Genomic DNA, 138,875 nt, shown 5'->3' with positions numbered 1-138,875 from the left:
CCCACCAGTGCCCATCACTCGCAGTGGAAGTTGCCCATGTCGACTCTTGCTGTTTGGCTTGGCCTATGAAAATTGTCAATAATCTCTCATTTTTAAACACTGAGGCAGATTTGGTTACAAACAGCAATGCTAACAGGGCAGACGTTCGTGCTATGCTCTGTGCCAAAACCTCCAAAAAGAAGAGGTGCCTGCTTGGGATGGAATAGTTCATGGAAGAAAAAAAAAACCCAAAACAATTGAGTTCTGGGCGACACGGTGGCGCAGTGGTTAGCGCTGCTTCCTCACAGCAAGAAGGTCGTGGGTTCGATTCCGGGCCTGGGACCTTTCTGTGTGGAGTTTGCATGTTCTCCCTGTGTCTGCGTGGGTTCTCTCCGGGTTCTCCGGCTTCCTCCCACACTCCAAAAACATGCATGTGAGGTCAATTGAACACTCTAAATTGTCCGTAGGTGTGCATGTGAGTGTGAATGGTTGTTTGTTTCTATGTGGCCCTGTGATGAACTGGCAACTTGTCCAGGGTGTCACCCTGCCTTCGCCCTATGACAGCTGGGATAGGCTCGGGACTAAGCGGGTATAGAAGATGAATGAATGAATGAATGAATGAATAATTCAGTTCTACAGTCTCAGTGTTCAGACCATTCATTTGTGGATAGTGCCGGCACTTGCTGGCTAATGGGGTTAGGGTCAAGGTTAGGGTTAAACACTGGGACTTGCCGACATAATCACCAGTATCGGTACTACCAATCCAGACACATTGTGTATCTGGCTGTGTGCAAGAAGGTTATTTTATTTTTGCAATAAGAACGGCAAACCTTCTCCTGACTTCGAATGTCCTCTGCCCTGCATTACACTGCACCTCAATTGTACATTGGTATATTTTGAACCATTTACCATGCAAAAGTAAAAGCTTTATAGTCAAAGCAACAGTAACCACTGGGTTGTTTTTTTTTTGGGTGAACCTACATTGGATCTAAATGTAGGTTATATATTTAAGTCAGTTCAGTGTTAATCTCCAAAAGTAGTGCACAAAAGGTTTGTCGTCCCTCTTGCAGGGCCTAACTGTAACAATGACACGTAAAATGTCAGACTGCCCACTATTTCCCTTTTTGCATGACAATATGTTTATTTCGACTGTAAACAGTGAATTTTAGGCCATTCATATATGGTATTTCTGTAGCCGTAAAAACAACAACATATACCGAACTGAACCAAAAACCACGTCCACAAAATTGAACCAATAAACCAAACTATGGGTTTTCGTGAACCGAGCCACCTATAGTGCCAGCATACATAGACAACAGACATTGACAAATGGCTCGGAAGAGGTGTGTTGCCCACGTATTTTGCAGGGAATGCTCTCGAGTTCAGCTAGGAACGTTTACTGTTGGGAAATTGATAGCTAATACTAGATATGCTACTCTTGTACATCAGCTATCGGCGTCGTGCTGTCCTGGTGCTGTTGGCCACTTAGCTCAAAAAGTTGTTGAGTAATCTGTTTGTGACTCTGCCTCATCTGTAAAAGTCAGAGTCAGCATGCCACAATATCTGACTTGTCAGAAATACAACTGGTCGTCCAATGCCAGTTGGAGGCAGAACCTTGGGTACTTTGGGTTTCAATTATAATTGACTGACTTGTACATTCTGAGATGGAATTGAACCGCAAGATTTATGAGAGAGAAAAGTGTTTGTTTGGCCTTACAAGTGAACAGTTGAAAGAACAATTCCAAGCAGTTTAATGGATTCCAAAACACACCTACAAACAGCCTGTCATGTTTCAGAGTGCTCTCCTAGACTTGCTATTTATTGATAGTTTGTTGCATCTTGCCATTCTATTGGTTGTTTGTATTAATATTAATATTCATATTGATATTATGACGGCGCCTCAAAAATATTTGTATTGGTGGGTAACTATGCTACGTTCTACATGAGTGGACTACTTAACTCAATTTCCAACAGTAAACCCTCCGTACAGGAAATTAGCATTTTGTTACTGCTGTCCTGCCGATCATTCGGCGACCTCATCAGTCTACACTAGTGGCACTTTACTGACCCCTACTGGTAGTCTCGTCTCGGTCAAACTCATCGGCAGCATTTCCCCATTCTTCCCTTGAAGTCTATGGGTACGTATAGCTGAAATATGACAGAATAAAATTGGATCCAACTGACAGCACCGAGTGCAGGGGCTCAGCTACTTTCTGAGCTGTGTCATGAATAACTACCACACTCGCCAACGCTCGAGTCCCAATGATCAAAAGTCGCTTCTGCTCCCAACTCTCGCTGTAACCACAAGGTGGTGCAACATGCCTCATGAAGCTCATAGGGACTGCTTCGATCAGGGGTGGGCAAACCTTTTGACTGATGGGCAAAAATGGGATCTAAAATTTGAATTAAAATGAACAAAAGCATTACAACAAGGCGTATGTCTTTGAAGCCCCACAGTCTTTAGCTATTTCACTTTTTTATGACTTACTCACTATTAATATAATTTTGAGTATAATTACAAGTTTGGCAGACCAGATTAGAAAGCTTGACGGGCCACATAGCCATATCTTGCCCATGCCTGTGTAGCCGGCCTACAGCTAACTCCTCCACACCTGTGCTATGTTCCCTGATGTTTTGATTGGTGGGCAGTGAGCACCATTATTTATAGGAGTCCACTTCCACCTGGCTCTCTTTCGCTCTTTCGGTTCCACTCGTGAGAGAGAGAGAGAGAAAGAGAGAGGGAGGGAGAGAGAGAAAGAAAGAGAGAGAAAGAGAGAGAGAGAGAGAGAGAGAAAGAGAGAGGGAGAGAGAGAGAAAGAGAGAGAAAGAGAGAGAGAGAGAGAGAGAGTGAGAGTGAGAGAGAGAGTTGTGAGTTAAGTTTTGACTTACTCCTCCCTTGATTTGAGTTTCGCCCATCAGCAGAGCCCCATTTAATAATTCTGGACTGAGCCACAGCGAAGGCCTGCTCTCATCAGAGCACCCACGTGTTTGTCTCATCAAGGCCTATATTTTACATTTGACAGCCACTTAAAAAAAAATGGAGGTAAAAAAATCTGCATACACAGATCTCATCCCTCTTTTTCAACACACACATAAATGGCTGCAGTTTTCTTTAGGAAAGTGCTACAGACGTCATTCAAACACCCACGTGTTTGTCTCATCAAGGCCTATAAATTAGATTTAACAGCCTCATCCAAAAAACAAACAAACAAAACAAAAACAGGAGGTGAAATATCTGCATCATTTGCATAGACTTCTTTCAGAGTCAGCAGATATCGCCGGGCGTCGGCAGGGGACGGGGGTCAATTGCAGGCGTCGGCAGAGGTCGTGAGTCATCAGGGGTCGCGTGGGCCACGGCGGCGCAGTCCCGCAAATGCTGCTTGCAGCTTTAATTCGGGACTGAGCCCCAGCGATAGACCAGCTCTGAAGTCAGAGCAGGTCATCGCAAGGCGAAGACCCGTTTGTTCTTTGTATGTTTATTATTCGGGACTGAGCCACAGCGAAGGCCTGCTCTCATTTTTCTTTTTTCTCGGCACCTGCGCTTCAAACCTCAATTTCACCCCCTTAACATACCTGGATCGTCGCACAATCTTGCAAGCAGGTCAGAACCCTAGAAAAATTTCTTTTTTTGAAAGAATTTTACACACTTGCTCAATTGCTACATAGACCAACAAACTAGAATGGCCATAGCACCCTCTAGGAAGGTCTTAGACACATGGGACGAAGACCCACGTGTTCCTTGAATTCATACTTAATTTTCATAAACGCTAAGCTATAACCCCAAACAAACCGGAAGTGAGATATTTTCACTTGTTTGAAAAACTCTCAAAACAAAACAATCAGGAACCGTAGGTGTGACAGACTTGAAATCGGTGTATGATGTAGACCGCACCTTCATGACCTACAATCATTGAAAACTTTGTGATAGAGGCTTTAGTTTTCATTTTACGGCCCTTCAAAGTAAAGGTCTTTTTCACAAAACATTTTGAACCCCATTTTCACCCCTTTCCCATAATCCAAAACTCACCAGATTTTGCAAGCAGGTCAGACCTGCCCCAAATTTGGATTTCTTGAAAAATAAATTCACATCCACTCAACAGCGCCCTCTAGACAAAATGAGGACTGTCTACCCCACTTTCACCCCCTTAACATGCTTTGATTCGCACCAGGCTTATCCAGGCTGCGAAAATCTTCCTGTGGTGACAAAATCAGGGCAAGAGCTCCTCTTGAGCGCCACCTACAGGCCGAGATGTAAAAAAAACTAAAATGGCCGTAGTGCCCCTTAGGAATGTTGCATCGACGTGCAACAAAAACCTACGCGTTGGTCTCATCAAGCTCTATGTCGCATATACTCTAACTGTTTTTGTACGACATACAGGAAGTGAGATATTTCAATTTGTTTGAAATGCCCCCAAGTCAGACTGTCCGTTCATTCACTGGCCACGCATACACCGTTATTCACACCTTGATAAAAGTTGGACAATTAGATTCCTGAAGACCTTAGCTAAATGATGATGCCAATATCTTTCCTGCAGATGTAGAAATGGCCGAGTTGGAAGCATTTGTTTCCCAGGTTTCAAAAACCGAGACATGAGAAAAAAAACTTTAATGGCCGTAGCGCCCCCTAGGAATGTCGCATCGATGTACAACAAACAACAACGCGTTCGTCTCATCAAGCTCTACGTCGCGTATGCTCTAATTTATTTGATACGACAAGCAAGAGGTGACATATTTCAAGTTGTTTAATATCCAGAGGTCCAGAGGTCGGGGGCCATCGGGGGTCGGCGTGCTAATCACTGTTTCAGTTTGTTCTTTACACTTTTAAACACACTACACTGCCAATACGCAATTGTTCAGTATTCATATTATTGAAATCTTCTTTTACTTCGACTTATATACTGGTTTATACATCTTTTCTGAAAGTGCTGCCAGTTTGTCAGCCGCAAGTCCATGGGGTGGGCTCAGTCCCGCCAACCCTGCTTGCAGGTTTAATTTGTCTTGATCTTTTCCTGTATTTGTCTCTGGACGTGGTAATTTCCGAACCTGTGTCTGCCTACTGCTACTACTAACTGGTGTAAAAGTATTTAATAATTACCATCTCTTTTTAAATATCTCGTGGGGCGCAATTCTCCAGGTGGCGTTGTCGGTTTAAACACCTTCTCACCCTCCACTCTGCCACACCCGGCTTAGATGCTGCATGTAGTCTCAATGATACATGAAAAAGGCTGTCGTCTTTAAAACAACTGCAGCGCTGGAGGAAGACAAAGGAGAGAAATCTTAGATGATAATTGAAACTGAGGGGAAATAGATGATTGCTACAACTTCTTTTTCAGCCTGAAGACACTGTTTTTTCAACTCAGCAGTATTTACTGCTGGTCTGCTTGACAGTATGTAGTTTTTTTCCACATTCAGAATTTCATTGGGATTTTTGCAATGTCACTGTGCGTACTGTTGCAGGTGTAAATGTTAACACATAACCAAAAGCAGAAGTGCAGATCTCCCTGCAGGTGTTGGATTAATTAGATTAAAGGAAAAATAATGTACGTAAGTGATCGGACACCTTTTTTTGTTTTTTGTTTTAGATGGTACCTTGTAAGGGTGATTTTACCTTAAATGCTCATTGTCAAAATGAACTATCTCCACACTGAAAGTAGCAGGGTGTCAGGCATCGAACCCACAACCTGCTTCCTGTAGGTTGACAGTTTTACCCACTGCATCACCACGTTGTCCCATTCAAAAATCACAGTTTGGGTTTTTTTCCTGACTTCTTGATCACAAGATGTACCTCAAGCTATTTCCCGAAAAAAACAAAACAAAACTTCTGATAGCCCCGAGCCACCACTTGGTGATGTAGCCAGGATCGCCCAGAGATGGAGCCCAAGATGCTATCAAGACTGGATATATCGAGACCAGGAGAAGACCAAGACAGACTATGTTGACTCGAGACCAAGACCAAGCCAAGGACGAGAGTGCAAAAAATTTAAGAATTGACTGGACTGCACCGTTTGCAAACAGCAGCATGTTGGGGCTCAGCAGTACAGAACCAATCAGCACAGCTCTTTGTTGTCTGAGTAGCAGAAATTGATAAACAACAAAATCACCAAACTTTTTTTTTTTTTTAAACTGATCAACACGTGTGAGAGAGGTCATGAGGTCAGATGGCGAGAGCTCAGCTCATAAAGAAAAGTTTGTAATTTGTGTATTTAAAAACTCAAGTGGGTGTTTTTTTGTTTGAAGAATGGGGACATAATTTTAATGCAGCTTGAGTTTTGGAAATCCCTTGGAAACAGTTTTTTTCCTCGATCAAGACAAGACCAAGACCACGTCATTCCTCACTGAAAATCAGACAACCATCGGGTAACGTTGCCTCAGTTGTCTCCCCGCTCCACTGAGGGCGCGGTGAGGAGGTGTGTGTCCGCGTGACTGAGAGCTCTGACATCACTCGCCAACACTTTGATCCAAATTGGAATTTTCCTCTTCACTCACACGCAGTTTACGAGCCTTGGCTCGAAGCTTCGCGTCACTTTCCGCTTCTGCCAGCATTCCTGTCACTGAGGACGACTTGTAAGAACTGGCGTTCGTGCGTGCGTTTGCGAGTTTGCTCTTGCGCACTCCACTGCGACGACTTACGGAGCTTGCGCAAGAATTTTAATCACCTGTGCTCATCTCTTGCCCTGGTGATGCAACAGTTGGTTTACACAGCATATGCAGTCATTTACCCCCCCAGGCAATGAAAAATGTGAATACTGAGGTGTGACAGATGGTTCTGAGTTTTCAATGAAAGCGTGGTGGTTTGGTTGGTTGCTGTTGTTTTTCGTTATTTTTTCCATATAAATGTCTTAATGTGTATAGCGCAGATAGTTAGAGAATGAATTGCGGGTCCAGGTGGGATTAAAAATCCATCATTGAAGGAAAGTGAAGCGTGACACTTGTGAAGGAGGACACTCCTCTCTGGTTTGGCCCTCCCACCACACGTGTTGCAGCGTGTTGGGAAGGATGTGACTAAGTTTATTGTGGAGTGTGCACACACACACACAGAGACTCTCACACACACGCAAACAGAGCATCGCACTGACAGTGAGGCAGAGCAGTGGGCACTGGTGAAACAACCTTATCACACACACATCACAGAGCGGCATCACTCTTCTCCAAAGGTCAGTCTTTCAAAGTCTTCACTTTGATGATCTTATCATGATTTTATTGAGGATGCAGTTGATTATTTTTTTCTCTCTTCAAACTTTGGACTTGTTTTCTGGCTTACGCTGTAATTACGTACAAGTGTTGTCTTGTTGTTTGTGGATATAAACTGCCCGACTTTATTTAAAATCCACATTGTTGCTGCTTTGTTTCTTATCGTTCATGTCAAAACACAGAAATAGATAACTTTTTAGCTAGCCTTTTTTTTGGGGGGGGGGGGTGTAGCTTCAGTTATCAAAAAGCAAAACTGGTGCTTCAGGTTGATTTTCTTTTTAACTGGACTACATTTAGAAATGTTACAGCATCAATTCATTTATTTTCTAAATTGTGGCAATGTTACTATTCCTTGTGGCAGTAATGATGTAGGCATGGCTCCTGAAATGTTTACTTCTGCACTCTCTCTGCTGAAAATAAACCACTTTAGTGGGAACAGAGTGAAGACATTAGGGGATTCATCATGGCTCACCAGGAAATAAGGACTTGATGTCTTGCTCTCATTATGGGAAATTGGAGTATGGCGAGATTACATCATCTCTGACTCAATCCAACTCCTCTATTGCCACTCTGCAATCATATATAAATCCAGAGGACTCAATTTGTGTTGTTCCCTGAGGAGCCAGTGTCGTGCCACGTTGTGTTCAAGCGTGAGGAGATTTTAAGTGAATCTTAGAATGAAAGACTTTCCTTCGCTGCAGGGGTGCTAACATGCAACATGTTTTAGCACGCAGCCTATAAGCTACACTGTTTGTTACCGTTGTTTTGTTTTTTTTGTTTTTTTAAACAAGATCACTTGTGGAAGGTATAATGTGTGCCACATATTTACTATTAGAGCCTAAGAACTCTGTCGAAAAAAGACAGATGGGGTTGGCATTATAATATCACGCAAGTAAGAGGAACGACTTGCGTCAAACTGAGCAAACAGAAGAAAGAAAGAAGATTTGACCGCCAGATTGTGTTCTAATCTCAAACTGGCAGTTGACATACAGGTTCTGTGATAAAAAAAAAATTAAAAAAAAGTTCATTGACGGAAATGCATGATTACATCTCGACAGATTTAATCTATCCATCCATTTTCTATATCCGGTTCCTCCTGCACTCAGGGTTGTGAGGGTCTGTTGGAGTTTATTCCAGGTTGAAGGCATGGTGACACCCTGGACAAGTGGCCAAGTTCATCACAGGGCCACCTAGAGACAAACATCCATTCTCTCTCACACACACACACACACACACACACACACACACACACACACACACACACACACCCCTGTGAACAAATTAGAGTTCCCAATTCACTTCACTTGCAGGTTTTTGGAGTGTGGGAGGAAGCCAGAGAACCCGGAGAGAACCCAGGGAGACACAGGGAGAACATGCAAACTCCCACAAAGAAAGACCCTAGGCCCGGGAATCAAACCCACAAACTTGCTTTTCTTGCTTTGAGGTGGCAGCGCTAACCACTGCAAGAAGGTTGTTGGCTTGATTCCCAGGCCTGGGGTCTTTGTTCATGGTAATTTGAATGTTATCAGTGTCTGCGTGTTTTCTCCGGGTTCTCCAGCTTCCTCCCACACTGCAAAAACATGCATGTGAGGTGGTTTGGGGATTCCGAACTGTCTGCAGGTGTGTGTGTGAGTGTGTGTAAGAATGGTTGTATGTCTTTCTTTGTGGCCACTGGTCCAGGGTGCAACCGTGCCTTCACCTTATGACAATTGGGATAGGCTCCAGCAGACCCTCTTGGTTCCAGGAGGAAGTGGGTATGGAAGATGGATGGATGGATCATAACGGATGAGACAAGGATTGGTTGCTGAGTGACGCTGCTGAAGACTCTTCCTGTCTCGCCCTCAGGGTTCAAACCTCCTTCCGACATGACGACTGGCAACGGCACCATCACCGAGGACCAAAGCGTGGTGAGCAACGACTACGCCACGGCCCTGGGCGCCCTCATCCTGAGCGTGGTCTTCCTGCTGGGCGTCCCCGGCAACCTCTTCATCATCTGGAGCATCCTGGCCCGCATCAAGCACCGCTCGGTCACCACCATCCTCATCCTCAACCTGGCCTGCGCGGACAGCTTCATCATGGGCCTCAGCGTCTTGTTCATCATCTACCTGGCCAAGCAGACCTGGGTGTACGGCGACTTCATGTGCAAGACCATCTTCTACCTGTGCAACACCAACATGTATGCCTCCATCTTCCTCATCATGCTGATGAGCCTACACAGGATGGTGGTGGTGGTGCTGCCCCGCCGCCTCTCGGCCAGGCTCAGCAGGAAGGTGGTGATCAGGGTGATCGCGGTCATGTGGATGCTGGTGATGGTGTTCGCCATCCCCTCGGCTGTGTTCCGCGACGTGAGGGAGGACGTCGCTGACAAAAGGGAAACCAGGCTGGTGTGTGCACCAAATCACACACTGGCAAAGCACGTGAGTACACCAGCTGTGCAGCTGTTTGGTTTTTTTCTTTTTGCTATTTCAAGCTGGTTCCTAATCGACTGACTGTTGTTCTCACTGGGCATTAGTTTGTCACCCAAAAATGCAACAGAGGTTTGGTTACTGAAATTTGTGAGTTTACATAGAGCTGAGTCCAGTGGAAGGAACACAAAGTTGGATGAAATCTATACTTTTATTTATTTTTTTCTTCTTTTTTTTTTTTTTTTTTTTTTTACAAATTTGTATTTGACAAATTGAGCCGTTGCAGAGTAGCTATTTCAAGCTGTGCACCTGACAGGCTGGAGCCTGCTGTTTGCACCACCATGCTCCTTGGCTTCCTGTCTCCAATGATTGTAAAGTCTTATAAAGTCTACAGGTAAAAAGAATAATACCCAGCAAATAAACAAAACAAAAGAAAAAAAACAATAGGGGGTCATAAATATTTTGAGAGAAAAAAAAAATACAAATACCCAAGTTAAGGTTAGGGTTACAACATTTTCAGTTGATTATTTATCACTTGTAACTCCAGTACAGCTACTTTGAACTGTTAATTATACCCAAAAATATATAGACCTCAGTCCAGAAAACTGATTTACACAAAAGCAAAGCGGTATCAGTCCCAATATCACGGAGAAAACCTTCCCAAGGGATTAATAATCAATATATCTTATATCCATGTGAAATTCATTAATATGGAATCTTCACAAAAGTCGTATACCATAAATAAGGCTTTGCAAGCGTATGAATAGTGAACAATTTTAACACCAGTTTTGGAATTCAAGTCTAAACATTCTTGAAGTATTGATGTATGTATTACATCACAAATGACAAAAGTTCTGTCTTGTCCTAATGATAGTGGCAACACCATGTTGGATGATTATCATTAAGACCGACCTACAGTCATTTTTAGTGAGCACATCTGTTTTTCTCCCCCCCGCCCCCCTGGTGTAGGTGAGGTTCCAGTATGCATTTGAAACCGTTTCAGGATTCATTCTCCCGTACGCGGTCATCATTGTCAGCTACGTGCTGATCCTGCGACGCCTGAGGCAGACCAAGTTCCGTAGGAAGGTGCGCAGCGAGAAGCTCATCCTGGCTATCGTGGTCATGTTTGGTTTATTCTGGCTGCCGTACCACATCGTCAACATGATACAGGTCAGTGTTTTTGTGATGAAAAGTCTCTTTCCCACAATGTTTTTTATTTTGACAAGAGTAATTTAAATCAAAGATTTGATCCCTGACTAAACGTGTACTCTTTATGTGAAGGTGGCAGCTGAGTGGTACCCTCCGGACTCATCGACTAGGGAAAAGTAAGTACTAGAGGGTAAATTTGTACACCTTGGTTAAACCATTTCATGAAATTTTGTAAGTTTCGAATGTCATTATGAGCCATTTACAAGAAAATTGTGATCTAATGTGTCAATCTAATAGCATCCCCTTTCAAGAAGCAGGTACAAACTGTTAAACTAAACCTTTTGTAAATTTTGAGCATTTATTAGTCTATTTCTAACAATAATAATCTTTACATTAGTTTTCTTATTCTTTTTTTGTCTCATTTGTATCTTACGTTGGAAGGACATGAGAGAAAACAACTTCCATAACAGCTCAAGAGTTGTCATTATTGCACAATATTTAGGTGAAACCCATTTACTATAAACTCTGGTCTAATGTTCTTCTTTTCTCTCTTCAGATTGGATTCTATCTCTAAATCCAGTCGCGCAGTCACCTCTGCGTTTGCCTTCATCAGCAGCTCTGCCAATCCCGTCCTCTACACCTTTGCTGGGAAGTCCTACATCAGGCAGAATGGTTTGGCTTTCATGGCACGACTCTTTGAGGGCACCTCCGTGGATCAAACCAACAAAAAGAGTCGGATTCTTGGAAAAGATACTGTCGGAAACAGCACTAATGACTCCACACCCAGCGTAGGAATTCCTCTCGAACAAAGTGAAAACATTGAATGAGCTTGAAAAAAGGCACCATTTGAAGCCTGTCAAAGCTTGTTTTGCATTTTTGGAGATACAGTCAAAAGTAAAGGATAAACCATAAAGTATTCAGACATGACTGTAAGCAGGAAGTGTAAATAGTATGAAGTTTGTTTTTTATTTAAATGTCGGAGTCAGTGAGAAAAGCACTGGTCACTGAAAAATTCATTTCATTTAGACACTGGTCAGTTTTCACTCAGGAGTGATGAAAATAATTGGACTTCAATCAACTTTTATTTGTACAGTGCCAAGTCACATCCAGACGCCTCAAAGCGCTTACTTAACTTGGTGAAGACCAGAATGAAACAAGCATTTGAGATGAAGTGTTAAAATTGCAATTCTTTAGAACTTTTAAGAGAATTGTAATGCTGCATAGAAAGTCATTTCCAAAGTTTTGTTTTTTTTTTTACACAAAATCCGCATAGCTACCAGAATACTTAGTTACCTTTAGTCACATTACTCTTTTGCGCTCACTAGTCATCTGTTGACCGCTGACAAGTTCTCAGAGTGTTAGCCATTTAAGTGCATTTTTGTTTACAAAGGCTGCATTTCATGGTCTGGATGGCCAGAAATGACTGACTTGTTTTAGCCAGAAGCTGCATTATGTTCCATCTTTGTTTGCAATATGTGGCTAGTATGTGGGATTAGCAAGCCAATCGGTGCCGTTTCTTTACGTCAGTGGTCTTTCCCCGGACTAAAATGTCAAACTTTGTAGTTTTGTTTTAAACCTTTGTCTGTTACAAACATATTGAACATTTGTCTTACACTGGTCTGGTCTCAATGAAAACCTGCCCTTTTTAATTTACGTTTGAAACGTGTGTCACTTTTGTAACCCCTACCAAACTTCATATTCAAACGTACACACACACATTTAAAAACAAAACACGCACACAAAAAAAACGCAAGACAGTGGATGCTGATTGAAACCTTTATTTGGTGGCTGAATACAAGTGTTTCAGACAAACACGCTCACAATCCTCAAGCTCTCTGAATCCGCAGGACTTGGCCCAGGCTCTGAAACACAGGAGGAAAACTTTCATTGGTCTGAAGTTGACATCTTACCAACAACCACGTTTTGTACAACTTCTGTCAAACCCATCAGTGCAGTGAAAGAGTAATCACGAGGTTCAGGTGAAACACGGACTCACATGCAACTCATCATTAAGGTTTGACAGTAGTACAGACCAGTGTAAACATGGTAGGGGGTGTTGTCAAAATTATTACCATTACATCAAATAAAAGTTCAAAATCAAGAGAGAAAATCTGGTTAGGGTGGAAGGTTGCTGTGGTAAAAATTCCTCAACTGCTCAAACTTGCGTTGGGATGAAGGATTCAGACGATTCGGGACTTAACTTGCTCTTTTTCGCAGCGATGATGGGAAAATCAAAGTGTTCCTTTAATCAAAACGAGGCGAAACATTTTGGACGGACGGAGGGAAACCGTGGTTCAGTATCACGGAGTTACGTGAAGTTGGTTAGGATATATTCTATAGCGTGAAACTTTCTCGTTAGTTAAAAGGTACAATTTCATGGTGTCCATGAAGTTACGTTATTTCAAGATAAGACCTTTTCACGTCACCATGAAGTGAGGTAAGAAGGCCATTTCTCGTATACACTATTCGGTTTGAAATATCGTTAAATTCTACAAATACGGGGCACGGAGGATGCTATTGGTAAAAAAGGATTTTATGTTATTTTTCTACATGGGGTTGCACCGAAAGGAAGAATGGCTCTGACCCTCTCGATGATCAACTCGAGGGACACGGAGGGCAAACAATCAAGTTGTTTTCAAGACGACGTGAAATAACTTCATTGCTTCGTATTACAGAAAAGCAAATTGCAGCAGCAATACACGTTTCACGCAATTGTGTGACACTGGCCCCTTATTTAAGGCGCCACTTGTGGCTGAACGCCAAATTAACGGAGACCATGAGGTCGGGCCGGCGCTAACAATGTGCTAACAATAAAAAAAATATATCAGCGGAAATAAAACCAACAAGCAGCTCCCCGGGGATTCGGGACATAAAGCAACACGATCATTACAAGAAAAATTCTCAGTAACAAGGGAACATACCGTCTGTGCAACTAAGCGCTGGTTTGGTGCGTGATGGCTAGCAACTCGACCGTCGCACCCTTCACCGCGACATGGTGGGAAAGAAAGAGGCCGCTAATGAGGCAGAGGCTCAATTTATGGCTTTATCAAAACCACGTGTCCACCGCTGTCATCGTCACAGCTCAAACCGCTTCCGGGTCTGGCACCACTTTACAGGCGCCGATGATCGCCAAGAACAACAATTAAATGGGTGAGAAAAGTACACTTTTTTTTTTCTACGTCAATGTTTTCATGCAATATTATTTTCATTCATTTTGTAGATACGTCTCAGTATGGGGGCAAATTCAAAGTTTGCTCCACAAACAATGTGCAGCGCATTTTGTTTCATGGTTGTGTTTATTATATACAGTATTTATTATTTGACGGCTATTTAGCAATCTTTTGAATTTAAGTTTTTTTAAGCCTCTAAAATATAATAGTGACATGATATTATAACAGAATTTGATCATTTTAAAATGATACATAAAATAATACTGTTCAGATTAATGAAGCTTATGAAGTTTTCTCAATCCAATATAGAGTAATGTACGACTGACTTATTTCCTACGGGAATTATATTGTACATGTAAGCTAAATAAAACTCGTTAAAAAAAAGTCATATTTAACATTATTAAATCATAAACATACCAGCCATTCATCTTCCCGTCGAGATTGTCACTAACTATTGTTGTAGATTTGAATAAATATTCAGAGTGATAATATATATCAACTTTGTAACGCATTCTGAAAGTTATAAACTGAAGACGGTAGAGGGTAAATGTTTTAAGCATAAGTAGGTTGTATCGTTTATTAACTACAAAATCACGTCACTGCCTGGCTACGGCGAACACATTGGCTCAAAGCATGGATGTGGGTTTGGTTTTAGAGACTGTGTAGAAACATCACCTGGCGAGTGCACACTGCACAGCAGTTAGGCTTAGTTTAGCGCCAGTGTCAGTACTAGGAACCCCTTTGATTCGACTTTAGACGCTTTCTCGAGGACCATGAGAGTTTTAATCGGTAAGTCCTTTACTGATGTGGGGTTTTTCTTTTAGACATAAAGGTCAATGTGACATGATGCTACTTGCTAGCTGTCTCTGTTGGTTAGAAGTGGCACCTCATAATTGCTATTCTGTGCGCTTAAGTAGCATGTCTGCTGTTCTATTCCAACAGGAATGAAGGAGGGCATGGTTATTGTCTCATCGATGACGCAGTTTTTACGTGTTGTAAACTATTTTTTTCGATGCTAAGTTAGTTTGTGGACGCTCACTGTCCTGTTTTGTAAGCCTGCTTTGCACGCATGCGCAGTTTCGATTGTGGAGTTTGGCATATGAGCGTGATAGTGTCTGTTTAACAAATGTCCGCAATTATGTATTGGGCAAGGTTAACACGAGACGGTGTTTTAACAACACAATTCTTGCACACACTTTGTAAATAGGCATAGATGAGGATATTCAAGCTCTCCGTCTTGTATATTGTGAGTCGCATTCGGATGGATGTGGTTGTGGGAATATTTCTCTGCCCTTACTTGTAGGAGGAGGTACCGGTTTTGTGGGTCGAGAGCTGATCCGTCTGCTCAGAAACAAGGGCCATGAGGTCACACTAATATCTCGCCAGCCTGGTCCTGGAAAAATTACATGGGTACGATCTCAGATTATTTCTAATCATATGCGTTTGTATGCCTTTCTTTTATTTCTTCATGAACCTCCCGGCCTTTCTTGCAACTCTCTTGTTTCCGCAGAGGGACTTGGAATCCTCTGGGCTTCCACCCTGTGAGGGTGCTGTCAATTTGGCTGGAGAGAACTTGATGAACCCACTCCGTTGGTAACTCACCAACCTAGTTTTTAATACACAACATGGTCAATGGTGGTCAGTCTTCACTGTACTTGACTTCATTGCCGTATATTTTAGCTCATGTCCATCAAATACTGAAGTCATGTGACTCAACCCATAGTAAAGCGCTATTGCTCAATAATGCCATGACGTGTTTTTAGTAAACAATGTACACGTAATTAATTCATGGAATATATCTGTATGTGCTGAGACCAAGAATCAAAAACTGTATGCAGTCAATACTGTAGCTGCTCAGATGATCCAGTGACCACTGTTTTGAGTGAGTAGCTGAGATTTTGCTCTAACCTGAACTGTTCTTTAGGTGGAACGAGAACTACAAAAAAGATTTATTCTCCAGCCGCATTGACACAACAAAAGCTCTGGCTCAAGCCATTGCTGCTTCACCCAGCCCTCCACAATCCTGGGTCTTGGTATCGGGCGTTGGTAAGTCTTGAGTCTCTCAGCAGATAATCAGACATTCGCTGCGAGCTGTTTAAATTGTTCCAGTTTATAAATAAGGGACATCCCTATTGTTTGTTTTTTGTCACTTTGATTTCCAGCCTGTTATAAGCCCAGTCAGACTGCTGAGTATACAGAGGACAGTGAATGGACACCGTTTGATCTCCTCTCCAAACTTGTGAAAGAGTGGGAGGCCTCGGCACTGCTTCCAGAACACGTGGCTAAAACTACCAAACAAGTCGTCATCAGGCCAGGTATGCATGCTCCTTTTCACTTTAGATCTCGTGACATTAAACGAGGGCTTTTGACAGGTCAACCCAGCGGTGGGAAGACTAATGACTGGTGGGCCACAATGGGTTCTGAAATTTGAGAGGGAGGGGTGTCAATGTCAGTTGAAAATGAGCAAAAGTGTTACAACAAAATGTGTCTGGAAGCCCCACGGTATTCAGCTCTTTATTGGAAAAGGGATGAAATACAGCTATTTTGACTTACTTACTAATTTATAATTTCTTCAAGTTCGTCGGACCTGATTAAAAATCTTATAGGGCTGCATATGGCCCCCGAGCCGTAGTTTTCCCATGCCTGGGTTAAGCAGTCGTCTACAACAAACACGTTTTTCATGGTTGGTTATAAAAAATAAAGTGAAATGTACACCCTGAAATGTAGACAAAGCTTTGAACGTCTTAAACACACATTGTTTTTTTTCTAAATATGACGTTACTCAGTGTCAGTGTCTCTCGCCCTCAGGGGCCGTGTTGGGCAAGGATGGTGGCGCCATGAAGCAAATGCTCCTGCCTTTCTGGCTGGGCCTGGGCGGCACGTTGGGATCTGGCCGTCAGCCGTTTCCTTGGATCCATGTGTCGGACCTGGCGGGAATCATTGCCCAGGCCCTGGAGCAACCCGCTGACTCTGGCGCTTCCTCCTCCTCCTCCTCCTCACCTCAAGTCTTTAACGGGGTCGCTCCGGCACTCAACACCAACTACGAGTTCACGAAGGAGCTGGGCAGGCTTATGAAGAGGCCGACCATTTTCCCGGTGCCAGGTTTTGTTATGAATGCAGCGATGGGCTCAGAGAGGGCCGTGGTCCTCACACAGGGACAGAAGGTCATACCAAAGCGGACTCAAGAGGCCGGATTCCAGTACAAGTACCCAGACTTGACGTCGGCCCTGAAAGAAATTGTCAGCGGCTAGTTGTCTGGACTCGGCGCTTGAGCCAACAAATCAGCGTGGCTGCTGAAACCAGAGGTTCTGTAAAGTCCACGTGGTTCAGATCGAATGAGTTGTACTGTGATTTTTAAACCTCCCGTTGTGTTGACTTAAGGATGTGGTTTGTGTGCAACACATGAGAACACATTCAGCTGCGCAACTGCAACACATGATCAGGTTAATGTCTTTATTTGTGAGTGACTCGTGTTTCAACTCATTTAATAAACAATCATCACTCCACAAGCTGATGGTCAACACGGTCATGCTATGGAACTTATGAACATAGCAATAGTTGGATGTTCAGGTCGTTTGAACTTCAGACTGAAGTATCTATCTCAGACATGCCAAGTGGACTTTAACTTTAAGAAGTTGATGCACAATAAAAATGGGTGAAGATACTTGAGGTCATCAGCTTTGAAATGAGTTAATATTCAAACAATCGTCATAAGGAAACGTATATCCTCCATTTGACCAGAGGCTGGTGTTCCCTTGGACTTTAGTCCCGCCTCTGCTGTGGCGCAAATTAGCTTGGTGTTGACATTGTCAAAAGTCTTGTTCTTCATCCTTAGTGAGTTATGATTCTGAATCACTCTGGATGTCCTCCTCCTCCTCCTCCCCCCTCTGAAGGATCGGCAGCTGGTCTCCCCAGTCGCTGCTGCGAGCACAGCGGTACATGTCTCTGATTTAAAAAGAAGCAAATTTGTCAGCGTTTAAACAAACGTTGACCGTACCATGAAATGTTGACTTTTTTTCCCCCCACAAAAACCACATTGTGAGCTAAGTAAGACAACATCCCACTATTATTCAGAATAGGACAGGATTGCTATTCTAACAGGTCATGTAAATGGCATGTACACATTGAGTCTCCTTCTCCCAAATGTAGCATTATAGCAGTTTTGTAACACACTTGCGCCAGCGTTACACAGCACAAAAACACGGTCGAAATTCAAATAGACGGACTGTTTTACAATGCCGTAGTCTGCATGTGCGAGTAAAGATGACATGAGTAGCACTACATATTAATATTCATTAGCCAGAGAAACCTTCTTTATACGAGCATGAATGTTGTGAACAAAGTGAGCGCTGTGTGACAGGGCACCTGCTGTGTTTGCGTGCCGTCACCACCAGGTGTTGGAGTTGCCCATCTGGAGTGCACAGCCGACAGTGAACGTGCCTCGTCCTGCGCTGCACTGGCGCTATGAGCCGGGCCCAGTTCACGCCTTCCGCTTCCGCCTCTGTCGCTCCTCCCCGAGTCAGAATCAGGTAGCTGAACTTCTCCGTCTGCTGCACATTTTTCTGGAAATACATACAATGACAGTAGCGAAGGTGAACTTTCCTGCAAATCGGCTTCAGTCAATCCAGTGTTCAGACAGGGAGCATAAACAGCAGCAGCATTTTAAAAAAGAAGGTATTATTATTATTATTATTATTATAGTCTAGAAATATCTATTGAACATGTTAAAAGTTAACAGAGGGAGTTTAAGATGAGCAAAAACAGGTGTTTTTTTAGACTATCGGTATCTTTACACTGACTCAGGGAAACACACAAGAATTCCAATGTATCTGTACCATTTAACTTGTACGAATGGCAATAAATCTAATCTAATCTAATCAAAAGTGTAGCACACGGCTCCATTGTGGTTACCAGTGGTACTGCAGGTGAGCAAGGGCTCATAAGGGATAATATTAAATTAATATAAAATTAAAGATTTTCTAAATTCAACTTTGTTTCAAGCATTTTCAAGTAGCTTAAATACATACAATTTGTATTTAGGTTACTTGTAATACAGCAAAAAAAGAGAAACAAAAAACAAGCAAGCAAAGGTAAATGTAAATTCATTTTTAAGGGATTTTGCTTGTAAGCATGGTTCACAGAGTTAAAGCTCTTCGATATTTTACAAGAAGATCATAACTGAATTGTAACAGAGTTTGATAAAAAGATGTACAAAAGCATGGGTGGACTGAGGACACATTATGGTCATCAGCCCATGTCACTCAAATGTTTGTTTGTTTTTTTAGTAAAAACTAATCAGTGAATCATTTCAGAGTTGCTAATTTCTTGAGTTTGTGATTGGACGATCAAGGCTGTAAACTCACCCCAGGCAGAGGCAGAGGCTGGTACGTCTGCAGGAAGTTGCAGGGTGTCGCGGGCTCAGCCACAAGTTTAGGACACGTCAGGTCATGAGGACACTGAAGGGATCAAAGAGGAGAGTGACACACTGCTTAAGATAAGTCTTGACATCCTCAGGAGACTGGGACTGAAACTCACTGGGGCGAAAACGGTTGCTGGTCTGGTGTCATGGAGAATCCTGTCCTGGTACTGAAGACAAAATTCTGTTTGCGTCAACAGAGTCAAACTAAAGCATTAAAAGCAACGTTCCTGTGTGGACTGAGAAACGCTCTCTTCACGTGCATACCTTCAACAAAGTGTCTCTTGCCTCCATTAGCATCTGATGACCCTCTTTGGTCCCATTTTCCACCAAAACCTACAAATGAAATGAAAAACATTCAAAGTAGAAAGCATCTCAAATACCATTTAACATCTCCACAGGAGATTCTTTATGGAGAGACTGAGGCACAACACAAAATGCTAAAGGGGCAATGATGTCAGCAATAAAATCTAATCAATATGTCACTCAACCAGGTAGGAGTTTGTCTTCCTCCACAGAGTCAATACTGCCTCCTGTCGCTCCGTCACACTGGGAAGCTCCGACAAGGTGAAGGCAGCAGACACCAAGTCAAACTGCACCTGAAGTGACAGAATGCAGGACAGTCAGGTAGAAGGGTACAAATCTATTTGTTAGAAAATGTTGCGCACACAGAACTACTACTGATGATGATAATGAAGTCCTGTTGGCTAGATTTGCTGTGTGAGTAGGCCGTGATCCAGATTCATGTTTTTAAACTTGGATTTGGGTTCATTTAAAATCACCAGTTCTGCCCACAAACAAACTAGTCCTCTGTGTATTTTCGGAATAAAAAAAATAGCTTGCTCGCCACAACTCTTATTATTACAAGTATTTCTTAAAAAAAAAAAAAAAGAAGAAAGAAGAAAAAACCCTGCAAACAATTATTTGGTTTTGAAGGTTTTTAACTAATAATAATGATGATTAAAAAGGCTGGAGGGAGGGGCTCTTGAAAAAGTATAACAATAATTATCTGTGTTTATTTAAAAAAAATAATTATAAAACACAAAAAACAACATATTGACATCTTACAATGTAAATGTAGAACATGACAATCGTTTTTTGAAATCAGTCTCACCTTTGGAGAGACAGGAAGGAACTGTCTGAAATAAACCTGCTTGATATGTGGTTCTGCTCTTTCTTCATCACCTATCAAAGAAAACAAGCAAGACAGAGCAGAATTGCAGTGGTGCCAGTTTCTGAGAAAAGCTGAAGCAAAACTGACAGACCTGTTTTTCTGACCTTTGAGAAGCCGCTCTGCAAGGACATTCATGGGCCCGGACCTGTCCACACACACCATCTCCCTCAAGGTGTCGCCCCAGCAAGAGTGCGATGCCCTGCAGGGGGAAGACAAACATTTATTATTTTTTTTAAATCTGAAAGCTCCCGTTGTTTTTTTTTCTGCACTGGTGTTTTCACACTCACCAGGCAACTGTTGCGAGTCCTGAACCAAAATCCAGAAGAGAATGAGGCGCAAACGACGGATCCCTTTTTTTGATCTGTGATGACCAAAAGAAAAAAGAAGCATTGAGAACGGGGAACCCTGCGACTTGATGCATCAGAAAAACCACTACATGTGCAGATCAAAGTCACAACCTCATTTAGAGCTCTCCTCACTGCTACATAGCCACCTGCCAGCCGAGCTGCCATGTAAACTACGCCCAGCTCTTCGTCATACCTGCAATACAAAAACAGAGCAGCGCACAAACTCAGTGGGGTCTTGAAATTGTACAAGCTCTAAAACACGGATTGTAGGGAAAATGTATAAACCTGTGCCACTCCACTTTTGTTTTTACAACACTATCAAATAAACTGACAGGCTGAAGAGAGAAGTTGACAGTTTGGTCTATGGAAAGGGATGCAATGCAACAGCATAGTCACATATTCAACTTTGCCCTTGAATGAAGAACTGTCCCTAAACAGCTCTAGGTTGATGAAAACAGACAATACATATAAATCAATAGACAGTATCAGTAATAAAAGAGGTGTTTAAAAACAAAAACATGCAGTACTTGAGGGGTGTCCAGTGATATGTGGTTCTTCGGAGCTCTGAAAACACTTTCTTCCTGATACGATCCTCCAGCAATTGCTCATCCACATCTGTAACATCAAACTCCTTTCTTATGACAAGCTGAAAGTTCAACTAATTTAAACATCTTCTCAGCATGTCACATTTGTTCTCTGCATGCATTTGATGCATCCCCCAGGGAGGCTGCGAGCAGGGGGTTGCCGTGCTCAGGAACTTTTACTTCCAGGCTTTTCATAGCCAAAAACACTGTTTTTTTTCATGTGTCACGCACCTCCTGCCTTCTCCATTGCTCTCTTCCACATTTCTTTCTCCAGGCTCACAGCTTTCTTCCTCAGGTCAGTATCTTCAACTGCCCGTTTCCTGCTCCACAGGAAGTTTGTGAGGCTGCGAGTGCGGTCAGTCAACCGAGGCACCTCAGCTCCTACAGGGAAGTAGATTGAGAAGCCACCCTGCACTCAGGTTCACTTTAAATAACAAAACTATTACTATATATATTTATTTTATATAATTTAATCAACGTACTGTGGATAATTGCGCGAGCAGCCGTCTGGAGCTCTTCAGGCAGACACATGGTTTTCATGTTGGTGACGCCTGGGTGTTTTCTGTGTGCTTCTCCTTTCAGGAAATCTACCTGGGGGTGTGTGTTTGCAGCTGTACTAAGCCCCTATGAATAAATGTTAATTTAAAAAACAAACAAACAAACAAACAAACAAACAAAAAAAGATCGTAATTTAAATAGCGAAACAGAACTGATTAAATTACACTTGTGGATTAAGAGAGATTATGGCCAGTTAGTTGGTCATTGTTCATTACATTGTTTCGTCATTACATTTACTTAACAATTGTGTTGCACATTGCTACAGAATGTATTAGTCTGTGTGTCTATCTCACTGTTGACAACACAAAAACAGGCAAATGTTTTTATACCCAGTTTGACCAGATCTGACCTTTATTGCAAGATGCTGCGTTCAATGACACTCACCCTGCAAGTCGACTTCACGGCAAACACGTTGCGACAAAAAATGCAGGCACTATAGCCCCGAGCTGCCATACCGACGCCACAACACTCACGTTCTATTTTTCTATTTAAATTAGATTATACCCGAGTAAACCACATAGTCCACGAGCCAGGAAGTACAATATGACAAATCCTTCAACAAAATACTTCCGATTATCACTGAGGGCGGAACCCGTGAAGCCAAAGTTTTGTTCCACGTAAGACAATTTAAGACAGGAGCGCTCACTCTTCAGAATTAGAATCAGTGTTAAAGTGGTGGGGGAAGAGCTATACCGATATTTCTTGCGTCGCAAAAACGTCCAGGTTAGGATGAGAGAAGACATGAAATGAGTTGGGATGAGAGAACAGGACGAACCGTTACCATAGTAACGATCGTCCCATACGGTTTACGTCTATAACGATAATGATTAGAATATATATAGAATATAATGATAATGATTCGAATATAACAATACCAGGCAGTTACAACACCAAAGAAGACAACGCTCTATTCTATTCTATTTCAAAAGAAAGTTAGTGCTCTGTCGTCAAAAACAAGGAATGACGCTTATCAAAGGCCACTCGTCTTTGCTGCGAACATTCCGTTCAAGCTCATTCAAAGTGAACACAGTGCATGTTGACTGTGGTGGGCTTGGTAAGTAGGAAACATAATTGTTATATTCATCTTTTTAAAAAGAGAAGTTGTTTTATTTTAACAGATTTAATCAAGATCAGCAACTGTTTGTGTTACTGAGCTAAAAGCAGTGAGTTGTGATCCAAAGCTTGTACACAAAATAGTAATTAATTTTGCTATAATGTCCCGGACCCACTTGGGTCACTACTTTTCAACTTTATGTTCATGTATTAATTCTATGTTATTTTAAAATTATTTTAATGCGCGTCTGAAGAAGTCAGTAATTAACAAGACCGTGGTGCAAAATGTGTAGTCCTTCCATCAGCTCAGCTTCCTCACGCCACCAGCGTGATTCGTTTTCACCTCATAAACGATCTTTGAGAGCCGCGGACCTAGCTTTGCAAAGTTTGTCACCCTGTTGAGTTGTTCCCTGTAATCTCTGTGTAGAGTTGTTGTCCCTACACTTCTGGAAAAAGGTGCCATGAGGCGTTCGAGAAGTTCCAGAAATAATAACCAGTCTGCACAAGAAACTGGCGAAACCCAGTCAAAAACCGGTATGTGGCCGCTTCCCGCTCGAATTTAGCATGTCGCCGGGTTAGCTACTACGTCACTAGTGTTTTCAGAACATGTCTGGACTGAGTCGTCTGTTTATAGTAATAATAACGGCAATGGCGACGTTAAGTGGTTACAATCCTTCTAATCATTAGACATGATGCAAACCATGTCTTTTTTTTTATCCCTCTCCAGTCAGCCTTTTTCTTACTCAATCACTCACACTCCTTGATAGTAAAGCTAGACAACGCCCAATTAGAAGCAACCAGACAAACCTGTACAACCAGATCTAATGGTGACACCTTTTCACATTCTTGAGCTGTGATTGAACCTTGTTATTGTTCATTCAAATGCTGATATTCATTTTCAAATTTCACCATTGAACACATGAGGTTAATAATGAAAGAAAGCGTACTCACCTGTGAAACTTCTGTAATCTATGTTTTTGTCCCCACTCCCACTATTGTTTCATTCACTGAACTCAATTCAGATTCATTGTCTTTAAGACTAACATATAGAATGTGATTCAATGTGCTGCCTATGTTTTGTGTGCAGTGTGGCAGTGGGAAGGAGATGATGGCCAGTGGAATCCATACTCCCCAGCTGCCTGTGCTGTGTTGGACTCGGCAACGTCCTCGGGGAAATCCTCCGTCACCCTGCCCCTGGGCTCTGGCACAGCTTATGAAGTGGACCTGAAGAAGATGGTACAGATTAATCCTGCCACAAAGTACAAGAGGAAGATTCGGTGTCAACCGGCTGAAGGTTCGTTTTTTTGTCAATCCCCTTTTTTTTTGTTGCAATAGTTTGGTTATTCATACGTACTTTTGTAGCAGGTGTGTTTTGTTGGAAAATTAGATTTTGACCTCAGCAGAAGTTGACAGCAGAGGTGTTTTTGATATATTTTCAAATGTGTAGATGTTACTTGTTCAGTCATAACAGAGCAGTTTCTTAAATTTAATCACATATAAATTGTGTCTATAAAAAGGGACAACATGCAATGTGCTTTGACACTGTCAGTGTCGTAGCTTTGTGCTACATGCACACCAAAAAGCAAATGGGCCGCCTGCATGGCTCCAGCTGCCTTCAGCATAGCAAGTATTGAATATTTATTAAGCACACAATGTTATAACTGATCTATTGTGGCTGAAAAGCGAAATGTACATACGCAACATGAGTTTGTAGCTGGCTATGCCTGTAGATGTCATGAAGACACTCATCACTGGAAGGTCCTTGCGGCTGTCATTGAAAAATATTTCAATAGATACTTAAAGATTTTTTTTTTTTCTCTTTTTGGACAGAAAGTGTTGTGAGTGATGCACCTGCCAAAAACGGCGGACCAGCTGAAATCAAAGAGGAAGTGGATGAACAGCCCGCAGCTAAGAGGAAACTAGGGCAAAGCAAGAAAGAGACAAAAAGTAAAGAAAAGCCTAAAGAGGAAATAAAAAGTGAAGGTAACAGATTCAATTAATACAGTTGTTATTAAAATCCCTGTGGAATGTGATTATGGATGTAAACATTTTTCTTCCTTTTGAGCCAATGATAACTGTGTTGTTTTTGTTGTTGTTGCTGCTGCTTTTAGTTTTTCAATGCCACCTGATCTTCAGACTGAATTGCAGTCAATAGTACAGTTGATTTGTCTGTGGTTATATTAAACAGAGGTTGTGAAGACGTTGGTCATGAAAGGAAAAGCTCCAGTGGATTCTGAATGTAAAGCCAAGCTCGGACAGGTACAGTTATCCACAGCAACATGAGTTTCCTATCGGCCAGCGTGCAGATTGACACCTGTTTTAGTGTAGCAAAGCATCTCGTTCCCATTAACAACACAGTTAGCGTGTTGGAATCTTTAAAATAATTCTGTATATTTTTGGTCTAACAGCTGCTTTGAAAACTGTTCCAGAGCAATTCTCAATTCTCCCTCAGATTTCTTTTTAATGTATCGCCACTCTTTAAATAGCAAAACAAGACGACAACAAAAAAAACAGGTTTCGAATAAATATAATGATAATAATAATAATAATAATAATAATAATAATAATAACAATAATAAACTTTTATTTGTACAGCGCTAAATCACAACCAATGGCGTCTCAAAGCGCTTTAATAAATAAACAGTACATTGCTTCGTGTTTACATTTTGTTTTTTTGTCATTGTTTATAGGCTCACGTTTACAGTGAAGGGGCTGATGTTTTTGACGTGATGCTCAACCAGGTAAATGTCTAAATGCTGGAAGAAAAAAAAAACCTGAATATGCTGAAAGGATTAAAGATGTACTAAAAAGAAAGCGCTGCTGCGTAATTACACTTCCTTGAATGATTCATTTCGTGCCTCTTATTAATGACTTTCTCTCCCTCCTTTTTGTAGACAAATCTTCAGCACAACAACAACAAATACTACCTGATGCAGCTGTTGGAGGACGACAGCGCCAAACTTTACAGTGTGTGGCTTCGATGGGGCAGAGGTGAATTGTTGGATGTTCACAATAAACTGTTAGCATTTTGGTAGATAACTGATAACTGAATAACTGGGGCCTGGGTTGATTTTTTTGTTTAGTGGGAAAAGTGGGTCAAAACAGTCTGAAACCGTGCGGTGCAGATCTACTGAAAGCCAAAGATTTGTTCAAGGAAAAGTAAGGTTGCACTGTTTAATTTAAAACACTTTTTTTCTGTGTTCTTTCTTTGGTGAGTTCATGAATTAAACTTAAAAAAATTCCTTATCTCCAGGTTCCTTGACAAAACTAAGAATGAGTGGGATCAGCGCAACACATTTGAGAAAGTAGCTGGAAAATATGACATGGTGTTCATGGACTACAGCACGGATACGCAGGCAAATCCAAAACCTACAAACCGCCATATCAATACTCTTAACAAAAACAAACAAAAAAAGAGTTGAAATGACACCGTTTCTTTGCAGGAGAAGAACGAGACCACGAGTGACGCTGCACCTAAAAAGAAACCCTCCCAGCTGGACGAGAAGATCCAGTCCCTCCTGGAGCTCATCTGTGACCTCAAAGCCATGGAGGAGTGTGTGCTGGAGATGAAGTTTGACACACGCAAAGCTCCTCTCGGTCAGTCTCATCAAAGATCAATCACAGCCCATGCCTTGGAGCAGCAAGAAAAAGTGCAGAAGGAAAATATGAATTATAGTCTGTTAACATAAATAATCTGCTAGAATACCAGCAGAGCATTCTGGGATTTGTAGTACTAGCGGTACATGTGCTGTATAATCCCGGCGGTGCAGCTCTAGCAGTCATTTAATATTGCCTGGCGGGCCAAATATACCTGCACTGGGCCAGGGTTGGACACCAGTGATCTAAAACATACAGGACGCTCCAATGTAACGCAGTGATACATTGGGTCGAGTTACACGTCATGAGCTTAATGTTGCAATCGCTCGTCTTCCTGCTTCACAGCTGTGAGTGAGTCATGATGTCTGTGCACGCAGGGAAGCTGACCTCAGAGCAGATCCGCGCCGGCTACATGGCCCTGAAGAAGATCGAGGATTGCTTGAAAAAGAAGGGCAGGAACCATGAGCTTCTGGAAGCATGCAACCAGTTCTACACCCGCATCCCCCATGACTTCGGGTGAGCAGCTTGTGGCCGTGCGGTTGAAACGATGCCGGACCGCTGGAAAATAAAAAAAACAAACAAACAAAGCTCTAAAACAAATAAATGTCCGTCTCAATACATTGTTTTCCAGCCTCAAAACTCCTCCAATCATTTGCACTGAAGACGAGTTGAAGCAAAAGATTGCGCTGCTGGAGGTATGGTCCGTTATTGCATCAACTGAGTTCTTATATTAGCCCGATAACACACTGTGCATTTATTTAATCTGATATCGTCTTTGTTGAAGGCGCTGGGTGACATTGAGATCGCAGTGAAAATGGTGAAGGCCAGTCAAGACAGTGAGGAGCATCCCCTGGACAGGCAGTACAGCTCTCTGCACTGCCAAATACAGCCTGTGGACTCTGCCTGCGAGGAGTTCAAGGTCTGGGCTTCGTTACTCACATCTGGGCAAATAATGGGGTCGCTGGCAGGACAGTATGGTTGCCAATTGAACAAAATGTGTTTATTGAGCTTTTGATTTGAAAGAAACGCTGCCATGATGCAGGGTTGCCATGTTGGCCCAGCCAAGGTGGAAAGCACCCTCGGTTACAAGGCAGCGTACAGCACGTGTTAATAGAGACGGTGAACAAAACCATGTAATCATCAGTCAGAGGCTCTTTAATCAGAGAATGAATTCCACTTTTCCAAAACTTACCAACTTTAAACTTCCATTGTTTTCTCAATCAGCTGCTTAAACTACAGTATTTATTTATTATTTATTTCAAATAAGAGACATGGCAACACATTTTGACAGGATGCAAACTGCAATCAGCAAAATCATTTGATATTTTTTCTTGAAGAAGCCTTGATCAGCAAAGAAACTCTGAGCAAACTTTCTTCTAAATTGATAATAGAACAACATCTAAAAAATGTCACCATCCAACTGAATAAGAAGTTCATTCCAAATAGCCTCAAACTGCGCGTGCGTGCGTGTGTGGCAAATATTTGTGTAAACACTCTTCTTCTGTGTGTGTGAAGGTGATTGAAAAATACCTCCAGTCCACCCACGCCAACACCCACTCTGACTACACCATGAGTGTCCTCGACATATTCAAACTGGACAGAGAGGGCGAGAGCGACGGCTTCCTGCAGCTACACAACAGGTACCGCACGTCTGCAACACATCCTTCACTCTGGTCAAATGTTGCTTTTGACTGTTGTTGTTGTTTTTTTTTCTGCATCATGATTATTATTATTATTATTATTATTACCGTAATTTCCGGACTATAAAGCGCACCTGAATATAAGCCGCACCAGCTAAATTTAGGGGGGAAAACAAATGTGTACATATACATATACAAGCCGCATAAAGACGAGAGAACACACAGACGAGAGCCAAAACAGAAAGGTTGCGCACTGAACCCACTGAACACACGTCCAACCGCTGTCACTTTTTCTTCATGCGCACTGGAACCATTGAAGTCGCTTCATGAACACTGAACCCAGAAACCACCTGTCACTGTTCATCTTCCTCCTGCGCACTGAAACCGCTGCTCTCCGCGTCGCCGCTTGTCTCGTTTTTGCACTTCCTGCTGAAGCGCCCCCTGGCGGGTGAAGTAAAATCCACAGAAAAGCCGCCGCACCTTTGCGTAAGCCGCATGGTTCAAAGCGTGGGAAGAAATTAGCGGCTTATAGTCCGGAAAATACGGTATTAGTAGTAGTGGTTGTATTAGTATTATTAGTTATGCTTAGTTATGTGTGATTGTGTGTGGTGTCCACCAGGACTCTGCTGTGGCACGGCTCCCGCCTTTCCAACTGGGTTGGGATCCTCAGTCAAGGGCTGCGTATTGCTCCGCCCGAAGCTCCCGTCACTGGCTACATGGTAGGGTGGATGTGAAGACCTGCTCTCAGCAGTTTAGTTAGTTGTTGTTTTTAACAGTGAAAGATAAAAAAAAAAAAAGAACAAAAAAAAAAACGAGACACAGAATATGTAGAATATGTACACAATCTGACAGAAAAGAACCAGACAGAAAGGGTCGGCTGCCCTATTGGGCCCTTTTGTTTACGGCACACTCTCCGTTTGAAGTGATCAGTGTTATCTTGCACCAGTCCTAGATAAGGACGGAGTCTTCTCTTGAAGCATATGATCTTTGCAGCATCCGGCTACTCGTTGTGCTCGACTACTGCCTTAAAGATTCCAGCAAAATTCATCATCTCAGGTCATTTAGTAGCCTGATAGTTGAGCCCAAACGTCAGAGTCCTCTGTAAAGCTGTGTAGATATAAAACATTCTGCATGACTTGTTATAATGCGTTATATCCACCATGTATAATCCTTAATGAGCCCTGCTATCAGTTGTCATATGTTATTATAAATTTGAATCTGAATGGAGCAGATGACGCCACTTCACCTGGGATCATTCATGATTCATTCACGCATTCATCTCCCAGCCTGGTGTTGTTTTTTTATGCAATATTTATTCTGGCCCATTCTGTTTGCCGTAGTTTGGAAAAGGGATCTACTTTGCCGATATGTCGTCCAAGAGTGCCAACTACTGCTTTGCCAATCAGAACAACAACGTGGGCCTGCTGCTTCTGTGTGAGGTGAGTCAGCCAAGTTCACCGAGCTCCTGGGCAAAAGGCTTCAACACACACTAAGATTTACCGAGGGGATCAAATACAGGTACAAATAAAAGGTTTCCCTCGGAGGGAATTGAGCTTTTGCGGTTCAGTTTGCATATTAAGGAAAAGTTGTATTTATTAGTTACATTCATTGCCATAATAACGGCATACTACTACATTGATATTGATTTTATTAATATAATGTATTCACTGTCACAAAAGTGAGGCTGCTTGCTTTCCTGCAACTGCAGGTCGCTCTGGGTGACTGCAATGAGCTGCTGGATGCCGACTGCCAAGCCAACAATCTGCCTGGTGGGAAACACAGCACCAAGGGCCTGGGCCAGACCGGACCCGACCCCAGAAACTCCGTCACCCTGTTAGTCTTGAGATGCACCAGTTGCACAGCAGCGTTGTTACTTTCCTCCTGATGATATGCAGTTAGAAGGTCCCGGCTTTGCACTGAAAGCGTCTGCGGTGCGTCAGGGCCTGCAAACCCACGCTGTGGCCTCCCTGCTTCACCAAGCGTGTTAGTCACCAGGTAGTTTCACGTGTGTTTCATGGAAACAACGGAAACAAACTTTTTTTGCCCTTCCATACTGTGTCTCAAGTATCGCCGTGTAAAAAAAGAAAAAAAAAAGAATAATAGGCTGTACAGCTGGTATCATATAGAACGCAGGTATTTAAAGTATACCTGCATTCTGTTCAGTCCAGATTTAACGTAAATTCTGCTTTATTATTGGACAGCTGAACTGAACAGCGCTGAAGCCGATAACGTCGCGTTAACATTTCACAGGAAAATGCTGCGCATGTAAAAACAAAATCCAGCACGTCGCATATTATGATTAAGAGATCAACCAGATCCATAGTTTCCCCATCATCGACTTCCCGCCTGAACGATTCTACCTGCTTACCTTTACTCTTGGTTTCTTTTGTTCAGACAAATTAAGCTTTACGTCTTTACGTCTAGCCACGCGGAAAACGTGAAAAAAAAAATAGAGCCGCAGACGCACTGCAGATGCTTTCAGTGGGTTTTGGGCTTTTTATTTACACAGAGTCCTCAGAGAACCCGGGAGCCAGTGTATTTCACAGCGTCCCCTCTTTGTTCCTCCAGAGACGGCGCGACGGTGCCATTGGGCCCCGGGGTGAAGACCGGGGTGGGTAGTCGCAACAGTTACTCCCTCCTGTACAACGAGTACATCGTCTACAACCCTGCCCAGACCCGCATGAGGTACCTGCTGCGGGTCAAGTTCAACTACTCGTCGCTGTGGTGAGGCCGCCGAGCTCTGTGCGCAATCCGGTGACTGCTCCAGGAGCTCCGGCCCCGACGACGTCAGAAAATGGACCACTGGCACTCCCGTGTGCTGCTCTGCAGGATGGCAAAGCTGGCAACACTCTTTTTTTGCTATCGGTTCCCCCATTTTTCGGCTTTCAATGAAACAATATGGCTTCTGCATCTTTTGTTTCTCTTCCTGTCTGATCGTTTTCAAGGGGGATCTGAGGTTCAAACCGAAACCACCACACCACACAATTTTTGTTATGCATTTCCACTGTGACAAAAGCACGAGATTGCATACATGTCAAATGTCACGAGGGAAGAACACTAAGAGTACCTTTTCACAGGAAGGGTTTTGCACTATTATTGACCATGCTGACTTTTAACTTCTCTTTCTGTGTGTTTTGGCTGTTTTGTATTGCAAGGTACACATACTGGTTTTCTATTTTTGTGCCTTCTGGGACATGGCTACCTTAATGGGTCTCTTCTTAACGTGAGAATTAAACTTGGAACATGAACAAGGACGTGTGTTGTCTTTATTTCGTCAAGATTTTTTCTGCGGTATTAATTCATTTATCTTGTGTGGCTCAAAATGAAATGGAAAAACAGAACTAGCATACCAACATATAGACAGTTTTTCACACAAACAGCAAAAGGGTTTGAATGGTTGCATCTCTAACACCTTGCAAATGTTCACAGTAGCATCACAGCAGTGCTCGATTTCACTCTTCACCCAGAGAAGTCAGCCTCTAAAGAAAATGTCTAAATTGTGACATTACCTTCGTATCTGGGGACGATATAGAGATTTCAGTTATTTAATGGGGTGGGGGTCAGTATTTTCCCCCTTAAAACAGTCTGAGTAACTCTAACCTGTGCTGCAACGAAATGAACACTTCTGCAAGAAAAGAAAACTTTTGCAACCAGAAATCTCAGAACTTCATCTTTGAACATTTTCTGTTATCACCTGAACAAGTTATACAAACAGGTTATACACGATAATGAAGGACATTTTCATTGTCGGTGCACTCTGGAGTGGTCATAAATGTGTATGGATGCATTTCTTCGTGCACGTGCCGCCGTTTCACCTCCTCCCCAGCAGGTAGAGGAAGATGAGGATAATGTCCAGGTAGATGGTGAGAGCAGCAGTGACGTATTCCTCCGGACTCAGACGATAGCTCATCGTCCCCATCAGCAGTTGGCAGTCAACCATCAGGAACTGAGTGGCATGGATTTGGGACAGGAAGAGAGAAAAAAAAAAAGATGGATGAGCTATTTGACCTCTGTGACCTCTGAGGGCATTACGCACACATGATCGTCCCGCACGAGGTGTCTTTTAATTATTTAATCAATGGTTTCCCATTGTTGCCTTTCTGAAGCGCACGTAAACAGGTCAGGAGTGATTAGTGCAGCACTGATCGCGTCATGGGTTACTGTGCTGGTGTAAACGGGCCTGTTGTGGCCTGGAGGAGAAGCAGCAGTTGGACGGTCGCATCCCCGACAGCGAGACCGAGGGCGCCACTGAAGCCAAGCAGCAGCCAGCAGCACCCAAGACCATATGGGGGGACGAGCCCATCATGTGTCTCTCACGAAATACAGCATTATTGGAGCTTCTGTCAATGGTAATGCAATAGCTGGAAGGAGGAGGATGATGATGATGATGATGATGATGATGATGATGATGATGATGATGGACTCGCGCTGGATATCTGCAGTCTTTGCCCCATGGAGATTATTACTGCAGCAAATGTGAAAAAAGGGACCCAGCCCCTCCCCCAAACCTCCTCCCATAATATGCCAATTCTTCCAGGATACATGTGTCATCCGTCATTTTTGGCAGAAGCAGCATATGACCGTCTACAACAAGACAAACACGACAGAGGAGCTAATTGAGGCTTTGCTGAGTGACTGATTTGCTGAAAGAAATAGCAGAAGTTTCAGCAGTGTAACAGTAATAACTGTAGCTAACTCACAAGCCCAATCCCACTGACAGTGAGTGAGACTCGTGCAGCACACATCACCTTTCATGTTTCTCACCAGTGAAAACAGCAGAGCGCCCAGACACCCATAGGCGATTTCAGCCATATAGGAGTAGTAGAAGGTGCAGAAGAACCCGAACATGACCAGGTCCACGGCCAGGATCAGCAGGAGTCCATAGCAAATAGTGAAATCAAATCGAGTCTACAAAACAACAGGTAAGAAAAAAAAAAAAAAAGGGTCATAAGTCATTGGTGATAAATGAGTTACCTCTATTTTGTTTGATACAGCAGCTTTAATGTTGAGCTTTCACTTAGATATAGTTCCACTATTCTCGTCCTTGAAGTGCAACACAAACGTAAAACATTATGTTTGTGTTGCACTTCCAAGGTTGTTGTTTTTTTTTTTGTCATTTGCATGCTCACACATGAAACACAATTTGTCACGGTACAGTGAACATTCAGGACTCTTATGGCAAAGGCAGTATAATCCACAACAATATGAAGCTATAAAGTGTTCTTAAGAATATTACAATCTGTTATACTACAATATAACAGATGTCAAGTACTTTTTGTACAAGCCTTAGTCTGCATCGAGCATCAAGTTACCAACCTATTAGTTCAGAGAAGTATAGTGTATAGTGTGATGTCTTTTCTGACACACTTCACTGTGTGTGTGTGTGTGTGTGTGTGTGTAAACAGTGTAAATGGAAACTGCAGCAGCTCTGGCTTGTCTGACCTGTGCAGAGAAGGCAATTATTGTCATAGTGATGGCCAGAGTTGCTCCCATGGTGATGATGACAGCGATGGTATCATGGAAAGAGGCAATGGTTCCCACCATGTACGACAAACTCAAGGTGACCAGAACCTGTGTGGGGAAAGTAAATTCAAGATGAGATGCCAAGTCTCTTATGTCTGATCAAGCAGAAGCTGCCCCCCCCCCCCAAACCCAGACAGCCAGAGGGGAAAAAGAAATCCTGATGAATCGTCCTCTTCCTGTAAAATACTTCACTGCTCCTCCACCTCCACCCTCAGTTCTGGCTGCATCGCCTATACTTTGTACACGCATGACTGCACTACCACCTGTCCATCCAACTCCCATCATAAAATTTGTCGATGGCACCACCCTACCGAGTTGGACTGAGAAACAAGATCCTGAAGCCGTTTGCATGGTGCTCTGCTAGTGCACAATAAAGACTATTCCTCATTGATTAGTCTCATTCAATCATCACGATACAAGATACATAAATGACCCTGAAAAAAAACTTAAGAGATACCAAATTTCCATGTAAAAAAAAAAAAAGTAATTCTTAATAACACAGTAGCTGTTGTTTTGATGCTTATATGTGTTGTTTTAATGTCATATATATATATATATATGTATATATATATATACATATATATATATATATATATATATATATATATATATATATATATATACATATATATGTATATATCTGTTCAGGAAGTGGCAACAACCTCAGGGTTTTTCATTTCCACCGTTCACTTCCTCTCGACCATTTGCAAAACTTCTTGCTGTCAAACAGTCTTTATGTTTCTTTCTGTTTATATAGTAATAAATAATAATAATAATAATAATAATAATAATAATAATAACAATAATACCTTTCACTATGACGTTATCACGCATCACGTATTTGCAGTGAAGATTTGTGACTTACCAGGGCCACGATGTTCCAGGGGTGGCGGCGGCTGAATGACTTGCAGAAGCTGAGGGCCATGGCCAGCATGACGAAGACGATGAAGGAGCTGAGGTAGGCCCACAGGTTGGTCTGCACGGCCTCTTTGACCACGCTGGAGAAGGTGAACACGCACACCACGCTGAAGGTGAAGACCAGCTGGAGAGTCAGGATGCTGTAGACCTGGACAGAGCAGGGACACGCCAGGGTCACCGGTCTGGTGAACCTTCTAAAAAACTGCCGCGTGATAGTTTTCAGCTGGTTAGAACATGACTGGACCAATCTGGGTAGCCTGTCGGTAGAGAAAGAGCTTTTTCCACCTCAAGTCTTGCCAGGATTCACTAAAGTAATAGGCCCAAACTCCTTCAAAAATAAAAAGAAACTAGTGAACAAGTGAAAAGTATCTGAATAGAAGGAACTGCTGTAGAAGCCTCTCAACATGTGATACAAACCAAACACGTGAAATAAGTCGACTTCCTGTGCAATTGAATTCACAATGTGCAATAACTGTTTACATCCTTTCCTGTTATTTATTTGTACACTGCACTGTTCTTGTCTTCCCCCTTTTTTTTTGCACTATTTCTGTCTATTCACAATATAATTGTTTTTTATGTTTATTTTCACATTATTAAAAAAGACCCAGCAAAAGCAGCACCTCAAATTTCATTGCATGCTCTTTTTACAAGGCTTCTGATTCTGATTCTAATTAAAAGGTACTTTTTTAAAAATCTGAAATGACTTTTTTTTTTTTTTTACCATCAAACTTCAAACTATTTACAATTAATGAGCCGCGGACAGTGACAGGTCCTCACCAACAGGCCACTGAGTGACGTCCTGACCAGTGATGCTTTGAGCAGCTTTAAAAATATTTTGCCATGTTTCGCATCTTGCACTTTTACATCGTCAAACACTGCCAAAATTATTAAAACACAGAATACACAGCATTCTGTATGGATTCTACATAACGCTGATACACACAAAAGCCACACTGAATTACAGGCAACTCCAACTTGAGGACTCTGACTGGCCTGTTTTCAGTCTGCCAGATCAAACTTTGTCCAATCAACGCCCATCTTTTCAGAGGCCTCACACTTTGCTGCTATGTGCCATTTGCCTGATGTACATCACATACATCTCATACGATTCTTTCCAATATCTAAACTGCTTGTCACTCCTTTTCTGATGACGTCACTTGTTGTCTTTTCTGTGTTTTGTCATTGATTTTGCTTCCTTACATTTTATTTCTTTATTATTTCACGTTAAGGAATCGTTTTAATAGTTTCGTCAAATGTGTACATTTTGGAAAGAAAAGCGTTGTAACAGAACAAATTGCATTGTGAAAAAGAAAAGAGTGTGGCAAACCTGTAGAAACTGGACAGGTGCTGCCGTTCAAACCTCATTGTGAACGTGTTTCAAAAGACACGGTTGCACAAACCTTTCGGATAAACCCTCGTCTCACGGCCTTGTCGTCAAAAGCGGATGAGCATATCAGCGGAGTCGTGTCTGACGATGCTTCAAGCCTCAAGTCCATGAAGGACTCGTATCCAGCGGAGGACAGGCTGGAGGAATCAGTCGCCACTTTGGCCGGATCGTACCGCGGTGCGGCGGCCGAGTAGGGAGGAGGTGGCGGCAGCTCGTGGTTGGAGTAAGGAGGTGGTGGCGACGGTGCAGGCGGTGAGCAGACGCCATGGCCGGCAGGCTCCTGCGTGTCCGTGGATATGAGGAGATCTTCCGAGTCCGACATGCTGCAGCAGGGTGGGACAAAGATTTGGTTAAGATGTTTCCCTAAAGTCTGAGATCAGTTCCTTTTTTTTTTTTTTTCATCTCCATTCAAACATAAGCATTATCAACGGAGAGAATTACTGCATTACGAACTCGTCCGGGCGTCTACTGGACTTCAGCATTAAGATAGTGAGATGAAATCCCCCGAAAGGGTCAACAGAAACAGCTTTTGTACGAAAATTGACTTGAATTGTTCTTAGGGAGAGAGATTTGTGCTGATAAGACCTTTTGGAGGCCGAGGCTTGAAACCGCAAGTCAAGACAGCAAACAAGAGGCTGATGAGAAACTCATGTCATGCGTTTGTGGGGAGCAGAGGGAAGTTCCTGCTTTACATGACAGCGCTGTGATCTAATTAGCCAGAGTTCTACCACAAGACATTTGCCTTTATCTGCTATCATTGTTACTGAAACAAGAAGGAAGGACTGGGTAAAGGAGTCCATTGCTGATGTAATCAAATTCGCTGAACTAAATAACTAACAAACTAACTAAATGACTAAGTAAATAAACTATGGTTTAAAAGCTGCGCTATATATTCCATCACAGTTACAGGCTGTGGGTGTCATAATGCACTATTGCCATTTGACCAGATAAGATAATTGAGAAGAAAAAACAGCTTATTAACGACGTCCTATTGACTTCTTAAAGGGACAGTGACAGTATTCGCCATCACGCTTGCTTACTAAAACATGTGCCTGTTGCAACAATTTCCTACAACATCAACTAGTGAAATGGTTAAAACGTTTACAACATATATATATATATATATATATATATATATATATTTAAAAAAAACAAAAAAACAACAAAAAAACAACAACAACAGAAACAAAGACACAGGTCTTAACCACGTGGTTAAAATATTCGTCACTTAATGTCAGCTTAATGTCACGCATTGCACGGCAGACAAGCCATTTGGTGCAAGTTCAAAGAGCGTTCAGCGGATTCGGTGCTCACCTTCTTGATGGACAGCAACAGTCTGTCGCCTCACTGCGCTGCGTTTGAAGGGCTTCGTCGGTTTTCCACTCTACGTGGTGGGAGTTTCACTTCCTGCCGGCGAAGACACGCAAAAACAAAACTCCGAGGAGAGGAAATTGGAAACGCCTACATTGCTTCAGAGCGGGTTAAAGATCAACGCCGCCCCCCAACCCCCAACCCGCCACAATGTCTGCGTTTGTGTCGAACACTGCTCATCATCAGTCGTCAGGCAGACAAAGACTCACTCACCCAATGACGACATCATTTTATATATATATGTTAGACGTAAAATATATAAAATAAATATTAGTGGTGTAAAGCTAAACCGATTTGAATCGGTTTTCGGTCTGTGACGTATGAGATCCGAGTGCATCGGTTGATGGAGCCCTGGATCGGTAAAGTAAAAATAAGCACTTGGGGTTAAATTGTCCATTTGTATTGAATCGCACTGAACCGAATCGGATCGAATCGTACCAAATGATTAACTATTTTTTATGAATCGTCCCTGAATCGGATCGTAGCTTGTGAATCGAGATTTGAATCGGATTGTTTTGTCAGTGAAAGATTCACACCCCTAATATATATACATTTGCATTAAAAGAAATCACTTCCCCAAAACAAAGCAAGAGTTTTTGAATCTAATTTTCTACCAAAAGGGCACAATTATTTGGATTTAAAAAAAATGATGATCGAAAAATGGAATAATTTTATGATTTAAAAAATAAAAATATAAAAATAAATCTGGTCTAACATTATTGAAGAAAGGGGCCTCTGGGCAGTCTACCTTCTTTCAGTAAGTTCCTATCTAGTACAACAACAACTACAAACAAACAAAAACCGTAAACACCTTAAAACAAAAACACTCCCAATAACACGCACATATCTCACACATTTATTGTAAAAAATACATATAAAAACAATTTCTGAGACATACAAAAGATTGGAGCTTAGAAACAGTATGTTGAATAGACAAATAGCAAGCCATTTTTTTTTCCTTGAAATGCATTACATATTTACAATTTAATAAATAAAATTCAATTTGTTTTTACACCAGAGTAAAATGCAGATTGTCCATGTCTCAGAGATGCTGATAACCACTGTGGTGACGTCTTGGGGAAAAAAACAACACATTCTCATTGAATACATTGGCCTCACAGCGCAGGGCACACTGGGTAAGGGGTCCGTGCCCTGAGCCGCCTCGGATTTCGGGACCTTTATACAAAATACCATCATCCTTGTTCACACGAAGCATCAAGCTAGCATTGGTAGAAAACTGAGGTATTGCACCACACAGGTTGGGGGAAGGGGGCGGGGCATTATGGGATTCTGTGGGGTCTTACATTGTCTTTTATATTGACCGGCAACCCAACCAACAGCCACAGACCCCTCATCCCCCGACACACACACACACACACACACACACACACACACACACACACACACACACACACACACACACACACACACACACCTTATCACTACAATAAATGTAACATCTAATGACCGATGCAGCTCCTCATTGTCTCGCTCAATGCCCCTGATGCACACACGCAAACGCACACACACGCGCACACACGTTTGGCATCATTTTTCTTATTTACCAATACACAAAAGAGAAACATGCACAGGCCTGCCCTCCAGTGGCCGAACGAGTCATAGCACCTCAGACTTCAGAACGCACATGGGACTAGCAAAAGAGATGGGTGGTGGTGGGGGGGTGGGGGGGGGGGGGTACATGGGCCCAGACTAAACCAGGCAACCGGTTTGTTCTTCTCAGTATGCAGAGATTCAAACACATTAAAACAGGCAGCAAAAGAAATCAATCCATGTTGCTTTTCGCGCCCCCCCCGCCCCCCCGTAACCCACCATGACTCATGTCGGCATCAGACAGCATCTGTTAAGCAGCCTGCACTGTCCTGAAAAACACACCACAAACAACTGCTCTCACAGGAACCCCGTCACCAGGCAAACTCAATCAACACAAGAAAGGCAGAGAAAAGCAAAAAAAAAAAAAATTTTTTTTTTTTTTCTTTAGCAATAATCCTTATCAATACTTTATGATATAATACCTTGAAATCTAAAAACAAAAAAAGGAAAGGAAAGGCGTGGGGTGCTGGTTATGTAACGATTAACCGACAGGTGTCCATAGCCCCCAGTGCTGGAGGAAAAAAGTGGGCGGACGACACATGGTGTCAACACGCCCCCCAAAATACATCCCACAATGCATCCACTCCTTCATCAGGCTTTAATGCAAGCAGATGGCCGACGTGTCCCTGCGGTCTGGTGGAGACAGACTGCAGCCCGACGTGTTGAGGAATGAGCAGCGCAGAACCAGAGGGGTCGGGACACAAACCGCATTGAAAGAATGATGGGACAGCAACTATCTGCCATATTGCAAACCAATGCCACGTGTTGGCCAGAGTGACAATGAATTGAAGATTAAAAAAAAAAAAGAAAAAAAAAGAGATTTTTTATATTTAAAAAAAAAAAAGCATTAAAAACCAGAGAAAAGGGTGATCGGGTTGACTCAGCAGACACACGTGTACACACATTCGGTCATGTTTGGGGACGTCTTTTGTCCCTGGTCATTAGGTCAATTCTCTCTCTCTCTCTCTCTCTCTCACACACACATACACACACACACACCACACGCCACATACACACCTGTAACCCAGACTTAAAAGGGGGTGGGGGTGGGAGTGGGGCTTTAAATCCACATCCTTGTCTATGTCCGTCAGTCTTAAGGGACAAAAGTGCTGAAATTGGTGCCAACACCAGCGCTACCACGGCCCTATAGAACACCAAAAAAAAAAATAAAAAAAATAAAAACCCTCCCAAACACTCAGCATGTAGCAGCACATTGAACTCTGACCTTAATCACCGCTGAAAAGGAAACACTGACCTATTCTGAAAAACAACCCCCCCCCACCCCCCCGCAGACTGTGCCCTGAAAAGTTTTTTGATTTGTTTTTCAAGCAGAAGAAGAAAGAGAAGGAACAGACTCCTCGCTGCCCCCAGTCACCAACACGAGCCCTCAACCTCAAGCTGATTTGGAAAAAACAACAACAAAACAATGCTTACATGGTAATAGTTCAAGCCTTCAGTGTGAGGTTGGTTCATTTGGGGTTTTGCCGAGGAAAGCAAACATTCAGGCAACGTATGACATGGAATAACACTGGAGAAAATGATGAGTCCGATTTGGAAGGAGGAGACACACAGGAGAGGATCCAGAGTCACAGTCTAGACTCCCACAGTTTGAATCGCCAGGGAGCAATTTCTATCAGGGGTGCTCATGGTTTGTTTACTTTAGATTGTGTGTGTTCTGCAGATCCGAGCAAAGTCTACGACACAGATTGGATTGAGGAAATGGTTTAACCAACCGAGCTTTTTCTGCAGAAGTCAAGACAGTGGACCAACTTCCAATGGAGCAGTCTGAACAGGGAGGATCTGACGTCGATCACTGAAGCTTCCTCCTCGGGCCACCTCTACTCAGGCATGGGATTGCATCTAACAGGACATTTGGCCTTAATTTGTTAAAAATTACACACTTTTTTTCAGATCAGTGTAGTCTCCTGTAAGGGCAGAGAGACACAGAGGCAATTAGACAGAAATCCAAAGTCTAATTAGAAACCATTTCAAACTCGTTTTCTAATGCGGCAAATTCCAATTGTTTTTCACCACAATGTCTGACGTGCCAACATGACAAGTCCGACTACAATCCAAGCGGTTACACTTTCTTTAGCAGTGAATACTGCATCGTTTTTGTCAACATCTTGATTTTGTTTGCGTGTGCAGAACATTTTGAAGAGGAGTTCAGTTCATGTGGCTATCACGCCATCATTTCAAACACTGTCCCAACTCATCGCAGTGACAGTGGTTGCGTGCACGCACGTACCTGAGTCGCATCGGTCACTGTGCAGAGAAGGTGTGACCATCAATCAAAGGGGTGTTCGGGGCAGCAGGGCTTCACCTTGGACCAGGAATCGATGCAGCTGCAGAACAGACGCAGGACGTGAGGGTGAGTTTGGCAACGTCAGGAAAGCTCAAAGCCTTCTGCTGACTGCTAGGATATTCCTTAGCCGCTCCGTTTGCAAATAACGACAGCCACGTGTCGTTGACAACAAAATGAAGTGAACACGTCGACCTTGGAACTACTACCATATTCAGTGAGGCTTGTTTTGGGAAATGAGATAAAAACCTGACATGACTGAGGGGCTGACGCAAGGAAGCAGCATTGAAAACAGATGTCTACCAGTTTAATGAGCTGTGGTCCTTTAAAAAAAAGAAAAATAAACATTCATGATTGTGCCTGGTTTAAAAACGGACTCTCAACAATAGGATTTCTGAGCACAAGCGGGCTGCGCCAGTCAAATTCAAAAGAACTTGACACAAGATTTTATATTTTACAATTTAAGAAGGGGGGGGGGGGGGGACACGAGGTGAATCCCCACGGCACTCTACACGCGGGTTTTCATCATCTCTCCTCATCAAACAGGACAACGTTGTGTAAGAGTCGAGAACTTCCCTAAAATGGGAAATTTTGAGTCTCGACCGAGGAAAACTGGTGGATTCTTCGAAATTGAGTAGGAGCCACAAGTGATTGTGGCTTTGACATTTTCAATATGTGGTAAAATGACTGGTATAAACACTTGTAGTCATTCAATGACTGCTGTTGCGCTCCAAGAATTTACAGGAACATGTCTGCAATCTTTCGTCTCAGATCTGTGATTGTGTGCTAATAAATGTCACTCTGCCATAGATTTACAAGCAAAGGGCTCAAGTAGAAAAACGATTTTTAGAAGGCTGTTTGAGAATGGCAACTCAGAAAAGCAGTTTCCCAAAATAACAGCCTTTCAATTCAATGTTTGCTGTCATCGTTTGAGTCTAGGTTTTCCACTCTGTTCAAGCGCATTACAACACAGAACGGACACATACATAATAATGTTTGTTTGCTTTGTTACCTCTTATGGTAGACACACAGACACGCCAGTCTAGCAATAGTCTCTCCCTGTACCAGATCCTCCAAACAGATGGAGCACTCTCCACTGTCTTTACTGAGCACGTCCGCTGCAAAAACACAAAGCAAAGCACAGTGTTTCAAGATGCCTAAAAACCAAACAAAGCAGAAGAGACACAGTCATCGGAGCCGTAATGATACTGACTGTTGTAAGGTAGGGGAGGAGATGTGAGGCAGCTCAACAGGTGATCCTCAATCCGACCCCCTGGGAAGGGTTTTGAGCAGAAAGGACAGCGGATATCTGTGAAGACACAACAGGGCTGGCATTAGCGCGACTTCGCAGCCCAGTTATAAATTATAGATTGAGAGACATCACATTGAGAAGACGTGCCGAGCTTGGGACATCTAGATTACACGCGATGAGCTGGTAAACCAGAGAGCAGACTGAGAAGTAGACTCCACTGCCATGGCCAAAGCCAGGCAGTCTCCTCCTGTGACTGACTGGGTTAGGAAATTATCTTAGCTAGCCAGAATTAGACTGGAACTCGTTCTGATGGAATGCACGCACTAAAAAAGTGCAGGCGGTACACTGACCAATGGCACAGTGACTGGATGAGAGAGGCTGGCTCGAACAGTGCCACGCTGCCCTACATTCTCCATCCATGAGCCGCTGCCAGCGATAAGCAGACATGTGAAGTTGTGACCTATTTCCCTACACTGGCTGGAGGGCTGGCCTGGGAAAACCCACCGCAGTGTAGCGTTGTGTTGTGTTGTGTTTTGGCTCGGCTTGCCATCTCAAGCTCACTGTGCTTGTGCGGTTCTCCCAACTTCATCCAAAGAGCATTTTCAGTTCCACTGTGCGACGCTTCCTGATTTGCTCTAGACGCTGCTGTAAGGTGTCGCAGTTGCACGCTGCAGAATTTCCCTCCCGACCGTTGCTGTCAAATGCACGTTATATGTCATAATATCCAGTTTTACGCCATAGCTTTTGCGTAGTACAATGGGCTCACTGATGAATTTAGTAAGTATGCAAGAAAGGGAATAGAGATTATCTGTTCAGGAATGCAAATTCGCCAAATAATCCATTTTAATTTCAGCCTGGGTGGACTGAGAATCAAACTGGAATAGTTTTGTGCAAAAAGCAACAACACGGCAATTGAGGATAAATGTCTTGAGTAAATGTGCAATGTGAATAAGCTTCAGTTTACATTCTGCCAGGCGAGGATGTCATTTTTCACCCCCTCACTCTCATTCTACACCACAATGATCTGTGAACGAGGTTGACGGTGAACTTGGACATCATCACCCCCCCCCCTCCCCAGCCATCAACGGTCTGGTTTAGAAACACCAGGTTAAACGTCACACTTCTGGTTTAAACACACCGACCAATTCCATGTAAGGTGTGCTAGAAACTGTTCTGACTGTCGTGCTGTCATGACTCTAAACTAAACCGTTAAAGCCCGAACGAGACCAACCCAAGTAAAACAATAAGTGCACAAATAAACCTCCATAAATACATCCAAGATAAATAAATAAATAAAATAAAATAAAATAAAATAAAATAAAATAAAATATCCAAAAACGAAATAAAATGAAAAAACAACAACAACCCACAGTTGAATACATTCGACAACTTACTGCCATGACGGTTATTAACACGGTAGAGGCCGATCCAAGCCTCCGACACCGGCCGCTGGTGTGCGCCTCGGACCCGGGCGGACCTTGCGCCCACGCTGCGGGCCGATGAGTGCCGATTCCCGGGCAGCCGCTCGGAAAAGGTGCGCTGGGGTGTGCGGCCTGTCTCTTCTCCTTGCTGACGTTCCGCCGCGACAGGAGGCTCCGGGCTTACGTGACCGCCTTCCTCCGGCTTCCCATCGCTGCTGCCGCCGCCGCCGCCGCCGCTGCTGCTGCCGCTGCTGCTGCTGCTGCTGTTGTTGTCGTCCGCAGGTGACGCTTGGCCGCCGCTGGACGGGATGCTGCTGCTGCTGTGGTGGTGGTGGTGGTGGTGATGGTGGTGGTGGTGGTCGGCGGGGCTGCCGTCGGCGCTCGCCCCATGCTGCCCCAGGTCTGAGTCGCTGCCCTCCTCCGACCGACTCCGGTTGGCCTCCGTGTCCTCGAAACTCCCCGCGAAGTCCACCATGAGACTAGTGGGCCTGGCGCAGCGGGGCCGCCGGTAGGAGTCCCGCTTTGTGCCATCTTTTCCGAATGTGGAGGGAGCGGGGTCTTCCTGTAGGCGGCTGGCTCTGGTCCCCATCGCTGGCGAGCCGAGCGAGCTTAGCTAGCGAGCTAGCTAGCTAGCGAGATTCAGCTGGCTGGCGGAGCTGCGTCCTCAACTCGAACCACCGCAAAGAACAAGGCAGCGATTTCACCTCGAAACAACCCTCACTGTCCGTCTCACAAAATTCGACCGAGCCCTTAAAATGATGTTGAATAAACGTGATATAGGTAGTTGGGTTGTACTTCCGTGGCCTCAGTTCCTCCCGTCTGTCCACATTTTCCTTTCTTTTCTTTTTTTACGTGCCTGTTCTCGTTGCAGCAGCGGAAATGGAGTATTTACGCTCCTTCCTTTGAGTCGCACGCCGAGCAGTTACGGTAATGTGGCGGCGTCAAATGGAGAGCGTGTGATCCGAATTTGTTTTTGGTTGTGTTTTTTTTTTGTGTGTGTGTGTTTTTTTTAAATAATATTCCATGGTCACTTTATCCTCTTTTATGTTTATGGCCACGGCAATACTCACATCTTTAAAATTCCGTCTAATTTGACTTTATATATACGTGTTTATAATTCGAGAGAGGAACTCGTACACGATATAATACGGTAAAAAGAACGCAGTAACACGGACCAATCAGCGCTCACATCGAGTCACTAAACACTAAGCAGCTGGTCCCGAATGCCTGAGGATGGTCCGATGGCTGTAAATGCTGCGGTAAAGCCATCCAACACTTACAGCCGATCGCCCACACTTGATTTGTACTTACTCCGTTATCACGAGGCACTACTATATAACCGTAACTGTGTGTCTACATGGAATAACAAATATAATCACACAGAGGATGGAATAAAACAACAACAAAACAAGAGAATCTGACTCTGATCTTTTACCAGATCAGAGTCAGATTCTGAGAATATCAAAAAGAGAATATCATTTATGACGTTCGTGATTTCAGGTTAATATTAATATGATTTAAATTAATGTTCAAAGGTAAAACTGATGTCACTCGAGGGTGGGTTAATCCCACTGACCAATTTTAAGAAAGTCTCGTTTTAAATTTCCAAATAACAGCCGTATATATAAAAAATATAAATCAGGTCATGTCCTTATTCTACACTTTAAATTGGGTTTGTTCTGAAATGCCACTTCTGATTGTCTTGAAATGGGGTCAGTTGGTGAGAGTGACCGGGCTGCAGAGGTTGTGTACTACCATCCCACTGAAGAGGTATCATTTTGTGAAAACTAGGAACTTTCCAAAAGCATTCATCTTAAATAATGTACATTTAACACAATGTTATTTTGCATGGCTTATATTTTGAAATTAAGCATCAGATCTTGTTTGAGTGGGCTTCGGAAGTTTGTGCATTGGTTTCATCACTTTATGGCAACAAAGAATTTCTGCAAAATAGTTGAATGTGAGATCATGTACATTAAACACAACATTATCTATTTTTGGATGACTTTTACTTTGTAATGCCACATCTTCTATTCTGAAATCAAGCCATATACAGACACTCCCCAGTTTTGGTAGGCATTTATTTTCAAAAACCACATCAGACCTTTCTGAAATTGAGTCAGTGTGCTTCAGGGGCTGTGCAATACCACCCTCAAGTGGAATCACTTTGTGGCAACCAGGGAAGTTCATCTTAAATCATCTAAGCTACACCAATGTTACAATTGTTTTCTGTTGGGATGGATTTCATTTTTTTCAAATGCTAAATTGGTTGTTTCTGGTTTTGATTGAGGGGCCTCCTAGGACTGCTAACATTTTCCCCCCTCCCCAAAATAGTAAACTGAAACAATGCACATTAAACGCAATGTTCTCAGTTTTTGCAAGCTTTTATTCCAAAATGCCATATTATATTTTCATGTCGCAATAATGTTGGTGCCAAAGTATAATCTACTCATGAACTTTATACACGTCTTACGACTTTACACGCTTGTTGGAAAGTTCTGAGGCCGAAAAAAAACCCGCCACCCTCAAAGGTGAGCTAAATGATGCTGTGCGGAAATCATTTAGAACTATTTGTATACTTCTCCAATATTGTCAATGCTATCATTGTTGGCGGCATTTTTATTTGCGCACGCGTTTACCCAATTTGTAGACTCATGAGTGTGATTTAAATTCAACATATTGTTTTTTTTTTTGTTTGTTTTATCTTTGTCATTTTCGCCGATATCACCACTTGGTGGCGCCAACGGACCAACAACCGCAGGAGCGTTCGTACGCCTGCCAACAAAGTTGGTGTGGAGCACTGCATTTCCGCGACCGCTTCAGTCTTTGCACATCTCAATTTGAGCGTACAAACGAACGTGTTTTTGTTTTCTCTCTCTTTCTCCCTTTTAGGCCCGGGGTTTTTATGGAGTTGTGTGCGTATATCCTTGTAAGGTGGAGTCACTTTCTAGCAACTGAGGTGTATACCCAATGTACATTCCCAAAAATCATTTATTTAAAGTGACAAGGCTCTTGTTTTTATTGTTGTTACATCGCCTTCTTCTGGGAGTTATATTTCCGTGAATGGTTCCAGACTGACTGCACGAAAACAAATCTCTCTCTCTCTCTCTCTCTCTCTTCACACACACACACACACACACACACACACACACACACACACACACACACACACACACACACACACCCTGTGCAGGTGAACAGTGCATAGTGTCCCTTTTTTCCTTAAGCACAAAGCGAGTGTCGGCTTAGCCTGGCTAGCTTGACAGCATGCGGGGATGGACGTCTCGCTTCCCCCGCAGGCACAGGAGACGCCTCTCTGTGGGCGGTCTCGTGCAACTTCACAGCTTCCGAATGGGCCTTTTCTCACCTAATGAGCGCCGCTGATAAGAGGCGCGGACAACAACGAGCCGTCTCGTGTGGAAAAGCAGGGGGTGGGTTGGGCAGGGTAGGTTAGACTAGGCGTGTGCAAACTACGGCCCGGGGGGCCATATGAGGCCCGTAAAGCTTTTAAAATCCGGCCCGCCAAACTTGAAGAAATGATATTAAGTGATTAAATAGCTGTATTTCATCAATTTATTCAGTGTTTTAAGTTATGTCAATAAAGAGCTAAATACCGTGGGGCTTTAAATACACATATTTTGTTGTAAATGTTTTCGTTCATTTTCAATTGACATTAAAGCACGTTTTCTACATATCCCATGATAGATATTTTCCTCCTATAAGATGGCTCACCAAAACACTATCCATCTGCTCCTGACCTGTAGACACCGATCCGGTGTGTGTGTGTGTGTGTGTGTGTGTGTGTGTGTGTGTGTGTGTGTGTGTGTGAGTGAGAGAGAGAGAGAGAGAGAGAGAGAGAGAGAGAGAGAGAGAGTCTTGTTTCTTTATTTTGAGCTGGGGTCTCCCTCCAAGACGACCTCTTGGTGCATCGGGGATGAATACCTACATCAGACGTTCACGACAACGACTAACAACGTCAACTTCATCCCCCCCCCCCTTTTTCCCCCCACCGGAGAGTAAACTCAGCTCAGATCCATCCCTGCATGGTGAACCAGAGACGAGTTACTCCTGGTATATGGTGCACACTAAACTAAACTGAAATAATGAACATTGAAGCTAGCTTGCCTGCAACTTCTCTCTCTTCCTCTGTGTGTGTGTGTGTGTGTGTGTGTGTGTGTGTGTGTGTGTGTGTGTGTGTGTGTGTGTGTGTGTGACCCGAGTTGGCTTCAAAATGGAGTGTGTGCCTTTAAGGCGCCCGACTGCCTGTCGCGTTTGGCTGCGGAGAGACTGACGCCCTCTGGACACAGTGGACAGTGGAGCGGCGGCGGAACAACCATCCTGGAGGAGTTCAAAGAGAGACAGACGGAGAGCGAAAATAGCCCCACTCCCTGTGAAAAAGGAAAGCCGAGAGACAGAGGTACAGAGAGAGAGAGAGAGAGAGAGAGAGAGAGAGAGAGAGAGAGAGAGAGAGAGAGAGGGAGAGAGAGCGCCGTTTGCCCGTTGCCGTGGTGAGTAGTCCAGGGACGTGATTCTTCTTCTTCTACTACTTCTTCTTCTCTGTTGCTTCGCTTCCTTTTCTGCTTCTTGCTTTGCTTGTTTTGAAGCTGAAGCTGCGAGCGAGGGAAACAAAGTTTCCGTGTTGATTTTTTTTTTTTCCTGCGGGGGGAGAGAGAGAGAGATAGAGAGAGTGTGAGAGAAAGAGAGAGAGAGAGAGAGAGAGAGAGAGAAGCGTGATGAAGAAACACGTCCATGCCTGTGGGAGCTTATGTTCCTCACGCCTGTGCGTGTGAAGTGGAACAATGTGCGGAGTGCAGAGAGGGAGCGAGCGCGCGGCTCCAAGGTGTGTGAAGTCTGGGAAAGAAAATAGGTGAAGGAAGCTGATGCTGCCAGATGTGTGTGTGTGTGTGTGTGTGTGTGTGTGTGTGTGTGTGTGTGTGTGTGTGTGTGTGTGTGTGTGTGTGTGTGTGTGTGTGTGTGTGTGTGTGTGTTGTTATTCCCCTGTAACCTGCGTGTGTGCTCGGCTGCCATTGAATGAAACGTGACACAGGGCCTTTGGCAAAAAGAGATTTTATTTTACTTTTATCTCTTAATGCGCCAGATCGTCTCGCTCTTTGCCATGATTCCATCAAATTCATATGAATTGTTTTTTTTTAGATGCTAAAAAGATCTTAATTTCCTGCTTGTGAAAGGGTTTACAGAGAGTGTATCGTAAGAAACACTTTCCCAATATTGTTTTAGGGTTGAAAATTGTTCCGACACCAACAAAAAATCTCATTCTTCCACATCTTTTTTTTTTAAATGTATGATGGCAGAAAACATGGTTGGTGCAGTTTGGCAGCAAAACCAAAAATCAGTTGATGAAAAGGTTTAGAGGAAAGTCGCAGGGCAAAACGGAATCCAACTCACTGAGAGTCATCATGGACATGACCGGGACGTCTGGCTTGCTCCCTCTGCTGATAACAACACCACCCTGGGGTGTTGGGAGGCGGTAGAGGTACAACGGCAGTGGTCTTACCAACCAGAACAGCTAGTGCAACAGTGGGTGAACTTTTTGACGGGTGGGCCACAATGGAGCCGGAGCAGTTGGATGGAGTTCTTTTGGAAACCAACCTCATTGGAGGAAACGTATATCATGGGATACGAAGAAAAGGTGTTCTTTCATGCCAGTTGAAAATGAACAAAAGCAAAGTTCCAACAAAACGTGTCTTTGAAGCCTCCACGGTATTTAACTCTTTGTTGAAATGACTCTTTAAACACTGAAAGCATAGGTGAAAGACAGCTCTTTCTGACTTACTGTTAAAATAATTTCTTCAAGTTCAGTGGGCCAGATTAAAAAGCCGCCCCACACACGCCTGAGCTAGGGGAAGGTGTCACTCAGATGCATTACATGGTTCCTCTGCCTCCTCTGCCACTTTGACACAGAGTGGCATCAATGACTTCCAGCTCGTCATTTTATTCTTTAAGGCTCAGAATTCACTCCACACCTGTCTTCTAATCATGTGTGTCTCTAGTCTGTCAGTGAACTAGACTCCATCCTTTGCTTCTTTTGCCCGCTCCATTTTTCAATGTGTGTGTGTGTGCATGTCTTGAAGTTGGCTCTTTGTGACATCACAGAGGGGACCGATACCGCTCCCAGGTTTGCAGCAACACCCCCAGCCATGTGCTTGGTTCTGTGCTCATGGCTTTATCCCTTTCCCTCACCTTTTTAGATGTTTGTTGTTTTTTTTTTTCCAAACAAAGCATCAGTTTTAGCAGGAAGCTGAAATCGAATGTTCTTTGGGACTTGGACCCAGTAATTCAGTGTTCCTGGAGACTGTAAACAGATGGCTAAAAGCGCTGTTTCCTGGAGATGGGCTTTTGGGATGGCCAACTGGAAACGTGCATGGAAAAAGAAATACCACTCAAAACATGGTTTGGGCCTAATTTGGGACCCTCGGAGCACCGAGTCCCGGGCTCTGCTCCCTCCTCCCTTGTTGGAATGTTGGAGATGAAACTTGTGTTTATTTGCTCTCTGAGTTCCTGTCCGATGTGTTGTGTTGATGTAGGTGTTTCCAGTGCCGCGCTGGTGAGCCGTCAGGATGAGGCCTGGCCAGACGATCCTCCCCGCCGCTGCCGCAGCTCTCCTCCTCCTCTTCCTCTCAGGGCTGTCTCTGACCTCCGGCTGCAACAAAGCCCTCTGCGCCAGCGATGTCAGCAAGTGCCTCATCCAGGTAAGAGCAGTGGCGCAGCTAACTCTCATGGCTAACTGCGCTCATCTTTTTCATCTCCCACGTTTCATCTGGTTACCCCCCCCCCACGTGTTCCTTAAGTCATGCCGATGCTTCCTGATGCATAACAGAATGGTGATCTTTGTCTTTAAAACTTTCTTGGTACTCTTTCAAAACCTCGTGTTCACATGCTGTGACTTTCTCTCAACCCTCCTGTGGTGCTACAATGACTTTTTGAAGTGGGGACACAAGTTGGTCTTTTGATATTGACAATGGAGGAGCCCAGTGATGGCTGGTTTCCTTCTGCTGTGAGGTGGCTGTGGGTGACATCAATCCCCTCAGGTGTTGCTAGACCAGGCAAACAGTTTGCCCTCCCCTGTGCTAGACAGTAAAGGCACCGTGCCTCTGCCTTCCCAGCCCTCTGACCTCATCATGGGCTGTGCGTTGAGGCTGCATTTCGAGGTGCTTCTGCTCCCCCAGCCTGATTTGTAGTGGCAAAATTAATTTGAGCTCAGTTTCAATTGATCAGTTTGTATTCAACTGCGGCGCAGAGCTGCACTCCTTTTGCTGCCTTTTCTCATCTGCACCTTTTTTGTGACATTCGCCTGCAAATTGCTTCAAAGACCTGATGCTTTCTTTGTTATTTATCTCACTTAATCACTACCGAAATGTCTCAAAGCGGAGGGACCTCACTTAGTTGTCAGTGACAACGATCTGTCGTTGTATGTCTCTAGGTATGTAATCCCACTTTGCTTGCTCGGAGCAAAGTGGACCAAGAGCCAAGTGTGAGTTGCAGCCAAGTTCGGGCTTTTCGTCTTGTACCTGCACTCCAGCTGTTTTTGCTAGAGAAGTGTGTTGTCTCTCCCCAGCAAAGGAACACAAATTAATTGTTGTACGCGGCCAAACAAAGCTGCAGTTCCAGTGCGGAGGGAGTGCGGGGCATTCGCGTTGAACTCTTGTTCCCTAATAGGAGGCTAACTCGGCTAGCGCAGACAGAGTGTGGATAGCCCACAGCACAGCAGCATTCTTTGCAGCGGTGCTTGCCGTCACGGCTCAGAGCAAACACTCCACATCTACACAAATACCCAGAGGTGGCCTGAGCGAAGTTATAAAACGGCCTGTGTTCTGATAGAGATCTGGGCCGCAGAGCCGAGATGGAATCTGTCGGGAAGAATGCCGACGCATTCCTTGGATAAGCATGGGATGGGTTTTTTTTTCCCTCAAAAGTGAGAGTGCTGGGATGGGAATGGGAGAGGCAGAGTCAGGGCCGCTGCACACCTGCCCTCTGCCAGGGCTGTTGGCTGTTGGCTGTTGGCTGTTTGCTGTTGGCTGCGGGGAGAACATTTTGTTTTCCAATCAGCCTCTCCGACCTCTGACTCTTGTTGACTTTTGGGACCTGCTTCCTCTGTGTCACCGTTTCCCCGCTGTCAGGGCGCCAGCGGGGCGGGGCCCCACTCTCTCTCTCATACGTTCCTGTTATTTTGAGGGAAAACATACAGGACAGTGTTGACCTATGCTCCAACACCTGTGAATTTTCAAGCGTATGCTGCAACCAGAGCTGCTGGTCCTGTGTGTGTGTGTGTGTGTGTGTGTGTGTGTGTGTGTGTGTGTGTGTGTGTGTGTGTGTGTGTGTGTGTGTGTGTGTGTGTGTGTGTGTGTGTGCGCGCATGTGACCCACCGGTTGTTTAGCGGCTCTGCCTTCCCCATTATCATCTTGACAGGACTGTGTTTAACCTGAAAGGCCGTTTCCCCTGTGGGACCTCTGCCACTCGCTGAGCTTACAGGCAGGTTAATACTCGGAAATAGAACTTATGCTCGTTTAAAAATGACCTTTGGACGAGTTAAAATGGGTCATTGGGGTCAAGAGCTTGCATATATATTTTCTGTCTTTTGCGCATTGTGAATTTTGCGCACTGTGAAGCTGTGCCGGGGGGAAAAGGTCAGAGAGCCCAACATTCAGAAGCAAAGCAAACTCAGAGGACACTTGGATGCTGAGTGTCTGATGTGTATGCATTTGCACTGAATCAGACACGGCTAAAACAAACGGAATACACGGTGTCATTGTGTTTTATCTATTGCACCAGAATGACGCAATGATGCAAAACAAATATTTCTGGCCTCAGATTTTTCCACAGCAGTTTGTCTAATTTGAACCCAAAGTGTTTTTAATTCCGTATTTGTTTTTGTCTGTGTTAGTTAGATTTCCCCCCCACGTGTGGAACATTTAGCTTTTTATTTTTTTTCCAGTATGCGTTGCGTAAACTGCTCCTAACTTGTTGCTTCTTGTATGAGTACTAAAGTTCTTAGTTAACTTTTTTTTGTTGCTTAACTTTAAAAATAACCAAAGCACAAAATAATTCAAGTTGCATGACTAATCCTCTTATTCCCACAATTTGAGCTTTTCAACACCAACCTGCTGCTTCCCTGCAACATAATTTCATTTTCTGCCCAACCCTGTCTCTTTTTGGCATGTTTTTTATTTTTATTTATTTATTTTTACTCCAGGTGACTCATTTCTCCTGACCAACCGTCTGTCGGGAAGCTAAACCTCAGCTAGCTTCCGCGACCCCGTCGACACTAACGTGCTAACTGTCAGGGTGAGAGCGATGGTGCGTGTGCCGTGAAGGAGAAACTCCCCCCCCCGCTCCGGCTCTCTGCAGAAGCTCGCTGTTATTAGTGTGATTCTGCCGTCCAACGCTCTGCTGCCATCACAGGTCATTTGTCTCAGTTCCCCCAAATCCTCCGGGGAGGAGGTGGGGGGTTGAGGCTGGGAGGAGGTGAGTGCGGTCTGAAAGGGGGAGGAGCTCTGGGAGGCAATTTAGAGGAGATTCACAAGCCACAAGTGTGTCCAGGGCAGCTGCCTCACAGGGCGTGGCAGCTGCCCGGCCCGCCAGGACCGGGCAGCACACGCTGACTTTCTCTTGTGTCTGGCAGCCGTCCGCGCTCGAGAGGAAAAGCCAACAGCTCTTGAAGTTGTTGAGATGACCTGATCTGCCTCAGCGAGGGCGCCACTTGGTGACGGGCTAATGTTGGCCTTATTAGGTGTGGTTCTGTTTTTTTTTTGTTTTTTTTTTACTGTATTTGCTTTGAAAGAGCAGAAGCCTTTGTTAAAACGGCAGTCTGTTATTTTTGTAATGGTATTCAATCGCATAAAGGAATGAAACATTATTATATTTCAACTAAATAATGAATGTTTTTTGGGGGGGTTGATCAATAGTGCCGCTAGGGCACTCTCTCTTTCTGGAAAGTGGAGGCACATTTTGAACAATGGACAAATGTAGATGGTGACTGGTTACACCTTGAGTCTGTCACTGGATTTCCTCCACCACGCTGCTTGTTAGCAGTGCAAAACTTCCTGTTAGTGCAGTTCTCCTGCAGTGCTCCTTCAACTGGCTGAAAGGTGTTCTCGGTTTTAGCTGTAATACTGTCAGGGACCTCTGGCTAGAATTGGCAATTAGAGACTTAAACCAGTCTTAAACTCTGTGATGGGTTTAGTTGTTGCTTAGAAATTGCTTCCGTCATGTGTGAAAAACATAGTGATCTTCGAATAATTAAACATTTTTTATGAGCACATACTGCAAAGAGGCAGGGAAGCCATTTTTCTCCACCAATCGTTATGCTAAGCTATCTTACTGACGCTCTGGCTCCAGCTCACCATCATTCTTAAATTTATTATATCAGTATTATTTTTTTTCCTTTTATGAAACATGAGCATGCATTCATTCTGTCATTTTCCTGTGGCCGCTGTTTATTTTATCCATTTTTTTTTTTTACCCTTTTCTGAAAGCCATAATTACTCATGAGATCAGATCCTGATCACAGACTTGTGGGGTCGAGAAGGCCGGTGATTAAGTGGAGTGTGTGTGTGTGTGTGTGTGTGTGTGTGTGTGTGTGTGTGTGTGTGTGTGTGTGTGTGTGTGTGTGTGTGTGTGTGTGTGTGTGTGTGTGTGTGTGGTTTTGCAATCCCTCACTGGTGAGTCACTGGAGAGTCTTTTATCATTGTCGTGGCTGTTTACGTGTCAGCAAGGAGGCCTCGATGAAGACGAGGTGAGGAAGGGGAGTCTGAGGGGAAACAAAAGGCAGAAAAGGAGCCGAAGGGAAGAACGAAGGAAAGAGGGAAAGCGACGGAGAAAGGGAGGGAAGGAAGGAACGAGAGGGGGGGAAAGTGTGTTATTGGGAGGGAGGAGTGGGGGCAGCCGTGTTCTGTTCTCCAGGTGTCTCCCCCTCCCCCCCGAACCCCTCCCACCTCCATGCCTCCCTCATTGTGGTGACCTTGACTTGGAGGAATGTGCTCCCTGTACTGTGTCAGGACAGAACGGAGGTGGGGGAGAAGAAAGGAGAAGAGAGGAGAGGAGAGCAGCTCCTGGCTCGCAGCCTCGGCACACGGCTCGGGTTTTTCGGGATGCTGGCAAAGCGTTACCGTCCGCCCTATAAAAAGCAGCGAGCGGTGCAAAATTCTCAGTGAGAGCTCTGCGTCTGGCTGCACTGAGGCTGTGTGTGCAGCACGCTGACAAGAGTGAACCCGGTGAACCACTTCCATGCTAAAGACTGCAGCCAAGAACTGTGCGTGAGCACGTTGGTGTCTTTTTTTTTTTTTAGGGGAACCCTGATGAGTGGCATCACTATGCTGTCTGATGTATTCAGATTATCTCTCTTTTTTGCTGATTGTGGTCATGCTCAAATTCCTGAATTCATATCTCTGATCTTGGCTCGAGCTCATAGTAACTTATCTGATACCATCTTTCTCCGTCCCGAGATTTTAACTTGTACAACATCAAGCTGACGTGTTGTTGTCCCCCCCCCTCCCCCGCATGATACCAAGGAGATCTGGCATGGATGTACTTCAAAGTCCAAAAATACTGTTCCTTGGATGTTAGGGCTGCGCACCAACTGTTGATACATTTGTAGCACTGACCGAAATGCTCCAACCCTATCAAATATCAAAAAATTAATCTTCTTTCAGTGCCAAATTCCGATATCCAAGAATAATAAATCTTAGCATCTGCGAGCCAATGCTCGTTTGGCGGATCCTTAAGTCGCTGACAATTGGCTTTCACAATATAGAGGCGTGAACTAAAGACACTCGCAAACTTTTGCTAACATTAGAGGGAAAATGGTTAATCATGCCAAAGACGTCTAAAGTGTAACTCAATTAGGGTGGATCAAAGTAAAACAAAATGCAACATTTGTGCCAAGGATACAATAAAGGCTTTTAAAAGGTGACAGAGGGGCCAAAACAGGAGCAGATGGGTGGAGTGTTTTGGTTGAGCTACCTCATAGGAAAAAAAAATCTATCACGAGATATGTAGAAGACTTGTGCTTTGATGTCAATTGAAAATAAACAAAGCGTTACAACTAGCCCCATGGTATTCAGTTTGTTACTGAAATGACTCCTAAGACACTGAAAAATGGATGAAATACAGCTATTTTATTACTTAGCCACTGTTAATATGATTTCTTAAAGCTTAATGGGCCGCATATGGCCAACGGGCCGTAGTTTTCCCATGCCTGCACTGGAGTGCTGAAATATATTCTGTTGTAAAATTTCATTCGACCAACTGTGACCAGAGACAAAGTGTCCCTCCGACGGTGGTCCGGCCTCTCTGGAGGCCAGAGGCCCTGCGACGGTTCATCTGGCACCTGCACAGTCTCGACTGCCGCTTTGCGCCTGATCACAGAGTTTGATGCGGCTTCGCACATGACGTCACCACTGTGATACAAGGTCGGCTTTCTGTGTAATTAAAGAATTTGCTGTAACAAATTTAATTAGAGGCTTTTGTCATGAGGGAAGGGTAAGGGAGGGAGGTTGGGGGGGGGTGGGGGCCAGTCATGCAGACGAAATGTACAGGGCACCCCGGCTCAGCGAGAGTGTCTCTGAAAACATGTCATTTTCAGGGGATTTGGATAGACACACGTCCAAACATCAACACTGTCTGTCATGAAGGAGGAGCACGAGTGAGTCCAGGCTGAGCTGCTCGCAGAAAGTGTTGGGCAACTCTCTCGTATGTTAAATGTTGCGGCTGAAGGACAGAACGCCTTCTGTCAGGAGATGATGGAATCATTACGCTGTGTGATTTCTTCACAACCGGGTCTGTTTGGATAAAGGGAACCCCATCAGGGAGAAATGCCACAATTAGATTGTCAGAATTCAAAATATTGTAAACACTTTCCTCCTTCGGCGCAAGACTACCGCACCCTCAGTGCAAGAAGGAGTGCGAAGGAGCTGGCCACTCCTACACTCACTACACCCAGTAACTCTTCCAAAACACAACATTTCATTACAGATGCAATAAAACGCTTATTTTTCAACACTTGCGGTATTAAGATGAGTAAAATAATGTGTGTATATAATTTATTTCTTTTTAATTCTCTTTGCACTGTATATGCTTCTTTAACTATGGGAATTTCCCCATTGTGGGATAAATAAAGACATTCTTATTCTTATTTTCATTTAATCGACATGAAGCTTCTGACGTACTAAAACGGGGATCTGATTAGTAAACCAACATCGATTGGAAATAATGGATGAGAAGTTCATGACTGAAGCCCAGTGAGCTAAAATACAAGCATGTTCAAAGTAACTCATGTTTAACTGAATCTGGAGTATTTGGCTGTGTACAGCTCCGTACTGTCCGGTGAGATTAAAAAGGCTGTGACCTTTGACTTGTGAGAAGCTGCTTTTATTCTTCATCACTGTCTCCAATGTTGTGCAGGCACACTTGCCGCCACAGATACCACACATGCCGTGTGTTTGCGTGGCGCAGCGCTGCGCAGTCGTCTTGTAACGACTTGTGTGCCGTAATGGCTGGTTGGTGTGCACGGAGCAGACCTGCTCTTTCTCTGTGTGTTGATGCTTTAATGGTGCCTGTGCCTACTTGTACATTTCATTCTCTGTTGTTGCTTGAGTCTGCTCTGAATGCCGCCACACGCAACACCACAAGTATTTCTGTTTGCATTCATTCAACTGCCTTTTATGTGGGGTGTTTTGTAACAGAATTGCTTTTAATTAAAGGTCTTGGTATTTCATACAGATTTTAGATCTTTATTTTTTGCAGCGAGGCTGCGGTAGAGAAGCGTCATATTGACACTGATCTGGGTAGAGGTGTTCATGAGGTGTTTGTGCCCTTTGTGACATCACATAGGGATATGGTATTTTTCGAAAGCCGACAAAGCCAAAAAGTGAAACGTTAACTTTTCTCATTTCTCATTTTGCCGCAAGGATGGAGACGCATGCTATAGCTTTTTTGTTGTTGTATACTATTGAATAGTACGGAACCTATAAATGAATGAACATTGACAACAGATCTGTGTGATATCAGGTAAAGTATCAGTTATAATCCGGAACAGGTGACAATCAAGTGAAGTGTTTTAACACATATTGTGCTTCTCGTTGCCGCACATGTCATGTCATTTATGTCTTGCGTGTGTGCAGGAGCTGTGCCAGTGCCGTCCGACCGATGGGAACTGTTCCTGTTGCAAAGAGTGCATGCTGTGTCTGGGGAACCTGTGGGAGGAGTGCTGCGACTGTGTGGGTGAGCACCGCCTCTCTGTCTCCAGCGTCACGTGCCCAAGGTCGTGTTCACGCCCAACAGTCTGCTTGGCTCTATTTGTGCTTCAAGAATAAGAGGCACACATGCAAAATTGCCGTTCAGTAATCAGTTAGACAGTAAAGTGGGTGAAAAGTCTTATACATGCATTTCATGGAGAGGCAGATGGCAGGAAAGTGAAGACTCAGCTGGTGAGATTGAAGACGGATCGAAGCCGTCAGTGTTCCTCAGAACTCCAAACTCAGAATTGATTTTCCAGAAATACCTCTCCTCCTGTTACTATTGTCGACTGAGGCGACACAATTCTTGATAAAATTTGTTTTTTTTTCAAAAATCTTTGCAAGACTTTTCAAGGCTATTGAACTTAAAACATAACTGGGATTCTGTGACTTTATAGTGATGATGTCGTCAACGTGGTCGAAAGAGGTTTGTCACGTTATCTTGTGGTGCAGCTTAAAGGTTAACTGTGTAACATTTTGAGATTTTGAGAGGAAACGGCAACATCAAGTGGTCACATTTTGGATCGCAGCGCTCTTTTACCCCCCTCTCCCTTGCGAGTTTGCCAGCGAACTACGGTGGTATGTGAGCACAAACCTGGATCCCTCATTCACCTTCTTCCTCGGTGATTTATACAAGAACGTGAGCATTCACCCTTAGAACCAAGCACGATGTCTGGCAGCTGGATTGCCCACACCGGGCTTCCTTAGACATATGGTAGCGCAAGATGGTAGCTAACCGGGAGCAAGACTTTTGCTCTATGTCTATATACATAAATAAGATGGATAGGAAAACCAAATGACTTACTGTACTGCAAGTACACACTTTTATTTACGTATTTACGGGCAGTACATTCATTTTTTACCAATCTAAAAATCGTATATCAAGCCCAAAATCTACACATTGGACCATGAAGTGCTTAAAGAATTGCTCTTGCTGAGTGACTCCTTCTTAATGTGGTTCAAAAAGTTCCACATAGTGTAGATTCAATGTCTGGCCCCATCACCAATGTAATGACGGTGAAAAGAGCTTTGTGTCTCTCACTCCTCTGACCAGCAGTGCCGACTAATCCGTTCAGTTAAAGTTTAAACGTGGAGCCGCCTGTCCGCAGCGCCTCTGCCCTGATACAAGATGAGTGCCCGGCGAGGGAAGCCAGATTCTGAAGGTGTCTCTGAAAAGTGACACGGTGAAGGTCAACGTGAAGCCGAGTCCAGGGAGGCACTGCTAATTGGAGCGGAGGAAATTAAAGGAACAGTGTCCCTGCTTAATAAGTGCCTGCACATGTGGGAAGGAGCACTTCGGGGTTCGGGCCCTTCAGCCCATCAAAAGGCCAGGAGGAGCCGGAAGACGGAGGGGAAGAGGAGGTCGACTCGCGCGGATGAACTTTGACTTTCAGCCTCCTGCTGAGGTTCTGAAGGGGGGAGGGGAGGTGAACCTTGCTACGTCTGGTTTTTTGAAACTGGATTTAGGAAATGAGCACACACAGTTTACCAGGTTAAGCCTTTGGTTTACCCATTCTGGGACTTCACCAACACACATGACTAGTAAAGAAGATTCATTTAAATTCTCATTTAAAGATTTTACTGGAGCTCCAAATTGTTGGTCCCTTATTATACAGAGTTCACTTTAAGAATGCGGTTCAGTGCTAATAATTTCTTTTTAGAAATGAGGAAAGTCCATTGTTTCCTTCCATTTGCATGCTCCACATGCACAAATGTCACAAGGTGTACTGACACCTCTCTGAGATCAGTGACAACACCAGCAGCCAGATGTTGGTTCCACCGTCTGACACCATCTCCTGGCCAACCTTAGCAGGAAGCTAACAGTGAACACACTCTTTTGTTTCACTTTACTTAAATAAAAAAAAGTGTGCTTTCCACCTGACTTGCGTGGCTTTGAAGCAACATTTGGAGACCCTTGTTAAGGAGAGCTTCAAATAGCAGGGCAGTAAAAGGACACAATTTAGCAGCAGGCTGTAAACAGAGGGCAAACCATGCTGAGATCTATTTTAATCTTGATTTTTGATTTTTGATTTTTAATTTTTAAGTTTGAGTCTTTTGAATCTTTTGAATCTTTTGAGTGACATTCATGCAAGTCTCCTCCACTGAACACGAAGATCCGGAGGTGGGTGTAATGTGGGAAATTACAGCCATTGTCATTTTGGGATTTTTTTGCCTCCTTTTGTTGCAGCTTTTTGGTTTTTCTTGACTCTGTAGTGTTTTTTTTTCGTCCAAACCGGTGCATCTGTCTGAGTTGACTCGCCACCAAAGAGCTCCAAATGGAGCCCGTGCTCCAGGACTCCCGCTCCTTTTTTGAGACCTGCTTATAGGAGGCTCTGCCATAAGCTTTGTCATTCTAATCTACTCCTCTGGTCCAGCTGCGGTGGACCAGCAGGCTCTTAGAGCAGCTTTGACCGACAGATATTGCAGTGTCCCGACAAAGAGGCTTTATTAAAGCTCTTTCATGTGGAACCCAAACATAAGTGTCTGACATACAACACTGCACTCACTGCTGCCGCACAGATGTGAAAGTGATGTTCCTCGCATCTTGGACGGGCATTTTTTTTTCTTTGACGGCAAACATTGGGTTTCGTCCAAGTGTGTACGTTTCAATTCTTATTAAAAAAAATCAAAAAATTCTGTTTGGTCTTTTTGCGCTATTCCTATGAGCACTTAAGTAAGTTTCCATTCTAGACTTGTTATTTGTAATGCCAAATGCTGGCCACTTTGATGTGTGTATCTGTGAGTGGTTAGAGGAGTGGCGGGGAGAGGCCAGCTTGTGTTTTAGAGGAAGAGGGGAGGAGGAGGAGGAGGAGTACACTTTATCTAAAACAGCTGCCCTGGCTCAGCGTCTAGCCTCGGTTTGTAATCCAATTCCTCTGTCAAACTCCGTTCCCCATTAAATGATTTACAAATTAGCCATAATTCACTTAAAGGATGTTTAAAGGGCGGCGCAGATCGTATCGGGTGTGACGAGCGGGGCCTCGTGGCGTCGCTACTACTGTATTTTGAAATGGAACGAGGTGCTGAAAGGAGGGTAATTGAGACAAGATAGCTCGATAGCCGCAGTGTGGAGCCAGACTACCCCTGTGAGTTGAGTTCACGTGTGAAACTGTTTGAAAAGCGCAGCGTGGAGGATTTAGCGGTGTCTAATGGTGCGGTTGGGGGGAGCACCCCCCCCGCCCCTCCCCCGCAACTGTGGACCACAGCTGCGTGAGTCCTCCTCGCGGGCCCACCGTAGGACGACTGGCAAAGAACCTGCTCCCCCTGTAGTGATAAAAGTTACATTCCAAAGTCATGGAAACACTGAATCACAATTTGGCTTTGATTGCAGACCTATAAAGCTGTTGTTGTTACAATGATAGTAAACACTAGATTTTATTTAATGGCAGCAATTCAAATGACACTTGTAGTCGTCGGCCCTGCATATTGGAATGAACTATTGAACTTTCGATTTCAGTCCATGTAAAACCAAGAGAAAACGTTAAGTTCCAAATTTTAAATCTTTCCTTTTTTTTTTTTTTTAAATTTCTGAATCAACTCCAGTCACGTATTTGTAGCTGTAGCACTGAAGACTGGAAGCGTGCGCCGAAGCCACCGAACATGCGTCACACACATCTTCCTAAGACAAAGTTTGTTTGAGTTAGAGGTCCCACTTTGCCAGTGTTTTATAACAATAATATTTATCTCTAGCCTGTCCCTAAACTCCCATACAATCAGAAAAGTTTATCGTTGCCTTATTTTGTTTGCGCCACTTTACAGTAAGTCTGTCCGAAAACGGCTCAGGGCTGAAAAAAAACGGTCCGTGCCGACACAGATACGCCACTGAGTGGGACAGCACGCTCTGCCAGAGCGCTTCGCCTCTCCTTCTGCAACCACTTGGTGGTCGCCTTGTTTATGTCCCTGTTCTAACATGTGGAAGAGGAACAAAGCTTTTTTTTTTTGCAGGACACTGTGAACAAAGGGCATTTAAATCTGTTTTCTGGAGCTCTCAACACTTTGAGTCTGTTCCACTGGCATCCAGGACAAAAAGTGAATATTGAAACAATTGGTACAATATGGTTTCTTTTTTTAAAAAAAAAAAAAAGAAGGAGAGAAAGAAAGAAAATGCCACCAGAGCTTTGAAGGATTAGTGAAACATTTTGACACTCCTAAAGTCAAGTTGGATTTTGGTTTTGCACATCATCCAATTTTCCATGTCAACAAACAGTGGAACATGTACAACTCCAAACTAAACACTGAAAACTAAAAATATGTTCTTAAAAAAAAAATAGAAAATCAACCGTGGGAAAAAAGAAAGCATGTCATGGACTTTTGTTTGTACACAGTTAAATCATTTCCATGGCAGGTCTGTATTCCATTATTTTAAACTTTTTTTTTTTTTTTTTAGTATTGAGTTACCAAAAGTATCATGTGGATGTGTTATTCTCCATGGCTGCCTCTCTGCAACACCTAATGCCTTTCAGAGCTTTTTATTATCACTCCCCTGTGTCAACATTTTATCAAACCCCATCGCCAGTCTGTGCTTCTGTATCAAATCAAAAGAAGCTAAATGTTGTTTGTATAGCACTTTTGCTCTCTGACTCTTACCTTCTCCCTGAACTCATTATACTGTAGCTTGCAGCTTTTGCTGTCTTACATCTATGCAACAGCACTAGACAAGAAAACAAGTAAACAAGTGTCTACTTTACATTTCAAAATTAGTGCATTACGACTTTTGTGCTTCAAATTTGCAATCAATTACATGTCAACCATTCAAAACATGTTCTGTCAAAGTTCCCTGCAATTTTTGCTGTTAACATTGTTAACACGGCTGTTCATACACACGCAGATGGATGGAGTGTTTTGGTGAACTACCTCATAGGAGAAAAAATATTGTGTGATATGTTGAAAACGTGTGCTTTAATGTCAATTGAAAACAAACAGAGCGAAGTTACAACAAAAAATCTGTCTTTGAAGTCTTTGAAGCCCCACGGTATTTTGCTCTTTATTGAAATAACTCATGATACACTGAAAAAATGGATCAAATACAGCTATTTTAATGACTTACTTACTGTTTAATGTAATTTCTTCAAATTCAGTGGGTCAGATTAAAAAGCTGGCCTGTGGGCCGTAGTTTGCCCATGTGTGCGCTAAATCGTGACTGCACCTGAGTAGAGATGGGGGACTGACCCCTCTGCTTGATCTCTCACCATCTCACCTCTTTGTCCCGGCAGGCATGTGTAACCCCAAGAACTACAGCGACTCTCCGGCCACATCGAAAAGCACGGTGGAGGAGCTGCACCGTCCCATCCCGTCGCTGTTCCGCGCCCTCACAGAAGGCGACGCACCCATCAACATGATGGTGGTGTCTTTCCCCGTCGCCGAGGAACTGTCCCACCACGAGAACCTGGTGTCCTTCTTGGAGTCGCTGGACAGCCAGGCTCAGAACGTCTCTGTGCCTGGCAACAGCATCCACGCCAGCTACGACAGTCAAGGTAGAGCATGGAACGCCACACGCTGCAATTTAGTGTCGGTTCTGTTTGAGCGGATCCACGATAATCCACGCTTTGAAATTCTGTTTCTGACAGTGTTTTCATTGTAAAATGAGTTTGAACATTAATGTATCTTTACATAGTGGTATCTTAAATCAAGTGATACAATTAGGTTCAATTTAACAACTAAAAATGAAATGACAGAAATGGTCCATAAACAAACATGACCAGTATCTTTGATTAAGTCGTATGAGGAACATATGACAGTCAAATGTTAGTGTTCCTCATGGCTCTTCATATTTAGTCATTAACACAGCATGAAGTCACATTACCCGGTGAAATGTTCAGTGTTATATGTACCGGTCCTTAAATCAGCGAGAGTCAGATTATGTCTTATTTCCGCATCCAAGCAGCAGTCATTTGCTGATGCTGTTACTTAAAATCGTGAAATCATGAATCATGAATTCTGATTCATCGACTTAACATGGAGAATGGCACCCTTCGCATTGACACTGCGCCCCCAGCTGTCCTGCTGTAGGACTACATCATTTAGGTTTCCTGCTTGGCACGTCTCCTAAGAGCACACTTTCCATCCATTCCATCTTCTATACCCGCTTATTCCAATTCAGGTTCACGGGGGTCTGCTGGAGCCTATCCCAGCTGACTTAGGGCGAAGGCAGGGTGACACCCGGGACAAGTCGCCAGTTCATCGCAGGGCCACATGGACACAGACAACCATTCACACTCACATGCACACCTACGGACAATTTAGAGTGTTCAATTGACCTCACATGCATGTTTTTGGACTGTGGGAGGAAGCCAGAGAACCCACGCAGACACAGGGCGAACATGCAAACTCCACACAGAAAGGTCCCAGGCCCGGGCCCCGGAATCGAACCCACAACCTTCTTGCTGTGAGGCGGCAGCGCTAACCACTACGCCACTATGTCGCCATTTCCAAAACACTTTAGAACAATAAAGATTTAGTGCCTTGCATCGCCATATCACTGGAAGCTGCAAGGCAAGTTGTTTTTGCGTGTCTTCAAAGAAAGTTTGGTTCTCCGCTGAAAGTTTTTGCCACATCCGCGTCCCCAATAAAGTCTCTAAATAGTTTATACATGATGAGGGAAACAAACTTTCCTTGCTTGGCTGTTTATTTATTACATGGTTTCCTATTTCTGTCAGGCCCAGTCAGTTTTTATTTGCTTCCGCGCACACTGCAAGACCCATGGTAATAAAAGTAGGCCCGACCCGAAGCTGGAATACACTCCAGCGTTTTTACTGAGAGAAGGTTTTACTGGGATTTAAATGTTTAAATGCTGGTTACCTCAAGTTTAGGTTACTGTGTCAGGGTTGGTATGTCATTATTTTTTTTCCCAACTTGGCCAATTGGCATACCTCTACAATGATGCTATGTGTGATTAAAATCTCACTTATATTAATAAAAGTGGGCCAAGCAGTTAACTTTCTAAGCTCCCCTAAACATATGGCCACACCTCGTTGCAGAAAGAACATCTCAGCCCTGTCGTGAAAGTGGAAACACTGAGGGCAATTTCTTCAAAAACAAAAAGTGCTTGTTTTTATGAACCAATTACTGCATCCGTGACTCACTCTCGCTCTGCCCGGCCTTTCCTTTTTTCTTTTTTCTTCTCATTTCAGAAAACATGTGCACGGTGGTCTACTTTGACGACTGCGTATCCATCCGTCAGTGCAAACTGTACTGCGAGTCGATGGGGGGATCCAAGTACCGCTGGTTTCACAACGCCTGCTGCCAGTGCATCGGCCCTGAGTGCGTGGATTACGGCAGCAAGGCTGTCAAGTGCATGAACTGTCTCTTCTGAAGTGTGGGCGCGTCGGTACTAAATTGTCTGGGCTGCACCAGAAGACTGAGAGCAGAGGAAAATATGACTGTTGTATGTTAGCGTTCCTCAATCACTTTGTAAAATAGCCCCTTCACCCCACCTACTGCCCCTGCAAATTGTTTTTATTCTGCTGTTATATTTCACTGTATATTTTTTTTTAGAGCTGTCCTTAATAGTGTTTTTTTTTCTTTTTTTTTAACTAGAGGTGTATATGAATAATGTATTTTTCCAATTATGTTTTCGTAAATCCCACTTAAGTGCCAAATAAAGAAGGTTTGGTGATGTGGACTGTTTTGTGTCACAGAAGGTGTCTGATAATTATAAATATAATTTTATACATATTTCTATATTAATCCATTTTTTTTTTTTTTTTTTTAACTTGGATTACATAGACTTTAAGCAGCGTGTGCAAAGCATAAGAAAGTATATATTTTCCTTCTGGATGCGCCTGTCCTCTGCTCTAATCTTAGCCTAGTGTTGCTCAAGTCCGGAAACACATCATTTCCTGAGGAATGTTATTATACCACACTGGTCCACAGGTGTTCCAGCGCTCACTGACCGTCACATGCGAGATGAGGAAAAGACAGAGGGAGCGTCAACTGATGCCAATCTCTCACAGCCACACACACACACACACACACACACACACACACACACACACACACACACACACACACACAAATGCTCATTGTAATCCCGGTCCATTTCCAAAAGGCAGCGGGGTTGCTCTCTGAATCTCTTCTCAGCTGGCATGCTACAGCAGTTTGCACAGCCCAATGTACCAGACACACAATAAGACCTTGTTTGTCTTCATGATATTGAATCCTGACCTCATTTTTGACATTGCAGCTGTGGGTGTAGGAGAAGAGTGTGCCAACAAAGACCTTCGGACTAATGTGTCTCATATGCCAGTGTGACCACCGCACTTGCGGCCAGGGCACATCGCAGCGTTTTGGGAGAACAATCCAGGATTCAGAGGATCGAGTGGCTGCACAAATTTGCATTATCGGTGCGTCGTGAAATAGTTTTTGGAGGATTTCACTTGTACACAGGCTTGACTAACAGCGCAGACTCGTGGTGAGGACTATAATGACACTGCGTTCCTTGATTAACACCAGAGGATGTCTAGCCGGGGGAAAGAGGCTTTTTTGTTTTTGTTTGTTGTTGCTCTAGGTACAGGGTGTCAGACTCAATTGCCGAGGGGGTCAAAATTCAAAACACACTTTAGGTCGCGGGCCGAACAAGATAAACATTTATTTAACACACTAAAACTAAATGTTTTTTTTTATTTTTTATTTTTTTTTATTTTTTTTTTAAACATAAATATGGATAAAAACAGACAGGGATATTATTCCAGAACAACAATTTTTTTTTTTTAACTTTAAATAACTTCAAATATTTTTCTCTCCATTAAAACATCTCCAGTCAAGATTATGCAAGTTAGAAATAGGAACATGCTGCAAAAAACACCTGAAAAACTAAATAAAAATTGTGACGGTGCTTGTGTTTTTAAATAAACGTTGAAAACAACAAGAAATCAAAACATTCAAGTTTCTTTGCTCTTGTGTCATTTTATAAGAAATGAACTTAAACTTAAAATATCTCAAAAGATTTTGCTCTCCATAAAAAATATCTCCTGTCAAAATTATGCAAATTGAAAATATGAACAAAAACTGGAAATACAAATAAAATGTGTGGCGATCGGCAACCGTATTTCTACTCTGGCTTACATTTTCCAGCATCTGCTTTTTGTCTGGACATAAGACGTCGCACACCTTGATCATGCAGCTCTTGAGAAATTCTCCCTCGCTAAATGGCCGGGCTGATTTGGCGATCTCCTCTGCCACGATAAAACTTGCTTTCACAGCAGCTTCACTTTGTGATTTTGCTCTGGTAAAAAAAAAAAAACGTCTGCTGAAATGTCAGATTCTTCTTTAACTCTTCTACTTTCTCTATCTTCTGCTCTGCTTTCAAGTCTTTCAGGTTATCCCGGTGTTTTGTCCCGTCTTAGATTCAATTATTTCATTACAGCCACATTAGCTCCACAAATGAGACACACGGGTTTAGCGGCAATTTCAGCAAACATGTACTCAGCCTCCCATCGGTTTTGAAAGGCTCTGTTTTCAGAATCAACTTTTCTCTTCGGCATTGTGAGGGGCTAGCTTCGCAACAACTTTACAATCGGGTTAAGCAACAGAAGCTTGACTTGATTCAGTGGGAAGCGCTCAGCAAGGCTGCTGAAGCGCTGCATTATGGGATCTGTAGTTTATTGTGTTATCAGCGCTTCATATCGCCGGGCCATTAATAACAATAATATAAAATGACCTCGCGGGCCGGATATAATTGCATGCCGGGCCGGACGTGGCCCGCGGGCCTTGAGTTTGACACATATGCCTAGGACTTCACTTCCCATGGTTCATTTTGGAAGTCGCGCAAGCGCACACCGTTTTATTTGGTTATACGCTCTATCCGGAAGCCCACTCTGGAATTAAACGATCGGGTAGTGCCTGGTAAAGTTTCTTTCTTTATTATTTTTGGTACATTTGGCGACAGCACAGTGACTATGAAATAGGCGTATCTGTTGTCGCTTCCATAACATTGGATGTTGTCTTGTCTGGTTTGAAAACGGAACCTGAAGTTTTGACGGGTAGGCTGGCTAACCAGCTAGCTAAAGCAGTTAGCTAAACTTAGGCTAGCATATGGGCCCTTTTCATTCAAAGGGGACCTTCCACACTCTTACCTTAACATAAATACACGTACACCAGTTCTGTTGATCACATTAACAGAACTAGATCTTTAAACGACAAGCTCTGGTGTGACAGCGGTTGTGTTCGGCGGGTGTTTTTTTTTTTTTTTTTTTTTTAACAGGGTAAGACAAGAAAGTCGTGATGAAAAAAAAAACTGCTTACAGCGAAGGGAGATTAAGATGTCAGACAGATGGACAGAGAGGCTTTATCCATTGTTCTGTTTAAGTTAAAATTGTCTTATTGGAGGAACCGAGGACAGACTTGTCTTTCTAACCTAAATTTCTGCCGTCTCTACATCATACATGTCACAAAATCAACAAATTGCCAAACACGTAGAAGTAAAAGACTGAAATGTCAGCCTAAAGCCTTAGTGTTAAAATCACAAGTGTCTTTCTGATTGTTAGTCTAGATGCTGTTTGGAGAAAAAAGAATGCTTAACGTTGTCTTAACTGACTGTCTACCGAATCAGCTGATCGGACGGACACATCATATGGCTCAGAATCAGCATGATGTCCATGTATCTAAGATTACTGCCTTCATCGAGGTAGCAAACCGAGTAAATATTTGAGCTCAATGCTGATTGATTGTTTGTGTGGCTGAGCCCCATCTAGTGGGTGCATGGTAATTCTATATGTGCTCATTTTATACATGTACTGTCTGTTGTTTTGAAAGAGGAAGCAGAAGAACAGGGCGTTCGCTCGTTTGTACTTCTGATGTTATTTCCCCAGAATGCTTAAATGTAGTTGGTTTCAACGTTAGTGGGAAACGATCCATATTGTCATTGAGGCTACAATGTCTTGCCTGTTTTTGTTTATTTTGTCTACTTTTGCCCTGCTTTTAAATTAAATTATTGTTATTAGTACTACTATTTTTAATACAATGCTGTCTGAGGCATTAGAATGGTAACAGATGATCATTGTGACATATTTCACATTAGATGCATGTTAACTAAATTAATGTAGAATTTAATTACAAAAATGCTTGTGTGTCATTGTCTCCTGTTGAGAAGGGGCCTCTGGAAGACAAACGCTAACTGTGGAGGCTTGTTGTGGCTGCCAGCTCGACTTCTGATGGCCTTGGCCAACGTTTTAGGTCCCAGCTTTATTTCACAGCCTATTACAAGTAATGTAAATACAGCCTTTTGGTAAAAGTCTCTTAAAAGCACAGTGTTCTCTGTGGCCTTGTAATTCACTGCATTGTAACAAGTGATGCTTTTTCAGCACTGCCCTCACAGTACTCACTCAATTTTGTAGCTTGTTTTCAACATCTTTGAAGAAGGATGAGTTTAGTGCAGAGTTGGGAAGGGTGATGCCATTGGCTGGAGTCAGAATGTTATGACATCATCATCATCATCAGCTAGGCTGCACCCATGCTGGGTGGATCCATGAAGTATTTCAGCCTTGTACCACGACTGAACACTGGGCATGACCCCCGCCCCCAAAACAGAGGGAGCTGCTGGGACAGAGAGTAACAATATCTTCACCAAAAAACATTAAAAGAAAACATGAGCTCTGTTTCTCATCACATCTTGTCTTCTGCTCACTGCAGTTGTGATGGTGAGGTGATCTGCAAGTCGGAGGAGCTACGCGGCTGCTGCAGCCATGACTGAGTGCTTCCTGCCCCCCAGCAGCAGCCCTGCAGAGCAGCGCAGGGCCGAGCACCAAGGGGGCGTGGCCCGCACCCCGAGCTCGGAGGAGATCAGTCCCACCAAGTTCCCCGGCTTGTATCGCACCGGGGAGCCGTCGCCGCCCCACGATGGCCATCATCACGAGACCCCAGATGCCTACGTCTCGGACGACGACAAAGAGCACGGCAAAAAGAAGAACAAGTTCAAGAAGAAGGAGAAAAGAAGTAGGTTTGCGTCTCTCTGCATGTTTGTGGATTTTTGCTCATTTGACCTGCCGAGATGAATGGACACTCACACTTGCACGGCGGCTCAATCCTGTTCACACGAGGATTGCAAGATCGCTCGACAAACCAGATAGTTTTGTGTATATTCAAAGAAAACAACGATGAAACAAGTCCAGCTGTGTAAAAAAAAAAAAACTGCTGGTGTCATACAAAATGCATGTATTCAAAGTTTTCCTGCATTTTCTTACATTATAGTTCCTAAAGTGGATTCTGCTTTATTGTTTGGCAGACGCACTGAACAGTGTTGAAGCCAATACGGCACATTAACAGTAAAATACAGCACATATAAAAACAAAGTACAGCACATTGTATATTGTAATGAAAATCACTTGAATCCACCGATCTTTCCGATCCTTGACTTCCTGCCTGAACGATTCTACCTGCAGCGATTGATGCGGTCGCTGCTTGTGAAGCTTGAAGGATGGAACAGCCGCCTGTTTTTCCAAAGCGGCTTCAGCTGTTTCACACTTCTGAAACACGCTCGCACCGCGCCTGGCGGAGACATGCGCGCTGACTGTAGTGGCCTGCTGCAACGCACCGCAGATGCTTTCCGTGGATTTTTAGGCTTAACTGTTGAAAAACACACTCTGATTCCTCATCGCCTAATTAACCAGAGCTTAACTGGCTGAGGCACGTTGGAAGGGACACCTGAAGCCGTTCCTAATAGTCCGAAGCCCTTTAGTCGTTGTGTGTCTTTTCAGAACAGTTCAACCTTGACATTGATTGATCTGATGTTTAGTTTGTGCTGAGTGAACACTTTAGTTCTCTGATGTTTTCTTCCCCAAGACTCCGTGTTCTCTTATTAATGAGCACTGTTGCGTGCGAGGTTGACATAGTGTTCCATTAGTGAGAATGTTTTGAGCTGGCTGGTTGTTGGACGGGCCGTCTTCACCGGCATCAGGATTTTTCCATGACTCCCACGCTATTGTATGGTGAGAGGGAGGAAGAGGCGGACAGTTTGTTGGAGAGCACACCCAGAGAGCCGCGTGTCCCCGGCAGGGGGGGGGGATAAACAGGAGGGCCCGCTATGCACAGAAAAACCTGTGAGGAGGCCACCTGACTGCCCCTGACTGCCGAGGCAGTTTCCGAGGGGAACGGCAGAAGGTGCAGAAGCAGCGATGCTAAATTGGTGGATGACCTCTTTTCTGCGTCCCCATTCTCCCCCTCCTGTGCCGTCCTTGCTCTCTCTCTAGCACATCTTTCTTCCTCTTTCAGTTTCAGAGCTTCTATGGCTCCGTGGTAGGAGGAGAGTAAGAGACTGGCGGTGCCCCAGCAGCTAAACTTGTTTTTTCCTTTACTTCTGCAGCGGAGGGCTACGCTGCCTTCCAGGAGGACAGTTCGGCCGACGAGGCCGAGAGCCCGTCCAAGATGAAGCGCTCCAAAGGAATCCACGTTTTCAAGAAGCCCAGCTTTTCCAAGAAGAAGGAGAAGGACTTCAAGGTGAAGGAGAAGGTGCCCAAGGAGGACAAGGCCAAGGACAAGAAATCCAAGGACCTCACTGCTGCAGATGTGGTCAAACAATGGAAGGAGAAGAAGAAGAAGAAGAAGCCAACAGCGGAGGCAGAGCCCGTCCCCGTGGAGGCGCCCACCTTCAGGCCCGTCTTCGGAACCCCCCTGGCCGAGGCCGTCAAGAGGACGGCTCTGTACGACGGCATCCAGCTGCCCGCCATCTTCAGAGAGTGTGTGGACTACATTGAAAGCTACGGCATGAAGTGCGAAGGCATCTACAGGGTGTCAGGTACACTGGCTGTGACAGCTTGACCTTGTTTAAAGAACAAACTAACAAATGGTGTGTGTGTGTGTGTGTGTGTGTGTGTGTGTGTGTGTATATATATATATATATATATATATATATATATATATATACATATATATATATATATATATATATATATATATACATATATATATATATATATATATATATATATATATACATACATATATATATATATACATACATATATATATATATATATATATATATATATATATATATATATATATATATATGTATATATACATACATATATATATATATATATATATACATACATATATATATATATATATATATACATATATATATATATATATATATATATATATATATATGTATATATACATATATATATATGTGTGTGTGTGTGTGTGTATACAATGGTGGGACGTCATGTTTAGTCCATCCTGAATTGATACACCTCATATTACCGTCAGTATGACACTATGGTTCGAGAATCACACTGACACATTGCATTGCATTACCTTCAGGTGACCTAGTTGAGCAAAATGTAGTTTCCAGATCATTTAACTGATCATTTAGACTAAGACAGTAAGGACACTGATGCTGGCTAAACTAAGAAAAAGGGTGATTTTAAGAGATTCCTCAACAAAGTTTTAATAAGTTCACCAAAATGACTCTGTGAACTTAAAGTCTTTTCCAAACTTGTCTAATAAACTGCGCTTTGTGGCAGATTCGTATAAGAGTCCAACGAGACAATAATGAAACAAAGTGTTGAACTATTAAGTTATTACACAGTTGAACACGTTGGTGCAGCTGCTGCGCCAAAGAGCCACGGTCTTTACATTATAAATTGAAGATGATTTGGCAACTAAATCTTCATATTCTCCTTCAGTCGTCGTGGGTTCACTACACACACACACACACACACACACACACACACACACACACACACACACACACACACACACACACACACACACACATCTATTTGTGTGTTCACATTATTTCTCCTGCTGTCAGGTATGAAGTCCAAGGTGGACGAGTTGAAAGCGGCGTACGACCGGGAGGAGTGCCCCTGCCTGGAGGAGTACGACCCCCACACGGTGGCCAGCCTGCTGAAGCAGTACCTGCGCGAGCTGCCTGAGAACCTGCTGGGCCGAGACCTGACCCAGCGCTTCGAGGACGCCTGTGGTCGAGCGGCCGAGGCCGAGAAGGTGGCAGAGTTCCAGAGACTGCTGGTCGAGGTGCCGTTTGGGAGCCGCCTCATTCTCTCCTGGCTCGTCACGCACATGGAGCACGTCATCGCCCGGGAGGCGGACACAAAGATGAACATACAGAACATCTCCATCGTGCTCAACCCAACCGTGCAGGTACGATCGGAAGGACGGACCGTGCTTGGTTGTTTGGATATCAGGTTCAATGGATACGAAAACAAAAAAGGTGGTGAATCCGTTGCAGAGAGGAGAAATCTAGCAGGCAAAACAAAAACCCAAATCAAAAATAGGTCTTGAGCTCAGACTCTGAAGATATGGCCCCTGAGGAAGCAGACCACTGAGTTTTTATTGGATCAAACAGTTTGTCTCTGCTGCCCCGGCCTAGTTTAGAGGAGCCGATTTATTCCCACAGGAGACGTCCCTGTGGCTGCTCCGCTTGATCCGGTCCAGCCTCAGCAGGAGTCACAACGCTTTTAATTAAACACTACTCTCAGTCCGTTGACGGAGCCTCGGGTCCGTGTGATCAGCCTCGGTAAACACGCAGGTATTTGTGTTGTAGCAGAGGCGCTCGAGGGTTCATTTTCGGTGGTGGTGAAGTCTGGTGGACGCGTGACAAAGGTTCTACGCTACATGTATTTGGTGAAGTCATCTTTCCTCTCTGCGCTGTCCACCTCTTCTGCAGATTGGGAATCGAGTCCTGTACGTGTTCTTCACACACGTGAAGGAGCTGTTTGGCGACGTGGTGCTGAAGCCGGTGGTTCGGCCCCTCCGCTGGTCCAACATGGCAACCATGCCGGCGCTGCCCGAGACGCAGGAGAGCATCAAGGAGGAGATCCGGCGTCAGGTGAGTGCCGAGCCGTGAGAGCCAACCCGCGTTTCATCGCCCCTCTCCAGTTCGTCATTGCGAGAAGTGAAATGACCCAGGAGCTTGTGCTGATGTGTTGGTAGGAGTTCCTGCTGAACTGCCTGCACAGGGACCTGCAGGCCGGCATTAAGGACCTGTCAAAAGAGGAGCGGCTGTGGGAGGTTCAGAGAATCCTCACTGCTCTCAAACGCAAACTGAGGGAGGCCAAGCGGCAGGTTGGCTTCTTTCTGTTTTTATTCCCAGTCAGTAGTTGAGTCATTGCTACTGACATGACAGCCAATCTAAAGAAGCGACAGACAATAAAGTACTGTACTCATATATGCATGATGAAAAAGTATGGTTTGAGAAGTATTCACAGTGCACTGGTTTAACACTATTTCCTTATTCTGATAAATTCTTATTATTTTCATATGAATATAACCATATATTGTTGTTGTCTTTGCTTTGGCTGTGCAGGAATGTGAGAGTAAGATTGCCCAGGAGATTGCAAGTCTCTCAAAGGAAGATGTTTCAAAAGAGGAAATGACTGAAAATGAAGAGGAGGTCATCAACCTTCTTTTAGCGCAAGTCAGTCGTTCAAATTCGCATTTAACGCTTCTGATTGTCTCCGCAAAATGCCGCTTTAACCTGCGGGGTAAAAAAAGCACTGAAACTGTTCTTGCACGGCTTTGATTTGAAAACTGTGTGTGTGTGTGTGTGTGTGTGTGTGTGTGTGTGTGTGTGTGTGTGTGTGTGTGTGTGTGTGTGTGTGTGTGTGTGTGTGTGTGTGTGTGTGTGTGTGTGTCAGGAAAACGAGATCCTGACAGAGCAGGAGGAGCTGATCTCCCTGGAGCAGGTGCTGCGGCGGCAGATTGCGACTGAGAAGGAGGAGATCGAGAGGCTGCGCGCAGAGATCGCAGACATACAGAGGTGAGGCGGGACGGCTCGGAGCTGGTTATCACACGGCATCGTTCCCCGTGCTGATTGTCTCACCTGTGACTCTGCGCCACGTCCTCCAGCCGGCAGCAGGGTCGCAGTGAGACGGAGGAGTATTCATCGGACAGCGAGAGCGAGAGCGAGGATGAGGAGGAGCTCCAGATGATTCTTGAAGACCTTCAGAAGCAGAACGAGGAACTGGAGGTGAGAGGACATCGTCTGAGACGGCATTTTAGGCCAGGAGTGGGCAAACGTTTTGACTGGGGGGCCACGATGGGCTTTAAAATTTGAAGGGGGGGGGCGCGGCGGAGCAGATGGATGGAGTGTTTTGGTGAGCCACCTCATAGGAGAAAAATATACATAATGGGAGATGTAGAAACAGGGCTCAAAGTATTCCGCCACCGGTGTTTGCCTGTGATTAAGAACAATAAATCACATACACAAAACAAACTTGCCAGGCCCCTCCCTCAAACTGCTGCTGTCCAACCGTAGGTTAGCAACCACACCTATGGGCACACGTATAGGTTGAGATCTAGCAGGCAGCAGTTGATGCCGCGTTCAAGACACCATAAGACACCATAAACTGCTGCTTCATATGGTTACCAAATAGTGACAATATGCCACACTTAGTTTTTCTCCTCCGAGTTAACCTGTAGCCTGCGCGCTATCTCCGAGTGGTCTTGGCGCAGCACCTGCGCCGGCTGCCGGTGCTTTCACCGAAATCAGATGGGACCAAATTCATGAAGCTAGGGGTGGACGTTCTCATTGACGAGGACATTAAAAACTAATGGCGCTTGGCATGGCTGGAAGAATGGGGTGGAGACGGCTAGCCTTTCTCTGTCACGCACCCCACCTTGGAGGAAGAAAATGTTTATTCGCAGCGCGGCGCGAGCCGGCCGCGGACGTGCACCCAGCTTCAAACCAACAACAAAGAACACACCGGCCACCGCCAGACTCCTGAATTCTTCTTTTCGTCCCTATCAAATATTTGTCCATCCTGTGTACCTGAGCAGCGTTTTTCTTAGCTACAACCTACTGAACACTTTTTGTGAATCGTTCCGCCGTGGAAAAAGTTCCGACGTGAAAACAGTTCCTCCCCGTCTCCCTCCCGCCCGGTGTTTTGCGCGCCTTTTCTACTTTGTTTCCCGTTGATAAATGGAGGCTGTGGGGAAAAATTAAGAGTGGCAATTTTGACAGCGTTTTAGGTGCAAATACAGTCTCGTATCAGTACTGCAAACCCATTCCAAGAAAGCGCAAGCTGCATTCAATCAAAAGAGCGAAATTTCAGTAGATTATCCCGACAACAACTGCACACTGTTCAGAAGTCACGTTGCTGCTTTGACATTTGATTTACAGTTGCCATGACCACTAACGTATAATGTGACCAAACACGTACTCCTGTAACACCGTCGTAGCCGCCATTGAGCATTGACATCATATCCGGGTCTTAAAGTCAGTAAAATAGAGTAAAATGCAGACTTCACTTATCTTGTGCGAATGCACCGAAAGAAACACAGATGTTGGGGGGGGGTAATTTACAAATGACCCGAGGTCCCCAGGTGATGCTAATCCCGTGCGAATTGGGCTTTTGAAGCCCCACGGTGTTTAGCTCTTTATTGAAATGACTCTTAAAACAGTGACAAAATGGATGAAGTACAGCTATTTTATAACTGACCTACTATTAATATAATTTCTTCAAGTTTGGCGGGCCACATTAAAAAAGTTTATTGGTCTGCATATGGCCCCCGGGCCATAGTTTGCCCATGCCGGTTTTAGACCTTCAGGTGTGTTTTCCTCTCTTGTGCGTGTGGATTTTTTTTTTTCTTCTTTTAAATACGGCGCAGCGTGTGGGCATCGCGGCCGACTGACTGACTGGTCCCTCACTTTCCGCCCTCCACCACAGAACAAAAACACTCACCTCAACCAGGCCATCCACGAGGAGCAGGAGGCCATCCTGGAGCTGCGTGTGCAGCTGCGCCTCCTGCAGAGCCACAAACTGCAACAGGAAATGACTGTCCAACTACCTGGTGAGCAGGCCCCGCCCCCGCAGCCGAGCCCGGAGCCCCGCAGCGAAGAGCAATCCAAGCGGCCCGCCGCTGCCACCGCGGCCCCCGGCCCCACGCCCGGCCCCGGCCCGGCCCCCGCCCCCACCCCCGCCCCCGCCCCCGACCCCTCCTCGGCCAATGGCAAGGCGGCAAAGGATCCCTCCAAGCCGTCCCCGAGCAAAGACAGGAGAGACGTGTGAGATGCGGCGTGGACTTCCTGTTGTCCTGTACTTCCTCTTGTTGTCCGGACGTTGAATTCATGAGTTCATTAGTAAACGTGTCCTCCACATGGTAGCCATGAAACACCTGTTACACTGTCTGTGGAGTCTCTGATCCTTCTAGCACAAATCTAATGCCTTGTTTTCTGTATTTCCCATGCAAAAGACTGAAAGAAAAAAAAAACAATACTGGAGCTGCTCTAGTGGACAAATGCTACTGCTGCGGAGATGCTATTTACAATTCACAGTGCCATGCCTGTATGAAGGAAGAAACGGGGAGAATTGCCTCTGCTGTTCAGAACATAAAGTTTATTTTTCACTGGTTGGGGCTCTAGCAAAGAGTTATAGACCAAATATTTTCACCCCCCTGCATTTACTTGGTCCCTGACTTGGAATCAAATTTGACCTTTTAGGATCAAGACCGCTGTGCCATAAGTGAAGACGTCCGTCTGGTTTCATCCCTCCAGAGAATCACTGACACAAAAAGCTCTTTAAATAATGAAGAATTTATGATTGGTCTTGCCACATATTATATATTTAAGTAGTATTCTGAAGAATACCAATGATCTTTCATGATATACAAAGATTTTACTCTCTTTTTTTTTGCCATTTTAATATATGAATATATGCATAATTTTTTTTTTTATTGTAGATGCTTTCTTTACTTATCCAAGCTGGTGCACATTAAAGCGGTGGCCTCGCAGCTTGTAACCAGACAGCAGATGAAAAGCATGAAAGACAAACGAATGCTTGACAAGAAGTATATTTGCCACCGTTCATAGCACTCTGAAACAGCACTTTTCTCTGCGACGCAATCATCTTACCTTCTTCGTCTCTGGGAACACCATCTGTCCAGTTTCTTGATGGAGCAACAAAGTCTGTTGTGATGTTATCGCTAAAATGTGTTCAAAGACAAGCAGGAGCCCGTATTTAGTATCTGTGTGCTTTTTCTTTTCTTTTTTACCTTCTGTCATGTGCAGAGTTCATGATATCATTTATTAGAGTGAAAATAAACACACACACACACACACACACACACACACACACACACACACACACACACACACACACACACACACACACACACACACACACACACACACACAAATCAGCCATTTATTTGTGTAACCAGTCAGTCAGTGACAGATGCTGCCACTGGTGAGGGCTATTCAAAGGCATGGCCAGATATTTACCATGTGTACATTATTGTAAAATTGCATACATACTGTATTTTCAGCTCTCGTGTGTTTTCGTATGTTCTTTTTACTATTAACGACACGTTTGGAAAAAGAAAATGCTACTGTGACTGCTCCTGCTCTGTTTACGGACACATACATAAGCATCGAGTTGAGGATTTATCGCTCAACCTGTTCTTAATCCTGTAACTGAAGCAGATAAGTGCTAGAGTGGACCCAAAAAGCTCATCATTAGTTTATTTTTTCATATTGTTCCATTTGCTAGCGGGGTAATGCTGTGAAGAATAAAGTGTCGATTTGAATAGGGCATCTGTCTCTTTCTTCCTACGACCTAATTCTCCCTTATTCAGTTGAGTTAAAGTCCATTTTTAGTTCTTTCAGTACAGAAATAAGACGCCTTTTAGCGTCTGTTCGAAGAAATGCGTTGCCATCGACGAGCTTTGAACTATATTTCGGATTTATGTCAGATAGCGGAAACACCCAACTTTTTTGTCATCGCTGGTTTCCGATTTGGAAAGTAACTGCTTTAAGTGTACAAAAACAGTGCGTAAATACACCGGATGTCGGCAAAATTGTTTTGAAAATTAAGAGTTATCCAATTTATGCACGTCGAAAAGGGCTAGAATTTTAACCCTTCCATTAGCAAACCAAGTTTTTTTTTCATTCTGTTTGTGAGTATTGTAATTCTAAAATGTATGCAAGTCACACATTGTGTTTGATATTCAACGCTTTCTTTACTTATGTTTAACCTCTATTTTTCCACTTGCAAGTTGAATTGATTGGCGATTTCCCCTGCGTTCGTTGTGAGGCAATTTACGGTACACACCGCCATGATTATTATCCTATTAACCTATTGCCATACGACTTAAGTAACAAGCAAATTATTACAGCAACGCAATCATGGTCGAATTCAAGTTGGTTTGTCTTGCGACAGCTGTTCTTTTTTATTCTGAAAGGGCGTACCGGAAGTTGCCGATGCCACAACCGTAGCTGGACTGCCGCTGAAAGTGGACGGTCAGTGTCGGCTTCAGGGGCTGGGTTTCTCTTTTATCCTTGAAGAGGAAAAAAATGTCAAGCATGACGGCACAAAGACACTGAGGCAAGACTGACAAATAATGATTTAATCACTTTGGGGAGTCAACATGGCCATAAGGGAGCTCAAGGTTTGCCTTTTGGGGGTAAGTCGCAAATGTCTTCACCAAATCTTTTCGAGGTGGGAAAAAATTCCTTCTGTCTGCAGCGTATGTCTGTCTACACGGCAACATCACGACGGTGGCTGGAAATTATCTCTCAAGTCCGGGCGAAACATTTCCGCCTGCCTGTTGGTTTGGTCTAAGGCTTCTCTTTTGCATCGATTGCTTGTGTTGAAGTTGGAAAATTCAACTTATGACGTATCTACAAAGTTGATTTGGAACCCGGTAGCTTCTGACATCGCAGAGTTTGAGCAGTTTGTATTCTCCTCTGGAACGTTTTGACCCACTTACATCTTGTTTCACCATTCCCCCCCCCCTGTCTTCTTGTTTTACGTCTCAGACACTTTATTGCCCATTACGTCATCGACAGACCGACCGCGGCAAAGAGCCCGTCAGCTTTTTTCTTTTCTTTTTCTTTTTTCTTTTTTTGCTGCGTTAGCAAAACACCAACAGCTTCCCCTCAGAGACGTCGACGGTGATGTTGGCGTACCATTGGAACCACAGCACGACAGTTAATCAATCAGACGGAAGCGGAAACGTAGTATTGCGCCCAGTTGTTTTACTCTCCAAACTTACTCACGAGACATATGTAGTCGGCTTGTTACGTATCTAATATCTATGATCTATTTAAGAGGTGGAAACAAGTGATGGAGAGCACCAATTAAATGTCCCACAAGTTCAGTATTACAATTTATATCCTCTATTAAAAACTGAAAAAATAAAATTCAAATAAGATCAGGCAACATCCATGTTGAAGTCTTTGGAGATGACGATATCTTGCTCAAATGCTGACGTTCACCCCACAGGGTCCATAGGGGAATTTGTGGAACCTGTTTGATGGAGTCATGTGAACAGACCGTTGGTTGCATCATCAGCTCTGACAAGTGTGTGTGTGTGTGTGTGTGTGTGTGTGTGTGTGTGTGTGTGTGTGTCGATCACCTCTCTTAGGACACTGGAGTTGGGAAATCCAGCATTGTTTGCCGTTTTGTCCAGGATCACTTTGACCACAACATAAGTCCCACAATAGGGTAAGTACACAGCAGTGGTGGGTCACAGTGTATGTCGTCACACACACACACACACACACACACACACACATACATATATATATATATATATATATATATATATATATATATATATATATATATATATATATATATATACACATATATATATGTATATATATATTATATATATGTGTATATATATATGTATATATATTATATTTCTGTATAGGTTGACATGCACAAATGTAATATGTTTAGTACCACAAATGAAATGACTAATGAATATGCACCATGTTATGCTATGCTAACTGTTGATTTAAAAATAAATAAATAGCAGTGGAAATTCTGCATCAATACGTTGCACCTGCGGACCTACAGATATTCAGATCTCAGACTATTCACAGGAATCACTTGATTATTGAACTCTACAGTCACTTTTTTGGGTGATTAAACTTTTTTTTTCTAGATTTCAAAATGAAATCCTTATCTTTTCTTACTTGCAGTGCTGGTTATCTTTTTAAGCTGTGGTGGTGTTAATCTCAAGCACCAACGCTTTCAGTTCTTCAGCGTCCATTTAATTGATCCCTCTTCTCTTGGATCAGTGTAATTGATTTGGATAGTGTCCCGTGCCTGGTTCTACAAATACCAAAAATGTATGTATATAACTTGTCAGCAGTGCCGGCTCGCATAAGTCACTAAGGGAATCCCCACAGACCCTGTTTTATGCTGCAACTATTTCCCATCCAACTGTATCACATCGTCACACAGAATGAAACATGCATATAGACTTAGACTTAGACTTTCTTTATTGTCATCGGGAAAAGAAACACGACAGTGGTTCATTTCACAATGAAATGTGATTGCCCAGTTCCAGTAGTACAGCAACTAACTTAAATCTATATACAAGCTGAGATAAATACAAGATATAAAGATATGGGATATCTGGAGGTAGAATGTTGGTGTAGCATAAATAAATAGAGCGCTATGGAAAAGAGGCTCACACATTCTGACTGGACAGCATGTCAACTTTTTGTAACAGTGATAAAGGAGAAGCACACTTCCCTCTGCATGGTGTCACAGAAAGCAAATGAATGAATCACAAGAAGCTTTCCCCCGTCTGGCCTAAAAAAAACAACAACCAAAAAACAACAGGTTATGATGAATACTCACAGTCAGTTTTATCGTTATGGTGCGGAGTACTGCCAGTGAAGTGCCATCCATAAGCACAACTATAATTGAAAGGGAGCTGAACATCAAGTGTCGCCTACAAAACTCTTCACCAAAAGCAACAAGAGAATGTACGTTCTTTTCTGATTTGGCTGCTGCGTTCCATGTTGTCAGCTCACATGGGATCAGTATCTCACCATCCTGTTTGTTTCCTGCAAACCTTTCTGGAGCCGTTTCCTGTGACCTCGTGCTCGGAAGCCCTGGTTTGAAATGTTGTGTGTTTTCTGCAGAGCGTCGTTCCTAACCAAGACGGTACCGTGTGGACAAGAACTGCACAAATTTCTGATCTGGGACACAGCAGGACAGGAAAGGGTGAGAGCACGGGCACGCACGCACGCACGCACGCACACATCTCATTTGCTCACTATTATCTTTAACACATGACTCAGTCGATCATATTTCACATTTTTGAAAATGTTCTGTTAAATTTCGAATCAAAGGGTGAACAATGACACAATTGTCTCACTGTGAGTCTCTCTCATGGCACTAATTTATTATTAGGCATTAAATTTGATGAATCTCGGAGTGTTTACAGAACACGAGACTCTGGTCACACCACAGAAATGCATTTTGTTGAGCATCTCACCAGGCATTCCAACATGGGAAAAAAATAGCAGCGATTTTCTGCTCATGTGTGAGAAAAGATAGCGTTCAGCCTTGCTCTCCAAGGGATCTGCGCTCTGCATTTATTCACAGGCTCAGCGTTATGACACTCATTTGTTATGCATCTCATCTTGGAAGAGGCGCAGTGAAATCTTTGCATTGCGGTGTGTTAGAGCAAGAAAAACAGTTTTGAAGTTCGATGAGATTATGATGTTTTGTGGCCTTTACTATTCGTACACGATCTATATAGTGTTCACATTTGTTCGATCTTTCGGTAATATTACGAAGCCAGTGCTTCTGGAATCTGCGAAGGGTTCATGCAGATACAGTTCAGCCGGTTTCCAAGTCTGACGCCAATCAGCACATCTCTTTGGCCTACAGTGAACTGAACAGCAAATCCTCTCCTCGGCCAAAGGCAGAGATTGCAGCAGGCGTAGCCGATCACATACACACACAACTGATTTGAGTTAGACACAGTGTAAACAGTAGAATCTTGTCAAGGAAGCATAGATAATAGTTGGAAAGCACATCTTGGATTCGGTTTTGCCAAGTCGAAGCTGAAAAGTTGTCTGGCTTTCAGATCAGCTGACTCATCTGGCACCTGCCTCGTACTGGCGGCTATTGCCAGCTTTTCTTTCTTGTTTTTTTTTTTTTTTTCATGAAAGCCATACAGCATTAAAGATTTGCATGGACAACAAGTAATAGTAATAATGGTTATAATGTTTGTATTCGTGCAGCACTTTTGAAAAACAGAGTAATTCACCCAAAATAAAACAGTGGTAACTATCAAACAGATAAACAACATGTTATAGTCAATTCTGTCCTTCACAGATAGCCAGCGTAATGAATTGATTAACTAGGCAGACATGGTCCTCATATGCAAGATGCAAAACAGCAGACTGTCCTGTGTAAATCCCCACTTATGTGTCGAAAGGCAGAGATTTGATATGTGGATTGTTCACACTGACTCGGTCAACGTGTTTCCTTTCCGCTCTAGTTCCACTCGTTAGCTCCCATGTATTACCGAGGATCGGCTGCTGCCGTCATCGTCTACGACATCACTAAACTGGTGAGTCTGTTGCCATCATTGCACTTTCCTCTTCCTGTGTTGATTGCTTTGGTCGTCATTAAAGGGCAGATCGCACAGAAATACGTATTTCACATAGTGCCTGTCCCACAGCTGAGCGCCTGTTGTGCCCTTGTCATCCAGGACTCTTTCCAAACGTTGAAGAAGTGGGTGAAGGAGTTGAAGGAACACGGGCCAGATGACATAGTGGTAGCCATCGCAGGAAACAAGAACGACTTAGGAGACATCAGGTGGCTGTGTTTTCATTTTGGTGGGGTTTTCGTTTGACAAATGCATGACATGCATTATTCACCCCAGCACTGAAAAGCACAGTAGACGACCAGAAGAAGACACTTTCACAGGTTGCATTCAATGACTGCTTTAGTGGCGGTAGGTTTGTCCCAGCTGGATGTCAAGAAGAAGAAGAAGAGGAGCATAAAACCAGCAGTGAGAGCTGCATAACAGTGTCGGGAGTTAAATCGTTAGCTGTGTAGTTTAGGGTACAAAAGCCATCTTAACTAATTGCAGGTGTGTATCACAACCAACTTCAGCGTTGACTGTTCACACGAGTCTTACGGCGGTTTAAATTGAACTTTTAATGTGAACGCCACACGAAACAATGGGATTTGGGGGGGGGAAAGAATCCGAATTTCAGCATTAAGACCTGTTGTGTGAATGTAACCAATTGTAGCAGTGTTGAAATCAGTCACCATCTTCAGAGCCACCCTCAGAGATGAGATGTTTTAAAATGGTTTCTTCTCTTTGCCTCGCGCACTCACAGTTATTCTCTTCTCCTCTTTTCCAGGGAAGTTCCCATGAAGGAAGCAAAGGAATTTGCTGAATCAATCGCAGCTATTTTCATTGAGACTAGTGCTAGGAATGCTGTCAATGTGGAAGAGCTCTTTCAGAAAATTAGTAGGTACCTTTTGTCTTGTATATATGTTGTCTGTGCATGTATTATGGTTAAAGGTTGGGGTGTTCACAAGAGCACTCGGAAGCATAGTCAAGTTAAAGTGTCAGTTGAAGACGACGTTCTGGTCAGCCACTAAAGATAATTTTAGTCTCAGTTGTAACGGGTCGACCAAAACTAATTTTGAGTGGGTCCCTTTGTATATTGTTAGAAAAAAAAGAAACCTGCCGTTGTTTTTGCAGTGTGTAGGATTTTTTTTTACAGGATTCCCTGCAAGATTACATCCCAGTTCCTTAAATATTCTTATTTTTATATTCACTAAAGAAATAAGACATTAAGGAAAATAAGAATCTACAGATTTTGGGTGAAATTTGTGAATGCACATAAAAGGCACTGTGACCATTCAAAGAGATCTCACGTTGACCTTCTCTAAACCTTTGAATGCAAATCTCCAGCTGTTCAGTGTTGCTTTTTGCACGTGCTGCTCTCTTAACAAAGTGATTAACTGCAAAAATCACAAACACAAGTGGATCTTTGAATCCACCACTGAATGTTCTGTCTTTCTCATTATGCTGTTCACATTTGGACATCATGAGACCAAGACGACACTGAACAACAGTAAAAGTCACATGAAAAGTTAATGTGTCATACATACCCACCACTGTTTTTAGTGTTTTATTCAAGTCAAGTCAAGTTTATTCGTGTAGCACAATTCAACACGAGGTCATTCAGAGTGTTTTACATAGACAATGAAACCAGCAAAGCATTAATAAAATACAATACAAAAAAAAAATGGGAAAAAAGACAATAAAATGTAATGCAGCAAGTAAGGAGAATTCTAACTTATGAGTACACTGCAGTGAACAATTATGTTTTCAGTCCTGATTTAAAGGCATCAACAGTTTGAGCAGATCTCAGATCCTCTGGAAGTTTGTTCCACAGATGAGGAGCATAATAGCCGAATGCTGCCATTCAACAAATTGTTTGAGATTGAGAAATTGCCACTGCATGTCCATTCAATATCACTCTAGCATGACATCTTTACTTTTTGCACACATTTCAAGCCACGAGCTAAATGTCCCTAACTTTTGTGAGTGGCGTGTAGATTTAGACCTACATTGACTGTGTTGACATGCGTGCTCAGGTAAGCAGATTCCACCCCTGGAGAATCCCGAGGTGGACAGCAACGAGTCCTTCAAACTGACCAGGCAGGCTCCTTCATCCGCCAGGAAGTGCTGCTAGAATTGAAGGGGAGCAATCACAAAGCCCTACAGCTGCAGGGACGACGACCCAATCAGCGCACAGGTTCCAAGCACACGCGGTGTCACTTCTCGGCAAGACAAGACGGCAGACAGACACACGGACAGATGTCTAATCACCGGCGATGGAAAACCCTCCATCGCATCCATCCAAACTGCTCTAATGTGTCACTGCACTGGTGAGCAGCAGCGTTCAGGTTGACCAGGATGAGAGAGTGACGCCGCAACTCTCCGGTTTTGTCTCCCTCTGGTGGCGTTTCCTCTGAACTGCATGCATTTTCATTTTACATCCGGTTTTCCACAGCGCAGACAGTCTAATAAGGTGGTACAGCTGTTTTAAAAGGCAGGATTTTGGCTGTTGATGCAATTAATGGTTTCAGTCAAGATGCTGCATCTGTTGTGTGTTTCCATCCCATTGTGGCTCTTAGATTGCACACGTTTTTAAATTCAAGTGTTCTAGCCTCACTCGTGTTCAGTATTAACTTTGTTGACATCAATCCTAAACGCAGAAAATTTACATTCAACTTGCTATCATGTGTTTCCCCCATTTGTTCTTTGCTGTAAAACAGCTTTGAGGCCTTGAGGGTAGTGACAGTATGACAGCACACGCTGAAACACTGGGACCAGTACAGACATTGTTTACAAAGTGATTTGCTAAAGAGGTTTTGTCCTTATTATTAAATGCTGAAATGGACTGTCTGAGATGTCGAGTAGGGACTGGCTGCCCACAAAGGCCCAATAGGAGGCTTCATATATGTTTTTTTTTTTTTTTTTTTTTTTTTTTTACAATGGGCAGTGGGTTCCAATTAAATCTTTCAGAGGAAAAACAGACCTGCATGTGTATTTTGTTTTTTCTTAATGTCATTTTTTTTTTCAAAAAGGGGGGTGAGCAGCTTTCTTCACTAACAAACTTGAGTCAATGGGAATCTAGTTTATGCTAGATTGTTTTAAAAAATGAAAAAGGGTAACGTTGTGTTAGTAAAATGCATATTCATTCTCAATGTTTATCGTATCGGTGCCTTCTGACGTGGTCACTTGTGATACTACTTGTAAAAACACCAAGCAGCACTTTCGCATATGTTTACTACAGCCTTAATTGGGTGTTACTGATATTAAAGTGTTTAAACAGTGACAGTATTATAGCATAGTTTTTCAAATTGGTCACAGTCTTAAACTGCCATATAATTTCAAGAGTTTAGGTTTTCATTCAGTTAAGACTTGAAAGTCATGCACATTCAGTCATTGTCTGCCAATGCAATGCCAATCTAATTTTGCAAATACATAGAGTCCGTTTAAAATAGAGTCCATGCCAGACACCTTCTGACATCTAATGTAATCTTGTTTGGTGTCAAAGAAGCAAACAAAATGTTCCAGGAAGTGAAGTCGCCTTAGATGTGTGTGTGCACGTTAAGCATATTACACCATGTGACTGCAGTCATCCTCTGAAGTCAGTGTAAATGTAGAGTAAGTTTCAGGCTGAATTGAAAGTAAGGTAGTGGTCAAATTTAGCAGCACGCCAACAAAAACAAATTCCTTTTTTTTTTTTTTTTTTTTTTTAAAACTTTGTTTTTTTTTTACGAGTGGCAGGGATGCTGAAAAATGAACTGAGAGAACTGATTTAAGAATTTCAACTTTGACATTGTAATTAAATGTTCTTTTAAATCATGTTAATTACCAAGTGCCTTTTTCTTTTTAACAGCAAATGTGGGACATGGCATCAGAGTGAATACTATTACACTGATGCGTGGCGTCATCCCTAAAGCAGCGACAGTCACTTTGAAAATTACCATGTGTCTGTCGCCATCTTTGTACTGTATGCCCAACCCTGCTTTCTTGTATTTGTAGACTAGGTTAACTTTTGTATATTAAACAAATGTGTTCAACTAATACTTGCTGTATATATTTCTCTTGTGTGCTGCTTTTGAATATTAAGCTTTGGTTTTAACCAACATCAAAAAAAAAAAAGATAATCTATATTAAGAAGAAAGGTCTTTTTCTCCTCTTTTTGGATATTTCCTTCAGGAGTTCTACAGCCAATAATCTGCCTCCATCTAAGCCTGCCCTCTGCTTCCTCTTTGTTCACACCAACCATAACTTCATGTCCTCTTTTACAACATCCATAAATCTCCTCTGTGTGTCTTCCTCTAGTCCTCCTGCCTGCCAGTTCCAACATCAGCATCCTGCTACTGGCATATCCACTGTCCCTCCCCTCTACATTTCCAGACCATCTCCGTCGGGCCTCTCTAGTTTTATCTCCCAAACATCTAAACATGCTCTGTCCCTCTCATGTCTTCATTCCTGATCCGATCCGTCCTGCTTAACACTTTAACCTCTACAACCTCCGGCTCTCCCTCCTGCGTTTCCCTCGGTGTCTCCAAACCAGACACCGTTGCTGCCGTTCTCTGCACCACTCCTTTCATTCCTTGTCCTCCACCCCTCTACAGTAGATCTCCTCCACCAGCTCCCTGCTCTCACCACAGGTCGCAACAACAACATCACAGTCCATGGAGATTCACGTCTGATCTCGTCTGTCTGCCTATTACCACAGCAAACAAGAAGGAATGCAGATCGGATCATTGGTGCAGTTCCACCTTCACCTTGAAGTCCTCTGTCACACTTACAAGTCAAGTCACCCTGGTCTGCTGGTACAGCTCTCATACATGTTGTGCCTGCACCACCCCAACATGCTTCTCTGTCACTCCGTACTTCCTCATGCAGTGCTGCAGTTCCTCTCTCAGTACTCTGCCTCGAGCTTTCTCCAAATCCGCGAGCCACAATGCGGCTCCCTCTGCTCGTCTCTTCTGTTTCTCCATCATCACACAAATTCTGTAGTACTCTTTTTTTGGCATGCAACTGTGGTGCTGCTCACAGTTGTTTGCATCTGCCCTTAGTGTAGCCTTCACTTCTAGTTTAACTGTTTTTTTTCTATACCTTCATTGTGTGGCTCATCAACTTTTTCCTCTGTAGTTGCCACGACTCTGTATGTCTCTGTTGTTCTTAAAGATCGACACGTCCACACGACATCTGCTGACTCTTTAAGATCATGGCGTACAGCCTAATTAAAAACTCCACTTCCACCTCTGCGGGAAACGTCCACACCTCCACAGGTTTATTATCAGGAGCAACTGCGTTTCCACTTTTTGAAAATACCACGACACGTTTACTTCCCCGCTGTCACTCCACCAGTTTCTTGAAACTGAACCCACTTTATGAATCTCTCATTTGAACTCTATTTTCAAGCAGCTCTTCCAGTGTCTTCGCACCAGATGTTGCAGTTCGAGCATCTATCTTGTTTACTCACGCTTGCTCACGCCAACGCCTGTGCCCTTCAAAATATTTTTGAAAGGCGTCAGCGCGGATGCCTGCAATCCAAACACACACAGTGCTAACATCTGTCATTCAAAGATGGGAAAGTGATAAAACTGCAGAATAAATATGATGGCTGCTGGTTGCTCACTCTGCTGGGCTCAGCCTGGGCCTGGGAGAATGCGAGCCAGGTAACTTTCCCCTCGTTAAGTCTTACTAATTGAATTTCATGAGAAAAGCGGCAGTTGTGCTGTGTTTAAAGAAAATAGTGTGTGACAGTTGGGAGGAGGAGCAATTGTCAACCACAGCTCACATGGCCATGTGACCTGAAATAAAGATACAGTCTTAAGACTTGAATTTAATGTCACAAAAAAAAAAAACAACCGACATGTTTTTCTTTGTTATCACTTTGCATTTATATTTACTTAAAGTGCAGGTTTACTTTTGAGGAAGGAGGACTTGTTGCTGGAGTGGCCTTTCTTAGATTTATGCTGATGTGGGGAGGGAAAAAAAATGTTTGCAACATGAGACTGGAGTCATCTGCTTTCTGTGGCAATCGCTTTAGCAGTCTAATTGCAATTCATCACTAATAACGTGACAGCATGGCAACGGGCGGGCATAATATATTGATGGATATTGATTTGTTTACAGGGTGGGTTCTAACTTTTTCACGAGAAGAAATGTTACATACTAGACCTCAAAGAAGACCAGCTGGTAAATCTCACCCTTTTTTTTTTTGCCAATCCCACTGCCTGACATACGTACAGTGCTTAAGAAGTGAAACGGAAAACTGCAAAATTATCAGATTGACCCGATTTTTACACACATTGAATAACGGGTTATGCAATCAAAGTTATTACACGAGTTCCGGTCACCATGTGTGTCATATCCACAGCTTTAAAGCCACGCCAATCAATTGCCGTAATCAAATATAACGTTAGCAGCAACTGTCCAGTGCTGATATGGTGTTTGTTTATTCAATTTCGGGAGATGTCATGCGCTACAGATTGGCTCATTTTGCTCGGTCGCCGTCCGATCGGCCGTTCCTGAGATGTCGGACTTTGCAGTCAGCACTCAGTTCGCTCCAATATCAAACACATCCTCGTAAAAAAGGAGTGTAGTTTTAACTGTACCAATAAGCATATGGCTCTCAGCATGGGGCGACACGGTGGCGCAGTGGTTGGCGCTGCCGCCTCACAGCAAGAAGGTCGTGGGTTCGATTCCGGGGCCTGGGACCTTTCTGTGTGGAGTTTGCATGTTCTCCCTGTGTCTGCGTGGGTTCTCTCCGGGTTCTCCGGCTTCCTCCCACACCCCAAAAACATGCATGTGAGGTCAATTGAACATTCTAAATTGTCCGTAGGTGTGCATGTGAGTATGAATGGTTGGTTGTTTGTTTCTATGTGGCCCTGCGATGAACTGGCCACTTGTCCAGGGTGTCACCCTGCCTTCGCCCTATGACAGCTGGGAGAGGCTCCAGCAGACCCCCGTCACCCTGAATAGGAATAAGCAGGTATAGAAGATGGATGGATGGATGAATGGTCTCAGCATTACTGTAGTTCTGTTTTATGACTCGACGTGTTAAAGGCGAGTTATCATGGTTATTGTGGAATTATTCCAAATGATTAGACGCATATCACACAGAGCCAGAAGCGTGTGTGGGTAAAGTGGAGGAGGAGGGGAAGGACAGCGCCATCAGCTGTCTCATTACCACATGCTATATCGTTAAGAGTATTTTTTATTTTTTTTTGCCAATACTTGGTTCAATTAAAAATATGATGAGCAAAAGAATGTATTGCCCATTTCTCATCGAAGCTGGCAAAAACAAATGCTGAAATCTAAAGCAGCAGAATATCACATTATATTTTTCCTCCATGTTTTGGAGTTCAATCCAGAGAGGCCAGACTGAGACTGGACATGTAGAGGGGGGACAGTGAACTTGAAAGTAGAAGGAGGCCAAGAGGAAGACCAGAGAGGAGAGGAGATCAGGATGCAGTGATGGCAGTGATGGAGGACAAGAGCTTAGCTGGTGTGAGACAAGAGGATGCTGAGGACAGGGTTGGATCACCCCCCCCCCCCCCAACCCCCAGGGGAAGAGCTGAATGGTTAAGTGCTGTATCGTCAGCATATAGGGAACAAACAGCACTGATGCTGTGGGGCCCACCTGGTTTTTATTTTTTTTTATGGGGTCCAAGTTCCTTGCGGTCCTGTGTGTGGAGTTCAGTTTATTCTGCATCATTAAAACACACACACGCACACGCGCACACACACACACACACACACGCGCGCGCACGCACACAAAACGAAACACTTTCAATATCGGTGAGAATGCCTACATAGTTGCTGACCAAGTTCTGATACAGTTATTTTTAAATGGGGAAAAAGTCGTACAATCTGATATGATACAATATGAAACACGATGTTGTGCTTTTCTATTTGCCGTGTCTACAATCACGTGGAGCTACAGGAAACTAAACAACAACCAGTTTCATCCACGAGTGCCCCCCCCCCCCAACTGTGTTTACGTGAGTTTTCCGTGGCGACATAAACCACTTTTTCTGTTCCAACGCCATAATTTCATCAGTTACGGAGTCACGAGGGCGCGCAACAGGCTCGTGCGCTGGCTGGCGCGTTCAGGTATTTGTAGGCACATGCCCGCGCCACATGCTCGCAGGGCACCGTCAGCAGCAGCAGCAGCAGCAGCAGCCGGTGGTGGTGGAGTGAGAGAGAGAGAGAGAGAGAGGGTGAGCGAGCGAGAGAGAGAGAGAGAGAGAGGATCTTGGATTTCCACTTGTCAGTCACTCCCAGATACCGAAAAGCGGCGCATCCCCTCGGCTAAAAAATGTCAAAGTTGGATCAAGTTCTCATCCTCGACCCTCCCACCGACCTCAAATTCAAAGGTAGGCGACCGCGTAGCCCCTCGACGTGCCGGGCGGACGCGTACCTGTGTCGAATGAATGACTGTCTTGGGAAAATGTCCCACTCCCTCAAGCGAATTTCGTTGCTAGCCAGCTAGCGTAGCGCTCCACCGCCATTTTAAGTTAGCCACGGCGAAAGACGGGCCCCCAGCCCGCGCTAGGCTAGCCTCGCCTCGCGCTGTAGTGACGTGGATAGCCGGCGTTCGGTGCATCTCTGCCGCCTGCCACCGGCGACCAGCTTCAGTGACAGCGCCTCGTATAGCCGTGGGGAGACCGGGGTTGACGTCCGACGTCATTAAAATGTATAAAGAGCGCCGTATTCTCCGGTGCTCTGGTACTTTTTTTTTTTTTGCAGCAACACCGAGCTGCTGGTTGTTGTGGTGTCCCTTTCAGCGCTAGCTACTGCAAACAGTTGGCTCGGGGGGCTCGTTGCCTCGTTCAGCCTGGAGCAAATGAAAGAAAAACAAACTTTACAGCCGACGGGTGTGGCGTGAAGCGGCTACACCGACCGACCGACCGACCTGTTGTCACGCCGCAGGGCTGGAGAAGTGACTGTCGGAATGACAAACTTTATCCGCCGCCCCGCACACCCAATTTCATCAGTCTCGCGTCTCACTTCGCTTCTCAATAGTCTCCGTAACCGAGCTAGTTTGAATTTTGATTCAGCGTGTGCACGGCCGAACTACAAACACGGGGTAGCCAGCAGTAGTGCACACAGTGCGGTCGCCAGTGATTTGGTTTGTGGCGGCGATAAGGTTCAGTGATGTGTCAGTCAAGCGTCGGCTAAGGATGACTTGGGCTAGCTTGCTAGTGCAAAAGTTGGTACCTGGCGACGACGTTCCGACACGCAAACTACCCGTTTACTGTGTTCGCAAACGCTGCCGTAGTCTTCCCCCCCCTTTTGGCAGAGACGTTCACATATCAGATTTTTTTATTTTACGCTGCGACATCCGCATGTCAGCTGCTGTTATGCCAAGTCAACATTTACAAGCGGTGGAAACTAGAGAACTGCTAGCAGTTGAATCCATATTTCGCCGCCAGAGCAACGCACCTCCATGTGCTAATGTTGCATAAACCTGATGTACAGTTCTATTTTGAACGTATGACAGTCGGTTCAGTGGTGCTTGGTGTGGTGGATTAGTTTATTTGCATACTAGTGGATTATGAATGAACCCTTGTGGTGTTGTTGCTCGTTAAAGCTCTACATGCAGCCTGTTGTCATGCTAATGCAAAGAGGCTGGTTGTGAGTCAGGACTAGCTATGACTTAGTGTTGAGCTGCTGTAGCCTGACTGGGTTGTTAAAACACACACACACACACACACACACACACACACACACACACACACACACACACACACACAGCAGTTCCCATACCTAGCAACATATTTGTCAGCTTTTGTGTTATATCCCCTCCACCTAAGGCTGAATAGGTGTCTTGTGTATTTGTTTCTCTGAATGGTTCAGGCTTGTGCCGTACTCTGTTTACAGCCTTAATCTGACCCCACCACCACAGTGTTCAACTAACAGGTCGCCTCAATGTATGCAATCGAACCCCCCCCCCCCCCCCCCCCCACACACACACACCTCCGTCCCAAGCCTCTTATTTTTGTTCTCCTTCACTAATCAAATTGATTAATTAAGAAGATGTTGTTATTGTGCTTAACAGAGTTTGAATTGAAAGCTGCTCAGCCGTTGGGTAGACGATGCCTTTCAATGACATTTACAGGTAGACTGCAGTTAATCAACTCCTTCTGAAAAACATGACATCGCAACACCACACTGCTTTGTGCATTTAAAGGAGACCTCTGCAAGCGTGACGTTTGCACTGTTCAACAGTTGAATAATGTGTGTCACGTGGCCCTCAGATCATTGTACAAGCAGCTTCTGAATCTGTGAACCAGTTGACTAAATGTCTTAATAATAATAATAATAATAAACTTTATTTGTATGGCACTGCTCATACACAACATGTGCAACCCACAGTGCTTAACAAAATAAAACAAAACAAAACAAAGCAAAACAAAGAAAGATAATAATAATAATAATAATAATAAGAACAACAATCATAATAGTAAAAATAAAAAACTCCACTGACCCTCCCCTCACCCCATACGGACCCACCCCTCCCCACCAACGCACACAGACAACCGCCCACCCCATATTCCCACAGACTTTAGATAAAATGGCTTGGCACTGAAGAATCGGATGAGGAGGTCTTGTTATGGTTATCAATTTTTGAACCTCCTAGTACATACATGTTTCATGTGTGATATACATCTTTATCTGGAATATCCTCATTGCAAGGATTGATGATATTCCTCAGCTGAAACGTGGCAGGTTGTCGTGCTGACACTAGCGGTGGACGCCCTGCTGGCGGTGACCCTTGAGAGATATTATAATACAGACAAATAATAAAAAGTTGGTCGATCTCTGACTGCACTGCTCTGCCCCGCCAGTTTGTTGTGAACACACAAGTGTAGCAGAAGGGTTCAACAGTTGAACCAAACAAACTTTACTTATAACATTTAATCAATGTATGTCCGTCAGTCGGCGTGTCGGCTGTTTTCAACATTCACTCTTGCATTGCTGACGTGTCGCCAGATGAAGAAATGTAGATTTGATTAGACTTCTTCTGACCGGTCACAGGATTTACATTTTGGACCATCAGCTTAAATACACACTTCTGGCAGGACGGTGAGGCTAAACAGCCTCCCAGAAAAAACAAACATGATTATCGTCTGGCCGTAGTTTGCCCATGCCGGCTGTAGAGAGTGAGCGATGAAGGAAAGAAGAGGCTTTGTTTTGTCTTTGTGAGAAGTGATGCGGGCAGGAAGCAGAGGACCACCGCCACTCCTGTCCAGTGGCAGGGGCCAAGCTCAGTTGGTGGGCGTGTCTGTGAGAAGCGGCCTGTTTTGGAGCCTCGGCTGGGATTCCTCCGGCGGGCTGCAGGTGGCAGCCCTCCTTTCCTCGGCTGCTATTTTTAGGAGCGGACCGGCCCGGGGGAGCCTTAACTTGGCATACGTGCAATAAGATGCGAGGGCGCTAATGCTGCTGGAGCAGAGGGGTCGTCTCCGAGTTTGGGCTCTGCATGCAAACTGTGCGGCTGTGTTGTTTTGTTTATTTCCTCGTGCAGCTCTCCAGGCGTTCACGGTGTTCAGTCTGGGTTTTGGCCGTGCCGGCAGTGAGCCCGACTGGAGGAGCCGGCGCTCCAACAGGTATTTGTTGTCGGGAATTACTGGTTGACGTTTCACAATTCCCCGGGTCGTTCCTCCAATCTCACAGTCTCATTGCAAGGCTCTTCATCATCTCCCTCATTGTGATGGATTCATGAGTGATGTGTGAGTGGCAGAAATGCCTCAAGCAGTCAGTCACAATCTTCTGGTTGTTTGCATTATTTATATTGCTTTTAAATAAACTGTGTTTATACCACTGCATGACAAGGAGAATAATGGTATGAAAGACTGGAGGACGTGCGGGACGTTTTCACACTGGAGGCCCGGGTTCAGGTTCTGGGCCCTTGACCCCAGAGGTCAAATAGTTGGTGTCCTCTTAAATGTTGCTAATGCAGGCGTGGGCAAACTGCAGGCCTCTGAGCTTTTTCACTCGGCCCGCCCAACTTGAACTCTTCTATTAACTGTAAGTAAGTCATGAAATGGATGCATTTCATCATTCAGTGTTTTCTAAGTGTTTTCAATAAAGGTTTTAATACTGTGGGCCTTCAAAGACACTCATTGTGTTGTAGTTTGCGTTTTTGTTTGCATTTTCAGCAGACATTAAAGCACATCCAGTATTTTCTACATGTACCATGATCTCTTTTCTCCTCCTATGAGGCGGCTCACCAAGACACTCCTTCCATCTGCTGCCAGCCAAACACTTTGTCCACACCTGGGCTGAAGAGTGCAGGCGGCTGATGCCACATATGTAAAAAATAAATTCAAGGTAAAAATTATAAAAAAAAAAAAAAGAAAAAAATCATATGCTCACAGACTGCAAATGAATGAAGGTCGGTGTAAGAGTCTCCAAAGTGGAAAGACAGGCGCAGTCACAAGGTGGACGGCCTCGTTCAGAGTGTTGACGCTGCTGGGAGAGACAGTTGCAGCTGGAACGATGCAGGTGTTTGTTTTTTTTAATCCTTTAATGCTGTGTTTCTGACACTGCGAGCCGCCTCCAGCTGCATTAGACTTTGTTCATCTGCAAATGCATCCCCTGTCCTCCAGGAGAGAGAGGCAGCGGTGCCCTGGCACAGCCCAGAGCACCGCTGCCTACTGTGGAAATAAAATCCTCATGACTTCCCGTGAAACTAAATGAGTTGTTGGGAAAATATATCTCCAAAGCACGTCCGCGCTGCAGGAGAATTGTGTGTAGCCGCAGCCACGAGCGTTTAGGGCTGCAACTGACAATCGTTTTTGTTGTCAACTCACCTATCAGTTTTTTTTGATGAGTCTATTATTCACCTTTATATTCTTTATTTTCACCACCAATGTTGAGGAGAACCAAGTTAGGTTTAACTTCTTCTGTTAAACTTAACTTGCTAAAATCTTCACACCTGACTGCATACATTTTTAAACAAATATGTCAAAATAATGACACACAAAGCATTTTCCCATGACATGGTTGTTATATTTTGCAACATAGAATATCACAGGTACATTCATTTACAATGTAAAGGTTGTATGCAATATTGATCACAGTTAAATACTAGGGCTGTCCCAATACTATATTTTCACTTCCGATACGATACCGATATTTCAACCTTGAATATCGGCCGATACCGATATCAATCCGATATCAGCATGCTACAAGTGAAACATACTTTGATTATTTATTCTGTAGTGTGGAGTGTTAGAAAAGGCAGCATCAAGTGATGTTACTCAAACAGAGAATAAGAGTCAAAACAGTTGTATTGGAGAACGTACCACTTATTATTAACAATTATTAAAAAAAACTGCGGAATAGAAAAAACAAATTAAAAAATCAATCAGGGGGCCGTGAACGACGACCCAAATAACTTATAGTGCAAACCATTCAAAACAAATGAACAAGTTTACTGCTCGTATATTCTGAAAACAACTGAGAGCAGGAACAAAAAAACCAACCAAACAATATTGTCAGTTAACTAAGCTCGTGATGACCCCGACTCCTCCATCTCCACTTTCTGCAGTCCCAGCATGGTGTGGAGATTCCTTTTTCGCCGGAGTAGAATGGACTGCTTTCTATCGGAGTGTTAATATCGGAGACTTAAGATGACGTCCGATATAATCCCATATTCCTTTTTTGGCCGATATCGGACCGATATCAATATCGGATCGGGACAGCCCTATTAAATACCTTAAACGGATTTCTTACAAGCTAAATATAGTGTTCATATGCCCCAAGTAAAACGGCTGATAAGTGATAAGTGAAAGAGTCACCGTTCATTATAAACGCTCGTATTGACAGTGGCTGTAATTCACTAAATACTGCTGTAAAGTAGCATCTACCTCAGTCAACTATTGTTCGCTAAGCTAGCTTGTTCCATGATTTTCCGACGTGCCAATAAACATATTATGTACTCACAGGCTGATGATTAGTGAACAAGTAAGCGTGTAATTCAAAACATAACTATGAAATATTTATCCTTGATGTTATCGGTGAACTCCTCTCTGCGGTGCGTGATGATACGGCGACTCCGGGGTGTCGGCGTTCAAGGAGTTTGCGTATCGCCGGAGTGCCACCCTGGAACGCGAGGTGAGCTTCACAGAGTTTGCAGCTAGCGCGCCACCCTGGAACGCGAGGTGAGCTTCACAGAGTTTGCAGCTAGCGTGCCACCCTGGAACGCGAGGTGAGCTTCACAGAGTTTGCAGCTAGCGCGCCACCCTGGAACGCGAGGTGAGCTTCACAGAGTTTGCAGCTAGCGTGCCACCCTGGAACGCGAGGTGAGCTTCACAGAGTTTGCAGCTAGCGCGCCACCCTGGAACGCGAGGTGAGCTTCACAGAGTTTGCAGCTAGCGCGCCACCCTGGAACGCGAGGTGAGCTTCACAGAGTTTGCAGCTAGCGCGCCACCCTGGAACGCTAGGTGAGCTTCACAGAGCGGCCGCAGTGTGATTTTATCAATCAGCAATTTGCAACAATAACACCATGCGTCACCGCTTCAATTTTCACATTGATGAATTTGTGTTGTCCACGTAATCGATTATGTCGACTAAGCATTGCAGGCCTACGACAATTAGCAGTTTACTCTACTAACAGGTATTGTGGAAATCCACAGTATGGGATGTAGATCTTGCCCTACCCCCCCCCTTTGAAAAAAACTAAAATGCCTGGTGACTTGACCTGTGTTGAAAGCAGTGTAACGCTGCGTGTTGTGTGGGCGGGGCCTCTCCAATCTGGTCATGCATAGCTTCTTATCTCGCTGAGCACCAACGTGGAGGTAGGCTGAATCTCAGCATTGTGAACTCTGCTTTACAGCCAAGCTGTAAAATCTCCGCTTAGCGGAAGAACATTGCAATGTTCAGGCTTCCCAGCAGATGGACAGAGGCCACGGCCACTGAGAAGGGGCTCTATTCACACCGCTTGCCTTTCTGCTTGAAAGGCCATTTGCACTGCCCAGTGTTTGTAAACAAGGTTGGAGGACGCACTTTGAGCGGCTTGACGCTCTTCCCAGTGTTAAATCCTGAGTCCAGTATGTTCAACAACACTGCATCATTGCTGAAGAATGATGCTGATGATGTCTGTCTTAACGCAGCCCACTCATAAAGACCCCCTCAAGACCCCGCACATCCCCCCCAGCAGTTACTTTTCAAGATGACTGAGCTTCAGTGATTCAGAGTTTGTGCTCAGGCCTCAGCAGGTCCTCTAGCTAGCTTGTTTCCAGTATTATTCCACACAGGTTTCCTTGTGTTCATGGCCAGCTGTCACACATGTTTGCTCCTTGCTGCCAATTTTCCTTGAGTAAACACGTATATATAAAAAAAAAACCATCAATTGATTTTGTTGCTTTGTACACGCTGAGGTGTGACAGATGATGTGGAATGTATGATTAGTAACAGCAAATTTCCCAGCTGTAGGAAAGTGAGTGACTTGGAGTGAAGCTAGCAGAGGGCAAAGAAAGGCTACTTCACCGTTTAACAGTAGCGTCCAACAATCCCGGACACTTCACAATCCAACACTGGCATTGTACAATGGAAACGCACGGTCGCTTCATCATGACATGACAATACAAAATTTCACCATTTTCTATGAAAAACACCATCGCAGCAGAAATCAAATCAAGTGGGACACGGAGCTGTTTGCTCAGTTGAACTTATCGCCCATCTCTGGCGGGTCATGAGTTGCCATCCCACTCGGACCCAATTTTGGGATTGAGTTTTTCTTCCCTTTGAGCCGGCCTGTTTTTGACAGGTCTTTGGCCTCGAAGGCTGGACGGTGCTGACCGAGGTTAAGGGTCTTAATTTGAGGGAAGCTCGGTCATAAGATGGCAACTTCTGATCTCTGAATACATGAAGTGGGTGTGGTGCGACGTCGCCTTCCTCATTCTCTCTCTCTCTCTCTCTCTCTCTGTAAACACCAACACGGGACATCAAAATGAAGTTAGCGGTAACGGGCTCAGGTGATCGGCCCTGTTGCCTGCTGACACCGGCTGTGCATAACAGCTGAGTCCATGCCCAGGACGCCCTGGAGGTTGTAATGCACTTCATCAGTTTTGGACACAACATATGCAAATTGTTTGTAATGCTGCTGTGATTAAAAAAAAAAAAAAAAAGAAAAGAAAAAGGATACACAAGAGTAAAATGTTTATGTTGTGCTATCAGCCTAAAAACATTGGTAAACTTCAGCATTTCACTACAGGTCAAATAAAACACTTCTTGATATTTCAATGTAATGTAAATGATTTGTGAAAAACAAAAACAAAATGGAGCCGACCATATGAATGTAACTAGCGTACTGTCTTACTCTAGAAATTGTTTTTTTTTTCATTTCTTTTTAATTCATATCATTTTTTTCCTCTGTTGCACTGCTACACGCTGCTGTAATAATGCAAATGTCCACAAGGTTTGATAAATAAAGGTGTTCTATTCTATTCTATTCTATTCTATTCTACTATGTTGGCACTAGGGTGACAATTGGGTCATTCGGTGGTTTGCACTCGTCACCAATCCAACTCCAAACCGATAGCCAATGAGAGTGAAGGATGCGGGGACAGAGAAAACGGCGCCACGCGCTGAAGACAACGGAACAACGGCTTGCAGTATCAAAGCGACGACGAGTGGCAGAGGAAGAGGAGCGCCAGCTGAAGTGGTCGCTCCTCTTCCTCTGCAGACGCATCACGTGGGCTGCAGTGCACAGCCACCATATCAGCAGGTGGATCAGCAAGAGTTGGGTCCCTACAGTGGACTGCACTTGGGTTGACTAACTGTGACGGCTGGAACTGCTGCTTGAGTGGTGGTGCAGTTGTTGGAGGTGCGACTCCACTCTCAGAAGTCTCCACTCGGCCTGTTGAGCTCGTCACAATTGAACTCCAATCCAGAAAGTTAACTCGATTTTGTCTTAATCACATGGACCTAATTGAGTTGCCTATGAGTGTTGCTCGGCTAATTTCTCCCAAGTCTGCAGCCTCACTGTACGCTTGCAATTTTGCAACAAAAAAAAAAGAAGAAGGGGAAGCCGTGCCTTTAAATTGAAACTCTCAATGGGAAATGAGTGTGAACTGAAGTTGTTTTGCCCTCTTGTGTCCACCAGGTCCTTTCACAGATGTTGTCACCACTAACCTTAAACTGAAGAACCCCTCTGACAGAAGAGTGTGCTTCAAAGTGAAGACCACCGCGCCGCGCCGGTACTGTGTACGACCAAACAGCGGCGTCATCGATCCTGGAGCCACCGTCATTATCTCCGGTACGTCCAAGGCTTTCAATTCACTCCCTCCTCTCCTTCTCATTTAGCGCACCCGCTAGCGCCCGGCCAGCATTCTAAACCGTGTTTGACACGATGGCGGCGTTGACGACGGAACCGTGCCAGATGTTTTAGAGCAGCGGTTCTCAACTGGAGGAGTCTCAGGAGCCACCTCGTCTATCTCAGAATGAAGTGGAGAGCCACATTCATTCCAGAACAATCAGAAAACGACAGCTCGCTCTTTTATGTCTGGTAAATCAATCATTGAAATAAGTGAAGTGTGTGTCCTGCAGAATAAATGGCCAGCAAGTTTGTCTCTGTAGAAACGGCCCACGAAACCTTGACCCACCAGCTGAGAAAGCCTTCAGTGTCTTCAGTTGAGTTCCCTGCAGCGTGACAGCCAATCGCCAGCGCCTTCGCACCTTCAGGGATCATTGCACGTACTCGCGCAGCCTGTCATTGACTTCCTTGCATAGTTGGAATCTGGCACTGAAAGATGAAATATTTTTCAATATTTGATAAGATTGGAGCATTCTGGTCAGAGCTCAGAATGTATCTTCTAATAATAATAATAATAATAATAATACTACGCACTCGCAGCGCGATCCCCCTGGTGGCGGTGGACTCCATACGCAGCCACAGTTGCCCCGAGGCAGACTGACAGCAAGTCTTGTCACTGGGCTGCTTGGGAGAACTGGGAGCGTGAAGCCCTTCAGGTGGGACCGTGGGGGTTTCCCATGCGCTCCACTTCTTCTTTCTCACACTGTTTTCCATTCATGCCGTGTGGCGCCGTCCACTTTAAGGGGATAATAAGACAAATGAGGCACTGAACACCAGTGTTGAGTCGTGTAAACGCTCCCCCCAAATTTAGAGGCCGACATGTCGGAATTCAGCAATTAGGAAGAAAAGACAAACCGTGACATAAAAGAGCACGCTGCAGAGTTCATGCGTAAATTTGATTTGCCAGCGTGCAAGTCTCCAAGAGCACTTCAAACACTTTGGTTCATTTCTTTTTGAAGGTTGTTTTTTGTGTGGACGCGGTGTTTTGGAACCAAGAGTCGTTGTTTGTGCAGGGTGTAACGATGAACGTGTTCTGTGTAGACTGAAGTTCCTCTGCTGGTGTTTGAACGTGCTGTGTTTCTGCTCGGCAGTTATGCTCCAGCCCTTCGACTACGACCCCAACGAGAAAAGTAAACACAAGTTCATGGTGCAGACATTATTTGCCCCCCCAAATGTTTCTGACATGGACTCATTGGTGAGTGACGATTTTCTTCCTGTTGCCCTTCGTGCTGCACGTGTTGCACAAACTGAAGCCGTTGACTCTTTGAAGACCCTGTGCCTAAGATCTAATGGTAAAGAAAAGCAACATGTACAAGATGCCTGCCCTGCAATTTGCAATCAGATCGGCAGACTGCAGAAAACCAGTGGCTGTTGCATCGTTACAACAATATTTTTTCTCTTGTATGTATAACCTGTCGGAATGTTTGATGCCCAGTGGAGCTCACGTGTTCCACCAGCTGTGATGTCAGTGTGGAGTCCTAAAAGCAGGAGTAGATCCACTGTCTGGGCCTGTTGATGCTGCAAGCCTTTCTCTCTGCAAGCCCACATGCTGTCCAAGTTAAAATGCCAGCTGTTAACACTTAACTGCATAGGACTTTAAATAACTAAGTTCATGTCAGTGTGTTTGTATGTATATTTATGCCAATAGATTGCTGTAAATGATGCATATTGGCCTTACAGTCCAGACACTATCTGAAAAAGAGTTGATTCCTTTTCAGCTCTGGTTAGTTTTTGACCACAGGAATCTTTAGAAGAAATAGGTGTATGTCTTTGATGGCCACTAGAGGGCAGCAAAGACCTAATGAAATGCACACAACCAAAGATTTCCATTTGTAAGCGCTGTAAGCGAAGGTCTAATGGCCAGTGGTTGAAGTGTGTGCATGGCTCCGTTTCTATTTACTTTTGATGTTTTATTGTGATTTACATTGACAAATATTCCCTCCAGCAGTTGTGTTACGAGTCAGGGTCGTGTTATTTGCTCTTTCTGATTGTAATCTGATTTGCTTACTAAAATGTTGCAGTTATGTAGGAAAACATAGAGATTTACAGCTCTTTGTGAATAGCATGCGTTGTTTGTGCTGTGTCCTTGGGCGCAAGTCTGCCTTTGTGTTTTGTAGGTTAAAGTGTGTGTCTGCCTGTGTGTGGATGGGATCCAGCTGCTAGCAGTTTAGGTTGACAAAATAACACGGCCGTTTTTCACCCCCGCCAGTGGAAAGATACCAAGCCCGATGATCTCATGGATTCCAAGCTGAGATGCGTCTTCGAGCTGCCCTCTGAAAACGATAAAGTGGTAAGAGGCCACTTCACATGGACTCATTTCCCTCCAACACCATCACAACCCTGTAGCATGCTGCTGCTGCTGCTGCTGCTGCTTCACTCATGAAACTTTGACTTCATCAGCCAAACCTTGTTGCACTTAGGAAAATCCCCCTTTTCAAATCACCATTGGCTACGTTTATTGCAATTGCCCATGCACAGGCAATGAAAGAGGAGCTGTTCCTGACATTGGCCTCACCTTGCCTAGAGTTTGAAATGGTAAAAACAGTCACCCAGTGAGAAGCTCTGCAGAGCGCCCTGCAGTCATGTTGTTGCTTCAGGGAGGAAAAACTCCCGGTGTTTCTTGGGCCTGGACAGGTCCGCAGGTGCTCCTGGTCCAGGTTGAAGTGACACCAAGGCCAAATTTAGCCAACAAGTACAGGAGCTCCGCTGCTGCTGATGTAGGCTGAGCCAGCATCTCTGTCAGGAGCAGCTGCGGTTTTCCTGGAATGGAAGTCAAAACTCAAAAAAAATGTTTTTAAACAACATTTAAAAACAACAACAACATTATGATTAAGCTAGCAAGCTAGCCAGTATAGTGATAATGTTATTGGCATCTAATTCATTTGGCATCAACTGCCATCTCTTTGAAAATAACCAAAAACACCTCTTGAATCCATGCATGAATTGTGAACCTGGAACTGCAGTCATCTCTTGGCACGCATGTGTTTGTTGAGCTGCCTGGGTTTTTGTTCAGCCAAGCCCAACCAGTTTAAAGGATATTCTTTTATTATGATTATTATGCTCCTTGAATCAGGTTTGCTAGATGCTCCTCCTCCTTTGTGTAAAGCATGTTGTTTGGATTCACTGATTCAACACTCATTCAAGGTGTCAGCTTTCCCCACATCACTGCGGACTGCAGTGCAAAATTGGCCCTGATTTGCATCCTTCAGAAAACAAAAAGCATGACGCGCTTCTTGTTGAGACGCTGCCCTCTTCCATTTCTGGAAAAGGCTTGTCCCCTCGCAGCCTTTCATTTCCCCGTGGCGTCACACACTCCGTTCCACAAAACAAAGCCACATCAAACGCCGCTTCTGCAGGCCAGCGCTTCCTCCCGCATCTTTCATCTGGCACCCGAGCTCCCGGGCCCTCGCCTCGCCTCGCCTCACCTCGCCTCGCCTCGCTTTTCACATTGCTGCTTCTCGTCCTCCCGCTTGTCGAGCAGAATGACGTGGAGGCGACCAAAGCGGCCCCGGTGCTGAACTCGGCCAAGCCCGACTCGTCTGCGGCCCCGGCGCCCGTCTCCGCCTCCCTGGACGACACGGAGCTGAAGAAGGCCCAGGAGAAGTGCAAGAGGCAGCAAACTGAGATCAGCAAGATGGCCGAGGAGAACCGACAGTTAAAGGTTAGAGGAGCGGAGAAGCACCGTCGCCGTGATGCGTGATTACACCTTCAAGTATCCCTCAGAAACCAGCAGCAGAAACGCATTGGTGCTCGTTGATTCGAATTGAGTTGAGTTTACAGGCCATAAACGTGTGAAGATCTTATTTTCTTATGATCTTTGATATTTTGGTGGAGGGTGAATAAAGAGCTCAGAGTTGCTGCAGGTTGCTCTTACTGATTGCTGGTATAATGTGTATTTATACTTTTTAGATACAGTGCGGGAAGTATATTAAAATAGTTTGAGCACTGTTGTCCAAAGCATGTGGTTGGTACTCAGAAGCTCTGCGCACAGCACAAAGCAGCTGTAACTGCTGTAGCTGAAGACTTGAGGGGGGAAATAGAAGAGTGCTTTTTTCCCCCTTTACACTTGCAGGACAATTTTCACCAGGTTCACCCCCCCCAGTCAATCAATAATCAGGTCTTCTTAATGTTGACTATTGACAAACAGCCCGCTTAAAAGTAATACGAAGATCTTCCTGCTGGATTGTGTGTTTCTTTATACATCGGCATTCTCATCGCTAGCTGTGTGGAAACTGAAGGCCAGACTAGCATTAGGCTAAAGATGACATTTTTTTTCATAGGGCTTTTCCAACCAACTTTCAGACTTTATAACTCAGTTTGACAATTTCTTGGCAAGGAAAAAAAAACAAACTTATTTAGGGTAAACACAAAAAAATTGTTCAAATGTCATTTATGATGCCGTCTTTCTGAATTATGATGAAGAGTTTATTCAGTCACAGTAGATGCTGTAAAGCAGTGTCACATCCCGCTGGGGCGTCAGGAGCGGTGAGACCGTCCCTGATGGATGAATGCTGCTTTTTAATAGAAGGAAAAAAGGGGGAAAACATAAATTTGAGGCAGCTGACGCAGTAGATGAAAACAAACAAAGGAATTGGATCCGTGCAGGAAGAAATGTTAGAATGCAGAGAATTTGCCCCAATTAGTGGCAGATGAAATAGATTTCTGCCGCTCTCGAGTTGGCAGATTGACGTGAGGCGAGCGCTCAATCTACTTTGTCAGCCACAGGACATCCCGACAGCAGAGTGCTGTTCATTAGTAGGATTTAATACACCCTCTGTGTGTTTTGCTGAAGTCCCTGCTTAACCTTCAGCAATTCTTTTTTTTTTCAACTGGAATGTGTTGCAGGTGTCACGTGAGAAGTGAGAAGGCAAAGTCTGTTAGAAACCAATGTTTATTACTGCCTTGCTTTTTTTTGCACTTGCTTCCATTGGGTTAAAAGGTCCCATATCATTATCCGAAATATACTTTCTGTTGTAGTTCTTGCCATTTGTGATGTCACAAAGGGCATTGATGCATCTTGCAATAAGTGACAACACCCCCAGTCAGGCTCCACCCTGTGAGGTCACTTTGTTTTTGTTTCTTGCCAGACATGTGGAAGATTAATAACCAGGAAGTAAGGAGAGGCTTTAAACTGAGGACAATTTACTTGTTATTATTATTATTATTATTATTATTATTATTATTAATAATATAAATGATCCATTCAAGAGCAGTCTGCTGGTGTCCAGGATGACAAACATGGTTTTAATGAGAGCTCGTTGAAAGACGGTTGAGAATGACTTGCTGGTTGTGTTGCAGGAGGAAAGCGTCCGGCTGAGAAAGCTTCCTCGCTCCGACCACATGACATCGAACTCCAGCAGCCTCCTCGGCCGAGAAGCCAGCACCGCCTCCCTGCCCTCCCTCCTCGTCGTCATAGCAGCCATCTTCATCGGCTTCTTCCTAGGGAAGTTCATCTTGTAGACCGGAGGGGGAGATGCATGCCAGCCGTGTCCCCCACTTCCTCCCTCTCCCACTCCTCCCCCCTCCCCCCCCCTCCCCGACCCTTTCCCTCCTCCCTCCCCTCCGCTCCCCTCCGCTCCCCTCCCTCCCCTCCGCTCCGCTCCGGCTCCAGAATGAAACAGGCCTGGAAACAAAAACCCAGAAGTCTTTCTGTTGACTTTGCCATATCATTGGTAGTGTGGCCTACAGTGAACACATCTGTACAGAATCATTAGACGGTGTCGCCTTTCTTACAGTCTCACACGGTTAGTGCATCTGCACCACGCACACACACACACACACACGCACACGCGCGCACACACACACACACGCACACACACACACACGCACACACACACAGCTGAGAGAGAGAAAAGGTGAACAAAGCGGTGATCGATCCCCCTTTTGTTTGCATTTCTTGATGGCTGGATTGTACAGGTGTGGTGCCGGGGCTGTGGCAGTTGTCATCATGGGTCAACATTGAAGGGGCATCAAACGTGAACCATTGGGCAAGAGGCTGTCAAATCATTAGGCTCTTTTTTTTTCTTTTTTTTTTTTTTCTTTTCCTTCCCCACAAACACACACAAACACACACCGTTGTTTTTAATAGGAAACAAATGGGATGTTAGGTATCTTGTATATGTTGTTTTAAATTCTTTTAAACACAAAAGGAAGGAACTCCCATCAGAAAGACCTTGTTGCCTGTTGCTGGTTTGCCTCTCAAGTCAGTCTGTCCAGTTTGTCATTTCTACTTCCTGTCATGGAATGTTCAGGTCCGGCGTGGGATATATAGGTGCCTCCTTCTTGTACAATTATGCCCCTTTCCTTTCCCAACAACACCAATGCAGACATTATTATTATTATTATTATTATTATTATTATTATTATTATTATTATTATTATACAAATTCTATATTCCTTCTGAGGCAAATATTGATTGAGATAAGGTCTCCATTCTTAAAATCATGTCCCATGGTATTAAGCATTGAAAAATAAAAATGAAAAAATGTGGTTTTGACAACTGTCTTTTTCTGTGTCTTTCACTTTCTTGAACAAACATCATAAGCGTTTGATTGGATACCCAGGAACTCTATACTGCAGTTTCGGTCATATTTTATGAGGCTCATCACATTTGCAGTTGCACAGTAGTGGCATTAAGTGCAATAGATACGGTTCCTTTGAATTACATTTAATATATATGATATTGCTTTTTATGGCTTAGTTTGCTAAAAGTAGTCACTCGTCCAGAAAGAAAGGTCGATTAAGGAAAAGCCTGCAGTCATTTTATCACAGCGCAAAGCAATCTGTTTCAGAGCAGTGTGGGAAACGTCCACTCGGCCTCTGTGCCTCTGTGGCATTGAAAGAAGAGAGAGAGGTTTGCCCCTGAGTGACACTGTAGATATAAGAAAGAGACGGGATACTGTTAAACTTGGATATGCCTGCAGCGACAGTGTGGTGGCTGACAGGACCTCAGAAAAGGATGAGTTCCAAAACGCTGCATAAATTACCATTTGTATATTTTTCTCTTAAAAAAATGACATTGTGCCAGACAAACCATTTATCCTGCTACTGTTTTGTCAGACACCAGTGGAAATAAATGGCTAAGCACACTTGGCTGCCAGACTTGAAGGGGAAATATATAATTATATTATTCAGAAGATTTTTTTTTTTTCCTCTTTCTGTGTAGACCTTCAATTTACAGAGATTCCATTGGTTTTAATGTTGTTTTCTGGGCAAAAAAACCAAAACAACATTATGTAACATTTTTCTTTTCAAACACGCTGGAAAATGTTGGGTTTTTACTTGACCTAAGAACTTTTCATTTGTGATGTGCATGGCTGTACTGGACTGTACTGCCTTTCCCTACACTACTGTTGTAGTGTGAAAGCACCAAATAAATGTCCTTGCTGTAGGACGGTAGATAAAGTCTAAAGTAACAATTTTAATATGCAACATGGGAGCAACAAACTTGCTTATTTTGAGCCTTGCATAGGTAAACAATCATTTCAATAATATCTTTGATTGCTTCATTTCCTGCACTCATCAAAGTTAGCAAAATACCACAGTGGCTGAATCAAAACAAGGCACTAAGATACAGTATGTACCTCTTAAGACGGCTCATATGAGAGAAATACTGATTGAAAAATGAGGTTAAAGCTCCAGAATTTTTTTTTTTTTTCACATCACAGCCTTTTTGACTCAAACACGTTTTCACTTGAGGTTGTTGTTAAGTCAGGTTGACATGGTGACGTGGTTCTTTAGAGCTTGTAGACTCAGTAAGAGGCCTCTTCCATACCTGAAGATGATGGTGAAGAACATAATGATGTATTTCTAAAGGTCACCTGTGTCTGCTGGACCATAACATGTTAGGAGGGTGTAAAAAAAGGATGTCTGGCTTTAAGGGCTGATCACTAACCAGAGGGGAACCACTGCCCTCGTGACATCGCAACTTTGACTGTAGCTCCCCCTTCTGGCAAGGAGAAATGGCATAGGAGAGGACTCCTTTGTTTGTCCCTGACTCTTTCATCCACCACTTTTTTTTTTTAAAGAGGAAAAGCAAGACCAACATTCCTCACTGATATTTCATACCACACATTAATTTCAGTTAAAGCTAAAAAGCTAAATTCCTCTTCTTGGAATTATGTTCAACTCATCTTTATGTCACCTAATATTGTCATCTGCAGAAGGAATCACGTGTGCTTGCGTTGTGCTCTGCCTGCAGGTCCTCCATTAACAGGGTTTGTGAAAGTATAAACGGATGTGTAGCCATTTTGTCACCTCACTAGGCCTCCTGGATGAAACTAATACAAAACTCCACATGGAAGCACTTAAATCGACACTGACCACACTTCATCACATTTATTTAATCGACATTCTCTTACACTTACAACTCATAAAAAATAATCTCTTAAATATGGTAAAAAAAGAAAAGAAAAAGAGAGCATATGAAAGACTTGATGCTCCGCATGCGGTTTCCTGATTTGAGCCCAACAGAATGTTCAGTAGTCCAGGATTGGCACACGCACATGATTCTCTTGATGCAGGATCGATCATCATCCGTTTCACTGATACATGTTGGGATGTTGAGACGAGGTGGAAGAAAGAGCAACCGTTGGTGGTACTCGCTGAGCTGGGTGCCTCCCTTTTTATTGTAAACAGTGAACCTCCCTCTAACCCCCCCCCCCCCCCCCCCCCAACCTCCTCCAGACTTTTAGCTTTAGAAAGGTCCATGTCAGAGGAAAGAGCTTGTACACCTGAAACTGTGTCTTATTGCAATTAAAGTCTGAAATAAATGCAGTGTAACACATATGTTCAGGTGTGTCAGTGTGTGTGTGTGTGTGTGTGTGAATAGATATCTTTGTATATATGTGGAAACACGGACTGTCAGGCTGGTCTTTGGTTCCACTCTAAAGTGCAGTTTCTGCGGTGCCGCAGTGTCCAGTCTTTGGCTTCCTCACATCCTCCACACCGGAGCAGAGCAGAGTCAAGTCAAAAAGTCAAAACCTTTCATTCTGCTCCTTTCACAGACAAAGCCGTCATCTCTTTCTTTTGTTTTTAAGTTGAACTGAAAACAGCAAGAGCAGCAAATCCCCGAGCTGCCGGTCTCTATCTTTGCCAGCAGAGAAGCGCGTGCGTGACCAGCGCCGCCAGCGGCAGCGTGGCGAGCTGCAGGCCGCCCTGCCGGTTCAGACCCGCGCAGCCGTTGTGGCGGTGAAGCTGCCAGTCCCCGTCGCTGCCGCCGTCCGCCTGGCCGCGTTCGGCCGACTGGCTGCTGGCCGAGCACTGCACCAGCGGCAGCTGGTAGGACGTGGCCCGCTTCTCGGGCCGGTCGGGGCTGGAGCCGTCGCTGGGCCGCTGGCCGTTGTAGAGCAGGTAGCGGCCGCGGGCGTCCTGCTCCATGCGGAAGAGCTCGTACTCGGTGTGAGGCAGCCGGATGCCCAGAGCCACGCAGCCGTTGGTGGCCGTCACGTCCTGCTCCACGCCCGCCTGCCACGAGCCCTGCACCCCGCAGCCGTTCCCGTTGAAGACGTTGAGCAGGGAGGTGGTGGCCCCGTCCATGGGGGTCACCCTCATGTGGTTGACTGGGGGGAGAGAAGAGGAGGAGAAGAATGGGGAGAGGGAGGAGGAGGAAGGGGATGAGAAGGAGGTGGAGGAGGATGATGATGAGGAGAGACGCAAGCCATCAGTATGGTGGCATCATTATTTATGTCCCGTACTTAAGTAAAAGTATTCATCCGGCTCCTTTACTCAAGTAAATGTAAGTAAGTACAGGGCAAAAGGTTTCCTCTTGTTGGTCTTTAATGCAAAAAAAGAAAAGATAAAAGAAAGAGAGTGAGTGAGTCACCTTTGAAGACAAAGTCGGTCCCGCCTATCACGAGGTCGGAGTGGAGGCCTCGGCTGTAGCGTCCGCGGGCGTAGATGGTGAAGGTGGGGTGCTTGCAGACGGGGTCAGAGTAGTGGTAGTAGTGGCCCTCCCAGGTGTGGTTGTTGTCGTGGAAGACAAAGTGTCGGGTGAGGAAGAGCACCTCGGGGCGGACCTCGCAGCGCTGGCTCACCCACTGGCCGTACAGGCCCACCGTCAGGTCGGCCCGCGGCGGCAGGATGGGCGGGTGGAACTCGTCCGAGCGGTAGATGATGCGACAGGCGATGCAGCCGTGGTCGTGATTCTGCAGGAGAGGCAGTGGGGCGTCAGAGGAGGGCCTTTGGACGGTGACTACGCTACGTGGAAATCTTCTGTTTGTTCGGTGGACACATATTAATGTGAGATTTGGATGGCAGATGAGGCTGGGTTAGTTGTGAGATGCCCAGAATCGCACAACCGCAGCATTCTTTGCAACGGTGGTAAACTGTGATATTTGATTAAGTAACATTTGAAATCATGACAAAAAAAAATGAACATGTTATGTGTATATATCAGTCTCACTACATTTCCTACCTCTACTTCCACTGCTACTCGTGTATTTCAAATGAAACACAGGACCATCCAATGTCCAGTGTTTGACATTTTTAAATACATACTGTGAGGAATGGAAATTAATAGACATGGATGTTTATTATTGCACCTTCATATTTTGTATTTCCTGGGAGCCAGGAAGCACTGTTCCCTCATCTCAAATGCCTTACTCTTCTTTTCAGTGTGATTAGAATCTTTCAAATTCAGATATCACAAGTCAGATAATACAAAGTCTTGATGGACAGACCTATGGCAGTCTAACAGAGGCCGAGCTTATCCCTTGAACTTGCACATTTCCCATCGCGCACAGCTGCTCAGGCGTCGAAACAGGAAAAAAGAAACGCGATTCAGCAACTTGAAGCCTGGTGTGCGAGAAGATCAGCTGCTGAGGCTGTTAAACTCTCAGCTGATGATCCCAGCGAGCGTCACGTCACTCTGAGACTGGACTCTCTGGTGAGATCCGTCAGCGTCAGAAGCTTTATAATCCATCACCGGCATATTGTACCGTGAGGTGCACATAAAGAGACGCCTGGCAACTCTTCAGGGGATCAAAAGGGGAAGGGGTGGGAGGCGGAGGCGGACGGGCTATATTCCTCCAGTGAGAACCCTCCGGAGCAATCAGACAAGGTTCTGCCGTTCTCTCAGGCTGATGGAATCGTTTCAGCGCAAAACACAGATGTCTGGTTGAACCAAAGCTGCGAGGAGCCGCCCAGAGACCGGACAAGTGAACTCTCTGTGAACAGCAGCGGGACGGCTTCTCTCCCACCCCTCATTCTGACAGGGGAAAAGGGCTTTTGAGAGTCTATAAAAGGACTATTAATCACATTCAAGTCGTGAGGCCGTCTGCTTGAACGGCATCCCCAAGCAGCGTGAGATCCCGGCATCAACGAGCTGATGGGCTTTTCCTGACTTTGTTCCCCAGAACCTCTTCCAAGCAGAGGACAACTCCAGGGAGCTGCTGGAGATACTCCAGGGTGGCCGCAACCTCAAGGCCCGTTCTTTTTATTGTGAGGAGTCAAAGGAAGCCATGTGAGATGAGCTCATCCCGGCCTCGGAGCGGGAGGTTAATGGGACGCCGCCTGGAGGGAGGGCCAACTGCGAGTTACGGTGAGAAATGCACATCGGAAAAGGAAAGAGGAGAAAAAGACGAGCAAGGAGGGAAGGAGGGAGAGGACGAGGAGGACGAGGTGGCAGCGTCGATGCTGCAGGTGTGGAGAACGTGTTCCACAACTGCAGAGCCATAAAACCCAAGCAGCATGTCTGAGGGTAGATTTTTTTAGCTGATGGTTGAAGGTGACGTCCAGGCATGAAGTCTTCATGGCAACGAGGCACCGATATTCATACTTCACTGCTTAATTGAAGGGACTGAAGAGAGTCTGTCTGTTTGAAAGACATCGTCTGGAGCTCACACCTGCCCTGGACAATGTTGGGAAATCTCTTCATTGATAGGTCGGATGATCTTATTGAGAAACACAACTTGTTATCACGTAGCCAGTATTGGCTACCAGGCCTAGTGCTGCTGTAAGCCCTACATTTACATAAAACATACATAGAAACAAAGCAATACGTAGAGTAAATAATAGTAAGCATTTGCTGTCCCTGGTTCCCTATCCCTGTCCTACCCCTTAAATATAACCCCCCGATTAAATATATAAAAAACAAAAAAATCATCATAAACAACTGATTGATCCAAAGGAGCTGAATGCCATCAACTCACTCTCCCACCAAATGAACCACTATACAACACCAACAACAACAGCAGAAAGCAAGCCGCTGGCTCGCAGGGTAGATGTGACGCTTTTACTGATTTCCAGAAGTCTGTTTGAGATGATGTGACAGAGATGTGGAGGAAGCAAAATAAGTAAATGAGGGACATTTTCATAGAAGTTCATTGACACGATAGAGACAAATAACAACGAAAAAAAAACCCGCCAATGACCCAATGACCTTGTCTTTCTTTACATTGCGCATTATCATCCATTGTTGCCTTCCTGAATAAAGTGGCTGACAAAACTCTGGGACCCACAACTGTTCACCATTTTCTCCCCAGATTCCCCTTGTTAGGGTTTAACTTCATAAAAGTTGGGAGGAGAACAAGATGTCCAACTTTGGCCTTCATTACATCTTTTGCCGTGACCGTTTGGCAGGAACTTTGGTCTGACCCAACCACTTCCATGAAAAAGGATGACGTGCCCCCAACCACTGAAAACAAATGGAGCCCAACTATGATATGCAGCAGGATTAAATGGTCCCTCCAGACATTTCAGCCCCCTTTTAATGGCACAGAGCTTTCAATATCAAGAACGCTTATTCATATCCTTAATTGTCCACTATTTGTAATCACATTTGCCCTCCATTTCTATCCAACCAGTTAAACCATTACATTGAGAAAAACATTAACATAATTTTTTTTTTTTTAGAATTTTCTGATTGAGTGTTTGTTTTTTGTTTTTTTTAAATCATCCAGGGGTGGGACTTAAAACATGTACTGCAGGAAGGCAGCCAACAGGGGGCAGTAGAGAAAGTTTTATCCTATTCCATAAATAAACAATGCACACAGACAGACACAGTTTATATCCACATTCATCCAAACAAATACTGCATTTTTTTTTTGTGAGCAGTGTGCTCTCAGAGAGCGGTTTTATGGCTGGCAACAACTTCACAATAAAAGGCTTCTTTTACATGGACATAAAAGAGTCTTGAGAAGCCACGAAAAAATGCTGAGTGCCATAAAGGAAGAGACGGATGTGTCCCTGACGGGGATTCTAATCAAGCGGCCGTCTGCCTCAGTGAACCAGGCGGCGCAATGAGAAAGAAGAACTTTCAAACAGAGTCTGCTGCTTGACTCTTGCATCACTCTTGAGATCCACCCAGCGACCACAAATTAGCATGCTGGCACCAGCCAGTGTTCCGAGCCCTGAACCAGCTCTGTGCTCTAAGATTAATGGATTGGATAGTCACCATGGCAGTAAAAATCCATAAAAAGAAACCATCGCGACCTCAAGAGAGGTGCATTTAGCACTTAGGTCTAGGAAGCAGTGAGGTATTTTCTGCCGCTATTTCACCAAAATCCATTTTCTGCGTGTGCATTTTTGAGGACCTAAAGTTGACCAAAGCTGTAAAATTACTCTTAGACTTCAACTGTGTCTATATTCAGCCTTTCAGACACACACTAACAAGCTCTGAAAGTCAAATTCAGAATCTGTGGGACTAGTGTTCAACCATTCACTTCTTTCTTCCAGGCTTCTAAAGCCTCAACTCTTTTCATTTTTTCACTGTGTGCGCCAACCGCTGTGCTACAGTTGGAGATGAAGCTGAAGTTAACACTTAGAGTCTGTTCAAAAGAGTAAAGTTGAACGTTGCAGAATGTTACAGAAGCAATGAGCTAAAGCTAAGCCAAGCTAAGCTAATCAGGAACGTATCTCTGCTTTCTCAACCACAGGACACGTTTTTAGGTCAACCGTAAGCAACACCCTAATCAGCCAGTTTTAGCGTGGACGAGGTTAGTGGCACCAGTTCAGTGTTCGATCAAACGTAACTTGAGGACACAATGTTGTCCTCTGCTCAAGTATCATGAGCAAAATGGTGTCGCTGGAAAGGAATTTAAGAACAGAAATCTGTTTTATGAGTTGCCTGAGACCTTGAGATTTGAACAACGGTACTGAAGGGTTCAAGCGTGGAGAACTCAGAGTAATGTGAACGAACTTCCTCAGGCTGATCCCGAGTTTTAATTACGTACAAGTATAGGATTGTACAACAATATCATTTGACTCAGTTTTACCCTTCACAAATTGACACCATCAATAAATATTGAGAGTTAATCCAGAAATCCAGGGTTGGGTTGTCAGTGCCAGCAAGTCCTTCTCTGCTGGCCTAGAGAAACTCAGAAAAGTATATATTTTTTTGTAAATATGTAACTAAAATTTCTTCCTTCGGGCCTGTTGCTGCTCCTGACGACCCGCTACTGAACCTGTCCTCGTGTTCTGGCTTGCATTTGGGCGTGTCCTGTCTGTACCCTTTGCAGCTGCTTCTTCTATTTCCTATGTTTCCCTTTTCTTAAAGCTAGTAAGTTGCTTATGTGGCTGTCACTGTCTAGTTTTGCAATAAAGCTGGTTGATTGGTTCTGTAATCCCAAGACCCACTGAGAATGTTTCATTTTAGAGGCTGGCAAAATGGATGTTTTTATTAGGGTTAAAATCAGAGCGGATCCACTCATCAAAATCTGATGGCGAATTGCTCATATTGCTACAACAGCTGAAGTAGCTATACAGTACTCACAAAAATAGCCAAAAAAGTATATTTATCTGAGGAGTAGCAGAAGAAATGTCGTCCTCCACTGTTAGCAAAGAAGAAAGGCTGTTACTGCATTTGACTCCCACCAGCACTTTTAGGGGATGACTACACAGCCTTGGCATAAATCACCCTGCCTTCTCTCTCGCTGCTCTTCAGAAAATATTGCAGGTGGGAGGAAGAGAGCACGTGCAACACTTTGACCCTCGGGCATGCACCAAATCAGACCTGGAATGCGCTCGCAGGAATAATTCGTACAACTGCGTGAGCCGAGAATTCTAGGAATACCGCACGCCGTTCCGGCTCTCCTGGAGATGTTCCGGCTCTCTGTGGGCCGGGCAGCTCGACAGGGAGCAGCTCCGGTCTTCACGGCACCGCAGGGAGCTCGTGGGATCACAGCTTCCCACTCCCTCCCGGTGTTTACATTTTGATCAGCGACGCCGAGGCCCTGTCATCCCGCGTACAAATGGATGTTTATTTGGAGAGCAGACCCGAACAGGATTTCATTGTAATCTCTGCAGAGTGCGACAGTGAAAACATCACTCTTGGGTTTCACTCAGCGAGGAAACTGCTGCTCGTCAGTGTAAATAGAGAAATTACACCCCGCAAGTAACAAAGAAGAGAAGACTGTCGCTGCGAGCCAAGTTTGAGAGATGAAATAAACACGTGTGTATAGTTTCCAGCAGTGCAAACACAGGCAATTTACTGATCCCAGACCACAACATTTGGATGCCTGTTTTTGATGCTAACAAGTGGCAGGTGGGTGAAAATGTCAAAATCCTGACCACTGAGTAAAACATATTTTAAAGCAAGTCTCAAGTCTTCAGGCTTGCTCGTCTACCTTGCAAAGCTCTAAGGTCTTTCAAGTTGGTCGCAAAGCACTGCCAAAAAAAAAAGAGAAAAAGAATCAGCAACCATTTAGTGGTACAAAAAGCAGGAAGCTGCTGCAAGACGGAGCAAAAGTGCTACTGTACAGAAATTGATATGGATGCTGTTCCAGTGGCTGCTTGATGACAAATTTACATTTAAAAAACCATGGACGGGACTGAGGGCTTTTTTTTTATTTAGCTTTTTACAATCTTTGAAGGTTTAATTTTTTTGTGAAAAAAAAAAATCCCATCCCCTTTTCAAACATTTTCTTTCAGTAAATGGATATGTGAAATAATAACTGCAACTTATTTGATTTTGTATCAGAAACATTCCATCTGGTGTGCAGATCGTGAACAAAGGTGTTAAGTTTCATCTCTCGCTTGGTCACAGCATTGCTTTACCACATGCACAGACACAGGCCTCGGAATCAGAGGAGTGGTGGCGGGTCAACGCAGCGGGGGGGGTCGAATTCGGCCGAGGCTGTGATCCGAACAGCAGGCTCAGGACAGAAAATAAATCTCAGCCTCTGGCCTCGCGATGCACGCCAAAGAACACAGAGTGCCGCGTCTCAAGGATGGGAGCCTCGTTCATCCTCAACATTAAACTGATACTGATGGCTCAGGATGGGCTTTTAATTTTGGAATAATGAATGATATAAATCTAGTGAGGTGCAATGCGTTTTCAGTCACAATGCAAACATGCCGACACTCAGCAGGTGCAACGGTCCCACACGTCTCCTAACTTTACCAAGAGCCGCATCAACACTAGAACCACAACTGGATTTTGCAGGGAACAGATCCCCTCAAAAGAACTGGGAGAGTGGCAGGATGGACCTTCTGTTCTGCCGCAATAAAAGCAGGCAAATCAGATTTATTCACAGCCAGAAGATCCAACCGGTAAATCAAACTTCTGACAGCTGAAGGCAGCAGAGAAACACATCTGCTTGTAATAGACTTCATTTCAATACAGTTTTTAGATGCAGTTTGCATTTTGAGTTCCCTGTTTGTGTGTATTTCTGAGAAGATCTAATCTAATCTAATCTAATCTAATCTAATCTAATCTAATCTAATCTAACAGTTTATGATGTTTTTAATGTTTATGTGTATCTTAGTGTGTCAGCTCTTCACTGCGGCATCCTCGCACATCTCTTCAGCAGGGGCATCTGTCTTAAAGCTTGCAGTGGCTTTTTGCTCTTGCTATCGTAATCTCCGCCCCTTCACCAACATCTCTTTCTCGCTTGATTAGCCAGGTCGCACTCATCAGACGATGTGGCTCAGCAAAGGTGAAGGATTCACATCCCCTGCAGTTGGCTGCAGTCCTACCTTGGCATTCTGCAGGGCGATCTGGTAGCTGGAGGGCTTGTAGTAGAGCCTCTGGGACGGCTCGGTGTGGATGTCTCCCAGGAATAGCTCCTCCACCAGGTGGTCCAGGTTGTGATGCAGGTACTGCTTCTCCACCCTGAGCAGCTGCAGCTCGTGCATCGCAAAGTTGAGCTCCTTGGAGCAGTCGAAGCCGCCGCCCTCCTTCCACAGCTCGTAGACCAGGTTGGGCTCCCAGGGGCCCCTCACGGCCCCCCTGCAGCTCTGGTTGAAGCGCAGGCTGAGCTGCTTGGCCACGGCGGCCGTGTGGCACACCATCTGGACGTGGTGGAGGTTGTACTCGGCCTCTGTGCCGCCGCGGATGATCCAGGACGCCTGGCGGAGGCGCAGGCGGCCGCGGATCACCAGAGTGTAGCTGGGTTTGGTGCAGTGGTTGTCCTCGTAGTAGAACTGGTGAGCCTGGAAGGTGTTGTTGGAGAAGAACCGGTAGGAACGTGTCAGGAACTCTGGTCCCGGTCTCACCTCACAGCTTTAGGAGACAAAAAAAGAAGAATTCTGGTTAGTGAGTTTTGTTTTTGAGATTGACTTGTCGACTTCCTGAATCATGGAGCCTAGATTCATGTCTTCATGGAGAACATGGTTCTACGAGCTGTATTATATATATATATATATATATTGACATTTAAACATTCAAACAAACGTCTTGTTATAATCAGTGTTGGGGAACAAGTGTTTTTAATGTTTTTAGAGCTTTTTCCAGCTAAGGCTCCTGACTAAAGTCAAGCCATTCTTGTCCCGAGCTGACCTCGAAAAGGCCATCCATGCCTTCATCAGCTCGAGGATTGGCTTCTGCAACACCCTTTATGCTGGACTTCACCATTCTATCCTCCAAAAGCTCCAGAATGCAGCAGCATGCCTTCTCTCAGGCACTTCCAAACGCTCCCACAGCACACCTGTCCTCCGCTCCCCCCACTGGCTTCTTGTGCAGTTCAGAGTGGAGTTCAAAAGCCTCCAGTTTGTCTTTAAGGCCGTTCATGGCTTGGCCCCGGCCTGCCTCAGCGAACTGATCACTGTTCGCCGTCCAGTCACGACTCTGCGCTCCTCTGATCACACCTCCTTGGTCATCCCCAGGTCCAAGTAAAAGTTTGGAGACCAGATATTTGCTCTTCTGGGGCCTTAGCTGTGTAACTCTCTTCCAGCTCAGTTACAAGCTGTCACTGTAATCACTGTTATTCAGGCTCAGTTAAAACTCATTTATTCAGGCTGGCATGTTATACATAGCCACTGACCGGACTGCTGCTTATTGGTTTTACATTAGTGTTTAAATTATGTTTCACTATTTTTTTCATTTTATTCTTGTTTTGTAAGTGTGCATTTGCGTTAATTGTGTGTGTTTAACTATGTTTTACTAGTATTGCTTTTATTTTATTTTTATGTTTTACTCCGGGAACCATTTGGCTGTTGTAAGGTGCTATACAAATAACTTTCGATTGATTGATTGATTGATTGATTGATTGATTGATTGATTGATTGATTGAATGTCATTTATTGACAAAATAAAGCTTACCATTTCCATTAATCGATAAAATGTCTACTTCTGGAATGATTCATAATTACAATTCTAATTATATCTGACCACTTTTATATAAAGGCTGGGCTTTATGTTTAATCATTTCATTTTTTGTTCTGTTGCTGCGGCTGTTTTTTTCTTGTACTGGCTTGGCACAAACACGAGCATCTGTTTCCCTGCACAGGTTGATCCTGTTCTGAAGCTTCTGACTGGTTCTCCTGTCAAGTTGGGAATTGCAGCGCCCCCTACCACTCGGCTGTCAGTTCACTTGTCTCTCGCTGTCTTGAGTCGTGCTGAAAGCTCAACACTGTCATGCCCAAAATTTAGAAAAGTAATCAAATGTAATTAGTTACATTACTTACTTGACTAAGAAAAGTAAATGGAAACAGTTACACAACTATTCAGGTGATACGTATCAATGCAGTCTTGTTCACCTGGTGGACACCCAGTGACCCTCTACGTTTGGAGGCATCTGCACTGTGATGCGGGCTCTGTGGTGGAGGTGCTTCAACATGTGGTGGCACTGGGAGTCTTTGACCAGGCGGCCGAAGGTTTTCTCCATGGAGAGCGTGCTGGAGCGGCTGTCAGAGTAGTGAAGAGAGGAAGCTTCAGCCCAGCCTGTGAGGAGAACAGAAAGAGAAAAGTAGTAAGTCAGTAGTGTCGTACATTTAGCTCACAAACGTATGAGTCTGCTTAAGGTTTCTTTCCACTATGTTGGTTTTCTTTTTTTTGATTGTGCAAAGCGCTTTCAGACACCACTAGATGTGATTTAGTGCTTTTTGATTTAAAGTTGATTTAAAAATTTTCCTCCAAAAAAAAAATACTCTATTGTACCTTTGAAAAGGGTATTTTATGATTCAAATCTTTTTATCGTTTATGCTGTTTCAGTAGATTCAGACTGGTGTTACATGACATGAGGTGATGCAAAAAGGAATTAATAAGGAGTTTAACTTGGCAGAACTCAGATCCTTCACATCCTGATGCATAAAAAACACACAAGCTCTTTCACAGTAACTCATAAAGACCCCTGGATCAAATACACACACACACACACACACACACACACACACACACACACACACAAAACCCTAGCTGCTGGTTTGATGTGTCTGCCCGTGCTCTTTCCCTCCGCCTGATCAGTCAGTCAGACCTCTTTCATGTGCTCCTGGGCTTTTATTCAGCCACTTTAACTGCTGTCATCACCTCCAGATCACTGAGCTTTGGCGAGCGACCTGCAGCACCTTGTATCTGTCATGTCTGCCGAGCGCCGTGGAAACGCTGCTTAAAAGGTAAAAAGCTCGAGTTCAAGTTCAGGAGGTGAAAGCCTTTGTTTTCAACCTGTTGGTGAAACTCGAAACCGTCAACAGCGGGGCCGGTGGGGGATCGGTGGAGTTGGGGGGATTTTTTTGGGATTCCAAAGTTAGTAATTTTTGTTTTTTTTAACTTTGAAGGATTTCGCCATAAATTCCAGATTTGGATGTGGCATGTGTGGAAAAAAAAAGATCATATGACACTGAGGAATGTCTCGGTCTCGGCGGTCACCTCTGTGCTTTTAATTTGAAACTAAAAACAGTGACGGGAAAGAACATGTCGGATTAAAAGAGAGAAAGAAAGGACAAACACTGAACAAAGGCCCAAACGTGCAGTTGTTTCAGAGCTGGGCGGCAACTGTATGTGTGTGTGTGTGTGTGTGTGTGTGTGTGCATGTCTGCATGACCACATCACAGAGTCTGCTGGGTGGTGGAAACGCTGGACAGTGGTGTGACTTGATCTGCCAAATTCAGCTGCCGGCATTAGTAACGGCGCTTTCTGCTGGCAGTGCTTGTGTTAAAAGTCAAAGACAAGACTTCACAGTTTACTGCACTTTGTGTGGCTGTGTTGATGTGTGTGTGTGTGTGTGTGTGTGTGTGTGTGTGTGTGCGATTCCTTTTTTGGAAGACTGCAATTGGCTGCAAATCGGCCTGAGTAGAGTATCTCAGCATGAGAATTTAATAATTACACGTGAAATGCAAGCAATGTATTCATCAACAAAGTATTCATCCCATTTTAACAGGACCCCGCAGCACCATTACAGATTCAAAAAAAAAGTAAAATAATTGTTGATCTGAGGAAAAATCAAACTGTTTTTTTTTTTTTTTTTTTTTTTTTTACCAAATAAAGCTCAGGTTTGTTTTCACAATGAGTTTTTATTATATTTTTTTTTTTAGCTCCAAAAAAAAAAAAAAGAAAATCAAAATGGAAGGAAGACAAGGAAATGATTAAAAACAGAAGTGAGCCCAGTTTCCACAAAGTCCCTTCTGAAGACGATTCGCTATGTGACTCCAAGTACACACACACACACATCAAATGAGTGTTTTGTTGTGTGATTGTTGGGAGTGAAGCGAGGTGACCGCTCATTAGGGCAGCCATCAGTGCGGCTGGACCCCAACCCCCCCCCCCCCTCCCCCTCCCCCCCGCTCCTGGGGTTCCTTCCCAAACTGCTTCACTATGCTGGAATCAAAGCTGCCCCACTTCACTCCCAGAACCCTGAAACCGCATAGAACATTTCCAAGTTGGCCCGGTCGCGTTGGTGAGGTCACAGCAGTGGGAACCTAAACCAGCACCGTGACTCCACATCATGAAGAGGAAATCCAGGGAGCAGAGTGGCAGAACGGAGACAAGAGTCGCGAAACCAGACCGAAAAAGAACCTCTGCGTTCTGCCTGCACAACAGGGACCACGGCCACAAAGCGACTCAGGGCTTTTTCAGTTCCAGCAGCTCCGAGCGCATTTGACCCATTGACATGACCAATTGTCATCCATCCATCCACTTTCCATACCCGCCCGCTTCTTGCTGTTTTGTAAATATTAAACAAGCATTTATGATTGTATTTTTTTTTTGGTCTCACAGAAAGTAATAATAATAATTAGCGTAGTGACAATACGTTTTATTTGTAATAAAGAGATTTTGAAACAAGTCCCAATGAACATTGATTAAGACAGACTAGCCTTACAAAAAGCATATGTGTATTATCTATGTAGGATACCACCAGGGAGCATCATTAGCTCTGACAGGCATCTATATGAAATACATCTTGTCTAACTTGTTGAAGCAGCTTCTCTACCTCAACTCCATACATTTTAGGTTTTGCCTTTTTTTGGTTGCGAGTCATGTTTACCGGCAGTAGGCGTGAGATGGCTCTTAGCCTCCACGTGCTTCTGATTTAACTTTTCTTTTTTGAATTGTAATTGAAAAATGTGTTTCTTCTGACTTAGATGACCGAGATTAAAATGTGATGTTTCACTTGTGCTCTCTGTCGGTCACAACAGGGGAAAAGGGAAATAATTCAACGTCACGGTGAGCATGAAAAGTGGTGGGTTTGCTTCCCGAGTCGACGCTGTGGCCATCTTCCATACAGGGATTTTTTTTTTTTTTACAGTAGCAGTAAAACTGAGATCACTAGCGCAGATCTTATTAGAGTTTCACTGCTGGACGAGGTGGACGAGTGGACGAGGGGAACCTTCCCCCCTGGTTCTGTCCGTCTGGGTTTGGATCACCTGCACACACACACACACACACACACACACACACACACACACACACACACACACACACACACACACACACACACTTCAACCTGCTCATTTGAACTTGCGGCCAAGTGTCACTGTCACCGGCGGCAGATGGAGCAGCTCAGCGGTTAACATCCTATAATCCTGCGCTGCTCAGACAGGGTTTTCATCAGGGATGGATAGTTTGAGTGGCTCTTAACCCGCCCGACGCTTTCATCCTCCCTGCAGCCCCAGGGAAGGGTTTCTTCACCCCCACCATCCCTCCCCATTTTTTTTTTTTTTATTGCCTTTTAGCCCTTCGACATGCTCCATCATTCTGACACCAGGGACGAGTTAGCCACAAAATAATAGCAGGAGCCCACCACACACACACACACACACACACACACACACACACACACACACACACACTGAAACAGACCTGCTTCATACACAGATTGCCAACAGGATTTTTTTCCCCCTTTATAAACTTACTTTTTTCACATAGTGCTAATAATATTTTTTCTTTCACGCACACATTGAAGCAAAAACACGCTGTTTTGTTTCTTAGACGAATAATCCGAAGGCACCACTTGTTGAAGGCGCTTCTTACCCTGCAGGGCGGCGAGCAGCAGGGCAACGAGCTGCAGGGCGACGAGCTGCAGGGCAGATGAGGATCCCATCCTGGAGCCGAACCGGTGCCACTGGTGCCACTGGGAGGACGAGGGGCTTGAATGAGGCTTAAATGACGCTTCCGTCCCCGCTCATGCCGGCAGATATCCTCTCGCAGTGTATCCAGAAGGTGGAAGGAGGACCATCCTTGTAAAAAAAAAAAAAAAAAAAAAAAAAAAAAAAAAAGTCGCTGCTTCGAACCTCGGTCCCGAGCTCGGACTGGGAGGAAGGGAGGAAGCGTCCCGCTCAGCAGCGCCGCGGATGCCGACACTCGGCCCTGGCCCGGGTTCCCTGGAGGAGTGAAGCGGCTCGGATGCTTTGACGCGCGTCCTCCATGCGTCCTGCGTCCTGCCGGAGTGCTCGCGCCACACTGGAGCGCGAGGAACCCCCCCCCCCACACACACACACCACCCCCTCCCGCCTCCTTCACCTCCTCCGGTTTTGGGGGCGTGGATCAAGAAGCAAACTTAGTTTTTTTTTTCTGCCCGTTTTGTGAACAAGGGAGAGAGAGAGAGAGAGAGAAAAAATAATGAGTATGCACAAAACTGCAGGATGCAATGTAGAAACATCTTCAAGTCACTTGCTACACTTTAACCTCAGCATTCAGACACATTTTGTTTACTCTTACTTCTCCCACGCACCGGATAGACGCTCCCAACAAGTGCCTTGTTAATATGAATCTATTCTGACGTTATAACACACAGACGAGGTAATAACACAGAGCCGATATGCATGCAAAAATAAAAGCATGGCAAGATTGGTGACAAAGTCACGGTTTCAGGTCAGAAAATGAACGATCAGAGATGAATGAGGGCTGGTGGATCTGTTGCTGACTCAGAGGTGGGAAGTGATGGTGTACAAATAGTTTTGTCACTGTACTTTTGTAGATTATCCAGGCCTCTGTACTTCACTTCTGTATTTACTTTTCTGATAACTGTTGACTTTTCCATCCTACATTTGTACAAACACCTGCACGTTCTACTCCTTACATCGGAAAAACACACACGTTACTTTTGTGTTGAAAGATACAAATCCTGTTCAAAGTAATGTATTCATTAGTTATTCAAGTTGCTGTTTGAAGAGGAACTATTTGAAATCTGTGCTTGTGTAGTTGAACATAAAAGTGGATGATATTTTAGACTGTACTTTCTTACTTTTATTTGAGTAAAGGAGTTGAATCAGTACTTACAAATATGTGTCCATATTTCTACTTAAGTACATATGGTGAATACTTTAGCCACCTGCCACTCGCTCCTCTCATTAGGGTTGACATCCTGCTTGTTACTAGTCGTGATGAATGCTGCAAATTTTTCTTCCCTCTGACTGGTAAATTAGGGCCCTTCTCATCACCGTCACTCACCTGGCTGCAGGGCCAGTGACAACAAAGGTGTCCTGCTCCTGCAACACCTGTGTGTGTGTGTGTGTGTGTGTGTGTGTGTGTATGTGTGTGTGTGTGAAACAGGAGCAGACATCTGTTCAGCTTGATGTCTGATGCTGAGACTGAGACGTCCCTCTAGCTCCTCTTTACTGGCCCTGAGCCTCCTGTGTTTTATTATTTTGTCAATTTATCGGACGAATCCGTCTTCAACATCAGCTGAAACTCAGAAAACTTTTGGGGGAAAACGCAGATGTAAAATGTTATGCAAACTTCACATTACCTGTGTTTTTTTTTGTTTTTTTTTAAACAGTGGTATTTGTCTCTGTGTCCTGCTGGTCACAGTGAGCCACTTCACTGGTTGCCTCGCTTTGCGAAAAGCGTGGGCTAAAACTCACAGTTCTTGAAATCAACCCTTTGTGATGTCACAGGGGGCTCAGACACCAACCCGGGGTTAGCACTTTGAGGCTTTGTGTTCACCTTGTCTTTAACCTCTTCCAAACATGTGGATGAGAACAAGGCATCATCAGTTTAAGCAAGAGGGCAGATTTGATTAGTTAGTTAGGTAGTTTCCCACTGATTAAAGGTGCCTGGCAGCTACACTGGGGAAAAAAAAGATTTGGAAGTGGGGGAAAAATTATAACTTTGAAATTACTTGGGTAGAATTACTCTGAAGCTGCACCTTTACTTACCTAATAATACTATGTCATCTGCCTGAATAGGACTAAAAAGAATTTATTTGATATGATTCAAAACATGGGAAACTTACTTTTGCTTCCTTTGCAGTTTCAGAAAATAAAGGCTGGTTTCAGTGCCAGTGTTTATTATATGCCTGTATTTAGGTGGATTTCTTTCTTTAGCAGTCAACAAAAGAAATGAAACAATTTTTCTTTTCGAAGCGTAAAGTTTACATGCAGGAGGTGTCTGTGCACACTGAGCCTGTATTTCATGTGCTTATCCAATAATCCTCCAGTCCTCAGTCACCGGAGCAACCCCTCAGCCAGGGGCTTCTAATTAATTTCTATTGAGCGCAGCCTCGAGCTTCATGGCTGCCTTTCTCTATTGGCTCACTGGTGTTTGCTCTTTTCTCTCTAATCCTGGATCCCTGCTCCAGGAGAGTGACTCTCTCTCTTTCTCTCCCCTTTTCTCTCTTCAGTTCCCCCTATTCTGTGGATTCGGGAAAAAAGCCGCAGGGTGAGATCCGGACAAACACACTGATGGGATTTGCCAGAAGGCCGGAAGGGGTATTAATAAGAGGTGTGTAGGCCAGGAGATGAAACTGGAAGTGTTGTTCTGGTGTGCTGACCCCTGCGTCGGTCCTGTGTGGCTAATCAAAGCGCCACTGTTCCCTTTTTGTGTATCTGCTGGAATGTGCTGAGGGAATTGAAAAAAGAAAAAAAAGTGTGAATGAGACAGTTCTGATCTAAAAGGCTACGGTGGAACACTGAAAAAGACTTTTCAAAGTTTTTCCAAACCCTTTACATGTTAGCGTTAGCAGAGTCAATGCTTTAAAACATTCTGCCTCAACTTGCTGTGACCGTGATTGTGCCTTTAGATGCCGCAGCTTGTTTTTCTCACCATGCCTTTCGCATTAAGCCTTTAGCATCAGGGTCGCCATCATGTCAGAGCAGATGAATGTGCGTGGGGACATTTTCAAAGTTGCTGCGTCTCTGCTTTTGATTACCGGCTGTGTTTGGAAGAGCTGTTTTCTGTTTTCTGCTTTCTTTGTAATGTCTCCCCGTGGATGTTTGTGTCATTGCTGGAGAGGGCTGGAAGAGTGCAGAACGAGGAGGAGGGCGGGGCGCAGAAAGGAACAGGGAGCTCGCGCTGAGCTGCAGGACATATAGCCCAACTCTTGATTCATATTTCTGCTCAAAAATCACAGGGCTTCCTCATTAATAGATGGCGGCGATCCCAAAGTTTGCCAAATTTAACATGCTGACCTTCTGTGGAACTACATTAAATTTATGCATTTTTAAATTAAATTTTAGTTTTTATGATTGGCTTAAAGCTTAATTGTCGTGGCATTATCAGTGACACTTTGGATGGTGCTTCGAAATAGAGGAAAATATGACAGGAAGGTACTTGCATGTACTATATAAATGGAAAGAGGGTATAAGTAATATAATATGATATTTAAATTTAATTTAATATTTTAATAATAAATATCTATCTAACACTCAATACAGCTATTAAGCAACAAGAATAAGAATAAGAATAAGAATCAGAATAAGAATAAGACTCATGATGATGATTGTGATAATAATATCTTGAATTTATTTTCATATTCATTTACATTTTACACTGGGATGAAAAGATCTTCTGATACAACACCTCAAACTGATGAGAGGCTTTGGGGACTTTGGCTTGTGGTCACAGAGGTGAAGGTTTTGTTTCAGACTGTGAAAGCAGGAAATTATGAATTGACACGTGTGATGGGAGACGGAGCCCAAAAACAATGTTTTTTCAAGTTAAATAAAACACACACACATCTGTAGAGACAACTTTACTGTACTGCAAAGTCAAACATGAAAGCTCTGAGTTCATCTTCAATATGGGGACCATCTGCCGCTGCTACTGCTGCAGAGACGTCGCAAGCAGCAGTTAAATCAATCCAGACGAGCAGGGAAACAAAGAGACAAAGGGAGCGTCATCTTTGCATCTTTGGAAACTCCAGAGAGCAACGAGGGATCCCGCGCCGCGTAGAGGGCTTCGAAAATAGATGGGCCTGCTCGGTCAGGGTTCACTCAACCCTTGAAGAAAGGAAACCAGAAGAAGGAAGGCGAGACAGAATGCTGAACAGACGAGGAAACACGTTCCTGCTGTATTTACCCCAGTCTCTGTTCCCTCGACCGGTCAGGGTGCTTCATAAACACTCCCTGGTTTTTCCTTGTCCAACATGTTTTCGCATGAAAACCCCTGACGTCCCGCAGGACGGCAGAAACGTTACCCTGCAACTCTGGTGAGGTAACAGGTTCTTGAGTGATCCCGCTGCAGACCTCCAGGTCTCTGCGTGGGTGTGAAGTGACAGGAGGCAGACAAACACCGGATCTGTGGCGGAGGAGGAATGATAAACCGCTGACAGGATCCACCGACTGTCATGTTCTCTCAGATTGGATCGTTTACCGCAGGTGATTTCCGAGAGTGCGGAAGTTCTGGCGGCAAACCGTCGTACCCTTGTCGGTAAAAGAAGAAGGCGGGGAAAGATCCTCAGCTCAAAGAAAATCCTTGAATTCCTGGAAATCCATGATTCGGCACGAGGCTTTTTTCTTGTCTCTGGTTTTCTGGCATGTCAGCGCTGGGATTCTTGTGGCCTCAGCGGCCTCTGGCCTCCTCTGACCACAGCGTGTTTGATGCAAGATGTTTGGTTGAACACAATGACTCTCTGGACATCGGCTGAAGAACATAGAGAATCTTCAGTACATCCAGCCATGAATGCTAAAATCATAACTTCAACCAGGAACAAAAAACTCCAAAATTCCTTGTGCTTTCATTCAAGTGCTCCACGAATCCGTGTTTTCCCTTTAACTTGTACAAAGTTCTATCTTGTGCATGAGAAAACAATTTTGCTTATTTTTTAAATTCATTTTTAACATTCAATGAAAAGTCTTACAAGTGTGCGTGTTGACATGTACAGAAACTTGTTGACCATGCCAAAAGCCGACGAGAAGAAGAAGAAGAAGAAGAAGAAGAAGAAGAAGAAGAAGAAGAAGAAGAAGACAGCCAGTAGTGGCTGCAGCTAAAAGAAGGGCGAGAAGAACACCACATGGATGATATCCAAGAATGGAGTGACGGAAAGACAGTGTCTGCTCTTTATTCGGTCTGACCAAAGTGTCCGGGTGAACAGATACAATTTATACCGCAGCCACACCAGGATGTGACATACAGGTTGAAGTGGAACAAGAAGCACTGTAATTGTGACCTGACACAGCAGATGGAAGACCTTCTAAATTTGTTGGGGTTTATCTCAAGCATCCATCTGGTAGAGATGGATGCTAGAAAAGTGGATCAACTTGGGAGCTGATTGGTCAATTCTTTTACCAGCCACACTCAAAGTGGATCTGATTGTTTGCTGCCCACTGAGCCAGCGCTAGTTGCCAGCGCTAGTTGTGGCGCAATGTGCCTTATTAGTCATGTATCACCGCAGTGTTTACTTACACTCCCTCAATCTTTCATTGAGTCACACTTGTTTACTCTGTTTCTGCTGCACTTTAAAACAAAAAAAAAAAAAAAAAGTTGTTTTCAGCAGTTACTTCCGGCCTTTGTCAGAACTCAAAGGAAGCGGATTGATTATGCAACCCTGTCACTGACTCAGAACACTAGAGGTTGGTGCTTGACAAGACGGAACAACGGAAATTTAGTCTCGACACCTCAGAGATCCTGCCTGTCTGCCTTTCAAGGCGACTATGAGGGGGCCAAGAGATGAGGGTTCCTTTGTAAAATTCTCCAAGTTGAAGCCTTTTTATAGGCTAAGAAAAAGTCTCTCTTTTTTTTTTTTAACACTTTTGAACACAGAGACAATATGCATCACACCAAAGCCAACCACACGAAACAGTCATCCCAGAGAAATATAAATGTGAAGAAAATTACTGCGACACATGTCGGTCCATACGATGAATCGAGAGTATAAGTGGAGTATAAGGTGTGAGACAGAGTGCAGAGAGTCAGGGAGTCCAAGAGAAGCAGGGCTCTACAGGGCACTGTAGTGGGACACTCAGTGCACTCAGATGGGACAGAGAAATAGAGAAACAGTTTTCTCATTACCACTATTCCTGTCGCCACTACCATCACCTTCAATAATGCTAACATTATTTAATGAAACTGTCATAACGTTGTGGGTAACGTGTGACCAGTCATGGACTGTACGTCCACAACAACCTGCCGACAGACAACATCTCGCTGTCTGGAAACTTGGGAACAGGACATGGAAGCAGGAAGAAGAATAAATAACGGCTCTGTTGAAGAGTTGGCACAGAGTCATAGGATGAGATTTCATTTTATTTCGCTCTAAGCAGTTTCCCCCTGGGTGTAACAGCCAGCTGCAGGCTTCAAAGAGCAGGAGCAGGAAGAAGAGAGAGCTGTGAAACACTTCCCCACCACGCAGCTGCTCACAGGTGGCAGGAAGATGATGGGAGGGTCGCTCGTCCCGCCGAAGATCTCCACGGCGCTGGGCGAACGCAAACGGCAGAGAACACATTCATCATCGCTGGTGGCCCTGACGTCACTTTTATATCTGCGAGTTATTTTTAAGAGACCACATGAGAGGTTTCAAGGAAGTGGCGCCAAAGGGCTTTAAACGGCTAAAAATGAAGTGCTGTTGTTTTGTTGTTGTCCGGAAACATTTCAAACTGAGCAATCCGATGTCACGATCGCACAATCAAAAGGTCAATGCAAAGTTGGTAAAAACGCGAGCGCTTCAATTCATTTTCATCAGAGGGAGCAGCGGCGCATTAGAAAGGCATCAAAATTCCTGCCTGAGTGCTGCCATCAAAACCAAAACCGTTTAAACTTTGACACAGTTTCCCACTGAACAATGAGATACAAACTGTATGTGATGTAATTACAGGCAAATTTTGCCAATTTTATTTGGCAAAAAGCATTGACATCTGATTGACCAGCAGTCTATGTCCATTACATATGAAAGACAGCGAGCCTCAGCTCTGTGACCTACCTGTTGCTGAGCAAAGTCAAATCATGTGAGGGTACCTTAAAATTCCAAAAGGCTTCTATTGGCTTGAAAAGGAACAAATATGTATTTATATATGTAGTCTGGAAGAAACAGCTGTTCAGTCTTTATTTGCTAATAACAAGCTGACGAGCAGGTCCATTTGTAAGAAGGCCACCATGTGCCACCATGTGTCCACAGTAGGCCGGAATGTGGACCTACTCAGGGTTTCATGGTTACACTGTTATACCACACCTGGTAGAAGACAGATATCTACACAATTGGACACTAACATGGCTTGCATTGTTTTCTTACTATACAGAGATGATACAAAATCCCACACACTGGCCCTTTGAGTTGATTAGAAGTGAATCTTTAAGGCCTTTTTTTTTTTTTTTTTTTAACATTGTAGGTGAAAGTCTTGGATTGAAATTCTAATTAGCAAAGACAAATGCTGCTTTCAAAGCTTTTAAAAGGCTTCATCCGCCAAAGGTTGTGTGAATTGGACTGTAGGACTTCAAATTGAAGGTGTGTTTGAACTTTGTCTAAGTTCTAACTAACTAAGTTACTTATTATTTCTCCTTTCTCGTGTGATCATCGTGTAAACGTGAGCTTCAGCTTGCGCTCAGCCTCCGTCCTTCTCTGTGTGGGCTGGCAAGCAATTTAATCTTAGACTTCACATCAGCTCTTGTTGCCTCAAATCAGAAGGAAGCAGAACTCTTCATTCTCTTTTCTGTAAGATGCCTAATTATAGGTTTCCCCCACCTTTTGATTACAATATGAGGCTGGCCCATACTTCCTGCTCCGCTTTATGTTGTTCTTCTTTGTCTTTGAAATGGAAAAGCTACGGTGACGTGTTTCGTTGTTTGCGCCTTGCCACATGCACATGGTGGGGCCAATCTTTGTTGTTGCTGAGGACTTCCCGGTCCTGAATCTGCAGACCGATGACCACTGTCTGCCTGGGCGGTTGGTGCCGAGGACCTTCCGAGGGTGGTGATGTCTGACACCAGATGTTTGTTTGCGATATCTTTGGGATATTCCTTTTCCCAAACACACTGGGTGGTGGGGTTTTCTTCAAGTCATTCGTCCGCATGCCAACTGCAGGATGAGTGTCCACATAGTGGGTGCAGGATGAGCTGGACCAGATGTGGGTAAAGCATTCTACTGTGTCAGTGATGAGGTGGCTGTGAGCCGCTGATGTCCCTCACTCAATGGAGGATTTTTTTTTCTTAAGTTGTTTGTGGATATAATTCTGCAGAATGGGTTGCCGGAGATATTTTTGGCTTCAATTATAGCACAATTTGTTTGGACTTTGTGTTTCAGGTCTCCAGTGAGAAACCTTCTGAGTGAATTAAAATATGCACCAGACAGGGTCTTCTACATTTTCCAAAGCCAATGAATTCATTTCTCATATCCATTTGGTGGACAGCTCATAGAAAGCATGGTCCTGACACCCCCCCCCCCTCCCCCCATGAGATTCTGACAACTTGATGTCTCTTTATTTAAAAAAAAAAAAAAGAAAGAAAGAAAGAAAGAAAGAAAGACAAGAAAATACCCCTCATTAATAAATATAATACAATATTGAATATTGGCAATATTTCCTATTGTTTTGGAAAATGTGTAAACTGCTCCTCTTTGAAATGGTGCCACATATGTAAAGAACATGCAATTGTAGGATGAGAGCAGAGCTGAGTGATGCATGCGGGTTGTGCTCATTGACAATTGGCCAGATGTTCTCTGCCGAAGCCAAACAATTTTTTATTTTTTTTGCTGTTGCCATTGGCTCTCTTGACTCTTGAGCGTTATGCCCGAGTCCAGGGGAACTCGGGCACGACACAGAGACTCTTTCTCCTGGATGTCAAGGGAGACCACGCAACACCTTGCCACAGCCCACAAGATGGAGTTCACTTACGACCACCGTCTTAGCAACAGGCGTCACAGACGTAAAACACAGTTGTGTAAAAGTTTGATCACAAATGCATGAAGTTGGACACTTGATGCATTTTTGGTGTACTGTATTGCACTAAGAATCAGCCCTAAGTCTGCAAGTGCAGTTTATTTTAGCGCAGTCACCAACATCTACCCACATGCTGCGCATGCTCTGCTCCATCCAACTGAGAACTAGATGCTTCAGCAAGAGGACGTCCCTTAAAACATCCAGAGTCCAAGAACTACAAAAATGAAAGAAACAACAAAATCATTTGAAGATGTGAGTGGACATCTACTGCACCAGTGGTTTAATGTTTGAGATGTAACATTAAACGGCTAAAATGCTTTTCCCTGTGGCGCAGACGATGAGCCATCGTCTCAGTGTGAGTCATTTTTTTGGTTATTTTTTTGTGCAAAACATAACAAGTGACCCGGTTCTTTGTACCGTCTGCGCAATGAAACAAAATCTGAACATCAGCATTTCTTCATGAAAAAAGGCACGCAAACAGAAGAGATGTATGAGCAGCTTATAGCAGCCTCCGGTGATACTGAGAGTCGTGGTAGGATTCGGGGTGGGAGCTTCAGATGTCCTCGGGTGAGAACCAAAGAGTAAACGGCTCGTGTTGCAAAAGGAAGCAAGTATACTTTGCCACAAACATTAGGGCTTATTCAGGATTTCAAGATTTTCCTGGTTGTGAACAGAGGTGATGTCACCTTGGGACATTAAACAAGCTGGTGTGTGAGGTCAGAAGGAGCATTTGAAGTTGTTTTGCAATTACAGATACTGTGTTGGTAAGAAGATTAGAGGCAAGGACTTCTTCTGGTGACAGTCTCAAGCTGCGTCCAATACACACTTCCTTTAATTTAGTAAAAGTGCAATTTAGTAAAAGCATGTTAGACCTAACAGTCTTACGTTCACATTTTTTTCAATGGTGTAATTTGCAAATCCCCACTTGCTGGAAATCTTTACTAAGTTAAGTCAAAAAGCCAGTCGTAAAGTAAAGTATTCCAGTAATCGAGTGCGAAACATGAGATCCTTAAATTAACAAGCTTCAAATAGGAAATGGTTGTTCTTCTTATCTCATCACCTAGACTTAGACTTTTTTTTTTTTTTTTTAAACTCAGAATGTAGAGTAAATGTATAAAGAATACATTTATTCATAATGGAGTTAAAGTACGATTGTTCTCATATTCAAAAAAAGAAAAACATTAGTTAAGCCGGATACCACAAATTTGTACTTGTACATGCCGACACTGCAGTGTCATTTTGGGATTTGTGTACAAAGGAAGTGCTTGCTAAGAAGTGGAGCCGCCTGTCAGTGATGGCCAAGTGGAAAATGTGTAGGTGTTGTCGTTTGGCGTCTGCGCCGCGCTGTTTGAACTGACGTCCTTCCCACCGGCAGCCAGACTCCCTGACCGACGCTCCACCCTCCCGGCCCACATTGCTTTCATCTGTCACTAATTTAGAGGCTCCGGAGAAGAAGAGACTAAATGTAATTTTGTGGAAATTCATTTTGGTTTCACGTCTCTTGCCCTGACATGTCTGTGTAAAGACATTTTTTATTTTGAGCTGTCAAACACAAAGGGCAGCGGGAAGCGACAGGTACACTCACCTTGTGTTTTACCTCCTTTGAGTGACAGGGAAATTGCTGGAGGGTTACACCCATTGCACTCCTCAACATTTGATCTTCTGTGTGTGTGTGTGTGTGTGTGTGTGTGAGTGCGTGCACATGCCCAGGCTTGAACACAGAAAAGGCATTAAGAGGATTTTGGAATCCCGATGATCTTTTTCTTGCAGACTGCGAGAGTTCATACAGAAGAAAGAAGCTGATGCTAAGTCGCACAATCACAGTTTCTTTGACACAGTAGTATAGAAATTACACAACACCCGTACAATGGGCACCAAGAAAGAAATGCCAGAGCTTGAAAACAAACATGCCAAAGCCTCTAAAGTGGCAGAGGGATGAGCGTGGGAGCCAGAGTCAGACTGTCTTCACGAGTGAAGTGGTCGTGGTGCGGAGATTGATGGATTCCCGGCGCAGCACCACAGATGTGCGCTGCAATTTTTCCATGAGCAAAGACAGATTTTGCGGTGCGTGTGTGAAACAGAATGTGTCCCAGATTTTTCTCTCGTCTTCTTCCGCCCTCGCTGCTCTCCACTCTTCCCTGCTTGCCGATCGGAGGGAAGCTTTGATGTGGCGCTCGCAGTGTTGCGACCGCACACCCGAGGGGAACCAGATGCTCTTTGGACTGGCTTGTGGTGCACAGGCACACACACACACACACACACACACATATGTATATATATATGTATATATATATATATATATATATACATATATATATATATATACATATATATATATATATACATGTATGTATGTATGTATGTATGTATGTATGTATCCATATATGTATATACTGTATATGTTTGTATACATACATACATGCATACATACGCATACATAGATGCATACATACATACATACGTACGTACAATACGCTACAGTGGTGGTGGTGGTGGTGGCAGGGTCGCCTCTATGCTGGTTTACTGCAAAGTTATTTGCATCAAAGCAGGCAGTGAAGGGTGTCTCCCAGTGACTGGCCAGAAACGTGACTTGAACTCCATACATGTGGCAGGCCTGGATTTGGAGATTTGGACCCAAGCCTTCAGAAACTGTGCAGGGCAGACAGAACAGCGGGCGGATGCAGAATCACACGGTATGACGCACTGTGACGGAAGAAGACACAAAGCTCCGTCACGTGGCCCATATCTATTCTCCTTCCCTTCCTTCCTTCATCACTGTCAAAGAGTTGAAGCGTGAGAGACTTTGCTGTATGTTACACGGGGCTTCGGCACTGGTGGACGTTGAGAAACCCAGATCTAAGTAGCTTCAGTGCCTGCATCAATCTGTCTGCCACCTCCAAGCAGGCCGAGCTGAATCTGATATCGCAGCATCTGTTCACCAACTGCTCTACAAAGTGTACGTTGCATCTGCATCTCATCTCAGTCTCTGCCGTTGTGTCCTCGGGCAAGGCACTTTACCCACGTTGGCCCGTGCGAATCTGAATGTCGGGTGGTGGTCGCAGCGGCTGTAGGGCGTAGACTGGCAGCTGCGCTTCAGTCAGTCAGTCAGCCAGAGGGCATCTTTGGCTACACATGTAGCTCACCATGTGAATGTGGTATAAATGAATAATGGTTCCAATGTGAAGCGTGCCCTGAAAAGCACTGCATGAATCCAAGCCATTCTAATCATTGAAAAGTCTTAACAGCTGACGTCCACAGCTCATTTGTGTGAATTTTCTTATGCACAGGGCAGTGGAGGTTAAAGATGCTACATATCTGGATTGCCTTTTGCACAAGTGTGGTAGCCCAGACAGCCATTGCTTTGCTCCAAAAGCTAAACTTTTGTTATCTTCTGCAGGATGTTTCAAAAGGTAGTTAAATGAGAACAATCTCCTTTCAGGTCATTCACTGCCCTGAAACAGTTTGCAGCTAATCTTTAGCAGCGCTAATACGTTTCCTTAATTCATTGGGTGCTATGTGCAATATTTGTCTTATTAGACTTGAAGAAAAGCAGCATGGTGCAAACTCCTTCCTGACACAATGTTTTTGAATAATATATAGCAGCGAACAACCGAGGGGTCATCTGCAGTGTTACTTACTTGTTGTTTTGTTATATCTGTTTTTTCCCTGTTTAGTCAATGGAAGTTCAGTTCTGACTACGCTGCGACATCTAGTGATGAAAGAGAATTGTTAGAAAGACCAAGGGTCCGCTGGCAAAACTATAGAATGATGTTTGTCACAGAGAATTATGTTCCGAAATCTTGAGCAGGCCTAAAACCGCGGACAGAAGTTCCGTTAATTGAGTCACAGGACTTGCTGACAGATACTTTTTTCGAAAGGAATTGCTGGATATTAAGGCGAGGTCTGATAAAAAGCAGACAGTTTCTCTCATCACAGCGTAATGAAAGTCAGATTGATGTCGGCCACGAGTCAGATCCTGACAGATGAAGACTGTTTTATTGAGGAAAACCAGGATTGCAACTTAATAAGTAGTCAAATCCAGGTCCTGACAGAGATCCAGCCTGCAACCGCACGTCTGTGACATTCACTCCGCCTGCCAAATCCTTGAATATAGCGGTGTGACCTGTGATGCATTTAGCTGTGAGGGCACAGGTGATTGATTATTGAAAACCTTCTCTCACCCGGATTCCTGTCCCTGTGACCTTGTTCGTCCCTGCAGCTGGATCACTGAGATTTCAAATCTTCTGTCTCGGCAAGTTCCAAAAATAAAAACCTGTTTGGTTAGTCTTTGGATTTATGAATCACTCAGTTTCCTTTCAGATGTGAGGACACCAGAAAGCGACTGTGAGCCCAGCTGCTGCTAAAGAGATTAGCATGGATGCTGCAGTCGTGGCAGCTTTTTATCAGACTGGGAATGTGGTTTTTAACATTGAAAAAAGAATAAGGGACTGCGCTAAAATCTTTTCTTTGTGATTTTTAGCTATTTTCACCCTCAATCTGCTGTAACCTCACTCAACTGGCAGTGAAAAAAATCGACGTGGTCCACTTTGGATTTGATGAGCAAAAAGTTTGTTTTAAATGATCTCTTTTTAAAGTTTTTTTTTGATGAAGTCTTTCACTGTTTAATTTGAAATGTATCTATGACTGTACCTGGTCAACGCTCCTGTACTCCTGTATTCAACAACATTTCCCACAACCATGTGACAGGAACATGTCTGGACATCTTCCTTTCCTGCAGCCAGTTCTTGTTCTGGCGCTTGTAAAACGAGCAATTTGTGGCCGCTGGTCAAAATCTGCCGTTTGTTGTGAACTTTTCTTTTTTTTTTTTTTTTTTTTTTTTTTTTTTAGTATGCTAGGCTTCCAGAGCTAGTTTGTGGAGGAAATGTCTTTGCTTCACCACAAGAAAGGAGCTGAACATGAAACGATTCTAAATCTATTGGGGCCATTTCAGTTTTCACGGCACTCTGTCCGCATAAACATGTCCACATTTTGGTACAAGTGACAACATCCCGGCAATGTTTAGGCCTTGACCAGAGGTGTTTTTTTTTTTTTTTTTTTTAACAGAGGAAGAAAACCCAGAGCAATGTCTCTCAACTGGTGGGTCGCGACCCAAAAGTGGGCCGCGGTGCTGTTTTGAATGGGTCGCTTGCTTGTGGGCTTCCCATTTTTTAAATAAATAAATAAATAAATAAATAAATAAAATACATATTTATAGAGAAGATGTTTTGCAGGACACACAATTATATTCAACAATTTCAATCATTTGTTTTCTAGACAAGATAGAAAGTGGGCTAGCGTTTTAATTTTTGTGGAAAAAAATTGGGGTTGCGACTCCATGATGAGGAAAAAAATGTGAGTCCTGAAGCTGAAGCAGTTGAGAACCACCGATGAAGAGCACATCTCCCATGCTTGTTCTTTTTTCCTCCCCCAGGGTTTGCTTTCCGCCGCGAGCAGGAAGGCTGTTTGCTGATGCGGCGGGTTTGGACCTCTGTCTGTCTGTGTGAGCGCTGGGCCACCAGTAACCACCGCAGCATCAGAGGGGACGGGCCAACATGAGCTGGACCGCGTCTCTCTTCTCATACTGTACCATTACACAAACCTCATAATAGCTTTGATTTAGGACCCTCTTGTGACACTGTAGGTCTTGGCTGCGGGCCTAAGCAGCTCCATCTATGGGCTGCGACCGCTGAGGGAAAATACAGGCGTATGTTGAGACTTCCCTGGGTGTTGCTGCTGGGAAGATGTGGAAAGCATCGAAAGCCACAGACAGTGAGATTAATACCACCTCACCGCTCTACTTGTGTAAAAACATATTCCCGGAAAAGTAAAGGTACTGATTCAAACAAGTACAGGTTTTGAAATGTACTTAAGTAAAAAGTAAAACTGATTATTTTTTTTGCCACTAATAAAACAATACACTCATCGATAATTAAGTAAAAAGTAGAAAGTTGTGACAGTATAATCTGGACTCAACTGACCAGAGGCCAGAGGTCTTCATTTTTTAACAGCATGGCAAGCGGTAATAATCAGTAATAGTTATGACCAGTGAGTTATTATTGAATGCTGACACTCAAGCAACAACGGCCATCATTAAAAAAAAGCTAACTTCTGAATTAGAAACAGAAACAGAATTAGTATCTTTTAAAACATGTTTAAACACAAAAGTAAAATGCTGTGTTTTTCCAATGTAAGAAATAGAAAGTTGGCTACAAATATAGGGAGTAAAAGTAAAAAGTTGTCAGAAAAACAAATTCTCAAGTAAAGTACAGATACTGGAAAAATCTACC

At 44.1% G+C, this 138,875-nt stretch overlaps 11 protein-coding genes and 1 long non-coding RNA gene across 16 annotated transcripts; 7 read left to right on the top strand and 5 right to left on the bottom strand.

The window, feature by feature from the left end:
* The first annotated feature begins 6,979 nt into the window (after positions 1 to 6,979).
* On the top strand, positions 6,980 to 12,373 carry ltb4r2b (leukotriene B4 receptor 2b). Of its 2 annotated transcripts, XM_076019675.1 has the most exons (6): positions 7,002 to 7,133; positions 8,851 to 8,924; positions 9,016 to 9,587; positions 10,545 to 10,745; positions 10,857 to 10,900; positions 11,281 to 12,373. In XM_076019675.1, the coding sequence occupies exons 2-6, from the start codon at positions 8,873 to 8,875 to the stop codon at positions 11,549 to 11,551; spliced, it is 1,140 nt and encodes a 379-aa protein (XP_075875790.1). In that variant the 5' UTR covers positions 7,002 to 7,133; positions 8,851 to 8,872; the 3' UTR covers positions 11,552 to 12,373. The 2 variants fall into 2 exon arrangements, with proteins under 2 accessions (XP_075875791.1, XP_075875790.1); XM_076019676.1 differs by lacking the exon at positions 8,851 to 8,924 and having other exon boundaries at positions 6,980 to 7,133.
* Positions 12,374 to 12,486: 113 nt separating this feature from the next.
* Positions 12,487 to 13,904, bottom strand: LOC142884179 (uncharacterized). Its single transcript, XR_012926126.1, has 2 exons — positions 13,646 to 13,904; positions 12,487 to 12,586 (listed from the first exon to the last, which is right to left on the bottom strand). It is a non-coding gene; the product is annotated as an uncharacterized LOC142884179 (long non-coding RNA).
* Positions 13,905 to 14,514: 610 nt separating this feature from the next.
* On the top strand, positions 14,515 to 17,556 carry sdr39u1 (short chain dehydrogenase/reductase family 39U, member 1). Its single transcript, XM_076019681.1, has 6 exons — positions 14,515 to 14,683; positions 15,198 to 15,304; positions 15,405 to 15,487; positions 15,819 to 15,940; positions 16,057 to 16,209; positions 16,703 to 17,556. Exons 1-6 carry the CDS (start codon positions 14,668 to 14,670, stop codon positions 17,143 to 17,145), a joined length of 924 nt encoding a protein of 307 aa, XP_075875796.1. The 5' UTR covers positions 14,515 to 14,667; the 3' UTR covers positions 17,146 to 17,556.
* Positions 17,557 to 17,559: 3 nt separating this feature from the next.
* mettl17 (methyltransferase like 17) lies at positions 17,560 to 22,575 on the bottom strand. The gene is made up of 14 exons (XM_076019664.1): positions 22,358 to 22,575; positions 21,898 to 22,039; positions 21,647 to 21,796; positions 21,359 to 21,446; positions 20,943 to 21,024; positions 20,772 to 20,845; positions 20,589 to 20,683; positions 20,425 to 20,495; positions 19,802 to 19,909; positions 19,578 to 19,646; positions 19,430 to 19,480; positions 19,258 to 19,350; positions 18,260 to 18,456; positions 17,560 to 17,839 (listed from the first exon to the last, which is right to left on the bottom strand). The coding sequence occupies exons 1-14, from the start codon at positions 22,424 to 22,426 to the stop codon at positions 17,734 to 17,736; spliced, it is 1,395 nt and encodes a 464-aa protein (XP_075875779.1). The 5' UTR covers positions 22,427 to 22,575; the 3' UTR covers positions 17,560 to 17,733.
* A 792-nt stretch (positions 22,576 to 23,367) lies between these two features.
* parp2 (poly (ADP-ribose) polymerase 2) lies at positions 23,368 to 31,514 on the top strand. The gene is made up of 17 exons (XM_076019649.1): positions 23,368 to 23,560; positions 24,114 to 24,320; positions 24,857 to 25,009; positions 25,215 to 25,285; positions 25,717 to 25,767; positions 25,921 to 26,017; positions 26,110 to 26,185; positions 26,280 to 26,382; positions 26,470 to 26,623; positions 27,001 to 27,139; positions 27,255 to 27,318; positions 27,408 to 27,542; positions 28,139 to 28,263; positions 28,883 to 28,982; positions 29,604 to 29,702; positions 29,972 to 30,096; positions 30,832 to 31,514. The coding sequence occupies exons 1-17, from the start codon at positions 23,488 to 23,490 to the stop codon at positions 30,989 to 30,991; spliced, it is 1,932 nt and encodes a 643-aa protein (XP_075875764.1). The 5' UTR covers positions 23,368 to 23,487; the 3' UTR covers positions 30,992 to 31,514.
* Position 31,515: 1 nt separating this feature from the next.
* Positions 31,516 to 37,550, bottom strand: LOC142884164 (protein lifeguard 1). Its single transcript, XM_076019682.1, has 6 exons — positions 37,406 to 37,550; positions 36,105 to 36,414; positions 34,652 to 34,852; positions 33,706 to 33,834; positions 33,028 to 33,171; positions 31,516 to 32,209 (listed from the first exon to the last, which is right to left on the bottom strand). Exons 2-6 carry the CDS (start codon positions 36,411 to 36,413, stop codon positions 32,075 to 32,077), a joined length of 918 nt encoding a protein of 305 aa, XP_075875797.1. The 5' UTR covers position 36,414; positions 37,406 to 37,550; the 3' UTR covers positions 31,516 to 32,074.
* Positions 37,551 to 38,305: 755 nt separating this feature from the next.
* LOC142884167 (uncharacterized) lies at positions 38,306 to 45,018 on the bottom strand. The gene is made up of 5 exons (XM_076019685.1): positions 44,022 to 45,018; positions 42,589 to 42,684; positions 42,388 to 42,493; positions 41,322 to 41,418; positions 38,306 to 40,998 (listed from the first exon to the last, which is right to left on the bottom strand). The coding sequence occupies exons 1-4, from the start codon at positions 44,635 to 44,637 to the stop codon at positions 41,361 to 41,363; spliced, it is 876 nt and encodes a 291-aa protein (XP_075875800.1). The 5' UTR covers positions 44,638 to 45,018; the 3' UTR covers positions 38,306 to 40,998; positions 41,322 to 41,360.
* A 3,028-nt stretch (positions 45,019 to 48,046) lies between these two features.
* Positions 48,047 to 65,922, top strand: LOC142884172 (twisted gastrulation protein homolog 1-A-like). Of its 2 annotated transcripts, none has more exons than XM_076019694.1 (7): positions 48,047 to 48,119; positions 48,269 to 48,465; positions 48,516 to 48,556; positions 50,594 to 50,758; positions 58,188 to 58,287; positions 63,515 to 63,775; positions 65,432 to 65,922. In XM_076019694.1, the coding sequence occupies exons 4-7, from the start codon at positions 50,627 to 50,629 to the stop codon at positions 65,611 to 65,613; spliced, it is 675 nt and encodes a 224-aa protein (XP_075875809.1). In that variant the 5' UTR covers positions 48,047 to 48,119; positions 48,269 to 48,465; positions 48,516 to 48,556; positions 50,594 to 50,626; the 3' UTR covers positions 65,614 to 65,922. The 2 variants fall into 2 exon arrangements, with proteins under 2 accessions (XP_075875809.1, XP_075875808.1); XM_076019693.1 differs by having other exon boundaries at positions 48,048 to 48,119; positions 48,520 to 48,556.
* A 2,106-nt stretch (positions 65,923 to 68,028) lies between these two features.
* On the top strand, positions 68,029 to 78,791 carry ralbp1 (ralA binding protein 1). Of its 3 annotated transcripts, none has more exons than XM_076019646.1 (10): positions 68,029 to 68,144; positions 69,930 to 70,232; positions 71,599 to 72,030; positions 73,057 to 73,406; positions 73,933 to 74,094; positions 74,199 to 74,330; positions 74,572 to 74,682; positions 74,903 to 75,024; positions 75,114 to 75,234; positions 76,934 to 78,791. In XM_076019646.1, the coding sequence occupies exons 2-10, from the start codon at positions 69,983 to 69,985 to the stop codon at positions 77,273 to 77,275; spliced, it is 2,022 nt and encodes a 673-aa protein (XP_075875761.1). In that variant the 5' UTR covers positions 68,029 to 68,144; positions 69,930 to 69,982; the 3' UTR covers positions 77,276 to 78,791. The 3 variants fall into 3 exon arrangements, with proteins under 3 accessions (XP_075875761.1, XP_075875762.1, XP_075875763.1); XM_076019647.1 differs by lacking the exon at positions 68,029 to 68,144 and adding an exon at positions 68,790 to 68,925; XM_076019648.1 differs by lacking the exon at positions 68,029 to 68,144 and adding an exon at positions 69,391 to 69,473.
* A 686-nt stretch (positions 78,792 to 79,477) lies between these two features.
* rab31 (RAB31, member RAS oncogene family) lies at positions 79,478 to 87,644 on the top strand. The gene is made up of 7 exons (XM_076019699.1): positions 79,478 to 79,667; positions 80,631 to 80,710; positions 82,150 to 82,231; positions 83,520 to 83,591; positions 83,733 to 83,839; positions 84,394 to 84,503; positions 85,643 to 87,644. The coding sequence occupies exons 1-7, from the start codon at positions 79,632 to 79,634 to the stop codon at positions 85,738 to 85,740; spliced, it is 585 nt and encodes a 194-aa protein (XP_075875814.1). The 5' UTR covers positions 79,478 to 79,631; the 3' UTR covers positions 85,741 to 87,644.
* Positions 87,645 to 91,713: 4,069 nt separating this feature from the next.
* Positions 91,714 to 107,397, top strand: vapal (VAMP (vesicle-associated membrane protein)-associated protein A, like). The gene is made up of 6 exons (XM_076019687.1): positions 91,714 to 91,960; positions 100,699 to 100,851; positions 102,000 to 102,103; positions 103,118 to 103,198; positions 104,390 to 104,569; positions 106,207 to 107,397. Exons 1-6 carry the CDS (start codon positions 91,903 to 91,905, stop codon positions 106,366 to 106,368), a joined length of 738 nt encoding a protein of 245 aa, XP_075875802.1. The 5' UTR covers positions 91,714 to 91,902; the 3' UTR covers positions 106,369 to 107,397.
* Positions 107,398 to 109,571: 2,174 nt separating this feature from the next.
* On the bottom strand, positions 109,572 to 123,743 carry LOC142884149 (protein APCDD1). The gene is made up of 5 exons (XM_076019663.1): positions 123,533 to 123,743; positions 119,824 to 120,007; positions 117,823 to 118,348; positions 110,732 to 111,053; positions 109,572 to 110,468 (listed from the first exon to the last, which is right to left on the bottom strand). Exons 1-5 carry the CDS (start codon positions 123,600 to 123,602, stop codon positions 109,993 to 109,995), a joined length of 1,578 nt encoding a protein of 525 aa, XP_075875778.1. The 5' UTR covers positions 123,603 to 123,743; the 3' UTR covers positions 109,572 to 109,992.
* Between the last annotated feature and the right edge of the window lie 15,132 nt (positions 123,744 to 138,875).

The sequence above is a fragment of the Nelusetta ayraudi genome, unplaced genomic scaffold (genome assembly GCF_046127955.1).
Source record: "Nelusetta ayraudi isolate G7.1 ecotype Tasmania unplaced genomic scaffold, CSIRO-AGI_Nayr_v1 ptg000011l, whole genome shotgun sequence".
Taxonomy (NCBI): Eukaryota; Metazoa; Chordata; class Actinopteri; order Tetraodontiformes; family Monacanthidae; genus Nelusetta; species Nelusetta ayraudi.
The sequence above is the reverse complement of the archived record's forward strand: the minus strand, read 5'-3'. Positions and strand labels throughout refer to the sequence as shown.

Bases quoted from the DNA above. Each gene is read 5' to 3' on its own strand.
- mettl17 (XM_076019664.1), bottom strand. From the start codon at position 22,426: ATGGCAGCTCGGGGCTATAGTGCCTGCATTTTTTGTCGCAACGTGTTT. The intron at 21,447-21,646 runs GTGCGTGACACA...TTGATGTTACAG, and splicing joins AGCAATGGAGAAGGCAGGAG to ATGTGGATGAGCAATTGCTG. The intron at 19,910-20,424 runs GTGAGACTGATT...CTGTCACTTCAG, and splicing joins TCCTTCCTGTCTCTCCAAAG to GTGCAGTTTGACTTGGTGTC.
- ltb4r2b (XM_076019675.1), top strand. From the start codon at position 8,873: ATGACAATTGGGATAGGCTCCAGCAGACCCTCTTGGTTCCAGGAGGAA. The intron at 9,588-10,544 runs GTGAGTACACCA...CCCCTGGTGTAG, and splicing joins ATCACACACTGGCAAAGCAC to GTGAGGTTCCAGTATGCATT. The intron at 10,901-11,280 runs GTAAGTACTAGA...TTCTCTCTTCAG, and splicing joins GACTCATCGACTAGGGAAAA to ATTGGATTCTATCTCTAAAT.
- sdr39u1 (XM_076019681.1), top strand. The intron at 15,488-15,818 runs GTAACTCACCAA...ACTGTTCTTTAG, and splicing joins TTGATGAACCCACTCCGTTG to GTGGAACGAGAACTACAAAA. The intron at 15,941-16,056 runs GTAAGTCTTGAG...TTTGATTTCCAG, and splicing joins GGTCTTGGTATCGGGCGTTG to CCTGTTATAAGCCCAGTCAG.
- LOC142884172 (XM_076019694.1), top strand. From the start codon at position 50,627: ATGAGGCCTGGCCAGACGATCCTCCCCGCCGCTGCCGCAGCTCTCCTC. The intron at 50,759-58,187 runs GTAAGAGCAGTG...GCGTGTGTGCAG, and splicing joins TCAGCAAGTGCCTCATCCAG to GAGCTGTGCCAGTGCCGTCC. The intron at 63,776-65,431 runs GTAGAGCATGGA...TTCTCATTTCAG, and splicing joins CGCCAGCTACGACAGTCAAG to AAAACATGTGCACGGTGGTC.
- LOC142884149 (XM_076019663.1), bottom strand. From the start codon at position 123,602: ATGGGATCCTCATCTGCCCTGCAGCTCGTCGCCCTGCAGCTCGTTGCC. The intron at 120,008-123,532 runs GTAAGAAGCGCC...TTCTCCTCACAG, and splicing joins GCTGCTCGCCGCCCTGCAGG to GCTGGGCTGAAGCTTCCTCT. The intron at 118,349-119,823 runs GTGAACAAGACT...TGTCTCCTAAAG, and splicing joins GGTCACTGGGTGTCCACCAG to CTGTGAGGTGAGACCGGGAC.
- parp2 (XM_076019649.1), top strand. From the start codon at position 23,488: ATGAGGCGTTCGAGAAGTTCCAGAAATAATAACCAGTCTGCACAAGAA. The intron at 25,768-25,920 runs GTAAATGTCTAA...TCCTTTTTGTAG, and splicing joins TTGACGTGATGCTCAACCAG to ACAAATCTTCAGCACAACAA. The intron at 26,186-26,279 runs GTAAGGTTGCAC...CCTTATCTCCAG, and splicing joins AAAGATTTGTTCAAGGAAAA to GTTCCTTGACAAAACTAAGA.
- vapal (XM_076019687.1), top strand. From the start codon at position 91,903: ATGTCAAAGTTGGATCAAGTTCTCATCCTCGACCCTCCCACCGACCTC. The intron at 91,961-100,698 runs GTAGGCGACCGC...TGTGTCCACCAG, and splicing joins CACCGACCTCAAATTCAAAG to GTCCTTTCACAGATGTTGTC. The intron at 102,104-103,117 runs GTGAGTGACGAT...CACCCCCGCCAG, and splicing joins TTTCTGACATGGACTCATTG to TGGAAAGATACCAAGCCCGA.
- LOC142884167 (XM_076019685.1), bottom strand. From the start codon at position 44,637: ATGGGGACCAGAGCCAGCCGCCTACAGGAAGACCCCGCTCCCTCCACA. The intron at 42,685-44,021 runs GTAAGTTGTCGA...GTGTCTTCACAG, and splicing joins TGTTAATAACCGTCATGGCA to ATATCCGCTGTCCTTTCTGC. The intron at 41,419-42,387 runs GTAACAAAGCAA...TCTGTTCTGCAG, and splicing joins CTGTGTGTCTACCATAAGAG to CTGCATCGATTCCTGGTCCA.
- LOC142884164 (XM_076019682.1), bottom strand. From the start codon at position 36,413: ATGTCGGACTCGGAAGATCTCCTCATATCCACGGACACGCAGGAGCCT. The intron at 34,853-36,104 runs GTTTGTGCAACC...TGCTCTGTCCAG, and splicing joins GACGAGGGTTTATCCGAAAG to GTCTACAGCATCCTGACTCT. The intron at 33,172-33,705 runs GTCAGACAAGCC...GTTGTTTTGTAG, and splicing joins TAATTGCCTTCTCTGCACAG to ACTCGATTTGATTTCACTAT.
- rab31 (XM_076019699.1), top strand. From the start codon at position 79,632: ATGGCCATAAGGGAGCTCAAGGTTTGCCTTTTGGGG. The intron at 82,232-83,519 runs GTGAGAGCACGG...TTTCCGCTCTAG, and splicing joins ACACAGCAGGACAGGAAAGG to TTCCACTCGTTAGCTCCCAT. The intron at 84,504-85,642 runs GTAGGTACCTTT...ATGCGTGCTCAG, and splicing joins AGAGCTCTTTCAGAAAATTA to GTAAGCAGATTCCACCCCTG.
- ralbp1 (XM_076019646.1), top strand. From the start codon at position 69,983: ATGACTGAGTGCTTCCTGCCCCCCAGCAGCAGCCCTGCAGAGCAGCGC. The intron at 74,095-74,198 runs GTGAGTGCCGAG...ATGTGTTGGTAG, and splicing joins AGGAGGAGATCCGGCGTCAG to GAGTTCCTGCTGAACTGCCT. The intron at 75,025-75,113 runs GTGAGGCGGGAC...CACGTCCTCCAG, and splicing joins GAGATCGCAGACATACAGAG to CCGGCAGCAGGGTCGCAGTG.